At 24.4% G+C, this 144,179-nt stretch overlaps 1 protein-coding gene, 1 long non-coding RNA gene and 1 pseudogene across 6 annotated transcripts; 1 reads left to right on the forward strand and 2 right to left on the reverse strand.

The window, feature by feature from the left end:
* Nucleotides 1-292: 292 nt before the first annotated feature.
* On the reverse strand, nucleotides 293-95,012 carry LOC136969897 (lachesin-like). Of its 3 annotated transcripts, none has more exons than XM_067264204.1 (11): nucleotides 94,864-95,012; nucleotides 45,278-45,298; nucleotides 29,640-29,746; nucleotides 16,287-16,494; nucleotides 12,632-12,802; nucleotides 11,647-11,775; nucleotides 9,061-9,348; nucleotides 8,852-8,920; nucleotides 8,186-8,284; nucleotides 3,684-3,776; nucleotides 293-1,580 (listed from the first exon to the last, which is right to left on the reverse strand). In XM_067264204.1, exons 1-11 carry the CDS (start codon nucleotides 94,907-94,909, stop codon nucleotides 1,492-1,494), a joined length of 1,320 nt encoding a protein of 439 aa, XP_067120305.1. In that variant the 5' UTR covers nucleotides 94,910-95,012; the 3' UTR covers nucleotides 293-1,491. The 3 variants fall into 3 exon arrangements, 2 of the variants coding, with proteins under 2 accessions (XP_067120305.1, XP_067120306.1); XR_010879889.1 differs by having other exon boundaries at nucleotides 1,540-1,580; nucleotides 8,793-8,920; XM_067264205.1 differs by lacking the exon at nucleotides 45,278-45,298.
* LOC136969898 (uncharacterized) lies at nucleotides 33,497-41,043 on the forward strand. Of its 3 annotated transcripts, none has more exons than XR_010879892.1 (4): nucleotides 33,497-33,596; nucleotides 33,714-33,809; nucleotides 33,894-34,008; nucleotides 34,817-35,195. It is a non-coding gene; the product is annotated as an uncharacterized lncRNA (long non-coding RNA). The 3 variants fall into 3 exon arrangements; XR_010879891.1 differs by lacking the exon at nucleotides 34,817-35,195 and adding an exon at nucleotides 41,004-41,043 and having other exon boundaries at nucleotides 33,498-33,610; XR_010879890.1 differs by having other exon boundaries at nucleotides 33,498-33,610.
* Nucleotides 95,013-119,554: 24,542 nt separating the features above from the next.
* On the reverse strand, nucleotides 119,555-119,678 carry LOC136969919 (U4 spliceosomal RNA; annotated as a pseudogene).
* Between the last annotated feature and the right edge of the window lie 24,501 nt (nucleotides 119,679-144,179).

Here is a 144,179-nt window from a genome sequence, read left to right on the forward strand (position 1 = left end):
TTAAAAAACACTTATTTCCTTTTAATGCCAAAATGATACGAAATATATAATTAATTTAAAATACTTTAGATAATAATTAACAATAATAGTTTCAATATACCAAATTATTGCGTCTTGAATACTATTAAACTAAATTAAACATAATTATTATAATATAATCACATAATATCTGTATTTAGGATAAATAGAATATAATAATGATAATGATGATGATAATAATAATAATAATAATAAAGTTTATCTCTTTAAAATCCTAAGATGTGATTTATTCATTCATTTACACTCTCAATATTCTTTGAAATAGTTTTAATAAGTATACAAAAATTTTAACAGGTTTTATTTTTTAAATTTTTATTATTAACGAGGGAAAAATAATCTAAATTTATCAATTTTCTTTTTCTTGAAGTTAAGAAATAAATTTAATAACTTTTAAAACAGTCAAAATGTTTTTAAATCTTTATACATTGCATATTATTATACCAGTGCACAAGAGCAATTGCTACAAGAGGTATATATATATATATTCATATTTATATATAACTTATATAATTTTTTGTATTTTTTTTTTGTTCTTAATTAATACGAATGACATTAAAATTAATTTTCTTTTATGTAACGGATACACTAACTATATATAGGATGTTTCCTTTCCAAGAAGTCATTGAGCATATATCGAATTATCCATAAAATAACATTCCGTAAAGAAATTAACATTTGTTTAAGTAGGAATAATTTTTTTTATTTTTTTACTTCGTGAGCTTCGTCTATTCTTGGATACGACAGTTCACAAGACATATCCAAGATGAAGAGTGCTTACGATGGAGGAAAGCTTTAAAACAGCTGAGAACATTCTTCCAAAGGCATTCTTAAGAAAATGGAGAGAAAATGTGCTGTCGCCATACAGTGTGCTTTAATCGTTTTCTTTCTTTTTTCAAAAAATTCTTAAATGCTGTATGAAATAGTACGACAGTATACAACATTGTAGTAGTCATAATGTAGTCTTGTTTTGTTAATTAATTTATTATTTTTTTGTTTTATTTAAACGGGAGGGAATAATGGATATGATGATTTGCGGACAAAAAAGCATCCCTGCAATGTTGGTGATTTGATGAATGTCTTGGCAGTCAGCATATGATAGACAAATCTTTGGAATTGTCTAAGCTCTAAAGCTGGTCAATAGTTTAATAAAAAGCAGACTATATTGATTTGGGGATCACACGTTGCTACAAGACGGCATCAGATTGTTTGAATGTTTAGATCTTCCAATATTCTTCGTTGGCACATGGACAGTGATCACCGTTATGAAGAAATACGGTGCTTCCTTCACCATAGGACGATTGAAAAACATTATTGTTTAATTTTTTGGGCTATCCCACATCATCCTATTAACATTAGATGAACAGTATGTGCGCCACAAAGTCGTACACGAGACTTTAAAAAGTTCGTATGTATATATATATAATTTTTTGTTTGTTTGTTTGTTTTTTCTTATTAAAGAATTATTCTGATAAACCAATACTTCGAAGCAGTAAGAAGGAGTAGAATAAAGGTCCACTTTGTATCTCTCCAACTGTTACGACCTGAAAAACAAAAACAAAAAAATAATAATAAATAAATAATAAAACATCCAAAATATCAAAGAAAACAATAGAAAAATAGGAATGACATTTAATTCATATTTTAAAAAAATTACATCGAAAATAAATTTAAAACTATATTTAAAAAATAAATTCTATTATTATTGAAATGATTCATTTTCAATTACTTTTTAAAGGAAAAAAATTAATATATATATTTTTTTCCGTTATTTCAAAGTTTAAATGAATCTTCGATTCTGTAAGACAAAAAAAAGTTCAATTTTCTTTCAGTTATCACAAGTCTATTGTGCTTTTTTTATAGATAGAATCAACTATTATCAATCATAGTTGTCATTGGTAAAACGAAAAGGGGAAAAAACATCAATATTGATATACTCTATTTGATAAATATGAAAACCGTTTCTCTTAGACAAAACGAAGAAGGAAAAAAATAAAATTATTTTCTTCAAAAAATTATTCAGTTAAATTAATAATAACAATAATAATAATAATAATAGCATTTTTTTCTTTATTATTAAATTCGAACATTAATGAAACATTATTATATATATATATATATTTCTAACCTTGAGAAATGAGCAAGATGTTACATGTTAATACAAAAATAAATGATCATTACCAGATTCGAGTTATTTAATAAGAATAAAATCATTTTAAAATTGAAAATAATAGATAAAATTCGTTTTAAAATTTTATAATAATGATGGATTACGAGAATGGAAAGTTATAATAATTATTATTATTATTTTTTAATTTCGTGGTTAGACTTTATAATTTAAAACAATTTAATGTCGGAACATTTTGCGTGTTTAGTTCTGTAATTTAAAACTATACGGAAATGTACGTAATTTTTAGTTTTTTTTTTCGTGAAAGTTTACTTTAGTTTTCTATTGTAGAACGTAACAATACAATTAAATGATTATGATTACATGAGTAAATGGATAAAACATCATTTTAAATATATATAATATAAGTTTATGATAAAATTTTTCTACGTTTCGTGTTTAAAAATTATTTTAAGAACCTATTAAATATATTTTATTACAGAAATTTAGGACTATTTAAATTATAACGTCTTCGATAAATTTATTTATTAAATTTAATTTTTAAATGTAAATATATTTCTATATCGAAAATATAATAATGTTTCGTAATTCAATAAGTAAAACTTACGATTTAATCTGAAAATATTAAATTATAAATGATAAATTTTTAAATTTATTTTTTAATAAATTTTTTACATTCAAAATTTGGTTAGAAAATACAACAAAAATATTTTTCTATATTTTTTTTTCCTTAAAATATCATCGATATTTATACTTTTATTCTATAAGATATTTATATACTTTCATATATTTATAAACTGAATAAACATATATATATATAAGAGGGAATATTTTAATATTTCTTATTTTCACTACTTTCCAATATATAAGTAAACTGGTATAGAAGAATATTTATCTTGTCAACATTGAATTGATATTTTCTATTGTCATATTTCATCTAAAGTATTTTCCATGAAAACCTTAATCTACACTTCTCTAACAAAATATCCAGCAAGGTAGATCAGTAACAAAATACAGAAGAGTAGATTTTTCACAATTGTACAGTTGGTTACCCCTGATGAAATTTTTACATAATTTAACTTTTCATATTTTATTTTATATAAATACATTTTCTTTCACATAATCTAGACTTATGTTTATTTTTATATTTATATATATATATATATATATAGGCTACGATTTTTCTCATTTTTTTACTATTAAAATACTCTCTAAATTATCTAGGATAATGTTAAAATTGTATAATATTGTATTCAAGTGGAAAAATCATCCATATATATATATATATATATTATATGATATTCATTGAATCTATATGTATCATATATATTATATGTATTATATGTATATATATATATATATATTATATTATATTTATATTTATACATATATATATTATTTATTTATAACAATTGTATAAATATATTGTAGATTTTATTTTATTTAAGCATGGATATACTTTTGTTTCTTCATAAATATTGAATAGATAAAAAAAAAAAGATCTAGTGACGATTCTTACATGATTTATTTGTATGTGTAGGACTTTGCAGTGATCTTGTTGGAGATTCTATATCTTCAGTCCTGTCTGATTTTGATATTCTTGTATCTTTTTCTATCATAAAAATATATTAATAGTTAAATAAATCAGCAAACCGGAATTAAATTATTTAAAAGTTTTTTTACTTGCGTAAATATAAACAACATTTTAAGATTATAAATATATAATTTTAAAATATTTTACATTATTTAGAATCTAAAATAAATACTATTTTATTTAATTATTTATATTTTCAATTATACTATCGAATATATATTATATAATGAAAATTAAAGCAATATAATTGATGTTTCTTACTAAATAATCTATAGATAAAATTACGTAGGAATTTCATAATACGCTAATAAAGATTAATAATAATAATAATAATTTTTAAGATTTATAAGTAAAAGATTTTATAATTCTGATTTTTTGAGATCGAGAAGAGTTTTGACAGATTCTATGTTTTATCTTAAATGAAAATAAATTCAATTAGAACACGTTCAAATATAGAAATGTATTACTCGTTTCTGTTTAAATATTATAAATGTATCCTGCTACTTAGCTTTTTATGATGTTATTAAATTATCATTAATTTATTCATAAATAATCAATATTTCTAAAATAAACTCCAGAATATAACTCTCATTTTTAATTAAAATAAAAGAATAAATGGTGAAAGAAACTGAATCTTTCCTTCAAAGTAAAAGCCAACACATTATTCAGTTAAATCAAATTACCCTGTATAAATTTAAAATTATTTAATTTTAAGCTGATAAAATTAGTTTTTTTTTCCTTCAACGGATATATATATATATATATATACGTTCCAAAATTTCTAAGTAGCTGATTTATCACTCAGAAATTTCGTAAGCATGCGAAACACTAAAATTAATATTTTCTAAAATAATTTAAGAATCTCATTAGAAGACAGACGACGTATCCTGGTGATTAGAGAATTCAATACGCTTCTAAAAGACAACGATTTGTTCCCAGATGGGGCCATTGTTTTCTTTTTTCATCCTAGATTTTGATTTGTTTCCATGAGTGGCTGTGAGATTTGTGTATCCAGATTTACACTTTGTATATCATTTGTTCGCTTATTTATATAAGAAAAGCCATTAACTTAAAAGAAACTCCTATAAATACAGAATAAAATTGTTTTTTTACCTTAATAAAAGAAATTTTATGCTTTAAAATATACCAAATTATAATTTCCCAAGCTATATATATATATGTATACTCTAGAAATGTATCAAATGTCTTATTCATGTTTCCAATCCATTAACTTGTTTGATAATCGAACTAATCATTAATTCAAACAGAAATATTTGCTTGATAGATATTTCTTTAAAAAAAATTCATTAATCTCAGCGCATTCATGTCATAAAACATAAAAGAAAAATTGGAAATAAAATTATTAAATGATGTGAGCCACCAAATTGTTAATGATGGATAATTATAGAAGTAAATAAGAATCAATTATCCGACACGCAAAGTTGAATATCATATTATCAATCATTTTATTTTAAAACTTTAGAATTCTTTATTTGTAATAGAATATCTTCAAGAAGAATGACTCATTATTCAGTTTACAAATTTGTATTTGTCACATCAATTGTATTTGAATGCAGTGATAAATCATACGAATTTTTTTTTATTTTTTATATAAAGTAATTCATAAATTGTTCATGTGTGTGAATTTTAAAAATATTTTAATGTCATTCTCTTCTGTTATTAAATATTTCTTACGTGTGATGGACCGAGTTAAGTTTATTTATTCACATAATATTTACTTTTTACGTAAAATGTCATAAATTGAAACTGAAATAACAAATAAGTGAAATCCTATAATTACATTTGAAGCAGTTAAAAAGAGAGAAAAATAAATAAATAAATTATGATAAAGAATTTACATTTTATGGACTTTTTTACTATTTTTTTTTAATACAAATTGTACTCAAGTTGAAATATCATTTAAATTACTCTTTATATATATTACTATATTAAAATATTTACATCATAAGCAACCTTTAGTAATTTTAATGGCTGTAAAAAAAATAAAATAAAAAAGAGAGCAACAAATTCCAAGCTGGTTATAAATCTTTTGTATGATAAATGATGATCTTCTTTAACTTTCAGATAACCTGCATAATGATTCATAATTCAATACACTTTTAAAATTACGAGCCATCTTTGCTTTAATGTTTCTTTCCCTTTTCTTGCAAATTTCTTTTGAAGATTTTTAAAACAACCGTGAATTTGTTTCTTCTTTTTAAAAAAATCCGATAATAAAACAAACATTTAATTCTCTGCATTTGATTTTCATTTATATTTCTTAAATAATGCTGTGAATTTCACTTTCATACGCGCTTCTATACATTTTATATCTACATAAATATGTATTGCTTTTATTTTCATGAATGCATGTTAGAGTGCACTCTTATTATTTATATATAAGCGCTTATTTTCATTACTTTCAACGTGTTTACGTGCATTTAATAATTTATTTCAATGAATTACGTGCATATATTTTAACACGTTGCTGTGCATTTTATTATGCGCAGCAACGTGCATAACACTGCTATGCGTTTGAGTTTTCAAATTACAGCTCAAAAATTCATATTATTTGATAGAGGAGAGGGCCACTTATATATTAATACTCAGGAACTTAACTATTCTAAATCTGGCCTTGTCTACTATACATATGCATAAATTACGCTCTTTCTCTTACATATAAAATATGTAAGTAGTATATATCATGTATACAGTTGCTGTAAATTTTAAATTATGTTACTAACCGTATAATATTCTCGCATTTAAATTTATATGTTTATATTCATTCCATTAATTATTCATATATAATTCTTTATTTATTTACATACGAATTCGTTTAATTCATTTAATTGTTAACTTAAAACAATACTTAAATTAATTTATTTAATATTTTATTTAACATTTAAAATGTAAATTTTAATTACTGGCATCCACCTTTATACTTAAAATTCGGGATAATTGTTTAGAAATAAATTTTCTAGGATGTATCGACTTTTACATTTAATTCAGACAAATTCTCAAATTAAAATTAATTAAACTTAAGGGAGTAATTAGAGAAAGAATTCTATTAATTAAAATAAATTTATTGACTTTAATGATTACTGTTTACAGCATTAAATATTTATAAATAAATAATATTTCTCTAAAAGGAATTTTTTTCCTACTTTTTTTTTTAATTGTTAATAATTAATTTATCTATGATTGATTTTCTATTCCGTATGTAATCATATAGATAAAGTTCTTTTTGTTTATTATTATCATCGTCTGTCTATCTGTTCATGCAAAAGTACGATTTCTACAATCATTAAAATCCAACTGTAAGATTAATTTCCAGATAATTTTTCAAGTTTTTCCTGTATTGCCTTATAAGTTTGTACTGCCTTTATGTATTAAACATCAACTTTCTCCAATGCATAATGCACTATCGTAATGGAATTTTAATGTAAAATCGAAACACTATGGATTGTATGCTGACTACTGCTATAGTTTGATCAATGATAAATCAATCGTGAGATATACAAAAAGGAAATGGAAATTACTACATATTATCTGAAATATTAACAATATACCGTTTCTGTTTCTTCCTATAAACTCTATACAAAAGTCGATATTGCTTAAAGGATAGGATTAAATATAGATTTGGATATCAACCTTTCCTCCAAAAAAGTGATGTTGCTCTGAATCAAAGGTTTATTTCTATATCAGGATATAAAAAAGATGAAAATAGTCTAATTATATAGATTCAATATAGGTTACGTCTCTTTAAAATATATATATATATATATATTGTATATACATGAGGAAACTTTATCCCATTTTATAAGCAATAAACTGACAAGCAGTATAAAAATCCAAATCTCAATGTTCATCACTTATAGTCTCACAATTCGAATTTTCAACTGAATGACACCTGGAGAGTCAAAGATCGCTAAGATGTGAATTATACATGTTTTTCTTTCCGTCCCCTAAAGAAACTGTCTTTCCACAGATATATGTACACTAAAAAAGAGTTTCGTTCAATAATTCATATAGATCCTTTCTTCCTTTTTTTTACGTTTTTTTACTTTAAACGTTGAATTTTGGAAGGGAAAAAATAACATAAAAACTCATCCAAACCAGATTAGGAAGTAGAATATGTCTTTGACCAGTGAGGGGGTTGTCGTTATGAGACTTAGATACCTCACGCAGTATATGATGGTGTCACATAATTTACTTTTATTGCCTGACTAGCAGTGAAAAGCCACGAACATTTCGATCATTTACTAAAGTATCGTATTATAATAAATAAAAATTTGATCCAAACTATTTCAAGTTTTTTCTTAAAAAAAAACATTTATTAAACGGTTAGTTATTTATCAATTATTGAAAATTAAAATACACGAATTCGTGTTTAATTTCTATTATTTTTTTAATTTTTTAATATTTACCTGCACGAAAATCGTGAGATTCGTCCATTAATGAATTAGTAGCTGGTACTCCATACGTCTTCCTCTGTGCATAACTATCGTTATGTGAGTTTTGAGAATCTATAAATAATAAATAAAATTATGAATGACTGCAATTTGGTTTTATGCATTTAAATTCCGAACATTCATGTTGCATAATCGAACTACATTTTTACTTGAATTTTAAATCACTTCAATGTACAGAATTTATTTCTGGAATTTAACAGTTAAACTTCTAATAAATATAAAATATAACTCCACTTTTTAAAAGCGAAAATACACCATTCTATTCATTTTTTAATACTTTAATAAATATGAAAATAATGATCATTTTTTCCTGGAAATACATTTTTCTAGAATTAGAATTTTAAAAATTATATAAATTTTTAGATTTATATTATTAAAATACTTAATAATTATCTTCCTATGAGCAAATATTTATATATAAACGTTGATTAAAAACTGAATTGTATGATAATTTTACGTTTATAACAAGAGAATGTTCACAGAATAATAATGATGATGTAAGGCTGAGATTCGGTTGACAACGAATAGTTTGAATATGCAACATGTTTGGTAATGAACTAACCATTAGATACAATGCTTTACTGAACAATTCGAATAGATTAAGGGAATTAGTTTGAGCACCTCTCATTCTGGGTAGATACACTTCATAAGATGGAGTTGGCCTCGGTAATGTCGTTGGCGGTGGTATTTCTGAAATGTTATTTAATAGGTGTTTATTCTATCGTGTAATAATATGCAAGCCTGTTAATACAATTGTTAACTGGGGAAATTTCGAGTTTGTATATTTAATCAAAACCATAGAAAATTATATTTAAGATTTGTTTCCTTACCGTAAAGTCTTATGAAACCTTCCTTCTCTCCTAGTGTATTTTTCGCTAAACATTTATAAGAACCAAAATCTCTATCGTTTAATTCGAATATTTTGATTTTCATGGTGATTTTATACGATTCTTCCTCTTCTGTTAATTCGTACTTTCTATTCTGTAGGAGTAACATACCATCACTTCGTATCCATGATGTTAATGGCCGCGGAGATGCTTCCAGTTTGCATTCCAGCGTAACGTCAGTATTAGCTGCTGCACCAACTAATTGATTTGGTACGCGAATTTTTGGCCGAACTAAGCATAAAAATAGCAATAAGCAAGAGTCATTTAAACGAATATAAAATAAATTTAAGTATTTTATTTTATTTTTTTTAATTTAAAAGCGTAATTAATTCAATTTTTTTCTAGTCATTTCTAGTTTACTCACACATAACGTTCTACTATTAATTTATATCAATACCGTAATTAATTTTGCCAATTTTAAGCTTAAAATAAACATATCTTAAATTAATTTACGTGCTAAATTAAGCACGTTATGCCTAAATTTAAATGGTTAATTACCATTGAGTTAATATAAATTTATATCATACATTTCTCCTTAAAGTATATACAGTATATATTTTTTTAAATAAATTAGTATAAATTAATTAATTGTATTTTTAAAAAAACATAGAAGCTAACTGCAAATAAAAACAAAAAATAATCGCGAATTACTTAATCAAATATTTATTATTTTTTCTAACTAAAATGAGATAATTTAAATGAATTTATTTCTTATTTTTTCGATTAAGAAAATAATAATAAGATTAAAAAATTATGCGTTTATACATCAAAAAATATGCATACGTTTAATATATTTTTTTCATCATTCTTTTTTCTTGTTCAAATAATACATTTTGTAACAAATCTAATACTTTAATTCAAGCAAACAGAGATAACAAAAGTAAAATTGCTGAAAGAAAAAAAATAAAAATAAATAAAAATAAAAAAGGAAATCTCAAGAAACATACAGCTTCAATCTTTTCTGTTAAAAGCAGTCAGGATAACGGTGTAATTTAAAAGTAAGATATCTTTGTTTCTGCAAACAAACTGCTTCATTTCTTACAACTTCTGCCAAAAATAAGCATAGGAAAACTTCTATTTTGTTTTCTTCTTATACAGTAGACATTGCCACTTTAATGGTTTTTTGAATATCGGTTGTACAGAATTTGGTTTTATAAATACTTTCTAGATATTCTGGTGGACCTTCCTTTTTTTTTCTTTCTTTCTTACTATCGTTATATTACATACATACAATATATAAACCCTATTAATTTTTCTTTTATAAATTTCAATCTGTAAAATTTTCTTTAGGGAATAATCCCATCTGGATGAATTACATCTCAAAATCAAACTTTTTTTTTTTTGCTTGAATTATTCATTCTTCAGACATGATTAATAACCACCAACCGAATAGATGAACGTCTAATATCTTATGAATAAAATAAATTGTTTATATATTTTTTCCTTTCTTGGATTTAAAAAAAATGACAAAGATGTATAGTTCACGTAGATAAAAAAAAAGAGAAATGGGAAAAATAGTAATTTTGGAGAAGAAAAATAGGTGCATACACATAAATGCATGCGAGTTTGTGCTGTAGAATTAACACTCGATAGAGAAATGATCAAAGTTTGAATGCATTTTAATTTATTAAAATTAATGATTTCGAACTAAAAGTAAAGATAAACATAAAGATTTCTAAAGCAAACCATAAAAGATACTCTAGAGATTCATGAGTTCTACGTCTTAATGTTAATGTATCCTGAAAGGCCACTTCATTATTTACGCTAGTTCGAGGAACCGATGTATTAATAAACACGTGGATAACATCAACAAATACACTCGGATTAATTAATAGGATTACAATCCGATTAAGCATACCAAACGTTTCCAATATTACGCAGATTGTGCCAAACAACAGACTGCTCAATGTAATCCCAAATGGTAGAGAAGTCACAAGAGGATATAATAGTTGAACTATTCACAATTACCACAAAGTGTGATTTCAGTAATACCTTAGATATTGCCTAACACCACGTAATAATGCAAGGAACAACTATCGCTTCAGAGAAAATTGTAATTTTGTCAAACCACTGATAATCGCAAGAATTAAAGTAAAGTAATGTTAGAATTATTCGTCCATTATTTAAATTATCTTCTTTCCTTCCTTTATTTTAATGATAAGACTAATCCTATTTGTAACAATGAGTGCTATTTCATACAGTTTATACAATTATTTAATTTTTTTTTTTTTTTTTTTTTTTTGCAAATTTAATTATTTATATCGTGTAAATAAGTGCAAGTTTTATAATTTTAACCATTAAATAATAACAAAGAATTATTTTTAATGTATTTATATTATGTTTTATATAAATTTTAAAGGTTTGTGTAGAAATATAAAGAAAAAGTATATAATAGGGAAAAAAAAATTCATAAAAATTCATTCGAAACTGTAAAAAGAAAATAATCGTCTAGACTTAAATCTTCTTAAAATTACTGAAAATAACGATGTAGTAGATATAGTATATACAGTAATTCTATCCTACACTTACAATTTACTTGTACTAAGATGCGTTTGCTGACTGTTGGTGGCACACCATTCCATGCTATACATAAATATGCTCCCATGTCTTCTCTAGTAACTTGGCTGATATTTAAATATTCGCCTTCTACTTTAGGAGCTAAAAAGAACATATGTCGAGTTAACAATGTAAATGAATGGAATACAGACTGTACAGTATGTTATTATGCAAATTAGTTTGTAAATGATGGCATTTTAAAATTTAAATGAACCTTTTCAACAAAGAATTTCTTCTTCTTTTTTTCTTAATAAAGAAAAAAGTAAAAAGAAAATATCTAAATATTTTTAATTATAAAAATTCTTGTATTTTTCAAGCAATAAATATATTTTTAATATATATTATAAACAAAAATTAATAAATCGGTAATTGACAAGTTAATTTCTGTTACGTAACAGAATTAATTTAAATTATCTTTTACGTAGTAGCTTACGTAATAATTAAGTAATGCGCTGTGTTAAGTAAGCATAATACATAATAATATATAAATATTTTACTTAGAAATGACTTTAAATTTCTAATCTTATGATAATTAACTTTTATATAATGTAAGCAAAAATACACGTATATTAATTTTAATTATTGTCGAGTTGAATAAAGTTATTTAAACTATTAACTCGTCATTAAACCCTGTTGTAAGAAAGAGAATTATAAATCGATCCAATGGGATAGCAGACAAGTTAATGAAATTATTAAATGATATTTCAACACTTTAAAAGCCTCTTGTTTACACAAACAGGTACCAATGAAAGTTTGCGAGTAATCAGTTTAAATTGTCTAACCAATTAATATCTTGCCAGATTATTAAATTAGATAATTTCGGTTTCGGATGGGTCAACATACGTTTATGATTTATAATTAAATGAATTTTATAATGGAAATTAACGTAGGAAGAAAAATAATAATAAGTGTATAATAACACCAATTATAATAATTGAAATGTAAATATATTATTTACCTGAGTACCTCCTCCCCCCATAAGAACCTAAATTGATATCTTTTCCGTCTTCTCTTCTCCACGAAATATTTGGAACGGGATACCCTGATGCTCTGCATCTTAAACTGACTTTCGATCTCTCTTCTACTACGATATCTGAACTTGTACCGTCTTCCACAACAGAAGGTGGCACTACAGGTGTAAATAATATAAGAAGTTAGTGTGAAAAATCATAAAAATATTAATTTTTAAATAAATTCCAACTGTTTTTTCTTTTACAAACTTTCAACTTTTGCATTTATATATTTATTATTATTTAATTTTGTATACGTTCTTTACGCCTTCACTTAATGCAGTCTTTAATAATAAACTGTATTTCGTTAATTGGTAGTCTTTATTTATAGTTATTGGGCTCCAATTTAAAAAAAGTTGTAGACTTATACATCCTACTGCTGTCTGTCCTTCCTTAATCTCGAGAACGGTGTTAGATAGTTGACCGGCATGACTCTGTTGTTATCAGGAGAAGTATGATGTACAGGGGTAAGACACTGCTAATTTGAGATCGAGAGCATATATTTTAAATTAAATAAATTAAAATAGCAGCCCGTCACTAAATAATTTCTCGTAAACCTATTTATTTTTCTTTTATATTATATTTATGTATATTTAATAATATGCATATTCAAATTTCTTTTTTTTCTACTTGTAAATGTACTTTAATTATATTTAATATTTATCTTTTCTTGCTGCGATATTCTCAGTATATTTGATGTCTGTTTAAGTCGTTATTCCCTTAATAAATTAAGAACCGCTAAAGTTTAAGTGTGTTATTTAATTATAAAATTTGTAAACAGAATTATTAAAAAAACTAAAGATTTATAATTTATAACTTTGAATTTTAAGAAAATTTAAACGATTTAAAAAATTACGAATGTAAAGAGTTAAATATTCTCCCTCATGAAATGTGTTTTTATTTATTTTCTAAATAATTTCAAATATAACTTTTTATTATAAATTTATAAATACTTTAACTGAAATAAAATTTTATAATAAATAAATTTCTTTTATTAAAATTATTCAAGTTGGCAGACAAATTCGCAAGGCGTTTTGAAATTTGTAAACAGTTGAATATAACATTTGAACGTAAGTAAATCATTTAAAGTATTATAAAATTAAATAATTTTACAACATTTTACCACATATTTTATAAATTTCTTCATTTATATAACAAAGAAATTCGCTTAAGGCCTTTACAAAAATTTTAAAAAATGTTTACTAATGCTATGTAAAGACGATAAACTAAATTAAATAATTTATAAATAAAACTTTTAAATTTAAGTAAAATTTAATATATAAAAGAGCTAATAAATTGTGATCTTTATTTCCATTCTCTTTTCTTCATAGAAAAGTTAATGAACACTTTAGATTATTTGTATCTTTAACATACGTATCACGTTTAGTAAACAAAGGAAAATCTTCAATAGATGTTCTTAAACTTTCTATAATTATAAAAAACAAAAAATTTCACCTCTTGGTTTTCTATTGAATTTTTTATACGAAACTACACGCAAGGGTAACACGTTGAAATTCCACGCAGTATCAAATAGCATCCCCAGTTTAGATTGTTCTCTAGCAAAAGAATGCAGTAACGAAAAAGAACTTGATAAATTGCTTACAGTAGACTGACCATACATACTCACAACAACAGGTCATGGTCTTACTCTTGTAAAGGTCTACAAGGGGGATATACAATTTGTAAAGTTTAAACTCGTATTCTGTTGCTTATAATATCCTCTAGAGAAACGGAAGTTAGTAAATCGTTTTATTGTGCGAAAACTGTGGTTAATTAAGTGTCAAAACTATGCAAATTTTGTAGATTAATGTACTGACATGCGAGTTGATTCGGTAGAAAATGTTCACTTGGTCACAATCAAGGTATTTGGGATGTGACAAAGATTCATATATTCAAAACTCTGCTTTTAGAATTTAAAGTTCTATTAACATTTCTAGATAATATGAGGATCATTAGTGTACATTTATTTTCATTATGTACTCAATCTCGATTTTCATTCCTGCATTTATTCAAGAGGATAAGTATCGAATTATGTATTGATGATGAATAAAATGTACTAGAAGACGGCCGTAATTATAATCTGTATGTAATTATTTACAAAATTATCGGAAGATTTTTAATATATTCGAAATGATGGAATGCATGAATGAGAAATGAGATGAATTCAATATTTAAATAAATAGTAAGAAAAAAATTGATTACTCTATTTATCTTTTCTTTTTTGTGTGTGTAACAAATGCCTTTTCTTCTTGAAGTGTTAATTGATGAATTTCTTTAAGAGAAATCGCTCTGGAAACGGAATATTGTACAGTTGTATGTTGATTTAATATTGTTAATTCCATTCTTTTATCTCATGCCTCATAAAGCATGAATGATGAAAGACGTTTTGTAAATCAACAGAATGGAAAAATTATTAAACGACGTTTAATAACAATGATAAATATATTAAATATATTTAGATTTATTATTGTTTTAAACGTTATTACTTTTAATCAATGTAGAAAACTTTTACTTTTTTTCACGTTTTATCGTCGAATTTATGAAATTTATTTTCTAACGTCGAATCCTCTAGAACGAAGCAATATTCCTTATACAACTATGCATATGTTTTATGTAAATTCTGTTTATGATTTTCTCATATAATGGAAGAAATGATGAAAAAATTCATTGCCGTCGCCTATAGCACGTATATTAAACTTATAAACAAACTATAAAGGCCATTAAAACTATTCGTTTCCTGCATAAATATATATTTAACCCTCTTAATAATAAATCATATATTTAAAAGAATATACATAAATGATTAAAATTTAAATAGATTTATGTTAATGTAAATAAATAAAAAGTTTTAGCAAGCCTCGTAGTCTGAAAAACAATAATGCGTTTATATTTTATTAACGTTTCCAATTAGGAATTTTATATTGTTATTTAAATGATAAAGATATATAAATTATGCGTATTAACAGTCATTAAATTAATTGAATAAAGCATAAAGTACGTAGTAAAAAATAGAATAAAGATAAATTATATTTTCCTAAATTTTGACATGAATTTAACTTTTTATTGTTTGTAAACATAAGCAATACATTTGTAGTACAACTGAGGTTCATGTTACTATTCAAATTCATTTGAAAAAACAAAATAAAAAAACTTTTTCCTTCTCTAACTTGACATATAAAACGCATTTTTATGATCCTGTTTTTTAATTTTCATTCCCTACTGTTTTTTAAAAAAAATACATATATACATATATATATATATATATATATATATATATATATATACTTTTTGTATACTTGTTACGTCCCGTCTCGAAGCAAATCTTGTTACTTTATGTACAACATATACAACACATTGTACGAAGTGATTGAATTTCTAATTTGACAAGTCGACTGTGTCTACATACTCAAGTTGACTTCTTTTGTCGAACGTATAAAAGTGGCATATTTCTGAGAAAGTTAAACTGACAGCACAGCCTCCCTTTTCATGTTTGTTCTCTTTGTTATTGTCGTGTGCAAACCGATTGAATGAAAAAAAAGATACGACAGAATGTAAGATGTCTTATGTGAGAGACGTTTCATCAACAGAATACAATTTACTTACCCATAACTTCTAAGTATCCCAATTGGCTAACCATGGGTTCTGTATTAATTTGACACATGTACGAGCCTTGATCTTCGATTCGGACCTCTTTTATATGTAAGTACCATTGTCTGTGGTTGTTATTGCTTACACGAATACGTGAGTCTCTAGTGATTACGTGTGTGTGAATTGATAAGAGAGTTTGTGTATCCATCTTTATCCATGCTACCTACAGAAAAAAGAAATGAAGTAAATATATTAAATTAGTAAGTAAAATTATAATTACAGTCATTAATTAATTAATTTTTTTATAAAAAACATCTTCTTCTTTAAGATTAATTAAGTCATAAATGAATAAATTGATGGCTTTTTATTAATATTTATAATTAAAATCATTCTCTAAATACTTAAAAAACGTGAAATATATTACTAAAAAGTCTTTGAATTATTTATTAATTCAAAAAACCAAATAAAATGTATTAAGTTCACTTCACGTAATATATATATATTTTTAAAAGTTAGAGTTTAAAAAAATTATCAAACTTTATATATATGTTTTTTTATATTAATACTTTTTGTTTTAATGTTAGAGACAAACCGGGTCATTCAAGAACTGCTTAGTCAGGGATAGAAGAAGAAATAGTGGAAAGTATTGTCGCCTCCCTAACGTTCTAAGTAGCCATATAAGGCACTTTAGACGTTTGTTCAACCAACATTTGAGTAGGAAGATCGTTCTTTGCTGCCAAATCGTTGTTTGAATAGTTTTGTCCCGATTGAAAATGTTTCAACACTGCAACATAAAAAAACAATTTTGCATATAAAAGGTTTAAAAAATTCCATTCTTTGTTTGATAAATACGAATCTTTAAATGTTCCGAACGTTAAACTATCGGAAATTCTTTATGCCAATCTAAGAGATGATTTTTTTGAAGCATAACAAACGATCGTTCGATAGAAATGCGATGGAGTGAATTTTTCTCAGTTTTCCCATCCATTTAAGCAAGTAATCCATACTTTTTTTTGAGAAAAAAGAAGTTGAAGAAGACCCATTTTTTTTCTTTCTGTAAACAAAAATGAAAGAAAAGAGTTTGATTAAAACGAATTGCGACAGTTAAGGTCTTAGTTTTTGGTTATAAATTCAGTAAATTAAACAAAGAGTTGTAGAAAATCGATTAGATAATTGGTAATTCTTGTCGGTGGACATCTTATGTAACAATCTATATCGGTCTTAATAGCGTACGTATAAAGATTATGTCCAAATCCTACGGTGACATTAAGTGTTCCAGCAGAGGACATATTCGTACATCTTCCATAAAGATTGACAACGAAAAAACCTTAAGGATTTCGAATCCCAACGATTACTTAGAAAATCAAGTAAGAAAAATTAGTAAGGAAAGTAATGTAGACAAGATGATTCAAAGAGAAAATACTTTAGGACATTGAGTACTGAACATTTTGAACAGAATAGACAACGTAGTAAGCTTGCGGTTATAGAAAAGCCCATTCTAAAAATGTTCCATGAATGACAACATCACTCTGTATCATCATTTTACATTTGACGTTTAAAATTAACTTTAAACGTTCAAAACTTATTTTTCATCAATTTAAAATCATATTATTCTTTTTAATATATGGGTGGGTGTATGTATAAATATATATATTAATAACGACGTCCATCTTTCAAAACTTCTACACTGTTTTTTCCATTTTAAAACCACTTTTTTTTCAATGCATGCGACTGCTAAAATGAATTTCAAATTCGATTTCATTTTATAAAGTAATGTTAAATATTTGAATATTTACATTTTTATTATTGATAAATATTATTTATGCAATTTTTAATCATATTTTTAATTTATTTAGTTTAAATATATGCTCTCCACCTCAAATTAGTAATGTTTTGCCCCTGTACATCATACTTTTCCTGATGGCAATAGAGTCGTATCCGTCATCTATCTATAGGGTCTACAATGTTTTCAAATTGCAGCCCAATTATTTATTGTTTTTAAGTGCTGAATTTAAAAAATCAATATACTTTTTTCGATTTATAAACCGTATCTTCATATATTTAAAGGAATTATACCGATAAAATGATTTTAAATTTATACTTTTATGGTAAAAACAATTAAATTCTTACATATACTTAACCACAATTACAACTAATTACTTTTATATAACCGTTTAATCCATTCATATATCAAACCATACGTCCGTAATTACAACATTTAAATCCCAAAATTGTAACATTTTAATTAGAAAAAAAAATAAAATAAAATAAACGATAACTCTTTAGATAATTGCCAGGTTTATACAACATTCTTTTTAATTCTCAGACGTTTAAAATTGTAATTTTATACATTTAAAAAGTTTTTAAAACAAATTTTAAATTTAAGAACGCTACATTAACGTTTAAATACTTTTAAAATAAATAAATAAATAAAAAATATATATACATTTAACTTTTAAAAAATTAAGAATTTATTCAATTCAAACCAACCTTAAAATGAAGAATATAGAATTTCATTCTATAAAATTCAGTAGTAGAAATTATTATATATATATATATATATATTTTTATTTATTTATTTATTTTTTGAATTATGAATAGATTCCATTATAAGTGAAAATCCTCCTATAGTTGTGTTATAAATCTCTATACTTTACAATAAAAGGAGAATTTACATATATATTATCTATTACCATTCTTCATGTTATATGTATTGCGGACGGAACACACTCAAAGATAGTAAATAATAAAATTTTATATTGAAAAGTCTTACATTCGATACAATTCTATTTAGTGTTGCAGACATGTCTTTCAAACGAAGAGCAACACACGAAGAACGTTGAAAATTTCTGACATAAAAATTCTTAAAATATGCTTTGACTAAATATTTCAATGCTTATTGAATTTTCTGATATATAACGATCAAAAAACGGCCATCTTTTAATATTTTTTACAGCCGTTTCCATTAAATAATTGTATCGGATGATACGCGAAACCTTATCAAATTTATACAAATCCACTGTAGATAAAGTTAGGCAGGGGTGTTTTTCTGCATTTATACGCTTGTATAGAAGTGTTACGTACGTTGTAACACATCAATGTAATGTAATCGTTTATAGGAAAAGACTCATTGTAAGAATAGTCCTTCCGGGCAAAATTTGTTATGGATAACTTGCCTAGGCTTTAGTATATACCAGATTTTTCAAGTCTGTAGCGATATCACGTTCTTATATATGGACAGTATAGTTCTGAAACTATTCTACTTCCTTAGTATGCAGCTGAAGGGAATGTTATTTGTGGCTTGATCCACATATGGCTGCATTGGCTGACGGGGCAGCAAACAAGGCGTTGAAGGTAGGCAAGACGTGACTAGAGTTAAGAATACATTGCTGTATTGTGAGGTTAACTGGGAAAGACTATATAGAAATTCGAGATCATTTAGGATGTAGGTTGGCAGAAATTTTCTGTGAAGAATCAACAGTTTTTAGATAGATAAAATAAAAATATATATATAATAGCTACAAAAAACAACTCACAATTCCCCAACTGAAAATGCAATTACGAAAATTCCATATGGAACAGATAACCTTGCTTCAAAACATATATAGCAAAACTTGTGATTTAATAATATATTATTATGTCATATTATATGAATTATTTGTGATTTATTCATTTATTTCAATTAGTATGATAAATATTCACACATATATAATATATATATGTGTGTTTATATATATATATAAGCTTATATCTTGTATAAGCTTATAGCTTATATATGTATGTATCTATGTACAAATTTGATTACTACTCATTAAAGATTTATTTTCTATAATTAATGTCATAATAACTAAATATAAATTTAATAATATATATTAATATAGCGTAGAGAATGTAATAAATTTTTAATTATTTAAATTTAACGACTTGTGATTTATTGGATAACATTAATTTAAAACTTATCCATTTATTTGTCTATCCATTAAGTAAAGGATGGCGTAGTTGAGCGACTGTTTACCTTAAATATTTTAAAAGTAATTTATAAAATTGTTTATTCGTATATTTCTTCAGTTAATCACGAAGATCTTTTAATGTTTATATAAAGTATTTTACGAGTTTTTACTCGATTAAAGATCTGGAAGAGTAAAGTTGCGTAAATGGTTTACAAGTTCAGTCTATCTAATTTCTTTTCTCTTGAAGGTAAAATGATAATTAATTAATTTATTCGCCTGAAAACATCGAATCCGTGTAATACATTAACTCACTTGACCATATATAAGTTCTCTAGGCATTTAACAACGTTCAACTAGTTGATTAACAACAAACTATAAGAATTACTCCATACGCCTTCAGCGTTAAACAATGGTTACAAACTTTCAAAAATATATGACAGAAACTAATCTTTAAAAATTTTATAATTACAAATTATTAAACAGTTAATTTACATTTTTTCACGTCTATTCAATGAACAAATTCATTATCATTTAAAGGCTTTTGTTATAATTAAGTTTTCATATAAAAGTGACCGCCTGAATCAACGATTTTTTAAGATATTTTTTTAACGTGGAAAGATAAATTTAGCGAGATATTTATGTAATAAAATTTTTTTCTAACGTTTCTTGCATGCTTTAACAAATAAATTACTTATTATCGACATCATCTAATTAAGATAAAGCTTATAAAAATTTTCTAACATTATATAAGCTGTTGGTGTGGGTTTAGAGAAAACACATTGAAAATTTCTGATAACTTTCCATACAATCGTGTATAGAATTTTCATTTTAACTTATCGAACTTTCAACGTTGACATTGTCGACATTGAAATGCAATGTGAATTCTTAGAATCCAGGTTGAAGAAATGTCTTTATTTAAACTCTTCCACGTTCAGGGATTTATAAATAAGAAGAACGAGTTTGTAGTGTAATCGCAAGAAAAGCAAATATAAAGTTATTTATACAAATAAATTGAGATATAAATTTTAAATTTTATTTTAAAAAATCGTCTATAACCTTATATAACCATATTAGAATCATCGCCATTAAAATTTATTACATAAAAAATAATAGTAATACGAAACGATGAAATTTAAAGCATATATATATATTTATAAGTTATATATTTATTAATTCAACAAAAAATTAACTTATAAAAGTCAAAGGTTTCTGTCTGTCTCCATTCTGACTAAATGATTTAAGTTATTTATAAAGCTAACATAAAGTTCATTGTGTAATATTTGGTGTTATCAAATAATACAATTAAAAAGTAACCAAAAATAAACGATAAATAATAATCTAACTGTTAATATTTTTATTAGAATGGCTGCAGAAAAGAAATAAAACGAGTTTAAGGTAATATAATTTATCTCATACCACGAAGAAGATAAATATGTTTTTAAAAAAATAATAAATTCTTGTATTATTTATTTATAACGTTTTGATAAATTTTATTTTATTAGGATATAAATATTCCATTATTTAATATACATATTCATCAACTGATTATTCTGTGATACTTCATAAATTAATTATAAATTAACGAAAACTGATAAATTTAGTTTTTACTTTTTATAATAATAATAATAATAATTTATTTATTTATAGATATATATAATTATAATTTATATTTTTACTTCATCAATAATTTATACGCAATTTATAACCAATGTACTATTTCCGTGCTTCTAATAGAATTTAATGTAAAGCTTACACGAAAAATGAAAATAAAATATATTTCTACAATGCTAATTAATTAAAAATAAAGAATATATATTTCTACGCTAAATAAATATTTCACTTTTCTATTTATATCAATGCTCATGTTTTACTTTTTTAAAAATAATTTTATAACATAAAAACGAGTCTAGATAAAAATTTAATAAGAAAAAGTTGTATAAAACTTGAATAAAACTATATTTATTACGATTTTTAACTTAACTTATATAAAATTGTGAAAGTTTAATTAATTTAAAAAAAACAAAAACACGTATAAAACTATAAATGTCTTCTGTGGCTTTTTTCTAACTTAACAAAAAAGTTTCAAGCATTTATTTACTAGAACATTAATTTTTTTACTGTATATACTTTACTTTCTGTAGATAAATAACGTAACAAATTCTAAAACACATTTTTTTACAATTTAAAAAAAAATTATTTTCATTATTTGTCTTTTTTAAAAATTAAAATGATCAATAATTAATAATATAGGTTAAAATGTTTATTTATAAAAATAAAAATTTAATTTTTGGTCTTATTATTAAAATAAATAATCAATAATATTGTTTTTTTAATATTAGATTTTTATTATAGAAGTTTATTTAATTAATTTTTTGGGCTGCAATTTTTTTCAAATTGCATACCTATAAATTCCCGCTGTCCTCCGTCCGTTCCTTTGTTTGTCTGTCTGTCTGTCCTTCCTTAATCTCGAGAACGGTGTTAGCTAGATGAAATTCGAGGAAGAGTATTCCCGTATGATTAACTATATACGAACTTCCGTTCTAGACCGAAAGTAACATAAATTCAATTCAAAACGTTTCCCCCGAATGGAGTTACATAGATGATCGGCATCTATGTAACTCCAGGCAACTGTTGTTATCAGGAAAAGTATGATGTACTGTACAGGGGCAAGACACTAGTAATTTGAGGTGGAGAACATATGTTTTAAATTAAATAAACTAAGAATATGATTAAAAATTACAGCCTGGCATTGTGATGATGTCACAATAATTTTTGCTCGTTCAGATTGTAATACAGTACTTAATACCGAATAAATATATTTTACATAATATTTTAATTAATTAATTTAAGAAATAAAGTTTATCAACTGTAACATCTATTTAAAAATTTCTCTGGAGATCGCTCAATGAAATAAAATAAAATACAAATAAATTAATAAATATGTTTTATACTAAACTAATTATACTTTTATATATTTTTACTTAAAATATTTAATCACCTTTCAAATTTCTAACGTAAAATGTTCTTGTAATCTAAGTCGTTAGAGTAGATGTATAACTTATTATAATGGCTAGAAATGGTAGTTGTATATCGCACACAATTGCTATTTTCTTGTACTAAAATCTCATAAGGTAATAATCATTATAACTCTTAACAAATTGGAAAGGATGACTGCTTCCCTGCTAACTTTCCATTGTTTATATTTGTCTTCTAATTTTCCGACTGTCATAACTAATAAATGATAATACAGGCGAAAGAATTCTTCTATCCTTTAAATATCTAAAGAATCTTATTGATAGCAACAACAAAACTAACCTCTCGAACACCGTTAAAGAAAGGTGTATAACTTATGCAAATGTATTAAAATAACCAAAAAATATATGCAACCATTAGCATTTTACTAACAACAAAAATGTCAATGTATATTAGCGAGATAACTAAATTGTTAAAACGTATAAAATTTAAATTATATTTAACGGTTAACAGGAAAAAAATTAAGAAAAAAAAGAAGAAGAAGAACTATTAAATTGCGTGGAAAATAAAACGCTCCTATTAAAACTACTATCATTTTTTAAGCTTTAATTAATATGTAGATGCAATTTAATTCCAAGTTAGATTTTTCTATCCCCCATTTCCTTTCCTCTTTTCGTCAAAGAAAATCTACGAATAAACACGTCTGAAGCTTTGAATGAAGCCTAGAAGGATAGATAGAAGAGATAATCGAAAAAGGAAATGGAAGAGGCAATGAGAAAGAATGCACAATGAATAAAACAATGTATAAGAATAATTGCAAATTCTTATATATTTATTTATTTTTTCTTATTTATAATTTTTCAATAATGATAAATTGCTTTAAAAATAGAAAACAGATAACAAATTACTGTTTATAAAAATTTCAACATTTCTTCAACGAATAAATTTTTAAATATATATATATCTATAAATTTACATGCAATATTCGAAGAAGTGATGAGGATAATGATAATCATTGCTGCGGATAAATAGGAATAAATATTTGTTTATTAAATATGAACAAATATATAATGGAAAAATTATATTAAAAATAATATAATTTTGTTTATAAATAAAAATTTGATTATTTCTTAACAAAATCAATTCTAATACATCCCTGATCATTTTCTCAAAGATAAAATTTGAAACAAAATTATTTATTAAAAAAAATATATTCTTCAGAATTATCCGTAATTTCATACTCAGATAAATTTGATATCTTTAAACTGATTTTTCTATTATAATTTTTTTTAATAATCTCTTAGAGAAATTTTTTTTATAGAATTGTTAGTAAGAAATACGATTCAAGAATTAAATACGAAGTTTTGAAATGTTTAACTTTAATTAAATATTCAATTATCTTTCAAGTATTTATCCAGATCGTGTAGAAATTCAATTTTAATCATCGTCAATTTTGAATGAAAAAATTAAATAAATAATAATAATAATAATAATAATAATAATTAATATGATTAAAGTTTAAAAATTTATATATTAAATTAATTAATGTTTAACGATGAAAGAAAATTGAAAGAAAATAATAATAATTAAAAAAATTCAATATTTATAACTTGTAAATCAATTATTGTCATCAGGAGATAAAGAAGATTGGTATTAGAATGATGGGAATGAAATCAAGATTAAAGTGTTTTCCCCCTTTAGTTTTGTTGCTATCTTCTTTATTGATTTTGTTCTGGTTTAGTTACACTCATTTTAGCATATCCTATCTCATTGATTTGCAATTTTTATGGCTTTTTATGGTCAATATCATAATATAAATCTCTCAATTTTTAAATAAATCGAAGTTAAAAATTTTTTATCATGTGAAAAAAAAAACATCAAAAGATCAATTATGTACGATAATAAATGATAAAATTAATTAAATGTTTCCTTTTAAATATCGAATAATTCGTCATAAGAGAAAAATTAAGGCTTGTAATTGTTCATTTTTATGAGATAAACAGAAGTAGATGACCTAAAAATAGTTTTATCTACTAACAGTATCATTTTTTAAAAGTCACAAGTGCAATAAATCCCGATGGTACCATATTGGTGTAGAAGGAAGATATCGAACTTGAGAATACGAAAATATTTCCACTCTTAATATAAAATTTATTGAATTATCTACTGAATATTATGAAACTATGATATGTTTTATGTAATCTTTTATATAATATGGTAAAATATTTACTAATTATTATTAAAATTAATTTAATTTTTAATGTTACACCAAGATGTAATTTGTGTTTAAGATATTGCTGAATTACAATACGACGACATATTTGTAAATAATACAAATAGTAGAGTAACTAACGAGTCTCCAGGGAGTCCGGGCCTCTCTTATTTTTGTAAATAAATAAATTAAGAAAAAAATAAAATACGGAAACGAGCAATTATTTATGTGGCATCGTCACAATAAACAATTGCTCGTCCTTGTATTTTATAATTGCTCGTCTCAAGCTGCAATTTTTAATTATATTCTTAATTTATTTAATTTAAAACATATATTCTCGATCACAAATTAGTAGTGTCTTGCCCCTGTACATTATACTTTTCCTGATAACAACAGAATTATGCTGGTCATCTATGTAACCCCATTCGGGGGAAATGTTTTGAATTGAATTCACGTGACTTTCGCTCTAGAACGGAAGTTCGTATATAGTTAATCAGAGCCTCGTACTCTTTCTCTACTTTCATCTAGCTAACATCGTTCTCGAGATTAAGGAAGGACAGACAGACAGACGACAGCTAGAATTCATAAATCCATAATTTTTTTCAAATTGCAGCCCAAAAAGATTTGAATGTGACAAAGAAACGTGTATCTAAGAGTTTATTCTTCAACCACAACGACAGTGGCTACATCCACATTGGTACAGGGGTGAATGCATGTTTGCACGTTTTAATTTTGGTCCTCTCCCAGTATCGGTTGTAGTTCGCTGTTGAATACAAAGTACCACAAAAGTTTGTTAACCGTAGAATCGGCTGAATTTGTAATTGAAAAAATAAGTATTAAAGAATTTTAAAAATATAAAAGTCTTGTAATTAGTGTGTTACATTCCACATTATATCTTAAATGTAACGTTTATTGTACCGTATGTAGATTACAGTTTAAAAGAAAAACACTTACTAAGAAGGCCTTTTATCCATTCCCAGCAGGAATTCAGCCAGGCTCACAATGATGTGTTACTGAGCCATATGTGTTTATGATTGAACAGAATAATCTCACTTTAAACAGTTTTTTAAGTTTGAATAAGATAGCGATTTCGTCTTTGGTCTTTGCAACGGTTAACTGTTTTTTTTATATATATATACACATAAACGTTATACACGTATTGAGAATCCCGTTTATAGTGAACAATCCATTTCGTCAACAAAAACAAAATGATTTAAATTTTCTAAAAATTAAAGAAATTAAACAGAAATAATACTTGTCCTTGTTTTCCTATAACAATTATAAAGATAATCGATCATAAAAATCTTAAGATAACTTTAATCATTTTTTCTAAATCATTTCTTAAATTTTCCTCTGTCGGTATTTCTTCTTACGCTAATGTAATTGAATGAGTGTTATTAAAATTCATATAATAAATATACGTAAGTTTGGTTTTCATTTTAATAAATTTTTAATGAAAAAGAATCAATTTTATTAAATTTTTTAAAGAGTCTAATTACGTAATATTCAATTCATAACTATAAAAAATTCTACAGGTTTTATAGACATTATTTATTAGAAAATTTATTGAGAAATTTTAAAATAATATACATATATCTTCACTTAAAAAAATTTGTTATAAATTTATTTATAAAGTTATTAAAAAGTTGTTTGTATAGAATAGCTGATTATATTCTCATCTCCAGTTTTGATGTTATAGATACACTTTAATAGTGTATACAATCAATTGTTAATTGCTTAGAATGATAAATGATATAGTTTCTGTATATAAATTTCAAATCTAAGTTAGAACTTGTGTTTAAATTGAAGTTTAATCAAATATAATTTATAAAACATTATGTCATAATAATAAATCAAGAAAAATGCATTAAAAAATGTAAAAAAATAGTTTATAAAACTTATAAAACGAAAGTTTTTGCTTGATACATAAAGAACATTTAGAGAGAAAAATCTCTTCTCTGAAAACTAATTTAAAAAAGAAAAAATAATAATAAAATTGCGTGATTTTAACTACAAATCTCTAAATTCTAAATATTTAAAAAAAGTTTATCCAAATGCAGCATTCTTTTATATATTTTTTGTAATATTTTTTCTATAAAAATATAATAAGTTCCTTTAAATTTATTTTATATTTATAAGAGGAATTTTAAATTCATGCGAAAAAGTAATAATAATAAATAAAATTTTCTTAAGGCAAAAACAAAAGAAAGCTACTTTTAAATATTATTTATATAAATTGTATATTGAACTAAATTAAATTTTATAAATATTCTGCATTCTTATAATAAAATATTAAGATTTTATATTTATTATTTAATTTGTATTCTGTTATAGTTAAATTAAATCTAAGGAAAAAATTCTCTTTAAAAAGAAAAAAAAGAGAAAAAATTATATAGTCTAGAATTTTTTGTAAAAAAAATTAATTATCCAATTAAGGATAAAGAAACGAAACGACATACATAATTAAATTCATAAATAATTCCTTAATTGGCTATTCATTTATTAATATTAAGCTCAACATTAAAATAGGATAAAGATTATTTAATCATTAAAAGAACTGTATCAAAATATAGATTTTTTTAACGTTTTAATTGTATTTAACTTCGTTTTATTATTGGCAATAACTTTCATTCTAGTTATAAATTATGTACGCATAGCTATATCTTTATTAATTGATGAAGATATTCTACTAAAAACGTCTTTAATAGACGAGTTATTAAAAAAGAAATACATAATTTTAACTCCCCCCCCCAGTTCTTCTTTCAAACAACTGAGTAGAGGTAAAGGTTTTTACCTAAACAGCAAAAGATAATCTTCAGTAACTAGCCTTAAATTAAGTACACCCTTATAGAAAATAACTTTTCAACAAACGTCAGCCATTTTAAGAGTTAAAATGATTTACGATTTTTACTCGTTCGTTCATGCATTATATGCTAATAGAATAAATGCGCTTAGTCAAGAAAAATACTGTTCATTTTCGTATTACTGTCTTCGTCTATACCTTCAAGGCATAAACTATATTTGCACAACGTTATTGAAAGGGCTATCTAATTTCGTTCGAGGTGACCCACAACAAAGTCATAAAATTTATTTGAATTACTTTGCTAAATGGATCCTGCATTAGGTAACACACTCCTTGTTGCTGCTAATGAGTACTTTGGGAGAAAGGAGTGTTAAATACTCTCAGGAATATTTTCTCATTGTAGCAAATTATAATTTCGTCTGCCAGTTAAATATCGAAGTCACTTCTTAAGAGAAAGATGGGGGTAGGAAAAAAGAAGAAGAAGAGAGAAAAAAATTTGCTAGTGTCATAAATTTTTATTTTTACGAGACAGACACCGATTAAGGACTTTTTTTAGATTTATATACATCTTTCTTTTATTTGAATAAACAGTAAATCACGATAATATTAGCATGACTTTAATATACCGCAATGGGAAGAAATCATAAATTTTAACTTTTGTTCCTGTTTTTATAACTAAATTTTACATTTTTAGATTACCGTAAATTGTAAAACTGTACTCTTTAAAGTATTTATCATGCTATAAATTTTCAATTTAAAGGTACACGGAGGTATATTTATACTATTTGCATTTATTTTAGACCTATTTATGTACGTAAATATATGCTGTATATTGTTAAAATATGTTTTGCTAGGTAAAACGATTATTGTTATACTTTTAAAAATTTTAATAATAAATTTAATAAATATACATTTTCTAGAATATTAAATTATTTTATTAATATTGAATAAAATTTTGTAAATTTATTATATATATATAGCTTATATATTTTTTTAAATTTTAAGTAAATTGTTCAATTTAATTATAAATCTTTAATATAACTTTTACGTATTTAAGTACATAAAATTTGTGAATGAAGCCGTATATAAAATTAATTAAAGTTTAATATAATATAATATAGGATTAAAGATTCTATATTACATACAATTATAGGATTAAGATATTACGTGTAATCGTATATAAGTTATTTCTATGTAGGATCACACACAAAAGATCTTATGTATACATAAAAATTTGCAACATAAATTTACAATTAAAATTTGTACACAAATTCCTTTAATTAGAACAAAAATACACTATAGAATTCGAGCTATAATTTAAAAATATATATTATATAAGAAAAAAAATTGATAATAATTTTTGAATTTAAAAATCTTCTAATGATATCTTTAATAATTAAAATAAATCAGTTAAATATATAATTTCTTACTTTATAATTTTCTAAGTCATCCACTGTACACTGTAACATGGCATCTCTTCCGACAGCAACAGTTATGTTAGGAATTGGTTCAGCAAATTGGGGAAACATTGAAATGACTGGAAGAAAATATCGATCAAAATTTAATATATTTTATCCAGCTGAATATTTAATATATGGATTTATTCAAAACATTTTAACGTTGTATAAAAAAACAGATGTAGATATTGATTTTTTATGTTTTAATTATATTTATTCCATATTTTCCTCCCCCAATTCAGTTTCTTTTTTGAAAATATAATATCAAGAAATACTTTTATTAATCCATTAAATTTTATATTACGATTGAATTTTTTCTTGTATATATATATAAATATTTCCAAGAAATTTTGAAATAGAAATATTTTGAGTTCTTGGAATAAAATTTCACTAAAAATTGAATCACGAAATGGAATTTTAACAATATTTTCAGGCTGATTTCAATGGTAGATCTCCAAAAAAAGCAGTATACATAGAATTTAACTTAAAAATTATTTAATATTTTTAGATTTTATATATATCTGCAACAGTTTTTAATATTTATAATAAAATAATATTAAGTTAAATTTATTTTTAAGTCTATTTTTGATAGAAATTAATTCTAAATTATAGAATATTATTAATAGTTTCGTACTCATTGCACAGACATGAGGGTTGATGTATATGAATAGCAACTTTATAATAAATTGTCTTTTAATGTAGATAAAATAGAATTTAACTTAAGTAAAAAAAGAATTTACATTTTTTTATAAAATAATTTTATATAAATTTAATTTTAAAATGTATTATTTGATTATATTTGATGAATGATGATAGTTGTGTTATATTACACATTGTAACTACATTTGAAAGTTTATCTTCGCTGATAATGATAATGTAAAATATTAAAATGTTAAATAATTTTAAAAATAAAATTTATTATTTAACGTAAATTTAACGATATAATGAGTAAACACTGTAATACTTAAATTTGTTTTAAAAATCACATCGATACTCTAGACACATTACGCTACTTGTTAGGCGATTTTTTCGTATATAATATTCTATTATTTATTTATTATTATATATTTTTTACGTTTTATATTATATATTTAATGAATTTTTATCTGGAAACTGTTTAGATGAGTTAAATATTATAAAAATAAGCATTTAAGTAGCACTCCTTACTAGCATGAATATCTGTTACGTTACATTTGAAGCATTAAAAAGAGTACTTAAAATTAAGAAAAAAATTTTACAGTAAATTTGCCTTAAGAGAAATAAACTGAAATTATATAATAAACAATAGAAAATCTATTATTAAACATAATTATTCAATAACTTAACGATAAGATTATAAATTTATATATATTATCAGATTTGCATATTAAATTCAGTGATATAGGATAAGTATTTGTCGAAATTAACGATGGAAAATTAAACATTGAGAGCTAAATTATAAACAAGAAGGTTAATCTGAAACAAATTTAATTCGCTTAATATTTTGAAAACATAAAATCTTAACAGTATTATCTCCGACTTTCGTGTATTAATTTCAATTCGAGTATATTTAGTTTAAAGATAGTCTAAGAGACGTAATTTGGGGTCAAAATTACCTATACGGCGGATTAATGAGATGTTACTAAATATTTACTTTACTTAGAAGGAGAATTATGTGGATTTAGAGAACACACGAAAGATTACTGTTCATTAAGTATCTAAGAATGTTTAGAATTAATATAGCAATAAATTATATATAATGGGGTGTTTATAATAAAGTATGCAGAAGTGTTAGCGTTATATTAAAATTTTTACATTAAAAATTTTCTTGCGAGATTATTAAAAGTGTCTGACACGAGAAGAATTTATTGAACGGGATCCCTCCTCTAGATCTCTGGAAAAATGCTCATTAAATATGATTAAATTGAATATAGAATTAAGATTTTTGAAGGATGTTATTCTATCTTTCGTAATTTGAAGATAGAAAAAGAAGAATCAGCATCCGACCGATTTATATCTGTTTTATGCGCCGCACTTCATCACATACTCTATCTGTAATAGTATAACATCTGGATTTGGCATTGTAGTTCACAAAACTTCATTGCTAACCATGTAGAAAACAAGACTGGAAACCATTATTTTCTACAAAAAGGGGGATAAGAGAATATAAAAGTATTTCTTTATATATTATATATTTTTTTCCTTTATATAGAATGAGATTTTTTTATTATTATTTCTTGAAATGGCATGCTGATTTAGTGTCATGTTTTTCTTTAGCTTATTTTTTTCCCTGTTATATGATGTGTGTCGAATTCAGGGAAGAATGATATATTGGTTGTAGACAGTCAAATGACGTAATGGGGAGTTGAAGGGACGTAATAGTGAATGTTATACATATCATCGACCATGTTTCGTTTTAGGGAGAAAACTGCAAAACCATATGGCAAAGACAGATTTAATAAACGATTTTACACTATCCTATCTCTACCGAAACTCGAAAAGTTTTAAAAACTAAATTTTTATTCGATAAAACAATATTAATTTTCGATTAAAACTTTTACGAGAGATTTAAATAGACGAAATTTAAATGTAAATCGAATTAAAATTAACATAGGTAAACTTTACCTAAATCAAAATTTCCTTTACTTTATATTAGCATTTTCGATTGTTTTATTTTGTAATTTATAAATTTATTATCAGTATAGTTCTATATAAACGATAACAACACTGTACGATACAATTTACAAATAAAGACCTGTAAATGATCTAAGTTTATGTGAATGAGGAGTGAATAGACTTATTAAATGAAGTTTTACCTTTACAAATTTTACTCGATTTACATCATCGAATTGTCATTGTTCACACGACAATATATAAACCCGAAATTAAACATTCAAAAACGTAAATGAAACCGTTCTAATTGTCTAGAAAGTAAACATTCATTTCATTGAATCTCACTTTGACTATTACTAATAGAGAACCGGTGGAAATTCTAAGTTAATTATCACAAAATAGAAGCATTTAAATTCTAAGTATCTCATTAATTTGCATACATGCTAGATAATTGTGCCTAGTCTTGCTAAATACCTCTCGAATGTTTTAAAACTCGCAGAGAAAATGAGACAACTCTTCTAATCCGGGATCATCGAATCAAGTAGGCAAAGAGAAAACAAAAATCTTTTTAAAACTTCTAATAAAAGAATGTTGTTATTAAAATTATGTCAAAATTTGAATCTCTTTTTCCTTATTCCCATTATTCTATTTAACTTTTGATATTTAAATAAGATTTATAATAATAATAATAATGCCATTAAATTTCTAAAATTAACGATGATTGAATTGAAATATTCTTATTTAAAACTATAGAATAGAATTTAAACAGGAATTTTGAATATATTAAAACATGTAATTCGAGAATTAATTCAAAACTTTAAAGTAAGAATATAACGATTAAATTATAATTTAATTCTCGAATTTCAAAATTATATTATCAGGTGTAGAGCATATTCAAGGGTCTAGGATGAAGAAAGGAAGAGAGTGAGAAGATGAGAAGGAGGACAGAAGGTTCCTGTAATATATTAAGCAGGGAAATGTTAAAAAATTATAGAATTACGTATAACATTAAAAATTAGTTAAATTTTAAAATTTTTGAACGAAGCAGTCGATTTTATTAAATAATTTAATTCTAGATACATTACTAAAATTTTAAAACTGGAAAATAAGATTTTTAAATTAAAATTTCGTTAGTTAATATAAAGAATTAATATTATTAAACAATTATTTTAAAAATCTCAGTTTAAAATAATTGTAGAATTTGACAATTAAATATGAAAAATTAAAGAATTCACTAATATTTGCTCAATGCGGTATTTAATACATATGTAATATTTAATATACCCAAATTTGAATATTTAACTACACAATTTAATATCATTAAACTGGACGAATCAAGTAAATAAAATTAAGTTGATATTCAATTTTTTTAATATACTTTTTTTACTTTTATATATTCTCTTCTCTAACTCTTGACTAATCTACTGTTTCCTCTATCTCTCGATTGGTCCTAAGTTTTATTTATTTATTGTACGTGACCGTTAGAATTAGAGAAACGTGTTTGCTAGTTTATCGAATTTGCAGAGAAGTCACGACTGTCCGATCTTTAAGGTAGTGTTCTGCATTTATCGTCAAAGAGGAAAAAAAAATACAGGAAAAAAAATAGGAGTTTGATATTTATCTGCGTCTTTTTAGCAATTGGTTGTATTTTCTATTGGCAAGTTCACAACAAAAATCCCAAGAGTTTAAAATAAACAAGTACCACGAAGCACAGCTTTGAATAAATCACAGGAAAAAACAGATGCAAAAGGTTGGTGTGTATTCTCCAGATGATCAAGCTGGTCTATGTTTGTATGTTTTGCACTTGTATTTCACTGTAGAAAATGTTACTATTTTTATTTATTTATTTATTTTATTTTTATTTTTTTATTTTTTTAACTTCGCACACATTCTATTTTACTTGTCGGAAATTGAAGGTGAATTTTCTAAAACTTTCATTTGTACGTGGAGGGGGAAACACGAAAAATTTACTCTATTTTTGTTTTAAAGTAGAAAAATGTCTAACTCTTTAAAGTACTTTATTAAGAATTGATTCAAATTTATCACGTGTGCATTTTTATAAATATAATTTGAGAAAATAAAAACATTGTATGCAATAAATTTTTACTTTAAAAGAAATTATTTTTCTACAATTTTTCTATAAAAAAATATATATATATATTAAAAAGTTATATTAACGAAAATTCATTTTGTGGTAGACTGAAAATTATGATTTCCTAATTTCATTTCTCATTTAATTAATATAAAAATTATATTTTAATTTTTCTTTTCGTAAAAAATTAGATTTGAAACGTATCCTTATACTGTATATAACTTCACTAATTTACATTATTCATTTTCTGTTCTTAAATAATACAATAAAATTTAATCGCTAACTTAAAGAAATTAATTTAAAAGAAGATTAAAAAAAATAAAGTTAATTTGAACAAAACTTTTAATAAATAAATAAATATTTTTAATATAAATTTATAATCAATTTAAATTTCGTTTTAGTTTTTAAGACTTTTTGCCCCCTTTTAAAAGTTTTTATTGGCTTCTAAAACATCCTACTTGTTTAGGTACTATATTAAGACATTGATTGAAGAGTGAAGCACGTATCAATTTATTTCCAAACTTTTCTTGCTTCCATTCAAGTTGACAATCGTCGAAGATGATCGATGCCTTTCCTAGCTCTAACTATAAGTAGATGTTGACTTGGGATTAATTCCAGAATTGCAACATTGCGTCTTTCTTACTAGTATTAAACTCATAAAATAATTCAAATCCCTATTAAAATTATTCTAAACTCACGATGCCATATGATCCTTTAATCACATTTTACAGCTTGGTGTGTACATGCTACAAATTCCATCATTCGTGAAATTTTGAAAGGCTCTAAAACCTTTCAAAATTTCAGCTGTTTGGAATAACTTTTGACAATACGTATAAAATACAAAATCTTGTATATAACATAGAAAATAAAGTTTTTTTTCATCGTCTTCTTTTTCAATGCCTATTTTTCTGTACAATTCAATATTGAAAATGTAGTTTACTCATATGATGTCTTTCAATCAACTATGACTTGCCATCTGTCACTATAGTTATACTAGACTTTACTGCCAAACTGAATTCAAGGAAATAATTCTCCTTACAGATTTGGATCTGTAAGTGTTAGATAAACATCAAACTTACCGAATCACGTTTATATTCAATATGCACGTAATATGTTTGGGGTATCTTCGGGCAATGATTACAGATTTATGGTTTTCAGAAACAAACGACATTCCAACTTCTCTCTTATTACGTTATATAACTTTTCTATTGTAGTAAACTTTAAATTATATTAAAAAATAATGAAAGATTATCCCAAGAAAGTCGAATTTATTTTATTTATTTTTTCAGAATTTTTTTGGCATTTAAAAATGCTAAAATTTATTTAAAAAATAAATGTATATCTTATGTATATTCTTATACGATATTTACCAATATTTAATAAATTTTTTAAACATTTTTAATTATTGATTGTAATTACAATTAAAATTATTTGTCTATTTATTGGTAATTGTAATTAACAGTTTTAAGTCTTTAAAATGCAAAACTTCTCAAAAATTTGTTTGCATTCTCACAGGAAATTTTTATCAATGTTATTAAAATTTCATTAAAAATTTCCTGATTATTAATTGTAATTATAATTAATTTCACTTAAATTCAATTATTACTAATTGTAATTAGCAACTATAAATTTAGTTATTGATTGTAATCGTTTAACCTTTGATTAAAATTAATTTATATTATTGATTGTAATCAACAGTTTTAAAGGATATAATTGACATATTTATAATAATCATTTTAATATCATCAGTTTCAGATAAAAAAAGGAAAATAAAAATCCTTAAATATAATTAAATCTTAAATGTAATCAATATGATATTAATAAAAGTAAAGTTTTAAAAAAATATTTAACGATTTCACTTATAAGTATATTTAAATCTTAATTAATTATTTAGTCTTAAGTACAGATAAAATGCTAAACACGCCATTTTCCAAAGTTAAATTTTATATTCCAATCTTTTTATGATTTTCTTAAAAGAACATAATTGTAATTGGTTCAATTTGAATAATACTTTATCCCCACAGAAAATTTATGCAAATCTTCTTTACCATAATTAATTCCATAGTTAACGAAGATTATTTTCCAAGATTGATTACTTTGAAAATGTCAAGAAAGAATAGTTCAATCTTCTTTTCTCTTAAATAAAATTTAACTAAAATAAATCCAAAAAGTACATAATAAATTTATCATATCTAATATAAAAGTCATTATATTTTACTTCCTATCGATACATAAAAAAATTATAAAGTCTTTACAAGAAAAAGAAGAAAATGGTGACGAAGAAAAACATTTCAATAATCTCTTCTTATAACTTAGATATTTATTTAATTATAATTTGTATATAAGGTGAACCATTTACTTCATTAATATCAAGAAATTTATAGAGTGAACTTCCAGACTAATTGAATATTTGCAGATTAGTTAAGTGTTTGTAGTTAATATCTGGAAATTGTGTAGGTCATCTGTACATTTGTGTTATGTGCCCGTTAACCCGTCTGTAGATTTAATGTTTACACAATAGTTGTATATATTCTACAAATTAAATAACGCGAAGATTAGTTAAGTGCTTCTAACTTAATCAATTGATTAGTTAAGCTATTTACAAATCATATGTCTTTTTAACTACATCAAACTTTAAATGTTTATTAATTTAAGTTTAATTTTAATGAGATATATTTTAATAAATTTATTTGTTTAGAATTCTAAAAAAAAACACATCTCAAAGTTTTTGTTTTTATCTATTGTCTTTTATTGTTAACTTTATTGTCTTTGATATTAGCTATATTTAAAAAATTAGCTTCTTCTAGATATAAGTCTATTGTATGATAATATCGATCGTTCAGAGAAAAACATGATGTTGTTGATGTTTTTTTTTTCTTCCTTTCTTTCTGTTCTGAAAGACGGTTTTGATAACATCTGCTCCTTTAATGACGATACAAAAATATGAAATACGAATAACCAATTTTTAAAATGTTACCCACACGAAATTTAAAAAAAAATTATAAGCACATCTACAATTTCAACGATTTAAAACATATCATTAAAAGAATATTTTATACGTGATTAATAGATGCAAACAAAAATATAAAACTTTTAAATCTATTTTATTTATTCATTTTTGTATCTATTTATAAGTAGTCATCAATTTTTTATGCTCTTTCCATTTTTATGCAATTGCTTTCTTAAATCAATTTCTCGATATTTTTATATAATAATTATTTTTATTATATATATAATAAAATTTATATACTGTAATTTTATCAAATTCTTGACTGTTTTTTTAGAAGTTTTAGCTTTAATATATATAATTAATTATTTTAACACAACTACTAATTTATTCATTAATTTTAATTTTATTTACTAAGCTACATTAATAATCTCCACAAATTCTCATAATTCTCTGCTTTTTTCACCTCTTCTACTAGCTTAACAATTTTCTACATACGTGTGTCGTCATTTATTTTAAGTATTTTCCTTTTGCATGTGTTTCATTTTACAAATTTCTCAATTTTCTAATAAATAATTTATATTTTATATTTATTTTTTCATATTCTTGTATTCAATATATTTCTCTACCTTCATACATCTTTACACTTAAAATTTCTAGTGACTTATAACTACGAATGGAATTTTATACCAAGTAAATTGGAATTGGCATCATTAAAATTTGTACACCTTTCTATTCTAACTAAACTCGAATCGAATAAATTTATAGTTTCGGATTTGAAAGATAATTATAAGTAATATATGGTAATGCACGTTCCCAATTAGAACGAACCTCATATATTATAAATCCCTGAAGGATAAATCAATAAGTAATGTTCAAAAGAACGTTATTCCGTGAGAAGACCGAAAATTATGATCGAAAATCGGAAATGTTAAAAGTTCTATTACTACTTAACTTATGATTACATGTAATTTTTATTCGCTCCTTTCATTAAATCTATGTTATTTAACTAACCAAAGACATTAGTGGTGCAAAATCACTTTACCAATAAGATCGAAGAGAAAGGGAGGAGGGGAGAAAAAAAATAAAGAGCAAGATAAGAGTTCTTGATCGCAAATTATCAATTTGAAAAAATAAAAAAATATATATAATAAAATTGAATTTATGTCTGAATGATTCTTGAGATTATTCAAGATAAATTCTCTATAAAAATAATAATAATAAAATAGAGATATAGAAGAAAATATAAAAGGTATGTTACTTACGCTATCCACGTAACATGTCTCTTAGATAATTCAGACAATAAAACTATACTAAAGTGTATGAATTAATTATGAAGACATCAAAGAACTATTTTTCTATCTTCTTAATTTTAAATTTCAGAAAAATTCTGCAACTGTTTCTTTATATATAAAATATTATATTACCCTTAGATGTTAGAGTAATATCTGTCTAATAAAACGAATTGTTTCTGTATCTAAAAGTTCTTTTCTAGAAAGATCTTGAATAATGTTCAATATTTTACGCATTCTTGATTCTTTTACATTTGAAATATTTTTTTTTTTTTTAAGTTCAAGTTCTAAATATTTAAAACCATTGCATTATACATTTTTCTATATAAATATATATAATACATATAGGACTACGTATATATTCACAGCTTTAGAAGATTCCAATACAAAATAATATATATATATATATATTTTATATATTATATATACTTTGATTTTTTATTATTTTTATTGAACTTTTTTATACCATTAACGTTTTAAGGCTTCTATTCATGTTTTATTCTTTCGCTAATATTCGGGTCAATTTTTTTCCTTGTAATTCCAGAAATTACATTAAAAATTTATGCACAATTTAAGATAAGTTCGTATTTCGTTAATACGACTTTTTTTCAAAAAAAAGAACGAAAAAAGTTTGAATAAAAGATAATTTTATTCAGAAACTTTAATAAAAATCTATCATTAAATTTTATAATTCGCTAAAGTAAATTATCCTTAAGAAAAACGTCAATATAAATATTAGTTACGTTGTAAGTCTCATTTGAGTTTATCTCAAAGAAAATAAATGGCTGTTTTTTAATATTATTTTTCTTATTATTATTGTATAACTAAGGAAGAATGAAACTACATTAATAACCTCCACGCAATTAACACTAATTGATACAGGAATTTTTTTTCTGTTCTTTTCTTTCATTTTTTGATCAGATAATTTGTTTTTGAGGTCAATTTTAGCAGAAGCAGAAAAATACCATAATGCTAGTATTGGTTGATCAGCTATTTCATCGAATAATAGAGACATGATGAACCTAAGGAGGTCGTTATGTTTGGAAGAGAATTCGATTTGCTTGAGACTTCTAACTTTATCTCATTCCTTTCCTTTCGTTTCTTTTCTTTTCTTATCATTATAGAATTTCTTAAGGGACTTTATAGCAGTCCGTGAAAAATTCAGATAAATAATCAATATTAAATATGCATGTTAGAAAGGGAAGGGGGAGAAGAAGAAGAAGAAAAAAATTTCAAAGTAGAGGTCTGGTGATCTTATTCGACTGGGGAACCACAACAAGATTTACCACTATACATGATAAATAAATATTACTCGGATTCAATCTGAACATTATTTTGGGTTGAAGAAATGATTAAAAATAAGATATTGAATTCCTTAAAGGGTGGGAAAAAATACGTACATAAAGCAGAAGAATTGCTCAGTAACGTCTCTAAAATAAATATAATATATGTATTTTAAAAAAAAGGAAAAATTTGTACTGAAAAATATCAATAAATATTTTTGAACTGAAATGAAATCTGAGATAATGTGATACTTAAAGTAGTAGTTTAGATATTTAACTTTTTTTTTTTCCTTTCTGCTCTCTTTCCTCTCTTTCTCTTTGGAGAGTGCCATTATATATTCAGAGTTCGATGCGAATTTAAATGCGTTCACTTTTATGACTTCTACTTTAGTGGAAATGATTACGTGCGTCATCAAACCATTCGCTTTATAATTATAATATAGCAGAATATCTCACCTTATGGTAAATTCCGTTCTGGTTTATGTTGAAAATAATTTAGAAAATTGCATTCTGATTGAGAAAGATCATTATAGAAAACTGCTAATTTTTAATAAAAAAATAATAATTTTTTCCGGTTTTTTCTTTCTGGAATAAGATCATAAGGTGAACTGCGGGTTGTACACGAGTTTTGCTTTATTGATGATATCAGCTGAAAAACATTTATTGCTTTTTAGTTTTTTTTAAATAAATAAAAGTCAGCTATTGATCAGCTATTTACTGATCAGCTATATTTGCTGTAATATAATTTGATTATAACTCAATGCAAAAATGCTAAAATATTACCTTCTAAACTTAATTTCAGTCACAAAAATAAAACTTAATCTTAAAATCAGAGTCAATTAATTTACAAATAAGAATAAAACTAATAAGCATAAGAATAACTAATAAACTATTTTATCACATCAATTATTATTATATAAATTTCCGTACATAAACTTAGTTTTAATGAAATTGTAAACACGAACTTATCTATCCTAATACAACTATACAACTGTAAATTTTATGCCAAATACATTTCGGTTTGTATAAAATTAAATGAATAATTTAAAAAATTGCATTATAACGAGAGAGAGATCATTATAGAAACTGCTGATTCTTAACAAGAAATACTAAAGTAATAATCATTTGTAGGAGTAAAGATCATCCTGGAAAGTTGCGAGTTATATGGGAGTTTTTCTTTATTGATGATACGGCGATTACAAACATGTACAGTCACTCAGTTCTTTAAATAAATAAACATAACATATTTAATATAATATAATTTTGTACATTATGAAAGGTTATAATTTGCTGTCACATTCTAAATCTCCTCTATATATATAGTTAGTTTTATATATAATAGTTAAGTATAATTTTATATAATAGTTAAGTTTATATATATATAGAAGCTTTACAGTTATATATATAGCTGTAAAGCTCATGTAATGTAAATTGATAAAAAGTGAAAAAATAATTTAGAAAATTTCTTTCTGGAATAAAGATTTAAGTAGAGAAAATTTTTGCCATTTTAATATGAAATAAAATATTTTTAAAGAAATTTTAAAATATTCCACACTATTTTTTTACCATTTTTAATATCGAACTATTTAGAATTTCTAATATATTTAAATAAATTAAAGATGAAATTATTTGAATTGTGAATTTTTATTGGTTAAATTATATCTAATTATATTTTGTCCAACTGCATCTTTGTTGACACGTTTATCAACAGCAACTTGAAACCTTGTAAAAGAAATCTTCTACAAAAATCTTTCGCTTCAGTTAACTTCTTCCCTGTTATTGAGATCAAGCGAAATGACTGAACGAATTATCTTCAAATAAAAATACCAAATCTTGCCTGTCTTTATTGATTTTAAAGTTACAGCTGTCTATCCGATAGAATATAGTCTACTAGATGATTTTTTTCCTTAAACTTTAAAGGATATGATAGAGGGGGAAAAACACAAGTTTTATATTCATCAGAATTACGCTACCTTATGGCAATATCTTTAAATTTATAGACCCATTCGATAGCAGGAAAAATGAGAAAATTCTAAGGCATATATTTTAGATTTACTATTACTCAACAGTGTATTTTTATAACTAAAACTTGCGTGAATTATTATTAAAAGGTCAAAAATTCTAAAATTTAATGAAAATATTTTTTAATCTAATATATTTGGTAAAGGGAAACTTGTATAGAATAAAAATAACCTTACTTAAAAAAATTTATGCTTAATCTTATCAATCGTTTCTACATGAACATCATTCCAGTAGCTTTTTATAATTCAAGTACAATGCCATAAGTAATAAATATGGAGATTTTTCAATATTATATATATAAAAAAAAAGAAAACTAGAATATTTTCCTACATGATGAAACCTATCAATAATAGTCACTGTAAAAGTTTAGAACGAGAAAATTGATAAAATGTGAACTGAATTCCTAAGTTATTTGTTTTCAACGAATGATGCTTAATCTGTACAATCCCTAAGAAAATTGATTTAGTTCTACATGTACGTGAGATTCATCAAAATTGTATTGAACCTGTCAATACTTTTTTCACAGGGTATAGGAAAATTTATATGGCTTGTTATCTATTACAATTTTTACCTGTTAAAAATGCTTTTTATAGCAGAATAAAGAAGAATAAAAAGGGATCCTTTACTCTTAAATAATTCGTGCATTAAATATTAATTAAGTATATAGTTTACATACATTAATGACAATATTTTAACTAATATTTAGTCTATTTTTAATATAGTCTACATATGTAGACTTTCATATAAATTTATAGATGATACTTACCAAAAATAAGTATTATTCTAGTCATAAATTTTCAAACGAGTCGCATTTTATGCATTTCATTTATAGTATAAAAGATTTATTTATTAATTTATATGCCTAATAATACATAAACAATAAACTTATACGAGTTCTTAAGCTATAAATTTACATGAATATTATAAAATATTGCATTAAAATATTTGCTAAATTTTGTAAAAAATCCCATAAAAATTTGAAAAAAATTAAAAATAAAAAATATCAATAAAAAGTTATAAAACGAAAACTTTATCTTTCAAATTATTTTAAAAGTAATGAGTTGTTTATCAAAGGGAAAGATAAAACGTTTCACTTTTACTTTATTTTTTCTTTTTTTTACTGTGAATGCTTTTTTTAAAGATAAAAAAAGTAAGAAATTTTGGATTAGCTTAATAAATATTGGCAGCAAGTCTTTTGTGATACGACAACCCATCAATGTGATTACAAAAGTTGATGCCTTTTAAAACGAAAAGTGGATATTTCTTTGTCCAACAAAACATCAAGATTCTAAGACGTACTTTTCTCCTCTTGAACAACACAAAACACTTCCTGAAGAAGTATATGCATTACGTCATGTTAAGGTAGTCAAAAGAAGTAAAAATGAAAGGATCTGATGCAAACATCTTTGAGTGTATTGTGGAGTTTTCAAGAAAGAGAGAGAAGTTGAAAACTAAAAATGTTCCTTAGATCATCTTTCGATGTCAAAAAGAAATACTTTTAACGTTATAAAGAATCATTTGTGCTTTTGCAGTAACAAACAACAAAAGTTGCTTTAGTCATTCACTGATTAGAAAAGCACAGAAGTAAATTAAGGTCATACTTCTGCATGACTGCTCTGTTAAATTCTATTAAGTTACACGGTCTTTATGCCGGCTTTTTGTACATATACTTTTTTTCATCGTGTTTTAAGTTATATATATATAATTTTTTATTATTTTTTTAATTTAATTTCTTCGATCTAGAAACATATAAACGTAAAAAAAAAATCATCTAAATAAATTTCTCTGGAGTTTAAATTTTAATAAATTGCTTCTATTTATATGACAGAACTAATAAATGTCTAGATTTTTCCAATTAATTATATTACGGTTGTATAAAAATCGAAAACATTTTCTTTCAGTTAAGCTAATAATGTTTTTATAAGAAAAAATTAATCTAAATAAAATCATCTAATTTATAGATCGGTGCCGAAAGAAACGTGATATTAATATCTTGAATGATCTAAAATTTATTATTTTTAAATATTTATAATTTTCAAAAACAAATCTTTTAATTGCGACATTTTTTATAATTTTGTAATTATTTTTCAATAATTTTTTAATATTATTCGTTTATAAACCTAAAATACAACTAAACGCATTAAATTTTATAAATTAAAAAGTAGTTTTTAAATAAAAATTCAAATAAAAAATATCTTAATATTTAAGATATAAAATAAGTTAGACTTAAAATAATTGGCTAAAAATATGTTTATCTTAACGACAATTGGTTGAGCGAAATTGAAAGTATTAGACGTAGGCGTAACTCCGTTTAATTTTTAATTATCCAACCAATCATTGTTAATACAATTATTAAATCATTTTCGTTCGAAATATTAAACGATATCAAGAGGACGATATATACTTCTGTACCGAATTAATTTACGATTTATTCCGTATATTAATATTTTATTAAAAAATTATATTTAGCTACATATTTTCAAGTAGATATCTAGTTAAATAAAATAATTTATTGCTAGTAATTTAGAAATATTATGACAATATACGCGCTTTCAGGATAAATATTATGACAATATACCTGTAAAATATATTTTAATGGATAAAATCATATATAATAATATGCTATTATTCAACTAGTAATGTAAATTATATAGAGGAAAATAGTCAACACTGTGTACGGATGATAATAAATTAATAAAATATAGAAAAATAATGGATAAAATTTGTCTATTGTAGCCAGGAAATAATGAAATAAGTTAGTACAGTAGCTCTATTTTTCAGTTATGAGTTATTTTTAAGGTGGTAAAAGTGATTTTAACCAGGGACCGAAAACCGTATTACGACATGAAAATTGACCTTTAGACATTACTTCACATTTCTAGTGAAAAATTACACTTTACACCTTATCTACCGTGAGATAAACTACACGAAAAAATTGAAATGCATTAAATTTCAAAATTATGGCAAGTTCGCATGCTAAACTTTAAAATAAGTTCGTTATGAAATGTTAATTTTTTATGTTACTTGTTTACTTTTCAAAAACTCCACGAAAATTATATTTTTATTTATTTATTTATTTTTCAATTAATGAACATTTATTAAACACGACTTCTTACTTTACTCAATTCAATTAGAAATATTTGATTAGAATTAATATAAAGACATATATTTAATGTTTAAACATGTTTTAGTGATCTTTAAATTTGATTTTTTTTTTAAATTTCTCGGTATAAAATATTTTAAAAATAGTATTTTTTCTTCCCTCTTCTTTTTAACTTTTAAACTTTGTGCGTAATTTCTGCTTGGTCACAATTGATTGACAGTTGTTATAAAATTGCATTACACATATCTTTCTTCATTGAACAATTTAAAATGTTACTTACCTGACTGTTCAGCAATGTGCACTAGAAAAATTAAAGGAAAAATCTATGAAAACATACAAAAATAACGAAAAAAGTGATAGAATATTTTATTATAAATTAAGCAGTGAAAAAGTTTAAATATTAATAAAGTTGGTTTAAAGTTAAGGGGTCTCCTATATGTATATATATATATGTATATATATATATAACTCCAAAATGGAGAAGAAATATTTATATACTCCCTGCCTATTTATCACCATGTATCAGGGGAAAAACAAAAAAAAAAAAAAAAGAAATATCAATATTGACAAGAATGTCAATATCTAACGACAAGAGAAATGTTTTTTGGTTGTAGGAACACAACTTAGAAATTAACTGTTTTTCAAGCCACATCAGAACATGTCAGACGTCATAATATAACAAATATCTTATTCTGTTTGTATTACAGAATAAAAATATATATATATATACAGTTTCAAAAGATATACAATGTCTAAAGAATTATAAGTTTTCGAATAAAAAGTAGATACAGTAAATAAAAAGGAAAAAAAATATATCCAATCTCCTCAATATTTCAAACCAATATTACATTACAAATCTTTTGAATGTAACATTATCATAAAGATCGTATCGTATAAAGTTTTATGGGAAATTCAGAATCTCGATATGTTTTAACAGAGTGATTTACAAACAAATGTTTCACGTATAAGTAGCTAAAGTTCTGAATAATCAGTAAAAATAAAAGTACTAGAGAATTCGATCCTTAATGGGATTTTTCTTTCGGTTCCTTAACTACTCTGCAATATCTCCAGATTATTTTGGTATCAATACGAGAAATTTGTTCTTTAAGTAATTATTGTCATAGTTTAATTGAGAAAGTTGTGACATCCAGTGAAAATTAGTATCATTAATTTCTTAAATGTAATACCTTTTAAGAAAAATAAGATGAAATGTTATTATTATTTTTAATTTAAATCGTTGTAAGTGTTAAAAGTAATATAAAATATTTATGTTTAGCAATTAAAGAAATAGCTTTATTCGTCTGTTTGGCTGTCTATACGCATAATAATCTTGGAAATTAGAATATTTAGAAAATTTCAATTTTTATGAACTGCAGACAAGTTTTTTCCCCTGTATAATTTCCTATTAAGTTTTCGTCTCATCACAAACGAGGAAAGTATTTCGATAGAAACCTCCCTCATTCACTCCCATAAACGATGAAGTATAACTTTTACGAATTCTCAAAGAATTAGAAAAATTAAATTTTGTTTAAAATTAGATATCCATGCGTATGTCTGCCCGCAAAATTTTATGATAAGTCTTCAATAGTTAGATTGAGATTGATGAATGATGCTAAGATGAATGTATACCATACTCGACACAACCGGTTTTTTAGATAACGTTTATATATTAGGACCCTAATAATTTTAACTATATATTAATATATCCATTTATATCGTACAGACTCTTATATACAATAAAAAGATGACAAAATACAGCTTCCAAGCTACGTAATCCAACCTTAAAATACATACAGAATATGATAATAGTCTTTTTAAACATTATAAATTGCTTTTTTGTGTGTGTGTAGATTGCCCTAATGCAAATTTTTGATTTGAGAAAAGAAATATATAGGTCTATATGTGAAAACGTCTATTTTTACTCTCAAAAACAACAGAAATTATACAGAAACAATAGTAATTTTCTCGATAAGATCTCTTTAAACAGGTGCATTTAATGTATCTAGAGATAGGCAAGTCTATTTAGGATACGTAGAGCGTATATTACTAATAAATATTGTAAAAAAATGACAAAAAAATAAATATTTAAAAGGTTAGTTATTATCAGAGAATATTATCAAAGAATAAAAATTATTTCGTAAAAGCATAATCATTAATGTTTAGCACGATAATTTTTCAATAGAGATGATAAACATTTTACTAATTAATATCAAGTTAACATAATGAAGAGTATCGTTATCCTTAAACGAAAATATAAAGGAGGAGGGAAAAAACTGCAATTTAGAAATTTTTAATCGACGTTCTGCTGGAAATTTGCGAGATTATATCTAATTTTTGTAGTACACTTTGCGTGACAGATATATGCTGTAAATAAATCATTATTTTTACTGTAAGCACCTTTTTGCTTTTACACATTTACAAAAATGTAGTCGTGTTGAAACTACTACAGCCGTTATATCGATTTTAAATTATAAATTTTATCAAGATCAACTACTAAATATAGCCTTACAAATTGTGTGTATAAATATATACATGTATTATGTATATATATGTACTATACCTCTATAGACTTTTAAAATTAATTAAAATAAAAGTGTAATTTACTAATTATTATTATTAGCGGTAGAGCATATTCAAAGATCTAGGCTAAAGAAAGGAAGAGGAGGAAAGGAAAGGCTAAAGAAAGGAAGAGGAGGAAAACAAAGGCTAAAGAAAGGAAGTAAAAGAGTTATCATTCCCTTCCTTTCTTTCGTTTTCCTTCTTCCTTCCTTACTTTTGAGGATGAGAGAGAGGATAAGAAAGTCTCAGTAGGTTACTGAGCAGATATAATTTACTAATTGTAAATTTTTATTTAAATATTTAAAATTAAAGTTTTGGTTTAAGTGTAGAAAATAATAATAATAATAATTTTTACACTTAATGAATAATAAATAAATTATATTAATTTTTCATATATTTAATTACTGTGTTATCATATACATAATTTATTTATAATTTATCGCAATGTTAATTTCGAGTAGAAAATGGAAATTATCATCACAGTTTTACATTTATGAAAAATATCATTAATCCGTTTTAAGTAATTAAAAAAAACGATATTAATTACAAAACATTTAACTAAAATAACGTAGGCAATAAAAATTCTTTTTATAGTAAAGTAAATATGTACAATGAATCACTATTGTGACGGTACATTAATATAATTACCTTTTGTGGAAATTATTCACAGACCACAAAGCTGATGAGACTAACATAGAAATTTGGTTTAATGTTTGTAACCGAGGTTTAATAATAGCAGAAACTTAACACAGTTATGCGATAAGACACAATTAACTGTTCTCTACGGGAGTTCAACTTTTAAAACCGTATATCAGAATTATTTCACACTTTAATTCATGAATCAAACAATAATATTTTGTTATAATTTATTTCCAAAACATTAAATTTACTATTGTTCCCCTTATAATTCCCCTTAGTACTTCTGTAAATTGCTGATTTGTGGTATTATGGTAAAGTATGATGATTATTGTAAACCGAGCTTAACAATGGTGAATAGAATTTAATGAGTGGGATGTACTTTTGAGATACTTCAGGATATTTTCAAATTTTCTAAAGTACTTTACCCTTTAAAGCAAAATTAATTAAAACCAACTTTAATTCTGTTTATTATTTTAAAAAGGCGAGTTTTTGGGGTTTAATTGTTAAAACTTTTAAAATTTATTTTAATAAATTATTTATTTAATTTGTTACGGCAAAAAAAGTAAATGATGTAACGTAATTTTTAATGTTTGTATACGTTTATGTAACGGATGTAGACGTGAAGTATCATTTACAGTTAAGTGTGACGTAAATTAATAACAAATTTAGTCATGAATTATTCAGTTTTCTCCTTTATAGTAAACGTTATATTCAATAAATTTCCATCTTAATTTATTGTGTTATAGGCTTATATTATAGTTTCCTGCATTATTACTTTTTAAATGATCAATTTTAACATTTACATGAGTTTTAAATTCGAATTTTTATTGTAACATAAGGTATTTTTTTATGATTATCATCAACATAAATTGACGATTATTTTTTCTGTGTTTTTTCTTGATTTTCTACTTTATTAACCCGATAATAAAACAGTAGGAAATATAACATTATATGCTATCTTTCCTACTGTTTATTACATCATTATCGTTAAATATAATTTCCGATGTGATGTCCGTCTATAGCACTCTATATCTATAAAATTATTCATTGTAGAGTAATGTAGTTAATGGCATTTTGTTTCTGTATATCGGTAAATCTCGTGGAGAGTATTTTAGCATTTTTTCCTCATTTAAAACAAAGTATTAAGTGTTTAATGTAGCTAATCCTCGTAAAATAGTATAAATTACTAAAATATAATAATTAGAACGAATTATTTTTGGTTAATTAGGAAAATTTTAGTTTAGAAGTGCACTCACATGTGCAAGAGATAGTTATATTTTTGCTTATTCAACAATCGTACCTCATCTAGAATATATATACTCAAGTATTATGCAGTCAAATGTTAAGTAACCACCACCTCTTAACAACGACCCCTTTAAACAGTGGCCGTTTCCTCAGCAATACGTTTTTTCTTAACAAAATAACCTCCAAATAACGGACATTTTTTATGTTTTCGTTGTTAGGGAATTCTGAATCCTGTATTAAAGTAAATTACTAAAATATATAGTTAAAAATAAGTTTAACATTACTTAGAAAACATCCATATTTGCAGGAGAAAGTCGTGTCTAATGCATATTTCTGTAATCGTATCTCACTTTGAACAGGTAAGAGAAATGCAAAAAAGTCGTATAATGAAATAAAGTATTAAAATATAATAACTAAAAAGAATATTTTAGTTAAAATAAGCAAAATATTTGTTAAAACTAATTCATATTTTCAAGAGAAATTTGTATGCATGCTTATTTCTATAATCGTGCCCTAGTTTAAACGTATAAAAAGAAATATGAAAAAGTAATATAATGAAAAGTGCAAAAATATATAAAAGCACTTTGTCGAAATTTTATTTTTACATATTACTACATGTAAACTATTTTTTTAAATCCTTGTTTTCAATTTTAAAGCAAACAGCAGCAATTTAGATGGTTGTTACATCCACAAACGAATGCAACTTAGTAAAAATAGAAAAAAAAATGCTTAAAACTTTATATAAATATAATAATTGTAATAATATATTTTTATTATCATGAGTATTTTTCATATTTATAACAATATACAATGCGTATTTTATAAAATTTAAAGCTAAATAACACGGAATTTGTCTAGCCATTTTCTCTGGCCACTTTTTATATTTGAAAATAGATAATAATTGCTTATTCTTTACAAAAATTAAAAATTAAAATATCAAAATGTGCATTATATTATTTTTTATTTAACTATTATATAATAAAATAAATGAATAAATAAATTTATTATTTGTTATTTACTAAAAACAAGTATATAATTATATTTAAACGAATTATAATTTAATAGGAGGCAGTTAAATACAGTACATTAACTCTGTGAGATGTATTCATTAATCTTCCTTTTTTCCAAATAAATTCCAATTATATATAGAATAAACTATTATTAAATATAATTATTTTAGAGAAAGATAACGAAGAAAACAATATAAGAATTTCTTATGTATCTACTGTACTTTCTTTGAAAAATTAAAAATAAAATAAAATATATTATAAAATGTTAACAAAAATATATTTTAAATTTAATTTTTTCCCCTCAAAAATTTCCTAGTATACTGTTTACATTCATCAAAAATTCCTTTATAATTTTGTGCCTTTGCATCTTTCAAAATTATATTTTATGAAACACCATTTTACATTTTTACAAAAATAAATAAATAAATTGAAATATTTTAGAATTATATTTTTAAAAATTTAAATTTTATTACAAAGAAAAAAAGTTTTAAATGAGTTATTTCTTCAAATTTAAAAATTCACGAAATATTATATATATTATTATTAATTTTATCGAGTAAATGTTGATTTTCAAATTATTATATTATATATATATATATATTATATAGGCCTATTGTTATTTTTTCATGTAATTATACGTAGTATATTATATATACCTTGTATATAGTCTTGTTTAGCTTATGGAATTAACGATAGAAAATATATTTTTGTTTCTACTATTAAATATTGTATTTTCCAATCAGAATTTATGCAACTTTAATGTTTTAAGCACCATAAAATATTGTTTATTATTGAGATTTCTTATTTTTAAGCGAGACTCTTGATAAATTTTTCATTACATTCCACACAAAATATTCTTTCTAATATTGACACGCTTTTATTCATTCATTTCCAAGAAAACTTGTTAATTATAATTATTTAAATAATTTTTATTATTTTTTTAAGAAAAATATTGTTTATTATAAATTTAATTATCATAATATTATAATTTTTAGCGCAATTATAAATATAAGTTATTCAAAACTAAGAATCATTTATGGCATACTTTAATGCATTTATTATGAAAAAGCCTACAAGCAATTTTGTTAAAACGTTCAAAGATTATAATTTATTTTAAAAATAATTATTTTTAAGTTAATTTTTTAAAAATTTAAACAATTTAAAGATTTATTTTCAATTATTTCCTTTCGTATTGTAAATGTATACTTTACTTGATGACATTATGAAAATGAAGAGTTGAGACTAAGTTTAAAAGTTTTTGTCTTATTTATATATAATAAATAATTTATTAAAAATTAATAAATTTTAAATTAATTTAGCAATTTTTTCCTACTGTTTATGCATAACTTCAGCGTATCTAGTTAAGTATTAATGTAAAATTTATTCTTGTTAGAGTCTAATTCACCTTTTTACACCTCAATTTAGTTAATTAAAAGGTATCTGTTAACATAGAAAACCAAATAAACATTAATTTAATCTACTTAAAAGTTAAAAAGTCTCACAAATTACAGAACTCTTTTACAGTAAACATTGTTATAAAAGTATATATATTAATGTATATAGATAACCTGCCTACAATATTTTATATAATATTTTTATATTAACATATATATATATATACTATATGTATTTAATTATTATGCCTTTGTGTCCTCTATCATAATTTAAAATTTATCTTGTATACTAGTACTTTTTTATCAGTTAACAGGACTTATTATACTGGAATTATGGATGCAGATATTTAATCTTACAGAAATATCTAAAGACTAAATATCTGCATCCGTAATTCCAGTATAATAAGTCCTGTTAACTGATAAAAAAGTACTAGTATACAAGATAAATTTTAAATACTATATGTATATTTGCCTACAAGTATATAACCTAATTAACATTTTAAATACATTTATAAACTTAATGTCTTATTCCAAAATGTTTATTTTAAATATTTTAAAAATAAATTTCAAACTTTATTAAGTTTATGCATTAATCAAATTCAATTTTGAACGAAATTTAAAATCCTAAATTTAAGCATATTAATGTCATCTCATTTATTAAAACTTAATTAAATGCAATTAATCACATTTAACTGATGAAGTTTCGATATCGATTTACATATTTAAAATCAAACTTATGTTTTGTTAGTGTTAATTTCGGTTTATTAACATGTATATTTGACATGTATATTAAGCTTTATAATCGAAATTAATCCAAGTTGGAATTTAATAAGTTGTTTATTCTTAATTATTATTGTAATTTTCTATATGTGTTCGTGTGGGTGTCTGTCTATAGGGGTCAGGGCCAGATTAACCCACTTTGGGGCCCTAGACATTTTCTTCTTACCGGGCCTCCTCTTCTCCCACAAGAAATAGAGCACACAAAAAATATAAAACAATAAATAAAACAAAACTAAATAAGGTGAAAAACTAAAACAAATCTTAAATGTTTATTAATAAAAAACATTTAATATACAATAATAAATTTTAGTTTCTCTAGAAAAGTTTGAACAGTTTGTTTATAAATTTTAAAAAATAGAAATTTATTAAATGTCTAACAAAAGTTGTTATACAATAATAATATTATCTTAAAATATTAATTGTTTAATTTAATCTTTTTAGTTAATATTTAAATAATATAATATTTTACCCATGAAAGGTAAATTAAATAATGAAAAAGATAATTTAAATAAAAGCCAAGATAGTTTTAAAAAAGTAAGTACAGTGGGTGATCGGTTAACGAACATATTGGTTAACAAACAATTCGAATAGCGAACAAAGTTTTGAAACGGATTATGTTCGTTAACCGATCACCCACTGTATATAAATATGAATAAACTTTATTTAAGAATTCAGAAAAGTAAAATACCTTATTTACAAATCTTTTCAGAATAGGCAGTTTGACCGGGCCCTTCAAAAAACCGGGCCCTAGACATTTGTCTCATTTGTCTATGCGATGATCCGGCCCTAATAGGGGTGTGTGCATTTTGTAAATAGTTTAAGAAGTGTTACTTATTAAAAATAGGTAGAATTTCATCCATATAATTATACTTTAAACCAGGTTAATTATTATTAAACCGATATTTTTTAAAAATTTTCTTCCCTTTATAGAGTATATTTTCAATAGAAAAAGTAATGGAAAAGTAAAAATGATACGAATAATCTTAAAGATTTGGAATTTATCATTATCTTTATAATTTTTTTTTTTTTTTTTTACATTGACATATAACAGATATCAAGCTAAATATACTTAACAATTTATCTCTTGCAAGAAGAAACACGAGATAAGCATGGATCTGTGACAGGGTCCTCAAGGGACAAGGTAGACTAAAGAAATGGCAATTTTGTTCTATGATCGAAATTAGATATGTATAACAGAAAATGAGAAAGAAATATCAGAATAATGAACACCCTTTTATTATCTACACTATTTAAAATAAGATATCAAACGTCTAATGAGAAATAAATGACTTTGGACTACTACATCATTGTTCAGTTGTAAAGCTGAAGTGATAACGAAGAATTCTTCCGCAAATTAATTTATTCCAACGTTGTTTAGTGGATTATATTATGCTGTGACTAATTGTTATTATTATTATTATTGTTTTTCTCACTGTTTTACTTGTTTTTTTCCACTATATTTTTTAACTCATAAAGAAAATTACTTTACTTTGAATGCATTTTAGAATGATTTACTGTGTTCAGCACTCGTACGTAAAATTTTATTGTTTCATATGTTCATTTCTCTCTCTCTCTCTCTCTCTCTCTCTCTCCCCCCTTTTCTTCTGGAAAGAATGAAATGATCCGGATAATAAATAATTTACTATGATAAAGAGATTTACCTTTTAGATTTTTGTATGGTTTTTTTTTAAAATTTAATAACTCTATTAGCTTAAGAATGTTTAATATTAAATTCTTCTTCTCTGTGTAAGAATCAACAATAATATTTTAATAAATTTATTAATTAAAATAATAATTAATTAATTATTAAGAATTTTATGCTTTAAGTAGCCCATTAATGATATTTATCTTCAGTATAATTTGTATACTTTTCGTAATTAAATACTTTAAAATTATAGAAATTTTTCCTGGTATAAAAATCATCAAGAGAAGATATAAACAAAATTTATAATGAATTTTTAATATCTACCAGCATCTAAAATATTAAATAAAGTAGAGACTTCTTCACTTTGAGTGTTTTAATATAAACTATAAATTCTTCTAGTTTCATCTAATGATTTTAAATAAGTTTTATATGTAAAAGATCCATCTCATTTCCCAAATCAGTACATTGCAGATGCAGTTCAGATGCAATGTAATGATTTAGCAATTGAAATTTCTTAAATTTTTCATACAATAAATATTGCTTTTCACCTTTTCAAAATTTAATTTCATTAACTTAAAAATCTAATGAAGATAATGCATTGTTATTAAATAGTAATAAGTAAATAATAATTACATAATTATCTAATTTATCAGCATCGTTTTTAAAAGAGTAGATTAATTTAATTACGTAAAATTCGTACATATTCTCATGCATTTACAGATCGTTTATGCCAATAACATTAGTTCATTGTTAATGAATCATCGTTCAAATTAATTTAAAAGCAATTTATTCTCACTATCGAAATGTAGGGAAAATTCAGTAAGTTGGTCTATTTTATATACTAAAAACAATCCTAGACGTTTATATACTTAATGGATTCTTCCCTCACTTGTTACTGTAGCTATAGAAAATATCCCATTACCACATTCAACACATATTCTCCTGATAATTTTCGCTATAATCCTCATAACGTTTCTCCCAATGCAATGTTTCATATGGCCATTTCTAGTACAGATACCGCCATAATATTGTTATCCTATTTTCCTACTTCTAATTTCATCAAAGGAAAGAAATTCTTCTTTTCTGTGTAATAAAATCAATTTTTATTTTATATTTATTGATTTTTCCATTTGATTTATCTACACGCTTTACGGCATCTTTGATAATTGTTTAATAAATTTAATATCACAAAAAGTAGAAGTTTATTGAAATTGTCTTAGCAATTTTTTTCCCCTCTTATTAAACGGTAAAGTAAATGGAGATAACTCTAGAATTTACTCTTCGTACAGAAAAAAAGAAAATCGATTATCGATACTTATATTATTGTCAGAGAATTTAGTTGATCTGATTGGGAAACTGGGGTTTGGAAATGAGATTAGTACCGATCACTTTCCTTTAAAAATTTATTTTTCTAAAAATTATAACAACAGTTATTCAAAAAAAACGAACATATAAACAACCTTCTCCAATTAAAATTTTATAACTTTAATAAAGTAAATTACAATCTAATTTAAGTGTACAAATCACTCCAAATAGATAAATAAATAAATAAAAATTCAATTTTTCTTCCTTTAAAAATTCTAAAAAAATTGAAAGATAAAAAAAATTAAAGTAATCTATTTGAAGTACTCAAATTTTTCCTTTCTTCACTATTTAAAAGTTTGCAATTTTCTTATTCTCCTCACTCAAAAACTGCAATTTTCAATCTCTAGAAATTACAATCTCTCCATCCTCACCATTGAAAATTTTCAATTTCCTTATCCTGAATACTAAAAAATAAAAATACTCAAATCTAAAAAAAGCAAATTGATGAAACATAAAAGTAGATTTGTTTCAATTTAAATACAGATTTATGTATTTTTTTAAAGCAAACGAATAGCTATAAATTTATAAAAGAAAGGGGGAAAAAACATAATTTAAAATTATTATCAAATAAAAATCTATACAAAAAAATTATGATTTTAATTAATTAAAAGCTTTAAAAAATTAAAATCATAATTTTGTTTTTTGTATAGATTTTTATTTGATGTTAATTTGAATTTACAATAATGAAATAAAAAAAAACTAAAAATTTAAATAATAAAATAAATAAATAAAATACTATACTAATTTTATTTATTCACTTCATTAACTTAAAAATAAAATAAAATAATAAAATTGTGTAATAAACATTTTTTATTTATTAAACTAATATTTAACTAAGATTAACCACTTCATTGATTTTATAAGTATTTTTAATATATTTATCAAATAAGTTATAAAAATAAGTTTAAAACCCTATATTCTTTATGAAATATAAAGATAAAGAATAGAAAAATATGAATAAAATTTTTAAAATCCTACAAAATAGCTGAAAAATTCCATTCTTATGCATTGAAAAACATTAATGAGAAGAGATCCTAATCAATTTATTCCTCTACAAATTTAAATAATGAAGCTAGTTGATGTACAAATAAAATATTTACAATTTAAATTATTTATTTTTGTATCTTTTTTCATCACTTGCTAATAATATAAATTATATTATTTACAATTATAATTATTTTTTTGTCATATGTAATATATAATAAAATTCCTTTAATTATTCACTAGTTTTATATATAAAGCTAAAAATATACAATAAATAAATGTAATTTATGTTTAAAAAAATATATTTGCTGAAATTTTAATAAATTAATATTTGGATAGTTTAATTTTCTTTAAATGTTTTCGAAACCATTTAAATAAATCATTACTTGTTATTAAAAATAAGAAGAAAAGCAAATAAACTAAACTCTTCTTCCTCTTCAAATAAATAGATAAAAATAAAAATAAATTATTTTTATTTCGATTTAAAATATTCATTAAAATGATAATTTTCTTTTGAATATTAATAACAATATTTTTTTTAAAATAAAATATTAAATTATAGAATTTTTTTAAACGAAATTTATAGTAAACTGAACAGATTAATTTAATTTTCATCACAATTCGTAATGAGGAAATGAAGAGAAAATTTTGAAGTTTCAACTTTAATGGTTACAGTTTCATAACAATTAAGTTGCTCCAGTCGAATATTTGCTGTCAGAAAATTTAACCAGAAGGAATATTAATAACAATAGGAATTGAGTATAAGTGAACATTTTGTCTTATTATTTCCCTTTTCATTGCAATGTTCGTTCAATGCTTCCATTAGTAAGGCACGACTGCCCAAGGGAAATATGCTTCATTGACTCTAGCTATTTGCTTGGTTAGTTCATTAGCAGTCGAATCATTTGGCATTTTTCTTAAGAAACCGCGTACAAAGAGACGATACTCTATTATCTTTGTAAAGATTTTTGAAAGTAATTAGCATTAAATAGATTTAGTTTAAAAATTTTTATATAAAAATGATTTTGAAAAACACTTATATTGCTTATAAAATTAGTATGCATCAATAAAACTGTTCCTCTTTTTTTTATCCTGTAGATGCTGGGTGATAAACATTCTTCTTTTCTGCATAAATTTTAAGTAAATGATAAAAATAAAAATAAAAAAACTACCTGACTAACTGTGTTCCAGTGTCTAATTTTCCTGAACTGTTCGATGAAATGACAAAGGCTTTTATGCTGGATACTACATCACAGCTTGAGAACATTTGGAAGGATTCCAAACTTTGTTACATGTTTGAGAAACTGCACGGATCGTTATGTTCAAATACACTTTTCTAAAGTTTTACACTAATGTAACACTTTAATTGTTCTTGTAACGTATAAGTCTATACGTACACCACAGTCATATTTTTTGAATGTTTGACATGGTTGCAAATCCAGTACTTAAAAGTAAATTATCTAGTTAATTTATATGCCTAAATGATTAATTGTTTAATATATTTTTAAGTTCCCCCATTCCCCCATTTTTGTTTACTTTTATAGGAAGTAAACTAGAAAGATACTTCCCTATCAAAACTTTATTCTTTCTGAAATATGTGTATTGAATCTGTTAAGAAACCGCTTTTCAGTCTATAAAAAAAAACAAGTATTTTTATAAAAATATTCTATGTAATATATGGAAACATAAATTTTTACCAAAAAATATATTCATAGTACTAACAATATTTTCAGTCTTTTTTTCATATTTTTATCTTAAACTATCGAATTCAAATTCTGAAATATATACCTCATAAAGATACTCTACGATAAAATTTAAAACGTTAAGAATTTCTCTCAATTTTAATATTTCTAAGATATAAAAGGTATAAAATTTCCCTATAATTAACAAAAATTCTGATAATAATTAGTTTAACTTTACAGAAACTTAACTTTATTTAATAATACTTTAATCGTAATAAACACATCAATTTTCATCAGATAAAATGTAGTAAATCTAAACGAATCGAATAATCTATTAAAATATAATTCACTTTAGATAACTGAACATTAAATATTGATCGCAACTTTTGACAGAAAATTGGTTGTGTGCATATTAATCGTTTTATAATTACGTACTGCACGTTTTCTACCCCCTCTTATTCTATCTATAAGAGTGTCTTATAGCAACATCCTGTAATTACAGATGGAGAAGTGCGTTGCTATTAATTGCTTCTTGACATGCAGGAAATTTAATTGTCGGAAGGACTATTAACATTACAGTTAAGGATCAGAGTCAGAGATTGAGGATTAAACGCTTCACTTACAATAAATAATCTTAAAACCATTATGAGTAAGGGGGAAAAAAGATATCAATAGAAGAATACTCGAGTGGATTAACTTGCTCCTTCGTTTGCAAATTTTCATTTTTATATCGTTTTAGTACTAAAGTCATGATAATCTTTTAAATTTCCGAATATTAAATAAATATCTGAACGTTATCATTAATTTTTTTTTTCTTATTTTGCCCTTGCTTAATGCTCCTATCGAATTTTTCTAGCGAACTTCTTCTTACTTTTTTCCCACCCCTGTATATTTTTATGCTAAATTTTAAACAGTGCATTAGCTAAACTTTAAAGGAGGTAATAAGCTTAATGGATATTCAGTAGTTAATTTTTAAGGATATATATATAATTTTTTTTTCTTGTATACTGTATACGTTACTTTTTAAAATATTTTCAAAATATTTGCATAATTAGATTCACAGTTTATAGCTTTGCATTCAAAACATGTTTTGCATTCTTATGTTTTAACCTGGCCAACTTTCCATAATAAACTAATACTAAATTACTTTTAAATGGATAAAAATGTTTTAAAGACGAAGGCAGGAGTTTAAAAGCGGCTTTAAAACAATAATTAAAAATAAATTATTTATTATAAACAGCTTAGATTTAATTATCGAAAAATATTCTTTATTATTTAATTTAATTTAAAGAAAAAAATTGCAATAAATTATTTCATTTTTAAATTTTTATTATTATTTTTTACCTTTAAAAAAAGTATATTAATATTTTTATCCTGCTTAATACATACTCTATTTGTTCGAAGGATTTACATTAGAATTTATTGAAAATTTTTTAATAATTTTCTAGAAGAAAAATGTTTTTCAATGCAAGTTGGACTTCATTTTAAAAGGTATATCTAGAGACGTACAAAAAGCAATTGAAGCAAAACTAAAAAGTAAAAAAAAAAAAAAAGAAAAAATTGTTGGAAAATCCAATTAAGTAGGATTAAAGAGAAAGCTGCAACCAATGCATTCAATTCAAACTTTTTGGTATAATTTGCATGCATTTCATATATGCTGTTAATAATCAAATATTGTGTATTAAAAATTCCAATTTTAACGTTATTCTAGAGAGAATGAATGAATTAAAACAATATTCCAATAATAAAATTTTGAAATTTTTTTCCCTTTTATAAAAGTTTTCTTCAGTAATAATCTCTAAATACTCGTTATAGCGAAAATATTCTTCTCTAAAAGTAAAAAAAAAAAAAATTTAATAACAATTAATTTCAATAACTGTTCGTAATGATATACTTTTCCAAGAATTTATTCATAATTAAACATTTGAGTTTTTGAATAAATTAACAATTTATTCAAATTTTTTAATGCATTATTAACTAATTGCCATTAATTCTTAGAAGATTCTACAAATTTCCACTCAGTTGTTAAAAACCCCGTTTTAACGAGGAAGTATTAAAAAATGGAATTTGTTATATAACAGGAAATTTCTTCACCAATGAAATACTTTTTCTAATTAGGAATATAAATATAACTTTAGCATTATTTGTTTAATTGCGATATACACGTGTAATTATCAAACGCCCCGTTATAACGAGAAAAAAATGAATATTTCGTTATAACGAGAATTTTCTTTAACATTGAAATTATTTATCAGGAATTAAATATTTATTTAATTCAGGTAATTATTTATCGCTAACAAATTTATACAATAATAATTTATTTATTCATAAACTCTTAAAAAAAAGGTTAATTTAATTTAATTTTTTTTAATTTTCGATATATTAATTATTTTTATTTAATATTTAATAAATTTTTATCAATTAGAAATTTATTAAATACGTAAAAACTTCGAACCCCATTATAACAAATTAAGTATATGTAAATTATTAAATTTAGAATTTAAGCTTGATTCTTAATTATTTGTATTTTTAAAATAAATAATTGTGTTAAATTACATTAAAAAATAAAAGGAAAAAAAAATATGTGAGAAATCAATTAAATGAAATGTAATTAATGAGAATTAATCATGAAAATAGAGGAAAAAATTTATTCTTTTATTATTAATGAGTTATTTATAGATTTAAAAAATATATTATAAATTTTAAAATTTAAAGATTATTTGATCAAATTTTTCAAATTGATAAAAATATAAGTGTCAAAAATAGTTATAATCTTATTTTATTTAAGGTTTCCATCATTCGTTTGTACTAGACTATATTATGCGGAAAACAAAAGCCAAAAAAAGATATATGGCTAGGAAACTGAGAGCATTTTATCAATGTCGTAGTTTAACACTAGGCCTATAGCAAACTCGACTCTTGCAATCTTACATGCAAAGTTGCTGATAACTGGCATGCTGCATCATACATTAATATTGTGCCTGTCCCGTGTTCTTTCACGGAAAAATGACCTGAGTGAGATAGTGAGTTGATACAAAGTACTCTACAGCTTATAAAGAACAAAATACCGTAGAAGCCAGATCGATATACAAAAACTTTCATTATAAGGTTAGATATTTGTAAACGATAGTGTAGGCATTTATTAATATCACTATAAATCTTCATTATCATCTTAGTGAAGTGTAACAGAATATTCTACTTTTTTTTTTATCTTTTCAAACTTTTTTTATGTGGAATTTTAGGAAATATTTTTAAAAGAATGTTGTTTGTATTAATTTTGATAAAGTAATTAATCTTTTGTCATTTTTTTTCGAATTTTTCCAATGAAAATTTTTGTGAATCTTTAAAGTTATTTAACGACATTTGCAGCCATGTTGATGATTGGTTGGATTTAATTAGTTATTTGATGTAAGCGGGGAAAGGAATGAGTTTAACTTGGAATATTTAGATAGAGACAATATTTTATTGTACAATCTAGACATTAACATTCAGAATTTAGAGAAACGAGTGTCGAAAGTCGTAAACCGCATCACGTAATACTCAATCAACTAAGGAGACAAGCATCTACCTCATTGCATCAAACCTATACACTCTTAGTTCGCATCTAGCATGTGTAATGTTTATAATCCTAGTGAATCATTCTATGGCAGATGTCCAACGATCAAATGAAGAGTGATACTTCGTTCTCAGTCCCACTATCACCGCAATCATTAATGTCAACATTAAACAAGACTTCCCTCATAGCGGTATTGTCATCTGTCTTCATTTTCTCAACGTCTATCGCTATGGGACAGTCCAAGGGAGAAGCATGTTCAATACACGCCTTTGTGGTGTAAAAGAATAAAAATATAAGTGTTATATATACATATATATATAAATAAATTTATATTCTTTCGTATTCTTAACACGTATGATCCATTTCTGTCTAGTAAATATGCAAGTTCATTATTTTTATTTATTTTGTTCTTATAAGACGTATACTTATTGATAACGTCTTACTTAATATTAATAATGCCCTCTTCTGGATAGTTTCTCAAACATTTTGACACTATTTCTATAGGGAATGCATTAAGAATTTCTGAAAGTTGCTAATATAATATAAAATTGAAACTTTAAGTTATTCAGTAAATTGTTTGTCAATAAACTCGAATTAATGTTAGAAATTCTCTCATAATAAATTCTTATTACGAAGTATAAGAGTTATTATAACATTTTGTTGTAAATATTATTCGTTACAACGGGGTTAAAACATTCTGTGTGCAGTTTTTCAGACTTTAAAGATCAGATAATAGTTAAAAAACAATGTAAAAAATTCTTATTATTCTAATTGTAAAATGGTATTTACGTATTAAAATTTATTGATTCTAAAACATTTAAAAAAATTAAATATATGTTAAATAATTCTTAACCAAATTAATATTCGAAATAACAACCTTTTAACCGATTATTTCTCGATAAATTAACGTAAAAACGTTTAGAAATCTACTTATAACGAATAATTAAAGAAATAAGTGGATGATATAATTAATAATTTAGTGACAATTAACTAATACGTGTACTCGTTATAATGAGGTTTTTTATTTTGATTCCTCTGTCCTAAGGCCTGGCAGAAGGCATTTTTTCCAGGCCTATTGGGCCTGAAAGAAAACGGCAATGAGAGAGACCGGACATATATGGGAAAGTTGCAACCGGATTCGATCCTGGATCTCTCAGATCGGTACGTTGACACCTTAACTGACGGCATTATAACAAGGTTGTGAACACTTCCTGTAATTATTATGTAATTTTCTTACTATTCAAAAGCTTAAGTAATATAATTTAAATGTGATAAAAGTCAAAAAGTGGGTTTAATTTATTTATTTTCAAAACATTAGATTTTGGTCAATTTTAGAATTCAAGAGCTGAATATATTGCACGTTAATATAATAAATTTTTCATAGAAAAAAAAACATATTTTTATTGGAAATAATGCAGTAACATTTGAATAAACAAAGAATATTATTAAAATTTATTTAAAAAGTGAAAACAAGAAAGAATAGCAAACACTTTATATACAATTGTAAAACTTGCAGTGCATTAAAGAAAAGGTTGCTTTAAGAAAATTTATTATCAAAATTTTCGGTTCTTTCGTTTTTAAAGTCACATGACCATCTGTTTTTTATTATGTGAAATATTAATCTTTTGTTGAAGGAAAGTCCTATGCATGCGTGTCATCACTAACATCTGCCGCATTTCTACTGTATCTTCCTCATATGAACAGGAAACTATTTTTGTGGCACTTAAATCTAAAGTCATAACGAAAGTTTCTAGACTATTTTCATTTAACATTTCAAGAAATTTCAATTTATTTAACTCTAAACTAACATTAGAAACGTTATTAACGACGATCGAAAATTACTATTATATTTAAATATAACTAAAGTTGTAATTTTTTTCAGTCTGTGTGTGTGTGTGTGTGTGTGTGTGTGTTAAATTATAGAAATGTTTTGAAGGAATACCGGGCCAATTTCTTATAGAATATAATAAAAATAAGCATGTATAATCCGCATAAACTATGCATGCATTTGTAGTAAAAGTATAATTTTGATAAAATTGCAGAAATGTGCATCTATCGTGAGAAATTTTCTATTGCAAATAACATTAGCAACTACCATTACTTTACATAAAATCTTTGAAGAAAATTCAGATTTTTCTGAAACTCTCTAAAAGTAAACATTACACGCAAAGATAAAATTTACTTAAATATTAATTTTTATAGCTTATATACTTGTAAATTTTTAATGAGATTTCTAAGAATTGTTTTAAAAGATTAAAATAGTATATATATAAATATTAAAACTATATAAATGTATGTGTATATAATTATATTTATATATATTCTTTTTACAGTTGAAAATTCTATTTATTTAAAAATAAAAATAATAAAAAAAGCTTATTTTCTTAAAGGTTATAGAAAGGAAGAGGAGAAGAAAAAAGCTGATGATGCTAAAAATGGAATGAAAATGTCGACAATAATCCAGGAAGAATTGTTTCATCTGAATCCTTCCTAAATGTATGAATGATACTTAAGTGATTGTTGGTCTGCCAAGAAGTATTGACCTGTTATGGGGATCTGGAGTTTCCGTTCGTAAGCCATGTCTAACATCTTTCTAGAGATTGTTCAGCAAATTAGTCGAAGAAGAGAGGAATTTTCGTCTTAAGTTCAATAATCCATCATAAATGTTACAGAAATGTAATTTTTTTTAACTTTATTTTTTCTTTATTTCTTGACACTCTGCATTTATAATACTTTTAAGAAATAAAGCTTATGTTTTATTTAATATTTAAATTACATTACGTTAATTTATTTTAAAATTAAACAAGCTTTAACTATTATATAACTCGTATAATTTTTTCTTTTATAAAATATAAAAATATGGTTTTTTTTTCTTTTTACTAAGGATGTATGGATAGTAAATATCGTAGGTTTTTCAAAAAAGTCTGTCTCCATAACTCTTACTGCGAATAAATCCTATAATTTCTTCTGTTTTGATCTTTCAAAAATATTTTACTAACTTTTGATCCGTTCCAGATACAAAATTCTGGGTAAAAGCCAAAATTATAAGAGGAATTTTTTATAAAAAAAAAATATATATATATATAATTTTTTAAAAGTTTAGTTTGTCGACAAGAGTTTTATTTTTATTATTTTTTAAAAAGGATAGCGAAAAAAAGAATGAAAGGTTTTACAACTCATTTTAAAATTCATTCAAATGAGTTGTAAACCCTCCCCTTTAATATTTTTCATGTGGTTTCAAAGGAAGAAAAAGAAAAATGCTTTCTTTCCTTAACTACAATCGAAATGCCTCAGAAACTAATTTTTGTAATTTCATTGTTATTTTTTAAAAAAAGATATCGTAATTAAATCTAAACGTTTTCGTTTTAATTGCCTGTTGGTTTAATACGTCATTTAATTAAATAGAACTATTAAAATAAGAAAAATTTTAAAAAATATACAAAGGAAATCAATCGAAATTATTTGGTTTGATATATAATACACGTTAAAACACTTTACAATTCGACTATAGCTACAAGTAATATACATAATTTATTTGTTTCCAGTATACTGAACATAACAAGTGAAGTATTATATTATTCCAATATCGAAAAAAAAAATTTACAGAGCTAGACGAGTTTGAATGTTATCGAAAAACATTTCAAAAAAATACAAATCGAACTTTCTCTTCCTATACTTGTCATAAATGTTACTATTTGCCATTTCATTTTCTAGCAAACCATTACAATATTCATCCTTGTTAAAAATATATAAAATATATATATATATATATATTTTATATATAAATTTTTTCTATTTTTAAAGGGGGAAAAGTTTCCACAAGCTGTCTACAATATCATCAAACGTAAAAATTGAAAGTATATTACATTTGCTACAGTCACAGTTCAGATAGTATTGAACTGTAGTGTGGTTACAATAGCACCTAGAAAATTACCACTTTGAGACTCTTTCTTGTTTTTGGTGTCGAAGTGTAAGAACTGACGGCAGATGTATCATTATATCAGCGCAGTGGTCTAGTCTTGGACGTTATTTTCCCATTTCTCTTGGCCTCGGGACCCGTCGATGTGACAGCTACAGGAAGCAAAGTGTTTCCTGGTGTCACGTGACTAAGACAGATTTATCTAGTTCCCCCTTCTCTCTTCTGCAACTCTTTGTTAGTGGCCCGAGGCTACATATATGGTACTTGTAACTGCTTCCTTTGCAACTTCCTATTATGGATAGTTGCAAAGAGCATTCCCTTAAGACGATTGCCATCTTTAACAACAACAATATTAGATAATAGCTAAGTGACATTTCTTATATGAGCATTGATCCAACTAATATTTCCTTAAATGTAATATACTTTTTCTGATTTTCTTGTAGCTGTTGATAAGGAAATTTGTCAAGCGGCTATCAAAAGAATTATTTACATGTTACCACACTTTCTTTATTTAATAAACGTAAAAAAAAATATATTTCCGTTTTATTTATTTTATGTTTTGTAAAATTTATAAAGCTATAAATTTAAATAAGATTTTTCTAAATTGAGAAATTATAGAAACATTTTAAAAGTGATTAAATAAAACAAAAATTAAATTATTAAATTATAATAGATTTAAGAAAATAAATCACAGAATTTCGTGGCTTTCTGTTTTAAATTAATAATCAGGGATTACTTTTAAAAATATTCTCATAGTTCCGTAGGGAATTTTCTGAATAAAACTTTTAATATTTAGGGAATTTTTCCACATAAAATCTTCAATTGTTTTTCCAGATACTACTTTAGATTTTCTTTTCTGTAATGAAGCTAAAGAACAATAGAAGTTTTTCCAAAGAAAATAATGTAATTGTAGAACTTTTTCTTTATAAACGAACAAAACCTTGATAAGAAATTTTTCATATCAAACCATATAACTAAAGAAATTTTTTCCTAGATAAAATACTATTTTGTATGGAATTTTTATAAACGAAACTACCAAAATATAACCTCTTAAGTTGTTTAAAATTTCATTTTTCTTATTTAGATCTCAATAACTGTCAGCTACACATAAATCTATATACGTGTGTAAGTTATATATATATTTTAATAGGTTTAAAATTTTACAAATATATAAATAAATGTACAAAAAAAACTTTTAAATTTATCTTAATTCATAAATAAATATTTACTATTTATAAAAATTTTAAGCTCTAGTCTTTATCTTTAATTACAAATTAAATAATTTTACTTTCATTTATTTATTTTCAGGTGAAAATCTTTAAGAGGATTTTTATTTACTTTAATGTAGAATTGACTATTTATTCATGTATTTACACAATTTAAAAAGTATAATTTAAACTGTTTTGCCTTAATTTATAATCTAGTTATTGTCTTATGATGTCAGAAACATTACTTAATCCCAATAATTTCATACGTGACTGCTTGCAACCATCCTTTATTTTAACATCATTGACGGTTCAATTTAGAAGAATTAGGATATAATTTCTGTGAAAACAAATAAGTAAAGGTTATAATAATAAGTTTAAGATTGGAGATTTAACAATAACTCAATAAAGAATGGCGTAAAGTATGTTTAAAAGTAAAGAGTATGAGACTAACTTTCAAACAATTTTAGCATTGAAAACTGCGACAGTGTAGCTTTTAATGGAAGGAAAAAAGTAGAAAAAAAACTTAAAAATTTAAGTAAAATTTTTATTTTTGTAGAAATAAACGATTCAGAAAAAATTTTAAATATTAAAAAAATGTCTTTTGTTAAGTCGTTGTGTATGAGATATTCTTATATATCTTTCTATTGAAAAGACAGATAAAATTAAAGGAATTACGATTTAATTTCTATAAAAATAAGTAAACCAACATAAAAATAAGTTTAAGGTTGGAAATTTTATTATATTTCATTCAAGGGTACTAAAAAGTATATTTAAAGATAAAGAGAATGAGACAATCTTTACATAATTTTAGCATTGAAACTGCTGCAGTGCAAACTTGAATGGAAGGGAAAGATTATAAAAAATTAACATTTAACTAAAATTTGCATTAGTGCAGATATAAATGACACAGAAGAAAATTCTAAAGATTTTAAAAATGAGAGAAAATGTTAAAAAATGTCTTTTGTTGAGACATAGTTTATAATAGAAATATATCTTCTTATACAAAAGACATTGTAAGATGTACAAAAATATTTTTTAAGAAATAAATTTTCTGGAAAGAAATGCTTATTTAAAACTCGTTCAGCTTATTCTTACTCTCTCCCTTTTTCCTTTTTTAACTCGCAAAGTTTTGAAAGAAATCCTTACATTAAAATAGGAAACTTAACTTTAGTTACATCTTGATGAATTGCTAAATGATTTTTTTTTAAAAAAGGAAATTAATTTATATAATTAACTATAATTACTATGAACAGAGTATGTATCTTTTATCTCAATCTGTACAAATGGGATGTTTTTCTTCTTGCTTATCATAAGATTTTCATTTTGGTATATGTGCTCTGAATGCATACCATATTGCAGACTCAATGCAGGATTAATAGGAAAAGAGAAAACAGAAAGCAATCTATCTACATTCATACAGAATGAATGGAGATTCATAGAAATCGGTAACATTATACATTAGAACTAATATAATTTATTAAACGAATTTTTTAAAACATTCGTTATTAAATGAACAATTCATCAAGATTTTAAAAAAAATTCGTTATTAAATAAGCCTCAATTTATGGTTTTAAAAATATTCAAAAATTACTTTTATTTAATTAGAAAGCGTTTAATTTTTTCCCTGTTTTAATTGACAAGTCAGCAAGATTTTGTTTCAGCTTTTTATTTTTTACCATTTTATTTTATTTTTTTTAATCTTTAAGCTGAAAGGACAAAGCAAATATTTATCTAACAATTAATATAACTAACTAAATAAATATTTGCACGTAATTATCAAATAAATATTTGTCTATGATTTTTCTAACGTGAAAATAATACCACAAAGTAATTGTTTTTCCTTGTTTTATTTTATTTTTTTATTTTTTTCTTATCGCACAGGTCCTATAAAATAATAATTGTTAACACAGAAGTGATTTAAAATATCCTCTAGAAAGTTTTTATTTATTTATATTAATATAAATTTTACAGATAAGTGGAAATTGTGGCATTTTTTATGATTAGAACAAAGGAAAAAATTTGAGTTATATATATATATATATATATATATATATATAACCTTTTCTATTTTAGTTTTTAAATTCATAATAGAAAAGTTATATATATTAAAAAGAAGTTTTTGTCTAGCTAATCGTTATTTTATCGCTCTGCTTCTTGCTACTACAATTTTTTATTAAATAATTTAATATGTATCCTTGTATATTTTTTATGTCATAATAATATATATGTATATATCACAAGATAATTTCTGACTTACCAGCATCACGGATATTTTTTTTATTTGGCTAGAAATCAATGAATAAACCAATTTATATAATGATTTTTATCCGCCTTTTAATTACGTTTTTATATTAATATATTAAATTTAGAAGAAAAAAAAGACTTAAAAAAATAAAATTTTAAAATTAGAAATTTCTTTTAATTCTTTATTGATCAACGGTGTTAACTTCAAAAATGAGTTGATAGGAAAATTAGAATATGGCATCATCACTCGCAGTCTCTCTTTCTGATTATTCTAATTAAAGCAGAATTGTTACGCAAATTTTAATAGAAAATTAAACGATAATGGCATTCTGTAATGATTTAATGTTAAAAGATACGACATTTTATAAGAAGAAAATAAATTAAAGCATCGTATCTTGTATACAGCTTCATCTCTGTAGTGCTCTGTACAAAGAAATAAAAATATTAAAACAGGAAAAGTGTAATGTTTTTAGAAAACGTGATGATAATAATTTTAAAAAAAATAAATTTGGAGGAAGAAAAATGTTATATAACTATTAAAATTGCTATTAAAACTTAAACTTTTAAGATAATAATCGTACGTGAAGTACTTATTTAACCTTAATGATATCCATAGAAATCATGCTTATCTATAGAAATTTTGCCATTTTTTTTATAGTGGGCTATATTTAATGTAAAGAGGAGTGCCTAATATTTTATGAATGTTCATAACATATGCTATACAAATTACTTCTAATACAAGATTGCGTGTAAAACACGGTTACACAAGCTGTCACGTCAATCTGTACTATATTCTAAAGAAAGTTCATTTTTATGGAACGAAGGTATACAACTTAAATATATCTTGTAATAAGATGTCTATTTTCATATTCAAAACTCGTATTCAACTTAAGTACATCAATCTCTAGTCAAGAATCGTGCTAACTTTTTATCTATGAAAAGCCGCATTATAACGAATTATATCCTTAATTAAGAAGGATTATAATTTATACAGAATTTAAAAAGAAATAAATTTTGGACCTTTTCGTGTTACTAAATATAAATTATTGACATCTAATTTAGATTTAAGGTAAATTGAGAAAGAAGAAGAAAAAAAATTCATATTTATCTTATCAGTTTGGCTATCTTTCGTGTTACTATAGTAATACTCCAGTTCTTGAATATGTAAGATGTTCATTATCATATTGCATAATTAAAACAGACTTGTTTATCAGAATATATATATAAAATTTAAATTTAAATTTAAAAAAAAATTTATAGCAATATTGCTGACAGCTAATTCAATCAGAATAATTACTTTATATCTAGTTAAAAACCAATAAAAACAAAGTTGTAAAATGAAAAATAATGATTTTTCTACCAGCTGCTTCCGGCGTTTACAAATACATTTTATCAAAAAATATTATTATTATTTTTTCTTCCTTCATACTCCTTATAAAATTTGCGAGTCCATTAAACTTAAGACTAAATAAACTACTTAGGCCCGAGGTGATGAAAAACAATGAATTACTGAAGATGTTAAGATGTAAATATTTGCAACATAATCTATATAAAACTAAGAAATATTTTTAAATAATAATAATAATACCGTAGTAATAATAATGGCAATAATAAAATCAAAATAATATTTTTTTCTTTTGATTAAAAAAATAACTTTTTTTCGGTAAGTCTATTCTTAGTATCTGTCGACCACTTACATTCCTTTATTGGTAATTCTGCAACCGTAGTCATCAGAATCAAATAGGTTTTTCTCTAGGGGAATGTGTTATCTACTGCTCAATATATTGAGTCAAAATAAAGTAACAAAATCGTAAAATAGAAATCCTTACAAGCTTCCTATCAAACTTAGTTTCCTCAGAAAAATTATATCGAAAAAAAAACAAGAAAAATTAAAGTAATAAATAATGTAAAATTCGACAAAATAAAACACATATAAAAATGATCGATTAAGAAAACATTTTATGAATAACAATCAACAGTTTAACAATCAATTAACCTGATTGTAAACATGATTAATATGCCATGAGTTTAATGATTAAAAGACAAATTAGCACAATGAAGTTTAGTAATTATGTTATACGGTTTTCCACTGCTTTGAATAACGTAACTTGAGTAACTTGGTACGAAAACTGTATACAAAATGTATTTTTATCTTTTGTAAAATGTCTCTTAGTTTATAAATTACGCTATTTGTGAATTTTTTAAAAAATATTCTACACCTTCAGAAATTATTTATATATTTTATTTTTAGTTTACAACGTGATGTGTAACTTTGATAAATAGTTTATGAACTTGAGGTAACGATCAATGCGTTGTGTAAAATTTTATTCAAACTCATAAAGATAAAATTGGAAAACAGCGAACGAAAAATAATTAATTAATTCTTCTGTTTATTTATATTTACTCTTTAATTATTGAATAATTATAGAAGCAGAATTAGTACCATTCAGAATGCTGTTTGCGTTAACTGTGATCACAGATATGCACTATATAAATTATGAAAAAATAAATAAAATAAAATAAAATTTAGCATTTTTAGTCTAATAAATACTAAAGATAATGTCTAAGGATATAACTTTGAGTACGATATAAATAAAGCAGCTGATATATCCATCATAACTATCAAAACTTATCATCTCATTAACGAGTGCATCCAAAAATTAACACGTTATAAGCTATAATAGTTTAGTAAATGTTAAACATAAACGTTAACGATATATAACTTTGTAGAAGCAATAAATGAGACATATTTATAACTATAGTTAAATATATCCTGTATAAAGTATCAACTCTTATCACACCACGACGATGATACTGACGTCGTTTCCAAGAACCGATTCCTGAAAGATGTTAAGGAATTAAGAAGACTCATTACATCTTTACAGATATAATAAGCAGAAGAAAAATATTACAGTTTCGTCTTCGTAAATTCACCTACTCTCAGCAGAAAAGAATATATCTTTTTTTTATTATTTTTTTTCTTCTGTCTCTTTTATCATCGACTTTCAAAAGTCACGAAGTGACTTCTCTGACTAGGGTTATTGCTGGTCATAAATCTTGAGTAAGTCCGCTCGGATCGGGAGGTTATTTGACAGTTTAACCGAAAAAGTCTTCCGTTACTGTATCGGTCACTAGAACAAATTTAGTTTGTGGTCGAAATGATATAAAAATAGCAGAAACCTGTACATGAATCGCTACTCTCCATCTTCCACTTCGTCATTGAATAATAAAACTATTTATATTCCAACTTTCACCTTTTATTCTCGGATAATTTGGAATCATTTAAGAAAATTCCTGTTAAATTTTGAACAGAAATACCTCTCACCTATATATACTTAGCCTTAAGAATCTCAAGAAGTAGCATCTCAAGTGATCATTCTCTTTAGCCATTTATATTGTGATATTGAACCGCTGCATAGTGATATTGTATATCGTAACTTAAGGTGAGTTTGATAGAATATCTTAGGCTACTTTTATATATGAAATGATTTAAGATAAAGAAGATTCTTGTACTCGCTTCAAAAGTTACCAATACAGAGGGATCCTTGTGAATTTTCGATTTCTATGTATTGGTCGAAATCTCATCAAAGGGAAAAATCTTTCTGGAAGAATTCTTTCATCAAGTATGACGAACAAAAGGATTTCTTTGAGACATATGGTTTTCATCATAGTTTATTTTTCAATGGATGGATTTACTACCTTTCGGTCGATATTATCTTTCAATAGCTTTATTTTCAATAGTTTTGCGATCATATAGTTTGAGGACTGAGGACTTGCTTCATCATTTAATGAAGATAAAAAAAAAAATATGAAATTCTTTCGTAAATCAATTACTTTGAAGTTGAATTTAGCGTATAGATTAATGCACAAATATTCAATTTTTATGTATTAAACTACTGTATATACAGTACAAGATATAATGGAAAAGTCATGTTAATTATTCTAAAAAAATTCTCCTAAATTTGAATAATATTATTTCAGAAAAGTTTGCTTACTTTCAACATTACTACAAAATAAAATAAAGCTGCTTAAAGATAACATTATGAATTTACTTACTAATAATTAATATTAAACTTACTTATATTGTCATTGAGCTATAGGAAAGATGTATGAATTGAATATTTGTATTGAGATAGATGTAAATAATGAATAAGCATTTAAGTCAAATATTATTGTATACACACGCAAATTTCCTGTTTTATTTATCATTTCTGACAGTTTTTTCATGTTTTCGATAACAAAAAACTTAATCAGTAACAACAAAAAAGTGTCGAGAATGATAAAGAATGTACAACTCCGAAATGTTTGCAGAAAGTGAGGGTCTGTGGTTTCCTTCACACACAAATTGACTTTGAATCAGTCTTCTATTCTTTACTGTTTACCAACTGAAGGTTTCTTCTTAACACCTATGTCGTATCGCATCTCAAGCTTTGACAGCATGATTAGTGTACTAATACAATGAATTATCTTTTGTTTTTTTATAGTAAAGAACACTCCTGTAACATTGAGATTAATACCACGAAAACAAACAGAGAACATACTGTTGTACATCATTGTCGACATTTTTTTGATAGCTTTTGAAGTACTGAATTGTGTCAAAGATGTTGACCTTAGTAAAGAATTTCTTTTTAGGAAAAACACACTCGATATTGGATCTATATCTGTTATAAAAATCGAATTAAATAATATGTAAACGAGGGATAAAATGTTGGTTTGAGGAGCGAATGTTTTGTTCTTTTTTCTTTTATAAAATAAATTCCAAAAAATTTATTTTTATGGCATATTAATTTAGTTTATAACTCCTGAAATTAGCTTGTGATGATTTAAATATATTTAAAATACTTAAAATTCGATTTTATAATGTTAAAAAATAAAATTAAACATTTAAAGTTGAACCAGACTGAACTAAAATTCAATATTATCGAATTGATCGTAGATACGACTGTTAAAGCACCGTTATAATCAATGACCGAATAATTCTAAATTTTACAGTTTACAAACATAAAAATTTTATATATTTTAAAGTTTAAATCTAAGAATATAAATTTCTAATAAAAGTTTTTAATAAAACATTAAATGCTTAAGAATATTGTAATGAATAAAAATATAGACGATTGTTTTAAATTTAAATATAAAGCAATTAAGTAATAAACAAATAATTTATTAATATTCACATGAATTGATATAAAGGAAGAAAAATCGAAATATTAATCTAGCCATAAAGAGGAGACATAATGGATTTACATTATGCTGCCTTATCATCATCATCATCATTATCATCCATCTACCGCTACAGCATGTTGTCTATTTAGCTGATTCAGCAGTTTTCTCTGATTTGCCAAAGTTGTTGTTGTACAAAAGTTCCTTCCCTCTTCATTTTTTAATACGTTCTTTCGATTTCCAACGTACTTTCCCTTTTACCATTTTTTTTCCTCTGGTTTCAATTAAAAATTTTTTTTCCTCGGGATTCTTTCTTTCATTCTCATCATATGCCCCAAACCATCTAATCCAAAATCGACCAATTTTATTTTCAATATTTTCAATCTCCGAACTTCTTTATATTTTTTATTTCTTATCTGATCTTTGTTTTTACTAAAAATATTCACGAAAATTTTACATTCATCACCGAACTTGGATCGGTTTTTCACGAGTATTATAATTTTGAATGCGACAAAATTAAATCGTATAAAATAATTAATTTAATTTACATAAAAATTATTATTCCACGTAAAAAGTCCATTTAATTAAAATTAATATAAGTAGAATAATTATAAGAATGCAGAATTGATATAAATATTTTTTTTATATAAGAAGGAATTTTCGAGCATTAAATTTTTATTATACTTAAACTAAATTTACGATAAATTTACTTTTACTGATCTGAAATAAATTTTAATTTTGTATGACTTTTTTAATCACCCGTTAAAGCAATAAATGATTACACTGAACAGATTAAACCAAATCACTTGTATAAGCTAGATGATTTTTGTGGATAAGGTTTGATATTAACGATGCCAAGAACTTTTTTCAAATTTCACTTTGTTCTTTATGTAAGCATATGATTTATGCAACAAGTATAAACTTTAGTATGTAGACAGTATTTTCATCTGAAGAAACAGAGAGATTTAAAACTTGTTTAGTCCCGAGTGGAAACGAACCTACTTCCTACGATTACATTCTTTGCTACTGGATTTTCGTTATTTTTTTTAGGTTAGACATTTGTTTATATACTTTGTTTCTTAACAAAACAGTACTTTATAAACATACAACATAAAACAATCGAAAATTCTGAATATTACAATTCTTTCTAATCTATATTTTTTACATTCCAGAAGTTAAATTCCATGAAAATAACCTCTACTATTGATATCAAATTATTCATTCTATCAAATTTATTTTTAAAATATTTAAAATAAATTTAATATTGAATCTAATAAAATATTTATGGCAAAAATTTAAATATTTATCCTGTCAAAACAAACCGAAAATATTTGTCAAATCAAAAACAAATTTCGACTTTAAAAATAACTAGTATAACTTCAATTTAGATATTAAAAATATTTGAATATTTTTACATAGTAATATCAATATAAAATATCTCTTCTAACAGGAAAAAAAATTTATGATAAAAATAGCAGCATACTATATTTTTAATAGTGGATAGCATCGGTTAAAACGCATTAAGCAATCATTAAAACCATTCAGATATAATTTTCTGCTCCATTTCTTAATCGCCATTTGCACCAAAAACCTTATCTGAAAAGTATCCAGTGCTATAAAATATCGCCTATCAACTTGGTTCGACTTTTAAAACGTTTCCATTTTAAAATAATAATAATAATAATAAAATACTACTCTATCTTCTAAAGTGCTTCAGTTCAAAAAATTGCTTAAGCAACTTCATCATAAATATTCTAAATTACTTTTCTCCATCCAGGTTTTTTTAAGGGGAAAAAATAGTGTCGTAGATATTGTGTAGTAAAACATCCATGACATATTTAAACTGGATACAAACAATTTTTTACGAGTTCGTTAAACCGTGTTTGACTCTATTAAAAATTGATAACACAATCCGTATCACGTAAGTAAAAATCCAATTTGCAATTTTACAACTGATCAAAACGATTCGATAGAAAGATATACACGAATATCATATACCAGAGCTATACAATGTTTCTCAGAGGGAGAGATGAAGGGGAAAAAAGGGAGAGAAAGATACATCTTGAAATTTTATAAGCCCCTGAGTAATAATAAACTTTATCTCGACACTTATAAATATAAACTATGGAACATTTAAAGTCATTATTGGTAAAATATCATTTTTGAATATTCTCCTTTATCATATTTTTTTGTTACTTTATCAGTTATGTTTTTATTTATATTTCTTGGAAGAAAATTAATTCTAGCGAATTTCTGTATAAATTTGTATAAAATATATCGTTAAAATTAAGTTTTCAAATAAATTTTTATCAAATATTTTACTTAAAATTTTAAATAAAAGCTTAAAACTATGAAAGAATTCGTTGAAAAATGAGAAACTTTTATATAAAAAGTCGATTTCGTTATACAAAATTCTACTAAAAATGAGTTCAAATAATGATTTTTAGATAAAAATTAATCATTTTAAAAATTCTGAATATGTTTTTTAATTTGTTAAGATTAATTTTTATATAAAATAGTATTTAAAATATTCTGTTAAAAATTCCCGTATAAAAGAATTGATTATAAAGAACTCTTTCAACATAAAATAATATTTAATAAATAAATATATTAAAACTTAATGATTTTTTTGATTCTATAGAAAAGTTTAATTTAATTTTATGTATATTTATATTTACAATATTATCAATTGTTGAAAAGAATGAAATATCCAGAACGGAAAAAAAAGTCTACAGCTGCTTGATTCAGACTAAAGAAAGCTATCATAAAAAGGGCATCATTATCCTTTCCTGTGCACAGTCGATTGCTGTCCCAGCTGGAAATAACTGGCCACATCGAGCGATCACCCTCCTTAGCAGAAGACCCTTAATGTAAGTATCTAGGTGCACATATTCTTCGGATGGTTTAGACACAAATTATATGAGAGTAACTGCACGAAGAGTAAGAGAGAAAAAAACCGTTCACGTAAACAATAATAACGCAAACACCAAATTAAAAATAATTCATCTTCTTATACAATTTATCATGTAAAATTACACAATTAGTTTATCTATTAAAAAAACAAAAGCGAAATTTACTTAATAATATTTTATCCATGAAGAATGGTTAATTGCTGGACGTTAACATAGCTAGAAAAGATTTATTGAACAGGTGTATTATTTGCATTAATATTATCACTGCCTTCTGTACACAACATAGGAATTGATTGAGTAAACATATTACCATGTAAATCCTTATTATAATATTAATTATCTCGAAACTAAACGTTTATCGCCAGTTAAAAGAGTTAAGTAAATATGGGGAAAAAACGTATATATATATATATGAACATTTTTGATTATTAAAGTAATTTTACATCAATTATCGAAGTGTTAAATAATTAGGTCGTAACATTAATATGTTTACTTTCAATTACGGGAATTTAACGTATGAATTCGCCTCTAAAACGTATAAATTTACTTCTAAATTAAAATTTACGAGATTTAAAATATATATATTTTTTAAAAACTATTTACATATTTAATATGTTTCTTATGGTTATTAATTAATAACTTTATTTATGTTTAACATGTTTACTTATCAGCTTCATGGTTTAACATATTAGATGAACTCAGAACATTAATAACTTTAAAACTAGTGCTTACATTTCTGTCGAAAATTATTCACTAATCTTCGTTGGTAGAAGAGGAAAAAATTAAGTTAGAGTATTTTCTTCTGGTTTAAAGTTCTGGAAATTTTTTTTTCCTTCTTAGTTTTGTTCTCGAAAGTCTATTAAAATCATGCAAATAGCTAGTTTGACATATGGCTCACTGGACGTTACACGACACCTAATATTAATGGTGCACTGATAAATGAAGCTATGTGCACTCTATTGCACACCGACTGCTACAAATGACAATGCTGACAATGTATAGTTGGCTACCGTTGACAATCAAGAGAGTAGTTAAATGTTATCCTACATTTTGCACGTTTAGAAATCATTTAACACATCAACAAATGTATCAAAGCTTCATTTCCATTTTTTTTCTTTAACCTTCGCTTTAATGACATTTGTATTAAATATTTGACTAGACAATTCCGAGTGGTTAATATATATTACAAAATTTTTTTCCTTCTAATTTGAATATAAAATAAAAATATTGAGCTAAAGAATTATTAAACAAATTAAATTTGCATAAAGTTGAATGAAAGGAGGAAAAGAAAAACTACTGCCTAATTACTTTAAATTTAAAGAAATTAATTAATTTTCTATCACTATTAAGTCATTATTAAATTTGAAAAATCATTAAAATGAGAAAACTTAATTAAAAAATTTCAATTTCATTGTTTATTGTGTAAAAACGCAATTAAATATGAAATTGATTAAAATTCAAAAAATGAAATGAATAAATTTCAATTTCATTGTTTATACATAAATATAATTAAAGATGAAACTGATTATAATTAAGAAAGAAAGAGAATAAGAAATTTAAAGTTTTCAATTTAATTTAATTTCAATTCCTTAACAAAAAACGAAACAATTTTCAAAACTTTTCCATTTTATCGACATGAAAAATAAATAATATTAATAAGAAGCAATGAATAAATTTGTTATTGTCATATTTTTTTAAAGAAATATATATATATATATATTAACGAAATAAAACATCTTAAACTTATTTTATAAAAAAGTTAGAATGGATATATTTTTAAATAATAAAACGTTCTTTCTAAAAATATTAATGAATAAACAAAAAAAACAAAGTTAAATTATCAACGAACAACTTTAAAGACGTTTATATCTAAATTTAACCGAAGAGAAAAATAAAAAATAAAAAAAATAAAGGAATGAAAATGTTTTCAGCACCTGTTCCATTCCTAATCTTAGCTGTAGACATTGGCAAGATGTGAAATTTCACAATCTTTTCAAGATCAACACAAAATCCACATAATCCAACACACAGAAATTTCCGTCATTCCGAAGTTAGAAAAAATAAACAATTTTTCTCTGCCAATATCCACATATTTTCTTGCCGTTAAAACATTTAAAATACGTTGTAATCTACAAATATCAGATGAAGAAGAACAAACTAAGCCGTAGGCATCTTACACGAAGGTACAGTCAACCATAGCAAAACTTTTAGATATTGTTTCCCAATAAAAGATACTCGAAATGTTACTGAGCTTATAGAAATAAGACTTGAGGCTAAAACAACGTTTACAGAAACTATTGTTCCTTGCACGTATTATCTTGTATAGTATAGTTCCAAGAAAACTTTATTGTTGGCGCAATACGAGAAAATGGTTTCTCTGATAATTCTTGTTTGTTCTACGTCTTCTTCCGTCACGAAATCTTACCATGAAATACATTTTGTAACCGTCTAAAGGAACGTTTCCTCTTGCTTATTATCTTTTTCCGATATCTTTGCCCACGCTATTTACTATGGAACTGGGTTCAGAAAATTTAGCGTGCACATATACTCCCCACATGCTACTTTCTCAAGAATACCACTCGTCTACTCACTCCTTTAACTCACAGCACGCTTCCAAAGGAAACAGCGTTGATCAAGGAAAGGTAGACAAAAAAAAAGTTCACAACGAAGGAAGAACTAACAAGGAAATTAAAAGAAAAGAAAATAAAAGAGTCGATGAAGTTCAGACCATGATTTTTCCAAAAGAGAGAGAGAGAGAGGAGAGAAAAAAAGAGAGAAAATAACCGAACTATCGAGTAAAGGAAGTGGAAGAAACTAAAACAACTAAAAAATAAAGAAAGGTCCAACCGAGTAAAATTTTCGTTCAGGTATGAAAAGGGGAAGAAGGGAGAAGAATATATATATATATATAAAAACGTTTTTTGAATTCAATGTTCGAATTTTTCAAACGGGGTATACACATTTATCTTGTTGCTGTTTCGCATCTTTTAAGTAGATTTTGAAAATGTGATTTTCGTTCCAATTCTTTTATTGCTAGAGTGCATTTCGAAAAGAGTGGGGAGGGTTGAAACTGTTTTAAATTCTTTTTCAATCCAACTGTTCGTGGTAATTGTTTTTTCATCTCTTCCTGGAATGAAACTTGTTAGAATTCTCTCTTTTCTCTTTCTACTCGATCTTTTACCCAATTCTATTCTTTTGAAGGTGTATTAAAAAGCTTAAAAATAATTCTTTACCGAAATGAAAATCCTTCTATAGTTGATACAATTTTAGTAAATTCAATAATAGCATTCTTTCTAAACTAAAAGAGGGGAAAAACATTTTTTTAAATAGCAAAATAAAAATTTTTCGTTTAGAAACTTAATTCATTTTGAATGGAATGCAATTTTTTTTAAAATAAATTAATAAGTAAAAAAAACCGTTTTATTTATTATTATAATGAATTTAAATCACATTAAATATACTATTTACGCTGCTATCCACATATAAATCATGATTTTTCTTGTACCGAATCTTAATTTAGTAAATTTAATAAAAATAAAACATTTTTTTACTATTAAAAAAATATTCTTTCGGGAATAAAATATTATTTATTAAATTACGAATTATATAATTATTTGCAATTTAACTTTTAAAAAATAAATAAATAATACTAGTTTTTTAAAACACATTTTTTAATTTAAAAGTTAGAATTAGCAGAAAATAAACACTAGAGATAATAATAAGAAAATAAACATTTAATCGTCATTTATAATTAAAAAATAATAATTTTTGTGTTTTAAAATATATTTATGAATGCTTAGAAATATTTATAAAGTCCATAAAGATATTTAACTCGGGATTTATGGAGTGACTTTTTGTTTTAAAGCGAAAATATGATATATTTATTTTGTTTATATAACAGCTTATAACCAACATTTCTCGACAGATGTTACAGATATGGGTCAACAAAACGTGTTAAGATATAACAAAGCAGTTTGTAGTAAATAAAATCTCTTGCTTATTGTGTTAAACAATAGATATATATGTCAACTAACTCTTGTAAATAATCCTCGTGAGAAAAAACAGTTACTTACAAATGATTTTTTTACTTTTTTTCTGATTGTGTACAATAAAAAAGAATGCGTTTTTATGTTTCAATATACTCTATTCACAGCGAAAAATGCTGTACAATTATCCCTACATATGGGATTTTGTGGCTAAAACTTTCACAATAAAGAAAATGATACGTTACTTTGTAAGCATTTAGTAATACATTCTTTTAAGTAAACAAGAAAGTTTTAGAACATTTTACTATTCTACTGCCATAATTAAGATTTAACGCAATTAACGTAACAATTTTTCCGAGTCTTTTACAGAGGAAACTATCAACAAATTCTATAAATTGCATCGACTAATTCCACTGCTAAGATACTTCTGTCAACGCTTTCTATTCAATTAGATAACAGAAATTGGTTAAATCTGTAGTCTTGTTAAAATAAATGACATTTTATTTTTCCCAAAAGCATTCTTAATTCCCAAGCAAATGCTGTTTTATTGTTGAACTCACAAGAAAACATTCGAATGAAGTACAGTAAGTAAAATGCTGAGGGTATCTGCATCGTTTCTACTTCACTAACAACAATATGTTTACGTAGAAGGAGGGAAATTTTGATTGCAGGCTCTTAACATTTTATTATTATTGTACTAAATTATAAAATGAAAAAAAGCCAAGAAACATTTTTAAATGTTTGTAACGTGATATCTTTTTTTCATGTTTATTAAAAAAAATAATAAAAATAAAAATACAAAGTATAGTCAAGTATTGTTATAATGGATTAATATAAAATTTTAAAGTTTCACGTTGCACCTTAATTGATTCTAAGTATTCTTGTAGTAGATTATTGTAAAATTGTAAAAGATTTACGTGCTCTTTAATATCTTTTATTTAAACTCGTAACGGTAGCTTCAAAATATCGTTAAAAAATCATATGGAATCGTGCTCTTGAAGACGATAATCTTTATCACAGAAGAATGTTTTCGGCCTTATAATTAAACAGATACATACAAAAATCTATATAATAAATTTAATTAATGTATTTTTCAATTAATAAAACTGCTAATTTTCAAAAGATTATTATATTTTGGGAAATATTAAATTGATAAAGTTTTCAGGAATAAATTTAAAATTTCCTTCGTTAATAGTCCTGTAATAGATTGACATTCGGTTCGGCAGCTTATAATTATTTTCTACTTAAAAATAAAAGAATATTCGAGATTTAAATCGATACTAAACATTTGTATACGCATCATAGTTAACAAAGCAATTTCTAAAAGCTTTTGATGCTAGTAATTGGCAAGGTACTGTAGACTTAGATGAAACAGTATCCAACATAGCGGAAATTGCTAAAGCTAGCAGAAGATATATATAGATCAACTTTGGACATTAAGAAGAGTCTTGTCATCTTTTCATCTTCATCATCTTGTTTTCTATCTGCAAAGCTTATAGTCATTTCAATCAGCACTTACGAAATAAGCACTTCTGTTGCCAAATCTCATAATGATCTTCACTTGGCTGATTTTTGATATGATAGTTTTTCGTGTAACATTAGCGGAACAAAAATATCTCGAGAAGGATAAAAATCGCGTAAGATAGCTGTAAAGAATGAAAGAATATCCATTTGGAAACTTAAAAGAGATTGTTTCTCGGTTTTCCCCTTCTTTAATCATTAACCTCATGCTTGGATTGACTCTAAACATTATTTTATTATTTAAGATTGCATAAAAGTTTAACGTTAAAGGTACGAAAGTATAGATATTTTTGAAGATATATTTCTAGGGAAAAATATACTTCAGTTTACTATATAAAAAATGCATGAAAGCAATATTTGGAAGTAAAAAAAACCACAAGCTTTTATTATTATTTGTTTATTTAGATAATCAATCCTAATGATTTAATAACATTTTAGGCAATATTTTTAATATAAGTTTGGAAGAAAACATTATCTAATAGTCAGAAAGCGTGAGTCATTTGTTATATCTCATAGCTCTGTTAAACATCATTCTTTACAAAGATGCACCTCTTAACGATTTTCCTTCCATCTAACAAAAATAACAAAACAGAGACCATCTTGTACAATGTACGTCAGGGACCTGTACCTGTCCCTGAGCAGTGGTGTGGTTTGTTGGTACAACACATTACAGCCAACAGATAACAGCTCAACGAGAAGGTAAGTTCCCATACGGTAGGTAAAAAAACACATGTGATCGTTTGTCAAGCGACACAATTCTGTCGATGGTTACAAGGTACGAGCTAAGAAGAAAGATCCAGAGACAGTCACATAGACCTCAGGTTTTGTTTTATTGAGTGCACTTTTGGTCGCATGGGAATCGTGGCTGGACTCACCATCTTCAATCTACTGGAACCAGTCAACTATACGAGGAAATATCACTTGACTTTTCCAACGTGCAGTAAGATGTTGGTGACTCGATCATTCTACCGGAACCAACATAGACTGCAAACGGATCACTGACGTTTTAAAGCAATATAATACAAAAACATATAAGAAAAAAATAATAATAATCTTACAGTCACAAACAAAAGTATCTAAATTTGATAATTTTTTAATCATTTATCTAGAGTCTGTATTCCACTTGCCCTCTCTCCTCTTCTTTCTCCTTTTTTGTTTCTTTTTTCTTCATTAAAATACCGAACTTATCATTGATTACAACTTTGCTAGAATGTAAAGTAATACATTTTAAACGATCAATATTTCATCTCTTGGGAAATTTTCCAGCAAGCCATTTCAATAGAAGAAACAGGTCAGTTCCTCGATCGTTCCGATGCTAGCTGCACTGATGGAATATATTGAGACTTCCATTATCATAGCATGGTTTTATATTGGTAGTTCTGTAATGACATCAAAATTTTTTCTTTATTTTTTCCCCTTGCATCTCTTATGGAACTTTCTACAATCGGTTTAATACTAAAAAAACTTAAATTACTTCAACCGCAGATTGTTTACGAGTGTAAATAAATATATCGATACACTATCGACAATTAGTTAAAAGTTAAATAAAATAATTAAATTATCGAGTTAGACTTCGCTCATATAATTAATTTTTTTTCACGGCTTCAATTAATCAATAAAACACTTTAAAAATAAAGAAAAAATATTTAAAAAATACTTTTTATTATATAAATTTTAAAATTTAAATTTCTCTACTTTCTTTTTTTTATACTTTCTAGATAAATCTAAATTCCCATATCGTAAATCCCAGATTGAATATTGAATACAAATGATGCTGTCAACATTTATGAATTAAAATTATTCTCTTACCATTTATTTAATCAAATTCTTTATACATTTTATTTAAATTATTCATTATCTTATAAACTATATTAATTAGATAATTGAAAACAATTATTTTCTTCGATTTTTCCATAAAAATACACCCAAAACTAAACAAACATATATCTTAAAGAATAGAAACTTTTAATCAAAATATAAATTATATTTTCGATTTAAATTTAATCTCGGAATAAGTACTTTTTACTGTAAAACAATTGTAAATAATATTCAAAAATTACTATTTTTTACGTATTTTAAGGATAAATTGTATAAAACTACTAGATTTATCCATTTTATAATATTACCGGTTAGGATACGATAATAATATTTTATCCAGATATTTTCTAGACGTATCCTGAAACTTTTTCATATCATAAAGTATAAAAAAACGTGTACTAAATAAATTATTCCATGTAAAATTTATATTAGTCGAACACTTATATAAAGGACTAGTACTCTTGCTTACAACAAAGAACTGATGATAAAGACAGAAAAAAAAAAAAAATATATATATATATATATATATATATATATAAATTTAATTTATTTATCAAAGTGCGTTTTAAAGAACATCATTTTCGATTTATTAAATATTTACTAAACTTTAATTCGTTTTTATTTATAGATAACTGATATTTTTGTTGTCTATTAAACACGCGATAGATTTTCGTGCTTTCGTTAAGTACCATTACTTTGGGTAATAATTCATGTATCGTAAACGAATGAGCTATCGATCAGGTAATACGAAAAATTGTATATAATTTATCTTACAAACAAAAATAATAAAATGCCCTCAAACAGAAAAAAAATAAGAAAAAGAAAAAGAATAAGAAACGTTTCGATTTTCTAATCATTTGCAGCATTTTTCTTTTACATTTTTGAAAGATTTACCATTAAACTTCGGTTTGTACACATGATAAAATATTTATAAATCAATTCATTTTCTTCATAAATATATGAAGTAAATTAAAAGAATAAAAAAGTAGCAAGCAATACACTTAAAAGAATTACACGACAAAATTAAATTCGAGTGAAACTGGACAAAATTGAATCTAACGTAAACAACTATCACCAAAATGAAATAAAACCAAAGGAAAAGTTATCGAACAAAATAAGAAAAAATACGAAAAAAAAATTCTATCTAAAATAGAAAAAGTAATAGTTATATAAGAAAAAAGAATTTGATAAAAAATATAATAAAATATTTATAAAAATAAAACTTTTTTAAAAAGAATATTTTGTTTTTAAATTGGTTTTTCTTAAATCTATTTTAAGTATGAACTTATTAAGCAATAATTAAGAAATATATAACTTAATTTAAATGTTAGAAATGTTTATATATTTCTTTTATAAAAATAGAGAATTATTTTTTTAATAACATATACGAATTTATTTTATAGAGATGGATTAAGAATGTAACATATATATATGACTCTTGTTGTTACTTTAAACTTTTAAAATGATTTCAGAAATGAAATATGGATTTTATTTTTTATAATATATAAAGTATATTAAAGTTTTAGTGTACGTAAAAAGTTATTTTTCTTATTCTTCCATTAGGTATACAGTACTAGGTTCTTGTATACGGTCTTCTCAAATGAAGAAAAGATAGAAGTAAGTGGTGCCAATTATATAGATGTAAAGTTTAAGAACTTTTATAAATTAATTTTATGTAAAATAATTTTAAAATTTTGTTTAAATCTGTATAAAATATAATTAAATTTATAAAAATTTGCAAGAGAATTCGGTTGATTCGCAATGAAACGATGTGTGAAAGAAAAGTTGTATTAGAGTACGAAATAATGTTATTTTTATGAATTTTTACGATTATAAAACATCATAAATATAAAAGTTTTATAAATAAAAGATAGAAAATATTATTTAAGCATATAATTTATTTTTAAAATGTACTCTTTCAGTGAGTGCTCTATGTATAATGCATCGAGTGAAGGTGCTACGTAGAGTTCGCTATATTATCGTATATAAAATTAATTTTATGTAATTTTATAGATATTTTACAAGATAAAATATATATCTATATAAATTTTACCAAAATTATAGTCAAAGAAAGTGTTTCGATCATAAATAAAATTCTTGTTCTTATTAAAGTGTATAATCTTAGAAGGTAAATTCTTAGCATCTGAGACGTATTTGACTCTCTCCTTAAAGGATTACGTAGCAAGCATTTACGTCAAAAGTTAAATCACAAATGACTTATGACACTATGTATCAGTCTGAATGTTGCTGTGAGAATCTGCTTTTATCAAATGTTACCAGATTGTACTAATCGACAGCTGCATGGATATAAATCATATCTATATATTTTCACTCGACATTGAAAACACGGAAATCCTAATGTCAGATGATTTAACATTCAATATGATAAATTCCACTTTTTAATAGGAAAAAAACCTTTCAGATTGATGAATGTTATAATTCAATGATTCAATTCGTGTTGTTTCGATTATCTGTACGAATCTGTAGATTATATGGAGAATATTTATTGTTTTATCCAAATGTAAATATTATCCAATGATGATATTATCCAACAGCTTCAACAATGTATTATTTAATCTGTTTATCATCAATCTTATGAGCATTTTTGTTGTGAAGTTATTTTAAACGAAATTTCAAATGATTTTATTATCTACAGTAACAAATATATTGAATTTTTAACTTTAATTTATATTAAATTATTTAAATTTATAATGGTTTAATTAATCTTTATAATAATATATACATAAGGTATCCGTTTTGAGAGTTAATTATTTGTGTAGCTACAAATTAATTAATTTTTAAAGACAATTGTAAGTAAATAAATTTAATTGTTCTTCGGAAATGGTAGAAACTTAAATAATTAAATTCCTAATTAGTTAAAATATTCGGAAGATATCAAGCGTAAAATGTTTGAACAAAAATTTATTAGATGTACTGTATGTTTATCTTAACAACGATTGGTTAAAGAAAATGAAATTTACATATCTCCGCCTATTTTTATATTTTTAACCAATCACCGTTAAGAGTCGAATTTCAAAATGATTCGTTTCTTATGTGTGATATCGTACAGAGAACCAGTTTTTATCGAAAATATCGTTCTAATCGCTTTAGTATATGTTAATTGATAAAATTATCAATTAATTTTAATTTATTTACATACAGAAATTCAAATAAACGTTTACAATTTAATAATTTATAACTTTTTAAAATGTTTATTTATTAGTTTATATTTACCTTGATCACATAATCCAAATATAACTAATGAATCTGTAAGAGAAAAATCACAAATTTCGAAAATGAGCGAATATATGTACATTATTAAAAATTTAAGAATAATTGATATAATAAGAAAATAATAACCGAATTATTTATCAAAATAAAAGGTTAAATCTCGTTATATGTATCTTAAAACAGTATGTTATGAGAATTCGTGTAAAAGAATTATAGACAATATTTACAAATATTAACAAACAAATTACATAGACTCTCGAATCTGACGTTTGAATATGTATACAGTAAAAGCTCTGCAAATTAGAAACTGTGTTTCCACACAAAAATATATCCAAGGGTATCCTATATAGAGAAAAAGAAGACTCATACATAGATGATGACCGATTCTAATTAAGAGGTCTAGGGTATGGAGATGTTTAACTTGGTGGATTTTAGTGTATAAAAATTGCGAGATGAATAATTTAACACATGTATAAGTTTAGCATCTATGTTAACATTTAACGAAGCAAACGAAGCAAAAAAAGGCGATGTTATTGATCTATCTCCATTGAACATTTCAAAATCAAAATGAAACTAAGTTTCATACGAATATATTATTATCTGCATCATGTAGGCCATATTCGTAGTCACTCGCTTGGACATTTTCAGATGTTATTTTCTTGTGTTTGGTCCCTCAACGAGAAAACTTTCCTTAAATATTTATGTTTATAGATATACCCGGTATTTTTATCTCTCTTATTTTTTTGTACGAAACTTATGATTTTCCAAAGAAAAAAAAATAATAATAATACCTGTCTCCACAATTCTACAAGAGTTTAGACGTTTAATAAGGTAATAATGTGTTAAATTTTAGTAAATTTTTTAAATAGGATTTTATAATAATTAAAAAAAATTGTTTATCACAGAAATTTATTTAAAATTATTAAATTGTTCAAAAAATAAATTTTTCATTTTTTTAAATATAAAGGAAAAATAATAATAATAAATTATAACAAAATCAAAACTTTCCTTTTTATATTTGTGATGAAATTTAAAAGACGATCGAGGGAAAAAAATGGTGCATTATTTTTGAAAGAAATAAAAAAATAAAAAAAGTACAGCATATGTAGATTAAGAGTATATATTATTCACGAAAAATACCTAAGGCAAAATAAAATTAATTGCTTTTTACATCCTTAGGAATTCTTAACTATCTGTTCGATTCTGCAACATCTCTTGTGTAACATGTAATATTACCACATTCTTTTCTGTCACAAAAGCTGAAATATTTGCAGTAGAAGTCAGATAAGAATGTATATGAATATTCTTAAAAGAAAGATGTTTAGAAAAGACACTGACCACACTCCTGATTTACTGAATTCTTCGGTATTCATGATAAAAAAAAGAAAGATATGTTCGAACTAGTAAGAGAGAGTACGAGTAACTAACTTAATAATCTGATATGTTAAGTACTGTACTTTGCAGAAATTTCTTAAATTGTTGCAGCCCAAATGTTCTCCTTATCTCCATTCATCGTTATGCGTGAGTAACGTCCATATTTCTTCAGATATGTTGAATTTTATAGAAAAGTATCGCTTCGTAAACTGTAATATATTAAAAGGGTGCGAAGTAAGAATATTTTAAAATAATTGTTTGATACTCGATTTAATGGTATAAAAATTATTATAACCTAGAAAGAATTTTACGTATTAAAGGAAGAAAATCAAGCTGCGAAAGGTGATAAAATTAATCTGAAATATTTGTGAAAAATTCGAGTATTTTCTATTAAGTAATGAAAAATTAATTATAAGATATTTTAAAGGCGCAAAATTAATTATATACCTCTCAAATCGTGTGTTAAAGGAGCAAAATTAATTATACAATTTTCGTATCAAATCAAAGTTTATTGAGGAAAAACATAAAGGTATCACCGGTGTTAAGAGCGCAAAATTAATTATAATTAATCAAGTGTAAATTATGTTACGATAAAAATAAAGTAGCGTAAACTCCTCTTAATAAATTAATTGTTTAATTTTACATCTATTTTTAGATTAATTAAATCATATAGTTAGTTATTTTTGAAGTTAATTAACGCCTAAGATTACTTTCTTTAATAAACTGTATGTAGAAAATCTTACATAGATATAGACTTATACATAATATAAGAGAATGTTTGAATTTCTAAATTATTTTATGACACGGGAGCTATATTTCATAGACAAAAATAAATCCTTTCACGCTTGTGGAGTTTATATCCAGAACTTTTATCGATTTTCATATAAAAATCGCTACAAGAATGAACATTTACATACTGAAAATCGACAAAAAAAAATTTACAAGAACTAGAATGATAAATTGAAGTGAGTGAGATTAAAGAAAACATTATAATTGTTATAATATATTTTTCTCTATAATGTTATACAGGAACCTCAATCAAATTTCGCATTCGAAACGATAGCGATCGTAAAGGTGAGTTGTAAATGTATATAATTCATCTAGCGAAGATTGGAAAGATCCATTAGCTGAATTATAGAAGTGTTATCAATGTTCTATATTAATAATATATATATATATATAAAAGAACAAGTGTTCTCTTTTGCAGAAAAACCATTTTTCTACAAAACGCGATTGCAATCAGTCTAGTTTAATCTTCTGCTTCAGCTAATTTTAATATTCCAATCCTATCTTAATATTTTCTGATAAAATAACTGGATAAAAAAATCGATAATACGTTAAAATGGCTTATAACATATGTCATCTTCGTGAATATATATACATATATATATAATTTATTATTATCCTAATCCTTCTTTCAGGTTTTACTTTATAATCTAAAATAAGACATATCCTTAAAGGTGGCCTTATCATTTATACGACGACAAATAATTTGACAATATCGTGCACGAGGGAAGAAGGAAATGTCACTCACGAGAGAAAGATATGCATATACATGCATATCCCCTTCTCTCATGAGTGACATTTCCTATAACTCTTTACTAAATAGGAGCACACAATAAAAAGGAACAGATAGCAATAAAATAACATTAATTGATCGACTTAATTATTGAAATAGTCACGCACTATGATTAGAAACAAGCCATCTTCTATTACTTGACTGACCAATTTCTCTTCTCTCGTTTCCAATTTTTTTATTTTTTTATTTTTTTTATTATTAATTATATATTCTATGAACGCACGTTTGCTATTTCAAGCGGTAAGTAACCTTTGTACATTATTACACAGCTTTACACAGGTTAGCTGTAATTCTCATATGTATAATTCTCTTAAAGTAATTGATGAATATAATATAGAACTGTATATATGTATATAAATCTATGTATTTTAACTATTAAATATTAAAAAATAAATTTTATTTGATAAATTATTTCTTTATCCGTTTTATTTTAATTCCTTTATTGAAATATATTTAAATTTATATGTATATATTTTATTCTATTATACTTTAATCCAGTTCGTACAGTTTATAAGTTACTTTTTCTTCCTGTTTATAATAAATCTACGTCTAGACTAAATTTTCTATTTAATTTTTAAATATATTCTATATTTAAATGTTTTTAAAACTTATTTTCAAACGGAATTACAGCGAATTTATCTAAAATAGCGATGCATTTCTATAATTTATAACGTATTAATGGAACGTTATTAATATATAATATTATAAATATATAATAAATTTAAGTTTTATAGAACATCACTTAACTATATTTATCTACAGAATAGCAGTAACTACAAATCTAAATTAGCTATACGAAGCTAGCTTTATGGTTATAGAATATCAAAACAAAACAGGAAACATCAATAGTTTAGTTAAATTTTCGGAATTATACAACAAATTCGACTCGTTGTAAATAGATTAATCTATAACATTTAAGGAAAAAAAATAAAATTTTTATTGTTTACAATCTCATTAACGTAAAAATAAACTATGCATTTATAAAAAAAACTTCTAAATTGGTCACGATACACTTGTATAGGATATGTGTATAAAGACAAAATGCATTATAAATTATGTGATTATTCGTTCTATAAAAAGTTATATATATATATTATTTTTTAAAATATTTTTATATCCTTTTTGCGTTTAATGTTTACATACTCGAACATGTCATGAAATCACTGCATAATTCCTTTCCATGAATAAATTATTATAGTGTATACACGATATATTCTCTTCTATATTCTTAGCGAAATTTTCTTAACTATAAAACTTTACCTACTTATAATACGTATATTTAAATTACGTAGATGAATAAAAATTCCATTTCTTTATATACTTATTTGTATTACAAGGTACATCGATTTAAAGAAACAGTGCTGTTCCAAGCAAAATCTAGCCATTCGTCCTTAATCTTCTTTCATTTTCTATGAGAGAGTGTGGGAAAGTGGGTGAAGAAATAAAAAAAACATACAGGGGAAAAAAATACATACCAACAGTTGTAAAATTGTAAATGTCAGCAAAATATAAATCTCTGATATAAAAATGTTTTGCCTAAGAGGCAACTAAAGTATTATATAACTCGAATGTTCTTTTAAAAAATTATTTTTATTCTCCATCTTTAGAAAAAAAAATAATAATAATTTATAATAAATATTATATTCAAAAGTAATGAATGTAAAAATGTATACGTGTATATGTATAAGTTTAATATTGAAATTTATGTATTTTTATATAAGAAAATAACACTTTATTCATTGATACATATGATCAACAGCGACACTTTCATAGCACAAACGATGTCTGGCATCCGATAAATGAGTCACTTAGATAGAAATCGAACGTGAGTAGAAAGAAGATATCACCCACACTATTAATAAATGTGATTTTTCTTTCATAAAATTACCATTTCATAAAAATATACTTCCCTTAAAAATCATTATATTAAATTCAAGAAATTCACTTCATAAATTTAACATTTAGTTAAGAGAGGTATAATAAATTTAGCACTTAATCTTATTAAGAAATATCATTAAATTTTTATAATATTGTTTTTGATTTTTATCTTACTAAAATTAAATTATTATTATTATTACTTATTAATACTTTTATTATCTAAATTGTGATAAGATTTAAATATATTTAATTATAAAACTTTCATATTTAGAGCAATGAAATTAAGTTTTATAAATATATATATTATAGCATCGATGTATTTAATTATGAATGTAAAATTCATTGTCAATTCTATAAATTTTTCATAAGCAGAACGTATAACGCATATACAATTTATGAGTATTATAATATATATAAATTTATTCCATTTTCTAGACAAAAATACATGTTTTTACACTTAATTTCGTATCCATATCTAGATATTCTGTATGCTTCAAGAATTACAAATGATTAAACAATAATTACATAAACCTTCGTACAATGTACACATTAAGATCTTAATAATATAACTATAAAGCCTTATTCCCTACTCTATACACAAATTTAATGTTATAGAATCTATGTACTGTACTTATAAGCATTATATGAGCCAACCTCATATTTACTTTTAACTCCATACTTTCATTTTCTGTTTACATCAAAATTTTATACGTCTTAAAGTTAAGTAGACGTGTATATAATGTAAAAGAAACAAATTAAAAACTTATTATTTATTTTTATGAAATAAATTTTCGATAATGAAATTCAAATTTCTCATTTACAAATCTTTACACGTCCTCTGAAGAATCTCATTGATCAACGAAGTGAAATATTTGTATTGCACTAATTAATAATTACCGCAGACATTTCTGACAATTTGCTGTATATCCCAATGGGATCAACGAAATGATAGAAATGGTGAACATATTTTAACCGATCTGTTTTCACGACGCATTGCAGTTAAGGTAGTAAAATTGTTGACATTAATTACTACCAACAGCATAATTTTACTAGCTTATCCTATACATAAACACGGATATAACTCCGATAAAGTAAATACCCTAATTATTAAATTTACCGTTTCTTTTTTAAAAGTAAGAGAAGAATAAAATAATTTCCAAACACGTGAATGATAAATTCAGTAGACAAGTGATTACCTTAAACAAAGTAGCACAATATATATTCTACAGCATTATCTTCTGTTTAAAATCCCAAGCGAAGTCATTAGAAATCTGAAAACTTCCATTTGTGTCTATTTAATTTAAAATTTTACTTTCGCTTCACTTAAAGAAAGCGAAAGTATTTTATAGTTTTGTACATTTATGAATAAAAATAAAATAAAGTCAAATATTAAAAATAAAGTAAAAACTCCTTAAATAATCTTTTATAATTTTATACATATGTAAATATTTTTTATTAAATAATTATAAATAAAATTCATTTTATATAACACATATATATTAATATATTATACATAATTATATGAGGAAATGCTTTATGTGTATGAATTCTGTTACCTTTCTCAGCTTAGACGGTGAAAAATTAGAAATGTAAAGGTTACAACTCTTTACAAGTTGAAGTATTAAATATTTTTAAAGTATTTAAATTGTGTTTTATTTATTTTATAAATTAATAAAGTAAAATATAAGCGTTAACAAACTTATAAATCTCTGCACGTACTTCTCCTTTTCTATATTATCTTAAGTTAAGTATACCAAATAATGTTATTTATATATAAACAGTGGATAGATACAAATACATTCTCTATATAAAAAAACCTAATAAAAATCTACCCCCTATATATATATATATATATAGAAAAAAAAATTCCTATCATAACGTGACAAGTTCCATCGTGTTACTTATCTCAACACCAGTAATGGTAGCCACAGATAAACTCCTATGAAGCTAAATGACAGTCATCTTTAAGTGTTAAGTGCAGTAGAGGCCCACAACACAAATTTATCCAATTTTACAGCAAGGAAAAAAAACATTATTTATTTTTTTCGATAAGACCTCTCCTTTATCCATTCTCTTTAAAAATTTCAGATGTTAGTCATTAAGAAGACTGAGATACATACAGGTGTATGGACGTAGTGTGCAAATTTATTAATTAGGAGTAAAGATGATCCACTTACCTGGTATAAGTTGAAGTAACGCTAACATACAATACACGCACAGCATTTTCCTATAAGTATTATATAAACGTTGTGGACAACCTAGAGGAAGACGGGTCAAGCGAACACCAGCGTGGCCATGGATAAATCTCAGCTGACACCGACGACGAGGTTCTTGCTACTGTGTTCGACGCGCCAACTTTGGAATGTACTGTCGACAGCGCATGCGTCATTTAAGCTATTGTGGCGTACGAACTAGGGTGATGTCAGATTAAACAGTAACTACCACCAAATCGGCGGAGTTTCGAGATGAACATCATAGACGGAAGCGAAAGATGATACACACCTCGGGGTGAAATAGTCGTGAACTAGGGGAAAGGGTTATAAACGTCAGTTGCGTCAGAATGTCTTGACAGCTTTATCACACCTTTGTTACGTCATAAAAAAGGCAACCGCTATTAAACAAGCAATAGGTAATTTGTATTGACTTTCGGCATTCGTGGTTTGCTAGGTGTTTTTTACCTCCGCTATCTCTTCCCTCCTCCCTTCTTCTTCTTCTTTTTTTTATCTTTTTAATCGGGATTATTCAGACAAACGACATTGTTCTTCATTGGATGGTTATTGGGTGGTTGTTCATCAGCTTACTTCAGAGATATAAACAGTAAAGAAAGTAAGTAATAAAATTTGCGTCTTGTGCTAACCGTGTTGTCCCTTGAGAGAAGATGAGGAGTTAAGCGAATGACTTCTAGCTTCTTGTACGTTTGATGAGCTTGATTCCGTGTAGTAAAGCTGTCTTTTTTGTAATTAGAAAGAGAAAAAGTTGGTCCACAATTAGTTCAGCCCCACTTGTAATCGCTAATAGAGAAAGAAGGGTATTTCAACAGCACCATCCACAGTGGGTACAGTTGTGTAATTACTGTAAGGATCAAGCAGCTTTCAACACTTCAGTCGTTCCAACTGTAAATCGTGTGATGTGATTTACAATCGGTTCTGATTGTATTATACTGATTTATTTTATTATAAACCACAATTTTTACTGAAATAAAAAAATAATATATATAAAGAAGAATTTTAGCCTATAGGCTATATATATAATTCATGTTTTCTCGACGAAATAATAAATAATATCTTTTTTCATTTTTTGCTACGTTGATTTCGAATAAACTTTCGTGTCGTTTTGTTTACTCTACAAAATATTGGACGTAAAAATAAAAAAATTAAATAAAATTTTAATTTAAAAACTGTAGGAAACACAAATATCAATTAGATAAAATATTTTAATCGTTTTTTTTCTTTTTGTAAACATAAATTTTTTTTTCTGTGTAAAGAAAGTTGAATAGTTGATAGTATCAACGGATGACTTAAAAATAAAATATTTTCCTAAATAAATATTAAATCAAAGAAAATTATATTTGATAATCTAAATATACTTACATAAATACACACACATAGTATAAATATATCATATTTTATTATATTTTTCAATAAAATCGTTTAATCTAGAGAGGTACTACTTAATAAGAGTAACAGAAAGATTAATTTTAAATAAGTATCTGGGGATTTAAATCTTTGTTATAATACATGAATATACCAATTAAATCTTGCTAATAAAATGGAAGATAGTTTAATACCATTTACTTCTAAAATACATACCCGAAAGAACATTTTATAGTAAGTTTCTCTAGTGTAAAATAATTTATCGATCTAATTCTGTATGTAAACACCAATTCTTCTGTTAATTTATTCTTTTATAAATGCGATTATTCTTCCTCTAAGGATCCGTTTTTACACTTTCAACTCGCCCTCATTTCACTTTGCAGAGAAGATAGTTTTACAGGAGCAAGTATAACTTTAAACTTAATCGAATAAATTTTATAGTAGAAATTATACATAATTTCACTCGCGCTTTACATTTTATGTTGTAAAATTTATACGTGTTTTACAAGTTTTAATTACAATAACATGTTTAAGCATTTAATTACAATTACATCTTCAATATTGTTAATGTTTTCACATTTACCATTATTGTAAACGTTATATCTTGATTATGATCATTTATTATTAATGTTATCTTATCATTTATCTTATCCTCTGAATCGATGGCGTATCGTCAATTTTTATTGTCGACTTTTCATCATATTTTCGGTATAAATATATAGAAAAAGATGAGAAAAGTCGACTTTTTCCCTATTCAATTTTTTTTGTTTTAATTTTTAATTATAACTTTCTGTTTAAGACAAAGATATTTTTATTATAATAAACGATTTTAATCTTTCATAAATAAATCATAAATCGATATAAACGTCAAGTATGATCATTACTAATAATGAAAAACGTGTGATTAGGGAAGATGTTTTTGGATAGAGAACGACACGTTATACCACACATACTTTATAATTTAATCACGAATCTGTTTAAGTTAAGCTAAATATATCCAAAATTTATTGAGTACCTTTAATTCAGCTAGAAAATTCAGTATAAGTCATTGTACGTATGCATATATATATATATATAATTAATTAGGAAATGTGAAAGAATTGCCTCACGTAAAATGGATAATGTGTTGTATAATCACGTATTTTCTTTCCTTAAACACGTTATAAAATCGTTTTAATAAAGTCGATTTGAGACAGAACTATATATATATATTCTTTGTTTAACTGTAATATAACACATTTATTGTATATAAGTTGTAAACTATGTTCCCAGGATGACAATGATAATAGATAACAAAAGAGAATTGAGGAAGTTAACACATAAAAAACCGGAGGTACATCTGTTGAATCTAGAGATCGCATTTTCCGGATGTAGTCTTGTTCAGACACTGGAATTTCCGCACCGAGCGCAATTTGCATGATTTTATTTGTGACATCAGTGCGATAATAAATAGGAAACACGCTTACTGAATCTCAACCCCCTTGCATGCTCTTCCCGTCGTCCTCTTCGCCCTAACTTCATTGCTACAGCCTCTCTATTTAGGACCATTGGTGTGCCCTGTAATCAATTTCCTCTATTCACATTTGTTTTGTGCCATTTGTTTGTCTCTTCAATAGAACTTCCATTAATAAAACTTATTTTCTACCCACATTACTCAAAAACTAATAACACTGATTAAAACGTTTTCTCTTCTAATCTTCTTGTTTACTCCACACAAAAAATAATAATAAGTAGTTAAAAAGAGAATAGAAAAATTTTCCAAACTTTAGTTACTCTTTTTTCATTTTACTATATTTTATTCTTTTAAAATATATAAAAATATAATAAATTTCCGTTTCCTCTCAGGCACACTATAGAAAACTGGTCAAGTGTAGAACGTATTCTAGTTTTGAGCGTACAGATATAACTTAAATATAAAAAATATACATAAAAATTATCTTTATATAAAAAATTTTTATTAGTAAAAAATAAAATACCTTATACATTCCTAATAAATTATATTTTAAATTAAATTAAATTAAATTTCTATTTATCCCAGGATATTTTATAACAAATTTATCATTTTCAACCTTTATTATTGTTAATTTTTTTTAGAAAAAAGTTTTTTGTTTTAATAAAATATAAGAAAATTCTAACAAATTCGTTTACTGAGTGTGAGTAAGGTTTAGGAGTTAAAGAGAAAATTTGATGGTTGAATAACCTTTCTCTTTACTCATCACTGCTACTGGTATTAGTGTTGGTTTTACTATAAGAGACGAGATTTATAACATAAGTTAGGCGTTAGCACCTAATATATAACTGATAGATCATTTATATATCTTATTAATAAAACATTTATAGTAAAAAAAGTGTTTTAAGAAGCTGATTCTTTAATAAAAAATCGAGTCAATTAGCCAGAAGCTGTCGAGAATTAAGTTAATTATCTCTTTATATTTTAAAAAAAGTATAGAGTTTTATACACTTATAAGGTAATATTTTATGCAGTTTTATATAAATAAAACATTTATTTTAATAATCCGTAAATTGCTTTGCAAAGATGAGGTTGGAAAAAAATGATAACAGAAAGTTATAACTGAAACCCATCATTGATTATTCTGTTCTCTGTGGCTTTCGCCCGAAAGAAAAACAACTGGGTAAAGAAAACTCGTTTTTCTTTCCTATATAATTAATTGAATAGCTTGAATATCATATCATTTAATTATATCTGATATAAACAATTAGCTTCAAAGACCAGTGGAACATATAAATGATTTTGAAGATTTTAATTAAAATTTTAATTTCCTTTTATTTCTTTTTTATTTTTGTTTTCGATAAAATGTTAAAGCCACCTGTTTCGTTTTAAAAAATATATATTTATTTAGTCAAATAAATGAATAATTATTTGCGTGTGAGAGATTTAATGTGTTTAAAATAGTTTCGTGTAATCGTCCGAATCTGTCGACGTTCCGTTCTAAAATTTTCTCTTACATCTTGGCTTTTGGCGTGTTTCATTATAGTGTATTTAAATAAATATGATTAAGTTACATTAATTAATAACTTTATATATATATATAATTAAAATTAGTAAAAAATATATATTAGAAAGTGAGTAATTGAAAATGATTTCTGCTAGAGTTAAACACAAAAACATCGATTGATTTTACCATTTGAATGATATGCATTCGCTTCGCTACCTTTAGGAGATTTTGATGATTGTTTTTTTTTTTACAAATTCATTCAATGATTATCGAATAAAATTATGTTTTGTGCTATTCTTACACGAGAAGCTTTTTAAATTTAAAGTTAAGTTTGACTTTTCTATATAAAAACTGTGTTAAAATAGCTTGGATTTTTTCCCCATTGCTTATACAATGCGATTGGCTCGCTCGCCTTGCTAAATATATTTTAAATTTTCTGACAATTTAACTAAAAATTGGACATATTCTACCTTCCCATTACAAAAAAACGCGTGTATAAAAATTTAAGCGTAAAAATTATCAACTAACAAATCTAATTAACGACAAAAATATAATTACTAAAATGAAAAGATGTCAAAGCCTATTTTTGCAATCAATAAAGGCGACTAATGAATCATTAAACTTATTTGCATCTAATGAATCTGTAATGTCTTCCATTAGTATGAATTTGCCCTAAACTCCATTAATGGGTCCTAAATAACCATTCTCAAGTAACTTACCTCGAATAGTTCTCATTATAGATAGAACGAAGACGTAATAAAATCTCATTTTGTTCATGAATATTTTTACCTGTTTAAAATAATGCTTTAATATTAATTAAACAAGTTAATTTAATTAACCGAAAATCAAGGGTTGGGTGACTAGTTGCTGATGATGTAACAACAATCTGATAACTCGATTCGTTTATTTTAGTATAGTCAGCTTAACTAGTCCCACATGGCAGAATTCATCAGAGACCATTTTGTCTAGTTGACTAACAATCGAAATATTTATTAGTTTTATAAATATACCATTTAAAACCGTGTAAATTATTTAATACGAGTAAATACGATTTTAATCAATTATTTTAAGCTAGAATTTATATATTTATAGTTTTTAGATCTTAACCTCAAAGGGCAAAAGGAGTGTTTGTGTGCGTGTATGTGTGTGTTTCATCGATCCTGTTAGCGCTTTTAAAAGAGACAGGATGCAGAAAAACTTTCTCCCTTACAGTACTTTCTGAATAGATAACACTATACTTTGCTTTTATAGCCAAAAGCTACTATGTTAAAATCGCACAATACTTAAAAATCGATCAATTTTTATTAACAAAAATTATTTAGTTTGTACTCCTTTTAATCTATTGAATGTGCATTAATCATTAAAACAAGTAAAAAAATTATTTTAATGTTGTTTTTTTAAGTATAATTACATAAAAGATTAACAGTAAAAAAGAATTAAGATTATTTTAAGAGAGCATTAAAAAATTGTTTTCAAATTTTATTATATTAATATATTTTTACTTAGATTTTTAATGCATTTTTATTGTTTTATTTCTTTTAAAGAAGAATTTTAAAATAATTTAAAATTTTATTTATTAGAATATTTTAATAAATCGGTTAAAGAAAACAATCTAAAGGCATATTAAAATATCTCTTTAAAAATTTTTTGACTTTTAAAAATGTCATAGAAACTTCATTTTAAAAACAATAAAAATATCCAAAAACGGTTACTACTTGCGAAAATTTTTATAAACTTTAATCCTTTAAAACATACACACAAAAAATAAATTTAAACTTAATATATTTTTTAAAAAATATCTTAAAAATTCTGTTATATTTTTTTTAAAAAAATAAACAATACAAACATTTAAATCCTTTAAAAATATTTCACAAAAGCTTTAAATCCTTAAAAACATGAAAAATTTTAAACAGCCATTTTAACATTCTACAAGAATTTTTACTTTTTTTTTTTAAATTCCACAAGAATTTTAACTACACTTTTTGACATTTCACAAATCACCACGTCTTTTTTTTTTCTTCTCTCTTCACACAAAAGTGCAGAGATAAAGGATACTTTTATTAATTTAAACTATTTAACCCTATGAGAAAAAAGTATATATGCTCCTCTTTGTTTAAATCCAAACAATTGAGGTTTGTGATAAACATCCCTTCAATTAGCCAGAGAAACCGCAAAAGATATCCTTCAGTCAATAGTAAAGTAGAGTAAATACCTCAGATGCAGCCAACTCGTTAATTATCTATAACCACAATATAAGGGTGATATGTGAGAGAAATAAAGTGGCTATTCTTTCTTCCAATTCACAGCACATACAGTTGACAAGAAGCAAAGTATATTAATACAATATCGATTGTATTCTCATTAAGTGAATATACATACTTTAATGATCTAACTTGTTCTAACTAATTAACTTGCTTACTGAAAATTTTCCCAAAAGTGCGATCGAATATAATCAACTTAATACGTACTGTTATCCATCTTACCCTCACCTAATCTTTTTTTTTAGTATATAAACAGTAATTTTTATTAAAAATTCTCATCTGCTCTTGGCAGCTGACTTAAGATTCGACTTTTGAAGGTATCATTTACAAGCAAGATTGTTAAGCAACTTAATTTTATATATTGAAATTGAAGGAAAGTATGAATAAAATTTATATTATAAATGTAGTTAAGGTTGATTTTTTTCTCCTTTTTTGAGTTTAATAATGTTAAGTAAGGTATTATGTTTTCCCATATGAGAATACTTTTACAGAGCTCGACACTCGAATTCAATAACCTATATTTATCGAAAATCGTTATATAAACTTCAAAAATGCCAGTTTTTGTATATTCGTGAGAATGATTAATTAGTTAAGTGAAACACTCTCCAGTTAATATGGGATTTACCCCAAAAAACAAGGAAATATACATGAACGAATAGGCATGTTAGTCTAGTAAAGACAATATTGTTCTATCTTGTATCTCCAGGAGGGCACATTATATTATTACTAAGTTCTATGTTATATTTAAAACACTCAATTTTAACTAAAACGTTTAATAGTATACGTTAAAAAAAATTCATATAAAATAAAATTTGATCGATACATTAATTTAATTCGTTTATTTGATTGATTGGTTACTTTAATTTTAAATTAATTAATATTTTAAAAGAAAATCGATTTTAATTGAATTTTTATTTTAAAAATTTCTCCTTAAAAAACGACGATTTTTAATTAAAAAATGCAATTGATTCTATATTTTTTTAAAAGTAAAAATTATTTTGTTTTTAAAAGTCAGATTATAATAAAATGATCAATTTTGTGAAGATGGAAATGAGAGAAACAAGAGCAATTCATATCTTTAAATAACTTTAAAGGGATTTCAAAGAATGTATTAAGTTCTTTGACTTGCAAATTGTATACAAATAGAGCGGCTTTCGTGTTTCTTGATGCATTTGAAAGGAATGATCCAACCGTTTAAATCAATTGAACCTTCATCTAAACATCGCACAACAACATTAACTTGATGTCATTGTTTTAAAATATCTAACGGTCGCTACGTAAACTATTATATTTATAAAAATAAATAACACGAAAAAAAAATAATAAATAATAATCTTCGAAAACTTCTCACTCAATTTGACATAATTAATATTATCAAGTGACCAATTATTAATATATTCCATCAAAATAAATATCTCGTTTATAATTATAATTATTTATTTTTCTTACTAAACGTAATTAGTAACGAAAAAAAAATTAATAGACTACTTTAAATTATCTCATTTTCTCTTCATCAAATTGCTATTTCTTTTTCAACGAAAAGCGACAATATATTGCTCATTACCGTCTGAAGTCAATTTGAAACGTTTATATATCGTGTTATTGAAAGTTAATAAGTGTTTTTTTAATATTTAAAAAAGTAATATTAGTATTATAACAAAGTTTTTACGTGTTATTAGCGATTTAAATACCAATGCCACGCGTTGCTTCGTGCGCTAATTATTACACTTCATGTTTTATGAGGTATAAATATTATTTACGTTAAAAAATTAAATGTACTTTATATAAATCTATGTACTTTTAATATAAATTTAGAAAAAAGAAGATTATTTATGTAATATACGATCTAATAGGGCTTCCGTAAATTACGTAACGCAGATATGGGTGAGTAAATATGTAAGTAATAGTTACAATGCGTTACAAAGGGGTGGGTATACAGATAATAGTTACGAAGCTGGGATGGAGGTGTTTACAAAAATGTTACGTAATGCTGGGCCCTCAACTCCTAGGTAACAGAGTGATTTATTTTTATTTCTGAAGTGCTACATGGAGAACCGTACTGTTTAAGTAATGTTCAAAATCACCACTCAGCCGGTTTGACGAAACACAAAGTTTATATTTACAATATAAATGTACAAAATAATACAAATTAGAGTCACCATTAAATATGCACAAACACTAATCCAACGACAACCGACTATTCCCGTACACGTTCGTCGAAAGAAACTCCTTACGACCTCCACAAACAGACTTGTAATTAACACCACCTCCGAGTCAGGAACAAGTTCGTACTAAACCACTGGAGATTACTTTATCCAGATTTCCGTGGCGTCCAACGAGAGAGTCAGTTAGCACTTCGATAACGACGATCTCCCTTGATCCGATCCGATCTTAAATAGTCGACGGCGTTCGAACCCTGCTCCAATCACATTCGAATGTTTCCACAACGGTCGACCAACGGTCACCTTCCGCCGGCCAATCGTCCGTCGTCGACGATTTGAAACTTAACGGTTCTTTCCAACGGAAGTTTCTAACGGCCGTTTCTAACGGCTTTTCCGTCATGAAAGTTCGTTATACCAAAACAGGGCGGAAATCGCTTCCCTAGGCGATTCCAAACCCTACAGTTTATATCACTGCTTTATGCAATAGCAATACATTATACATACAATTAATAAATATAAAATAGCATTACTCCATTATTCAATTAAGAAGGTTGATATGCGTTACGTAAATTTGGAGGTGAGTATGAGCGACAGAAGTGTTACAGGGATGGGATGTTAATTAAAAAGTATAAAACAGCGTTAAGGAAGATAACATATCTGATGAGCGAAGCGAGGTAACGCGACGCGACGATGTGCGATGCGAAATTCATCGAATTCAAATACTCTTGTGTTTACTGATATTGATTATTCAAATGCTAAACGAATCTATTTTAAAAGTAAGAAATTTTCTTATAAGTAGGTAACTTTCTCTTGTAAATATTCATGCTTTCCTTTCGTATTTATAGAAGGTAAGAAACGATTCTTACCACCTACAAACTGGTTCTAATTGAATTTTCGCATCCGAATTTCGAGTTTTCATTAATCTTAAGCTTAATTGAGTTCCGTTTGTTTCCAATTTTAGGATTACTTTAACTATTTTTCTTACAAATAATATCTTAAAATTTCATTCATTAACTAAAGATGGGAGGAAGAAAAAAAACAGGAAAAAGAAGAGTGAAACAAAAGAAAGGAAAATGTTTTTCAGATTTTTAATGAATTTGTGTTTTAAAATAAACTTTTCACTCGGTAATTCATTAAATCATGTACTGTACATCTAATATTCAGTACATAGATTAAATTTATCGAACAAATTTAATTAAAATTCGTATTTAAACTAAATAAACCTTAGTTAAGTTGAAATTCCTTTTCAAGTGGTAGACAAAGAGAAAGAAGGGGGAAAAAAATATAAATTTTAATTTTTAGAATTTAAATAAATATTTAAATTAATTTAATATTGTTAAATCTTAATTAAAACAACTTAACGAAGGTCTAAATTTTAAACATTTATCTTCAAGAGGGAGAATTCTTCTTGGAATCTATACGTATACTGGTATATAAACATTATTGTTTGCTTAATATAATTTTAAAATTTATATTTTATTTATTATGTTAACAACAATATACATTGAATAATTTTACAGAAATTTCTTCGAAAAATATTTATTTTTATAAAAATTAAATATTTAAATATATTGTTTAATTACTAATTTAAATGTATAATGAAACATTTATATTATTTCTAATTTTCTATTGTTATTTTCGTATTTTGTAATCAAGTTTATTTAAATTTATTAAAAGTAATAATTATAATTTGCATATTTTTAAATAAATTAAACATTTATCTAATTATTATTATGTTTATGACTAAAGAATACGTATAATAATAATATTAATTACTAATTAATAATGATGAATTTTCTAAAATAATATGTTTATGTACTGTACCTGTACATAACATTTGTAATGAAATAAATCATAAGTAATTATTAATTATAGTTTTATCGGCATTTTCCTTTCACATGGAAATCGTTAATTATTAAAATGTATAAAAAATTAATTTATTAAAGATACAATTTGTAATTATGAATATTTTTAATCAGTGAGCAGCGAGCTACTGGTTGAAAATTATGTGTTCTATCAATTATAATTTATAAGATTTTATTTAATTTCAAGTAGAACAATCATTAAATTAATATACTAAAAATTAAATATAAATATAACCTGTAATATTTAAATAATTTTAATTTATTTTAACCATTTTCTTATTATATACAGTACAGTACTTTTCCCTTCCCAGATGAGGGCGACTTCCTGTATATCTTTAAATAAATAAATAAAATCGATTAAAATTTTATAATTTTATAAATTATTTTTAGTTAAATATTCAAATTTAAAACGTATAAAAAATATTCTTTATTAGCAGCATTATTTTTCTCCTTCAAATGGGAATATTTTAAATCAAACAGCCTTAAAAAAATTGTTTTAAAATACAAAAATTAAAATAAGAAAGTAAATTATTTATAAATATTTTGTAAATATGACATTAAATCTTACTTTATTTTATTTTTTTCCCTCAATATTCTTCCATCTCAAATCATCATTTTAATAAATAAAAAATAAGTGAACATTGTTCTTACATTAATGATTATTAAAGTAATAATAATCTTTATCAATCAAAGAAGATTTTCTTATATTTAAGTAGAAATTTATTTTTTATAAAAGAATAATTTAATAAAAAATTCATCAACTGTCAGAAATAAATAAATTTTAAAAAAAATCATTGTAAATGTAAAGATTTAAAGTATTTAAACTGATTATTAACAATTTTAATTAATAGAATCTTTAATACATCAACAAGAATAATAACAATGATTAATTAAAAAACTAATAAATAATATTTTAAATTTTCGTCGAATAAACATTGTTAAGTTGTAAATAATATTATTAAATTAAATAAAAAATATATTAAAAATATTTAATTTTATATAAATTGATGAATTAATTAATGAAAGTTTCAAATTATAAATATATAAAAATTAAGTACGTTAAAAAAAATAATTTCAAATGTTTATTAATAAGATTATATATATATATTCATGCATTTATTAATTAATAAAAGTAAAATATGTAAATTAAAATTTAATTAAATATTTCCTCGTAAATTAAATTTAAAAAATATATTCTTATAATAAGATTAAAAAGTGAAAAGTTTTATATAATAAAATTTTATAATTAAGTATAAATTAAACTATTTAAAATTTTATATGAAAATCGTAAATACCTCCCTGTTAAATGGTTATAATCCCTGTAATTATAGGCTCTAAATATGATGTATGATAAATTAATAGATGTTTAATATACAGTCAAACCTCGATATAGCAATCATCTAATTAATGCCATTCTCATAAAGCGCCAATGAACGGATCTCTTCCCCATGTATCAGTATGAAATGAACACCTCAGTATCTGTGAATCATTAAATGTAAGATTTAGAACTAGTGTCATCGTTAAATCTCGTGACTTTCAAATTTTTAAACTCGAAAGTTGTGTAGCTCACATTACTGTATGTAATAAACAGCACCTCATTATTACGAATAGCACACGAATAGATTTATCTACTACCCACAGTTTTTATTGTCTGAGGTTCTTTGATTTAGTATCAACTTCAGAAGTGAATAAATGGCACTAAATCGAGGTTTGACAGTTATCAACATTCGTATATACTAAAAAATACTGTGCTGAAAAAATAAACGATAAGCAGCACCTCATTATTACGATTAGCACATGAATAGATTTCTTTATTATACACAATTTTTATTGTTCGAGATTCTTCGATTTAGTATCAGACGCCAATAAATGGTGCTAAATCGAGGTTTGACCGTAATCGACAGTCATATATGCTCAAAAATACTGTGATGTATAAATTAAGATTTCTGTTAATTTGTATTGTATAATTATATTGATTTAATAAAATAAATAAATCAAATTGTCAATAATTATATATACATATTTTTAAATTCATTTTTAAAACAATTCAGACATTTTAACGCCATTTATAAGCGTTAAAGAGCATACAACAGCTCATTATTAAAATATACTTTTAATATATTTACATAGATAATTTCCTAATGTTGATACTTTAACAAGAAATGAAGATATTATTGTTATTAATATTATTATTTTTTAATAAAAAATTCATTTTTTTATTAAAATTCATTGCCATATTTTAATCTGATAGATTTAATTTGAAATTTAGATTACTTTAAAGTATAGACAAGTGAATAGCATTCTGTTTAATCACTTGAATTTTAAAATTCTATTCAGATGAGTTGTTGATCTTTCAGCTTTCTACTGGTTAAGTCAACAGAGCTTTCATGATGATTTTTCTATAAAAAAATGTATATATAATAATAATATATAATAAATTTTATTTTATTATTTATTTAAACTTACATACTAATTTATATTTTGTCGATAAGTTTAGTAAAATAATTTTTATAATATATTTAAAATTAAATAAATAATAAAAAAAGTTAATTTTACTAGTTATATACTTTGATCTATTTAATAATAAACAAATCCCTGCCTCTCTAGTTTTTAATTTTATTTTATTAATAGAGTTTATCTAAGTTGATTATAAATATTAGATTTTTAATCATAGATCAAAATTTAATTTATTTTTTTTTAAAGTAAGTTATTTGTTAAAATATAATTTTTCAAAAATTTATTTTCCATTCTTGATATGCTTAAATTTTTCTAAAGTTAATATTTTTCTTTAACTATAATCCAATTAAATAAATTGAGTAATAAAATTTTATAATAAAAATATCGAAATTAATTTATAAAATTTGATTGTTTAATATTTTCATCGGTTATAAAATAATTAGAAAAAAATTTAATTAAATTTTTTAAAGCATTCGTCATAATTTATGAAATTTAATTTGTAAACAGTTTATTTTTTATCGCTATTTTATATAAAAAGTATGTTAAGAGTATTTTAAATATCAAATTTAAATTGTTAAAAAATAAATACAATTTCTTAGAACAATAATTCTTAATTTGAGTGCTGAATAAATTCTAAATAGAATCTAATATGCTAATATTGAATTTTAAAAGAAAAAGATGAATTGATAGAAATTCTTTTTATTATTTTTGTTATTGTTACTATAGCAGCATTGATAAATTATATAAAATTGGTTCATTCGACGTCAATTTTATTTTATTCTCACTAACGTATATACTTTATTTTATTTAAATTTATTCTTATATACAATGAAAGAAACATATTAAGTTTATAGGAGGTTAAGAAAAACCTCATTTTTTGTGACTTTATCAGTTCATAATGCCAGTATACCGTAAAGGAAAGATAGACGTGACAGTAAGAAGTTTTCACCCCCTTTTCTATACCAATCTTTCTTTGGTTTTCGCTTCTTGAATGTGTCTTTCTACTACAGAACTCTAAATGGATAGAGAAGGTGGATGTTGCGGCGAAATTATTTGATTTCTCTACACGTTTCGACATCCCACTGTTTGTTCGTTTAGCAATGTCCTCTCTTCAATAGTTTAGTCTGACAAAAATTGAAGTTTCTTTCTTGTCATGAGTAACATTCCAAAAATTCAGCTTTGATTTTTCTAAACCAATTTTCTCTCTTCCTTTTTTGTTCTCTTTTTAATTTCGAAATGATTTTTTTCGCTTTATAGATCCGAATAAAATCTATATTAAGCTCTGTAATTTATTAAGATGTAACAAAATCAATTCAAGAATATAAATGTATAGTGGTTTATATAAGTTATTAATAACTTTTGTAGTTGGATAGTCAAAAATAATAATCTTATTTTGTTCGATAACACTTTTACAAGCTGATGATTATCAAAAAAGGAAACATTTTTTTCATAAAAATCTAATAAATTCGCATTAATAATGCATGCGAGTTTGTAGGAAAGATGCCAAAAATGATATATATAGAGAAGATAATTTTTTGTATAATTGGGTAAAGTTCTGTGAAGTGATTTTTTTAAGTTATTAATTAAGAAAAAATAAATAAAATATACAAGAAACATTATATATAAATATAACGGATGCGTATTTGTTTAATATTTTATTCTTTAATTTCAAGCTTCATTTAATAAATTGTGCTTTTCTAAATCTCAAATTTTATTTCTTTTATACTTTTTTAAAAATAATTTGTATGTAACAAAACGTACATAATAAATTTCCTGTTATTAAAACATAATAGGAACTGTTTAATATGTAAATCCCTCTATATGAAAATGTATGTAGTTGATAAGAATTTTGTTGTAGAATTTTAACGTTTAACTAAATATAGGTATATATGTGTTTATAATAATTACAAGATATAATTCCTAATTTTGTCATGCAAAATTTGTATATGTAATGGAGTATTTCTCATGTTTGTCTCCTTTATAGTGAGTTGTTAGTATGCAGAAGCGTAATATATGTTGTGCAATGCTGTTCAAGTTAGTAAAGTTGGGTTTTGACCTCTTCAATAAATCGATAGTTTAAACTATTGACAGTAAGTATAACGGATAATATAATGATAGCATCAAACTAAATTTAACTATGGATATCAGAAATTAAGTTTAATACATGCTTCCTAATGCCTTTATCTACAATTTTAGCTAATAAATCTCTGGAAATATGATAAAATTCCAGGAAATAAAATTTTTGGAAAATTTTAAAATATTTTTAATTATTATTTCAATTAAACTCCCGAATTCTTTAGAATCCATTCTACATATTGACGAAATGAAATTATACATTTCTAGATTTCTAGGAGAATTCGAGATTTTTCACATTATGATTTATATCCTAGAAAATCGTATCAGCAGTTTACACAGACTGCTATGTAAATGAGATAATCTCTTCTGTGATACATGCCTATGCAAATAAGGAACCGAGTTACCGGAATAAAATGAGCAGAAAGTTATCGTAACCTAAGGCTACGCTGGCTAATAGGTCTGTCTACACTAGGCAGCATCATTTTCTTTGCCTTACAGCTAGAGAAAAGATTGTGCCTGCTGACAGTGCTGAGATGTTAAGACGCAATGGAGGTGTCATTTCGACTTTGCTATGCCTCTTACTGTGCGTGTCAATATGAGTTATAGCTACTTTGTGACGAGAAGACACAAGTAGGGCTATTATTTTGATTTAGGGAGGACACCAGACTAAGTGTATCCGCATCTTCATTCCTCTGCTTATTCATCAAGGGATGTTCAAAGATAATGTTATTGAAATAGCAACTCCTGTCATCAAAGGAATGCTGCTACAAATTTCAATTATATAATATGCATAAATTTATATATATAGATGCTATTAAATTTCGAACTTTTTTAAAAAAAATAATCATTTATAAAATAAATTAATAAAAATAACTATATTTCTGCACTAAGTAGTCTCCAAAAATTAATTTATAATTGTTTTGTAATATTCGTGAATTATTTTTAATAATTATAGAAAAATATTTGAGTTTAATGTATAAAAAAAATTTAATTTTAAATTTGTGTAATATTAAAAAATATTAATATGAATAAATTTATAGATAATTTTCAAAAATAATTTAAAATTAAATATATTTTAGATGATGGTTTCAATTAATAATCAACAATATAATGTATTGTACTTTACATACAGAACTGACTGTAAAATGCAGCATAAAATAAACAGAATCCCTTCCAAAATTATAAATAAATCGGAATTAACAATATATACAGTATTTTATAAACAATATTTTATTTATAAATGCATAAGTAAAAGCTTGAAACTACAGCAAAATAATAGGAACAGAAATTCTTTCTGGTTAATTGAAACATGATGTTTTATTTTAGACAACAATAAAAACTATAATAAAGTATTACTAGTGATGAATTATTGGAAGAGATTGTGTTCACGGGTCTAAAGTTTGTGTTCTCTATCTTACAATTTCATCTGACCAAATTTATTTTGTCAAAGAATTCCTGGAGACCGATTGGAAGAGTTTATCAATATCGGTCACAGAAGTCTAAGATATCTTGGATTTTATCTATTTGTGAAACTTTGCGGGTATATCTCAGATTTCAACTTTTTTCGGTATATATCATTAAAGCCATTTATAAAATTCTTTCTTTGCCACGTCTTTTTACATTAATTCAACTAAAAAAATAATAATTTAGAAATCTCATATTCGTTCTTTTAAATAATAAAAAATGTTTACATTATGATTTTTTACGTTAAATAACTTTCCACTAGAAATATTTTATTAAACACGTATAACATGAAAAATTTAAATATTTATATAAAGCTTAATTCTATAAAGGTTTCTATTATAAATTACATTTATATATATAAAATTTTAATAATTGTATTTTATAAGAGAAAATTAATATCGAAATATTTGAAGTAATAATATATTAATCTTGAAAAATGATGATAAAGTAAAATTAATTTAAAAATTTAACATAGGCGGTCCTTTGTCGATTGTAGAAGATGAACTTAAAGATTAATGTACTGTACTTCGATTGAACAATCTCCGCCTACTTTCAACATATCTTGATTTCATCAACCAATTAGCACTCAGAAAGTTGTATCTAAAATCTGATTCGCTAAAAGTTTTCAAGCTTAGAATCTTACATATTGGTCAGAAATATATCAATATTCATTATAAATTATTGTTTAATTTATTTTCTCTATTATAAAAGTCAATTAATAGTTTAAAATAATTTAATTTGCATGTATGATACTGTACGTCTCTATTTAAAATTAACATGGATTATACAAATTTAAAATATATATATATATATATATATAATTTTAATTTTATATATCTTAATATTATATTATCTATTATCATAATGTAAAAAAATTCAGCAACCAGTTGCATAACTTTCCCGGCAAAAAAGTTAAAATTATACACCTATATGACGCCATCTGTTATGAATTATTATAAAATGGCAAAAAGCTCAATTTTGAGGGTAGAGATGAGTTTTATAAAAAGTTATAAATGCTAATAACGTGTAAAAATCATTAAGTCGATCTCTTTCGAAATATGACACACGACCCCTCTAGCTCTCATCACCTAAATCTTTGATAACCAAAATTTAATAATATCAATGCTCCTAATACAAACCTCTTTGCGAAATTTCAGAAAGTTTGACACAAGCAATGGAATTATTAAGCTTTAAAGTGGGTGAACTAAATCAACCTTTTTCACACATACAAACATCCACACATACCAAAGAAAAAAAAAAGAAGAAGAAGAAAAGAAAAAAACCTCAATATTTTGGCATTTCGCGACTTTTCAAGGTCTCCTGAGTCAAAAATGTAAAAATCTTGGGGGGGAGTAATGTTTTAACCGATCGCCATACTTTCCCTGTTATATATAACAGCAAGGAAAGTAAAATTATTATCGCAATGATTTTATGAAATTTCGCATAAATATAAAAACAAATTTAAATATTCAGATATGTTTACGTAGTTTCCTTCACATTCAGTTAATTTTTTTTCGTAGAATTGCTTTGTATTGGCACGAACTTAGAGATTGAAGAATATTTTAATAAACAAAAATATAGGAATTTCCTTTTCATATTTGAATTGTTCTAAAAATATTTATCGAACTCATAGAAATTTTTGATACCAAAATCGTTTTGATACTTAAATCCATTTTCCAGTTTTGGTGGATAAGTTCAACACTCAGACAAACAGACGTCTGCAAACTACGTCAAGTGTTCTCAAAACATTTATTGGGCTGCAATTTGAAAAAGTTGTAGGTCTATAAATTCCCACTGTCTGTCCGTTCATCTTTAAAAAGACGAAAGACGAGACCAGATATGGAATGTTTGGGGTAGGAGACACCAATTAACTATATACGAACTTCCGGTTTGTACAGAAGTCACGTTATTTCAATTCAAAAATGTTCCCCTGAAAAGCATTAGCTAGATGACCGGCATGATTGTATTGTTGAAGGAAAACGTATGCTGTACAGGGGCAAGCCACTACTAATTTGAGGTGGAGAGCATATCTTTTTAAATTAAATAAATTAAAAATATGATTAAAAATTTCAGCCCGGAATTGTGAAAATATCACAATAAATAATTGCTCGTTTCAATTGAAATATTAACATAAATTATTTTTCGTAAAAACTGAATTTTCGAAGAAAATCTGAAATTTAATAAATAAAGTAAATTAAAATAATTTCTAAAAAAATAACTAATTTTAAGATTTTATTACAGAAAATCTAATGATCTCAAAAGATATTTAATGTTCTGATGATATCGTACATATATAATTCACGAATTTAACTTTTTCTTTTACACTAATCAAAGATTCGTAATCAAGAAACTTATATCAACGTAATCCTTTTGAGATTTCAAATGAATAAGATTGATTACTTCAACTTTTATCATTTAAAATAATCAGTTTGTGAGGTTTCCTTTACAAATTACAATTTACAATTTCTTTCTTTTTCTAAAAAAATAATAATAATTTTTATAAATTTTATTATAATCATTTTGTTTTTCTCTAAAAAAACTAAGATTTACAACATTCTCTATTTCGAAAACACCTTTAAAGAGACACTTAAAGCCACTTCTAGGATATAAAATAAAATATAAAGTGTCGTTAAGTTTACTGAAAAAAAAGTTATTTTCTTTGTTAAAATTTCTTCTAAATCGTAAATAATTATCATTATTTTTAATGAAAGATAAAGAGGTAGAAGTACGTTAAAATTAAATCTATAGACCTCATATATGTGTATATATATTTGTTATTTAAATATTAATTTAAGTTAATGTTAAAATATATTTATTTATGGAATGTCATACATCACAGTTCACTACTAAAAATTGATCGAGTTGCACAAGTTATAGTATAAAAATTTAATCTTAAATATATAAATTATATTATTTTTTTATGTTATATATATATATATTATGTAATATAAAAAATAAATCGTTTAACTTCAAGAAAACTCATTAATTTATGAAGTAATATTCTCTTTCTACAAATATAAGAGAAAATAAATATTTTTTAAAACTTATATTACAAGAAATATCAGGAAGATTAATTAATAATAAAGATTTTAATGGATATTCCGATGAATTTCATTTAGTTAAAAAGAAATATAATTAAACTTTAATCGTTTAGAATTACAGTTAAGTTAATGGTAAAAATATTTATTTATATTCTATATTAACTTTAATAACAATCGTTTATTTATTTAATAATAAAGCTATTTAAAAATTAAATAATCGATAATTAATTATATTTCTTTGGTATTTTAAATTTAATTATATTTAACAAAAATCATTACTTATTGTAATTAACCTTTAACATATTATATAATATTATTTTAATTATATTTAAATAATAATTAATTAAATATTAAAATTATTATATATTATTTTATATAACATTTAATTGTTGAATTCTATTAATAATAAATGTAGTAATATATCTTTCATTTGATTTATATTTAATTTTTAAAGATATATTTGATAGAAAACTTGCGAGAATTCTGCTCATAAAATATTAAAAGATGTTAATAAAAAAATAAAGAATAATTTAAAAAAAATCTAACTAAGACTTCAAATTAAATATGCAATTATCTTCAATTTTATTTAATATTATATAATAAATATTAATTAATAAAAACCTATATAATTTTTTTTTGTTATTAAACTAAGCTTAAGCAAGTTATTGTATTAAAAGTTTTTTTTAAAATTCTTTAATAATAATTATAATAAATACTCTTAAAAAGTAAATTAACGAAACATTGAATAATCAATTAAGTTTTATTTTATATTTTCTATTTAATTGCTATTTGATAAAAATCACTGGTATCCATTGTATACTACTTCTAACAGCATATGTTTTTCCATTAATCGATAGTTTCAAAACGTGGGTTGTAGTCTCAACATTCTTATCAACAATCTCTTCAATATCTTTGCTTCATTACCGCATTGTTTCTATCTCTATCATTGATTTTGAATTTGCTTCTGGTTATGCAATCACCGTACATTCTTACTTTATTCAATGGAGTTTTCCTACCCTTTTTTTATGTAGGATATAAATCTACATTTGTAGATTTTTTCTGCTTCCTCCTTCTCATCTTTTACAGTTGTTTCCTATAGTTAAATATATATATAGAAGTAAAAAAAATACATTTTTATTTTATAAATTTATTGAGTTTATTAAAAAAATTCTCTTTTCTTATTATTTAGTAAAGAAAAAAGGAGTAAAAAATAAATCATTTTGTATATCTTGAGGTATTGTATGTCAAGCGTTGTCAGATGTTTTATATAAAGAAACATCACTAAAATGAAATCGGTAGTGCAGAAACTTTAGTAATGTCACGGAATTTGACAAGTGTGTACTTTTCTGGTGAATCTTTTCGTGATGTATCTTTTTCGTGACGAAAGAACATCATATACTGGTAGAACATGTACTGTAGGGTTGAATTTATGATTTCTGAACGGTCTTTATAACGTAATTTGCTTTAAAGGCAGGCAGTTTATTTCTATATATTGACACAGCTTATACTTCATCAAAATATACTGCGAAAGTAAATCATAAATATACAAAATACATTAATATATTAAAATAATCGCAACATAAAAGATAAATTTGTATTAATAAGTAATACATATTTTTATCAGCAATTTTACTGATATAAAAATAATAAAAATATTTATATATTTAAAATTCCAAATTTTAAAATATTGCATAGATTAATTAATTAATTAATGAGATCTGTTATTTAAAATATTTTTCCTTTATTATTATATTTTTTACGTTCCTCCCTCATCTCACGATTTACGTATTTTTAATTACAAACATGATCTTAGAAAATTAATTAAGAAAAATTTTTCTAATTTATAGAACACGAATTAAAATAAAAGAATTTAAAATAATAAATAAATAGAATTATAATATGTAAACGATAATTAAGTATTCCATTTGCTTTAATTCTCACACGTCTCACGCAAATTTCGAATTATCACGAACCATTTTCATTTGCGCCAAAGTCTTATCTTTTACAAAAGTGAACAAATTCGAAAATTGATTTTGGGGAAAAAAAATAAATTCTTTTTATTTATTTATTACCAATTTTACTATATTTCATATTAATTCCATCAGTTTTTTAATATAAAAAATATACATATATATTTATTTATCTCTTCAGTTTTTGTATTTATTGAATTTTTCTTTGTGAAATGAATTTCAAGAATAAAATTTATAAATAAAAATCTATTACAGGAAAAAAGTACATATATATTAATGCAAAATCAAGGTTTTTCTTAAGCATTTTTTCTTATTATTATTTTTATTTTCCTGGTCTTATTTTATCTGGACTTCAATCAAAACACAAAACTGTGAATGACAGTCAGATATGCAAAATAGTTTTTTCTCCTTTCTTTTGCCCCTTTCTCTTTCAGAATTTCCATTGTTCAAGTTAAAGAAAGACATGATCTTACATATATAGGCTGCCTTCTATACTCAAACTGGCGGTAGAAATCTTTTTTTTCTTGTATTTTAAGGTTCCTATTTCCGTGATACTAGGGAACTCTTTCCAACTTTCTTGGCATATCATTACCATTTATGTATACCAATTACTTGAAAAATATCTCAAGAGTTCTTTTCTTTTGGAAAAATATTAGTTATTTTTTGCATTATTGTTATTAATATTATAAATTATTAATTTTTTTGACTATTTTCAATAATTGAAAGATAAGAAAAAAATCATCGAAACATCTGCGCCGTTTTCTTCCCTCTTGTCCATCATTTAGTTTATAAATATCTTAAAGAAATTACCATAAAAAATAAATAAATTCCCTAATTTTGATTTATTATAGATTATTTTTTAAATTTAATTACAGCAATTTAATCTGTAGTAAAATTATTTTCATTTCTTGAAGCAGCGGCATCCTTTTTTAAGGATATTTATCTTCTGCATCTCTAAGATAAACTTGAATGATTAATAAATAAATAGGTTTAATTTTTAATTTTATTTTTTCTAATAAAAAAAATGTTTTAAATATTTATTAAGAAGGTAATTTATTTTCGATTTTTTTTGTTTTTTTTGTTGTGTTTATTTATTTAATTTTTACTTTTAAATTAGAAAAATTTATATTTATATTATTTTATATAAAACCAAACAGAAAATTTCTTGAAATGAAAAATATTAATTAAAATAATCGTTTATCTAAAATAATCGTGTAATTAAAACATGTTTAATCACGATATTTTTATAAAAATAATTTAAATAAACAGAAAATAAATAAATAAACACAATAAACTTCAAAAATGTAAATATTAATATTTACATATTCTTAAAAAAATAATTTATAACTTTCAACAAATCACGAAATTCGTTAGATCGAAATTTTTCGTAAGTAAAGGACCAATATAATGGCGTTAATCGATAGACAAACCTATAAATTTAGTTTTATTGGTCATAAAAATTACATTACTCGTGTGAATAACTTTATTAATAGTATAAAACGGCTGTCATCGATAATAATGTAAATAGATTTTTCACCATTTAATGTAAAAGTTAGATATGTAATTTTATTTGTATTATTTTCATTATAACACTCGTACAAAGATTTATTTTAAACATATTTTCCAGATGGGAAATTTTATATTAAAATTAATTAACGTAGCTTTATATATAGGGATATATTAAGTTTTATTTGTATTATTTTTATTGTAACTTTCTTAATTAAATTTATTTTAGATATATTCTTTCTGATGATAAAAGCATGCATTTATTTCATTATATTAAACGTTTACACTCTTAAATAATTTAGTTTAAAATTAATGCAATTTTATATAGTTATAATTCAGTACGGATTATATTTGTTTGAGCCCTAGGCGCAATTTTGTTATAAGGCTCTGTTATATAAAAGAGGTTTTTTTATATTAAGAAGACAGTAAAATCCTTAAATAATAAGTTTTTACTTTATTATATACTCTTTTTAAACGTTCACTAAATTTTAAGAGGCTTATCTTTTTGCTATGTAGTCTTGGAGGCCGTAGGCGCGCTCCTAGAGCCTATTTAGTTGTAAAAAAACATCATTTTTCTAATTATAATAAATTTTAAAAATAATTTTCTTAATTTATACTTGATACTTGACTATGAAATCAATAATAAAGATAAAATTAATTTTCGTTTAGTGTACACGAGTTAGAGAAATGATACTTTTTGTTAACTTATTTACAGTACACTTTAGTCGATAAAATGTAATAAACATCATTTCTCATTTTAGAAATTACCACAGAAATTAGAAAGTCAAAATATATTAAAGTTCCAATATTACAGAATTAAATTAAACAACGATGATTGATCAAATAACCGATAACAAGTTGGAAAAATATTAAAATTGATATACAATATTCATTAACGAATGGATAATAATAATCATATATTTGATATTTACTTGTACGTAACATAATTTTTAAAGTAACTAATTAAATATTTATGTCCTTTTTCTAAAAATTTAGTCATATTAGAAAGTATATAAAATGGAAAATAATTTTCTAAAAGAAAATCTCTGCAAAACTTTTAAGGATTAAAGTTAAAGTAATAGTAGTGTTTCGTCGTTTATTTTATTTGTTTTTTTTGTTTTTTTTTTTTTGCTTTTTTTTTGTTTTAGTTTTATAAAAGTGCCCACCAGTGGCGGAGCGGTTCTGTCACTAAACACTGGGAGTTCGGTCGCGGGTTCGCGCCGCGCTCGGACGGACTGGCCACGTTGAGTTTTCCGGGTTTTCTCCACGTTTGTAACACCTGAATAGGGACCAGTTTCCCTTACAAGAGCTCCCAGAAGGCATTTTCCCTGGCGTAACATCGTGCACCAGAGAAGGCAACGGGGAACCACTCTGGTTGTAACTTCCCCCAGGATACACCTTGACGCCTTAACTAACCACTTATTAACCTGCGCCAGGTGCTCGCCGACGTCAGTTTTCTGATATGGCACGCAGAGAGAGAGAGAGTTTTATAAAAGATTTTAAGATTTATATATAATAATTTATATTAGTTTTAGAGAATTGTTGAAACTTTAATGATTAATATTGGAAATGATTTTCAATTAACAATAATTACGTTTCGGATGAACCTCCCAACTATCATATCGCCTCTGCATTAAAGTGGTATTATTTACTTTGACATGTTTATATTTAAATATTTAAAACTTTCAAGAAAGCTAATAGTTTATTGTAAAAATTGCTTAATTTATTATAAAGTTTTACTTAGCTTTTATATTAGTTTTACAGATATATATATATATATATATTAAGTCATAATAAAACCTTATGAAAGTTCTGTAAGAGATCAAGGTTTGTTATTAAAATGCTAATATGCTAAAAAGGTTTATTGATTTATTGTAAAAAGATGACAAATATAGTTAAGAACCTAAAAATAAATTATAAAAATGTCTATAACATTACAAACTGAGCTTATCTGAGAGAGGTTTTTCCGTTTTTCTCTAGTTCATACTTGAGAGGGAGTCTGAAAAACATTTATTACAAATTATTAGGTTTCATATATATTAAGAAACAAACGTTTACTTATTATTTAAATCGAATATTATTATATAAACAATATACTACAATTTTAAATATACCAAAGCTCAAAAGATTTTAATTACAAAATATTTACAAGTTTAAATTTTAAATTAAATTTTACTTGCAAATTTTTACTGAAAGGATTTATACAAATTTTGTTTAAATTATCAATATATTTATACTTTAAAATATCTATTTTTAAGGAAATAACTTTATAAACTCGTTTGCATTCTATTTTTAAATAATGAATTAGTTACGCTGTGCTTTTTTACGTGTAGCAAATCACTTTATATTCATAAACAGTTTTGTTGAGTAACGAAATGAATATAAGTTTATTAATGAATTATAGAAATTAGTAACAATTCATCGAATAGAAAAATATGCAAAGTAGTTTTCAAAATTATTCCATGAAGAGGACACTTCTTATCTTGCTTTATATCGATCCATAGCCTTATTTATCCTCCGTCTTCTGAAAATTTGTGGAAAGAATAAAATTACATTTTTTATATCATAAAACAGGAAAAATCATTATCTGAAACTCTCCCATAAATAAATAAAATAATTAATGAAGAAAACCAATATTCTCCTTCGAATTAGCATATAGACTAAACGTAAACTGTTATACATAAATAAAATATAAAACAACTGAAAAAAATATTTTTAAATAGATTTTTTCGGTGATATATTGCTTCTATTCTTATATTACAAAGTGTAATATCGTATGCATATGATTTCTTTGAATTTCTTTGTATCGAATCATGTCGCATTTAGACAGATGGCATAGCATAATTCAATAACCAACTGCAATAGAAAACATGAGGGAGCGCCTTGCTAGAAGCATGTATTATCTAATACAACGCCTTAAATTGATATTTTACATACTATTTTACTATTTTTTTAAGTAATAAAAATCACAATTTAATATATTTTTCAGCTCAGTATGATATTGTTATCAATAATAAAGCTATATATGATTGTTTTTTAAGATATAAGATATTATTATAGCTTAAAAACGAATATATTATATTTTATCTGGAAAATTTGAGCAATATTTCTTATTGAAATAGTTATATTACTTTACAAATATTTTATAATATTTATTTGATATATGTTTAAGAGATTTTACTACAATAAATTTCTTTTTTTTAATCTATAATATCAAAATACAATACAGACAAGCAAAATATGCTTTGAGGAAAAATTCAGGTATTTCACATATATCAAATTTAAAAAAAAAATAAAAAAATTAGAAAAATACATTGAATTTTTTTTTAAAATAACCGAAGAAAATTACAATATATTTGCAGTCGACTTTATTCAATATAAAATAGCAATTCTCATACTTTCTGACTTGAAGATCATATCAAATTGTTATATATGTTTAGATCTATGAAGAAACTATTATATAAATATCTATTGTATATAATATACAACTCTATAAAATTGCTACTGTTATATAAAACTATATATAAATAAATTGAAGATATAACTTTAATTTATTTATTTCATACATAGACAGAAGTTAACAATCACTGACATTCATCTTGAATTAAATATTAACGTGTCATAAAATTAAGTAACATGTTACCTTTTCTTCTAATTTATTCTCTTTTAGCGCTTTTAAATTACTGAACGAACGTTATTTACTCTTCTATCAATCTACAGGGACTTGAGAGACTTGAATTAATCATGAATAATTATAATTTATGATAACGTTATTGATATATTGTTTACGGTTGTAACTGATATCAGATTACCTTCCATTTTATCTCTTTTCTTATTTGATAGTGAATAGATCTGCATAAATTATTTATATTTTATACAAGACCTATCTCTTTCTAATTTGATTACAATGTCAGAATAATTGCCAATTCTATTTTATATTTATAATCTATATTCACTTATAGGCTGAACTGTAAATGTAATATAATTAGGAAAAGATGTATTTCATAAAATTATTCATGTAAAAGATTTTAAACTCTGATTGATTAGGACATTCTTTTCATTGTAATCTTAAATTTGAGAAATAAAAGTGATGGAAATATATAAATTTCTAGCTCTTTCTGGGAGTGCAATTCTTTAATGACTGCTGATTGATTGTTGTGAGTGTTGTTTAATTGATGACTGTTAACAACAAAGAATAATCAATTAAGCAACAGTGTAATAGGAATTTTCTATTAAAATCTTTTATAAATATGCATAGAGCTATTTACATTTCTAGAGATTTTTACTTTTAATTATATATAATCTCCTAAGATTTATCAGGTTTATTTATATTGTTTCGTCACATATTCATAATGATCCTTCGCGTATATACCGATATTAATTTTAATTTTCTTTATTTTTTAACAGCTAAAAATTTCTTTAATATTGAAAATAGTTCTTTAAAACATTCAGTGTACTAAGATTTTATCGAATTTAATCTACACAATTTGTTTTATCATTGATATAAAAGTTCTTTTTTTATCTGTTATATCAAATCGCTAGTCTAAAATGTTATGGAGAAAGAATTCACCTCTCTTTTCTCTCAATTCAATCCGAATCGTGTTCTAAATTTAGCGAAGAATAGATAAAATAGATAATTTCCAAAAGAGTTAAGAATAACAGAATTCGTTAGAAGAGAATGTAAATAATAGAATTTGCAACGAAAATGAAGTGAATGAGGAAGTTGAAAAGAGAATAGAAAATATAAAAGGGATAGGATAACATGAGAAATAAATTTTGTTTTGATCTTTAACTAAAAGTTTATTTTAAATAATAATAACAATAATCATCAGCTTTGATTTCAAACGAAAGTTATAGTTATTTAATTGTAATAAGAAAATAAAATTTGTAAAATAAGGAATCAAGATTTCTCTTATCTAGTTTTTAATATTAAAGATATAATAAGATATATTTTAACTGCAAATTTTCGTTTATTAATTAGAGATGTAATAGTATCTTCAGTGGCGTAACTAAGATTTTGCTCTGAAGGATGATGTAAAAAATACAATCAGAATAAAGAAGAATTAAGCATGACATAAAGTACCATTTACTTATAAACTATTTTATTTACTTTATAAAGTTTTTTAGTTTAAATTTTATTCCTAAAGCCTCTGGGAGGGATCCAACATCCACATCACCCCATATGCATGTCACAGATTATTTTTCATATTTATAAATTATTACAAATATTTCAACTATAATTATAGTGAAATTATGTTTAATTAAAGAATAGATTTCTTATTAAAATTATAGATAAATAAATTTTACTATTTTTAATTCGTTAAGATAGAAAAAATAGAAAGATTTCATTTCTTACAATGTAAATAAGTAAGTTAAACAGAGAATATCTTGCTTATCAATTTGCTAACTTATTAAATAAAACAGCTAACGACAAAGTCTCATTTAAAAATACTCATAAAATCTACTCTCAGAGAACTCTTGGCTCGAAATTCGACAATTCCTTGCATTCGATAACACTTTAAAGCTAATTAACGAACACTTAACCTTTTATTCTAATGTATAATCTTTAAAAATGAATCAATTTTTAAAATAGAAATTAATTATTTTGCATCCGGGATGTGCATTCGTTTCTGCATTTTCCTATTAAAGAGAACATCCTGACTGGCCAATAAATTGATTAACTGATATATAATATATATTAATTAATTAATTTTAGTGTATAATATATTAATAATATATACTTTATATTAATATATATTTTACCGTATATATATTAAACTATATTTATTGTTTTGGTTATACGTACTTTACGAACAAATTCGAAAATATTTTTAAAATATAAAAAGTTTTTATTTTTATTTTTTACGATGATAAATGTCATAAAAAATAATGTAAAATAAAATATTTAATAATAAATTTTTGAAATAGAAATTGAATATTTTCTTCTTCTTCAATTCTATTTACATAATTTTAATTCTGCTTCCTATTTATAAAAACAAACTTATATATAAATTTTAATAATAATTAATAAATAATTTTATTCTATTAATTTTATTATTTAAAATTTATTTTTAAATTCATTTTCTTCATGAGAAAAGCCATTGTGTATAAATTAAATTAAATTTTGACTTGATTGAATGTAAATTCTTGCATATGTTTATACACACACACACACAGACACACACACACAGACACACATATATATATATATATATATATAACATAATTATAACATCGATTTGTTGATAAAGATAATCGATACAAATATTATAAATGGGAATTATACGTGCAACAAACTTGGAAACTAGTTTTACTGATTCATAACTTGTAGATAAATATTATATCATTAATAGATTCAAAAGAGTAATTCTCTAAAAATAGTAAAAGAGAATTTACAAAATTATATCAACAAATCTAATTATAAAACGTAATTATATTAAATTAAATAATAAACGTATTCTCTTTGTCATTGTGCATTTATTGCATTTGTTGCAATTTGTCTTCTTGTACGAGAAAGACATTAAGAGTTCATAAATACTAATAAATAATCGCTTTAAAATATGTATAAACATCAAAATACATAAATAATTTTATTCTCACTTAGTATGGAATTATTATCTTAATTTTTCATAATTCGAAAAATATTTTCCGGCAGATTAAACTTAGTTATGGAAGTTGTCTCTTTTAAATGACATATTAGGTACTTGGATGTATAAATAGAGAAGACATGAAGTATTATAATGTTGCGTGGGCTTTATGTTCTTCATCATCTTCAATCTTATCTCAATTGTTACCTTTTCTTTCATTTTACTTTAATAAGTTTTATTCTCTTACAAAATTCTATTATTTCATATTTTAAATAAGTAAATTTCCTATTAAATCTAAGGACTTATTTGTTTTAAAATGTTTCGACTAAATTAAAATAATATTATTTTTTTAAAAAAATTATGACAAAATTTGTCTATTTGTTGAGAATATTACGATTTAAAAAGTTCTGTAACTTACAATATTTTTTTTAAAGGTAAGAGATTGATTTTCTAGATTCTATTTTACAAAAATTCTTTTTAAAAAATATAAAAAACTGATGTTCAATTTATATTATCTGATCCAGAAGATAAGAAATTATATATTTTTTCTCTCCCCCTTTCAAATAATTCATTGATGAAAATTCTTTCTTTATACACAAGAAATTCGAATTTAAAAATAATTTTTATCTTCAAGAAATTCCTTACTAGCGATCTTTTTATTATTTATTATTATTATTATTATATATATATATATATATATATATTTTTTTTTTTTACTTTCTTCTTCTTATTATTATTTTTTATCAATTGAGTTTTCTTTCGGATGTACAGGAATCATTTCTATCTAAACTGGCCTTCTATGACAAAACTGCAGGATCAAACAGCTTTGGATTAACAGGGTTCTCCATTACATATAATAGAACAGAAGGCATCGTTTCACAAGCTTATAAAAGCATCAGAGCCTAAGGGTAGACTGGCGAGTTCCTGTCTGTGATGAAACAGAAGTTTAATTTCCGTCCATTTTACGTCTCACTGCTCAGATATCTGGTGCCATCCACTCTTATCGATCTATTATCTACCAATCGGGAATTATTATCCTTTCTCCCCAACCATCTCAGCTTCCTTCTCCCAATCTTCGTAAATAAATCTTTAAGATTAACGGGATTGAAAAAACTTTTGACATTGAAGCATTATTATAAAAATGCAATATTCTAAAATCTAGGTAAGATGGTTAAATACTATAGACTTTTCTTCTTGAATAAAGTTTTTTTATTATTATTTTTCTTCTTTTTTTTGTAAATTTTTACCCTCCAGACATAAGGAGAAGCTGCTGATGGAAGCAATCTTTGTTGGTTGGAGCTGATTAGTTGGATCTTTTGTGGTCGTAAATTGTATTAATCTCTATGAAGTTTTTTCTTTCATATTTGTAAATAATAATCTACTGGTTTTTTTAATATATCAAAGCTCGGATTTAATGCTAAACTTAATTTATATAACGATATTACTAGTGGTTCTGATTAACTGAATTACTAAAGAAAATTTTTAAAGTGACGAAACAGAAAAAATAATAAAGAATTATTTTAACTTATATATATAATTTCTTCACTTATAACTAAAGAACTGAATTAGGTAACATTAACGATTGTAATGAAGGTAAATTTAATTTGCATATTTTTCACTAATACAAATTTTTACCAAACCTGAGATCAATTTTTTTTTATTCTTTTTAAATTCTAGAAGAAAATATTTAATTTTTTTATGTTACTTTAAAAATTTATATTATTAAAAATTCAGCATATTAATAGTCGATTTTTAATTAAAGTTTTAAGTTTCTTCATAAAATAAATTCTAATTAGAGTGAATTTAAAATAAGAGGATTTAAATTGTGTAAAGAGAAAAAATATATATATGTAACTTAGAATGCAAATCAATCATCATCATAATTTAAAATATAAAACTCTAATATATAAATTATTAAAGTCACATATTTCTAATATATTTTCATTAAAATGTTTGTCTGCAATAACTGATCTCTAGACATTGTTAACACCGCATACTGAATAAATTTCTCTCATAAATATTTAAAGCAACATATGAGATGAATATAACACCTTTTGAAAATTTTATTTTATTAATCACTCTTGGTGTTCTGCTTTTGATTATAATAAAGAAAATTTCTTATTTATTATGGATACTTCTTCTTAAAAGAAAAAAAAGAGAAGGTACTGTACATTTTTGATAGGTACATTCGTCAATCAAATATGGCCAAGAAAATTAATTTTAGGTTTATGTAATAAGATTTTGTATGCAATTTTTTTTATATATTATTATTTTTCTTTTAAAGCCACGTTCTTACTTAATTAAAATATAGAATGTTATTTGTAAAAATTAAATTATAAAATTTGAAAGGTTTATTTTCTATTATAATGCATATTTTATTATTTAAAATTTAATAATATATTTATTTTTTTATTTTTTTTAAGATAAATTATTTCTTCGACGTTTAATTTTCTTTTTCTTTTCGATTTTAATACTTTTTAAGTACATTTCTTTAAGTAAAATATAGTTAGAAAAAGTTTTATAAATTGGAGTGAATGAAATTGAAGTACAATATAATGAATTAAAATAAATAAATAAAAATTGATAAATTAAAATAAAATGAATAAATTAAAACTAAATCGAATTTTTATTTTTGGAGGAAAAAGTATAAAAATTTAATTAAATATCAATTATTTATTCTACTTTGAAATTAATTTCGTATACTACATGTATGAAATTATAAAACATTGTTTAATAATTATAAATAGATTTATAAATAAATAAACAATTACACTAATTATAGATACATTATATTATAATTTTATATTAATTTTCTTATTTATTTATTAGAAAAATTATATTTTTAGGGAGAGAAATGCTTCATATTTTAATTTTTTTTCCTATTTTCTGTCTAAATTTCTGTATCTAAATATAAAAAATTTCTATTAAAGCATATTTTAAATTGCAGGGATAACTTTTAAAAATTCGAAAATACAATATCTGAAAATATTATTGGCAAACACCGGTCGAAATTTTCTATAAAGAAATATATTGCTTTCAAAGTATATACAATCCATCATCATATAAAAAATATTTCCGACAATCTAATCGAATTTTGTTAGAAAATATAAGTAAACATTCGGTCACTTAATTATTTTTATAAATATTAATAAAAAAATATCTTAAATTTAAAATTTTTTATCATATTTTTATAATTTACATAGGCAAAACACTTAAAATAATTCATTAATTTATTATACAAGAAAGTAATTTAGTTAATTTAAACACCTTTTTTTAAAATCGATTTTAAAGTGTATTTTTGTGTATTTAAACGGCTAGAATCATAAATTTAAAAAGGAAAAACTTTTCAAGTGAAGAAAAGTACTTTTATAAGTATAAAGAAATTTTTGGTATGAAAACGTGATAAACCTATCTTCAAACAATAAAATATATAGTAGTGACAGTTGTTATTGTACGTAGTTTCAAACTGACACAATATATGCAACCAAAAACCGTTGAAGTTGTGCAAATAAGAATTGGATACGTCGCCCGAAGAGATTCAGAAAATAACTAACCACACCGTCTGTAAGAATGAAACATTGCCTGCAAACTGGTAACACCAAAACTGAACTCCCTCATACCCCTCAACTACTATCAAAACAAAAGGTAGATTGGGAACAGGTGAGAGAGAAAAGTGTAAAAAATAACACTAGAAAAAGAATAGTCAGATGCCATTAAACAAAAAATAAAGAAAAAAATTCTTTGACTGTGTATAATCTTTCCTTCTCTATTCCTTCAAGTAGGTGCCGATAAATCATGCCTTGATGACAAATCGATTTACTTCGAGTGCTGTAATCAGTGGCTCTGGAAACAACGGCGTTACTATAGCAACGGGATGTGTGTTATCATTTTCGATTTCGTCCCATCCTTACTCTTGAAAGCTCCTCTTGTACGTTCTCAGAAGACTGGAGGCCTGGAACTCCATTACATCATTTTCTGTACGTTTAAAAGAAGTGAGAACAGAGGAAGGTGTGGAAGGTTGAAGGGTGTATTAATCTCCGTCATATTTCATATTTCAGTAAAGCGTTTCGATGGTAAACGTGTAGGGCAGAGCTTAAATTCGCTAGTCCCTTATTCCCCGAGAACTTAGTTTAGCAAGAGAATAGATTGTATTTCTGTATTATCTAATGATAGAAAAATTGAACAGGAGACCAAAACTTTGTTAAATTTATCTATCTACTTTTTAAAAAAAATTCTTATTTATTTATTTATTTTTTTATCCTTTTCATGACTAAGATTAATAATCGTTTAAAATATAGAAACTTTTAATGATTTACTTTTTATTTTATTTTTTAAAGTAAAAAAAAAGCATTAGTGAAATCTTATAAACGTTCTTTAAAAAGTTCTTTCTTCTTTTCATTAATTTTTCAACTGAAATAAAAGTAATTGTTTGGGATAATTTTGGCATTTAAAATATATTTTATCGAGTGTATGGATGTCATTTACTCTACCATTATGTTCTTTATCTGGCAATGATCCAGGGTATAAAAGAAATTCCCAGTTTACTGAATGCGTTCTAAATTCATTTTCTTCAATAACCTGTACTTACTCTTGTCTCTAATATGAAAAGGAAAGATTTGTATTCTGATTTGATAAAGATCTTTTGAACATTATCCGTTTTGTCAAAGTCTAGATCTCTTTATACTTCAACAATGTAATTTGACTTAAGAGTGATATGAAGCCTAATATCTTGTCAAACCAAAGATAAATTCAAATGTATCAAATGGTTTCTTTGAAGCATATGAGTTATTTATTATTCAAGTGATACTTTATAAATCCTATTTAAATAAATAATAAGTATTTTTCGGTTATAAATACTAAATAATTTATCTTATAAAAATACGTATCTTTAAATGCCCCTCTAAGATTATTTTAACGCAAAATCAAGCTAAATATTATATTTTGTAATCTTTTATAGATTTAAATAGATCTATATTTTGCTTGTAAAATTTTATTAAAACATTTGGAAAATCATTTAAGTACATCAATTTCAAAGATATATTTTTTATTATACTGATAAAACTAGTATCTTTCAGTAGTTAAGCATGAAGGATGAAGACAATTCCATGAGGCTATGAAAGAAGAGAGATCAGCCAATGAATCCATGTCAAGAATTCGGCTGTCAAAATGGCTCCCATCAGAGAACATCTGTCACATTGTTCATGTTGTAAGTTTTATCTGTTTCTTGTTTCGTTTTAAGAAATTTGAGCTTCATATGAAGTAAAAAAGAAATAAATAAATCGAATTGATTTTAAGATGATATACTTTTAAAATAATAAATTTTATGTTTAGAATAGAAAGAAAAACAATTTTTGTATATCATCTTCAGATAGAATAACTTTAATATTCTACTGTTCTTACCTGAAAATAAATCTAAAAATTTTATTTGATTGACATTATTTATTTAAAAAAATGAAGAATAGTACAACTTGTAATGATTAATAATACGAAAAAACACAGAAATATAATAAATTATTAGTAAATAGGAATTTAATTTGTTGTTATGATCTTTACACTTGCAATGATCATCAGTGTATCAAGAATCAATTAACTCTAACAGATTCCAATGATGTATGAGAAAGAAAAGTTTTCTGTTTACTCGATGTTGCTCTATTGGAAAGAAAACAAAATTTATTTCAGAACAAGTGAAAATCACAGATGCATTCTATAGAAGCAACAAACATCTGGGAAAAAACCAAGAAACTTTTGAAAAATATTTTCATATATGGAGTTAAAATTACATTCTTGTAAAAACAGAAGTTTATCCATCAAAATATTTAGTAAAAGTTTATATTTTCAGCAAATAAAAATCTTTTTTTACTTGAGTAAAGTAGCGATATTACCGAAAATTTTAAATCAATATTACAAAGTAGTCAAGTAAGCATATTTTTAGTCCATAAACACTTAAGAATTTTTAGATATGCAAAAATATATTATTACGCTAGTTGAAAGCATAAATGATGATTCAACAGGACTATCGCTGGTCAATTTTCAAAGAGATCAATATCTCGATGCTAGCAGATTACTACGGTTCCAACGGTAGATAAAATTTTCCTAATATTCTTTGCATGTTTTGGGTTTCGTGATACATATAATAAAGATATTTTTATGAGATTTTCTCCATTGTTTATGGAAGAAATGTGATTTATATATAAAGATAATATAAGTAATTAGATATTTATTTTCGAAACAAATTCCATCGCTTTGATTGGAAAATTCTCTTGTAGTTGTTGAATATTTTCCTTCAAAAATTTCACATATCAGTACGTTCGAAGGGCTGACTAACGTCGAAAGTACTGTTTAGCATTAAGCTTCATTCTTTTGTTGTTTTTATGTTTATGATAAATCTATGTAAAGAATATAAGTTGTAATACATAAAATAATGATTTATAGACTAGAATAACACTTCTAACCAATAAAAGATTTTTACATAACCATTCATTTTATAAAGTTGTTTATTTAAGATGCTGGTTAAAGGATTGAATCTGTATGGAATGCTTCAATACAAAAATCTAGTAGAGGAATTATTTAAAAATCGTAATAAAGAAAAGCATTTCGAAGATTTTACTTATAAACAAATATTTATATATCAACAGAGGAGGGAAAAATTAATCTTTAGAAAAATCCTGGAAGGCGTGGATAAGAAAGAATTATTTCAACGACTCTCCTAGAAAGCAACAAACAAGAACATTTATATTGACGATTTTGTTGAAATCTATATAAATAAGTTTCAGCTTTAGCTTCAACTGCAATTCGATTAACATATAATAACATTCTCATTCTATAACTTGAACTTATTCCGAAAGGGAAGAGCTATGAAATACCGTTGAATTATATGATTTCAAAGAAGTAAGGTTAGACTGTACCTTGAGCTAGACAAGAATGGAATGGAAAGGAATGAAAAGAAACTTTCCAAGATGGAACAGGTTGGTGTGATAAGAAAAAAAAAAAAAAAAAAAAACTAACTTCTCTTTACACTATAGTTCTTTCCAAGTCGTAATTGCCTCTAAGAAGATTTCAGGATATAAGTAACGAAATCGAGCCATTTTCTTTTGTTGAGTTTTAAAATCGACAATATCATCAATAAAATTGAATTAGGTAATATTTATAAAAAGAGCATTAACAATTTCTGTTAACGTTATTGAAGAAAACAAAATACTTTCTCTTTTTAAAAAGAAACTTTTACAAAATAGTAAATATTTTAAAAATATTTTCGATTAAAAGAAGTATATATATAATATATATATATATATGAAAATTAATTCCCCCTTCGTACTTTTGTTGGTGGAAATTACATTTCTGAGAAAATAAATAAAGCATAATGTTATCTTAAAAAAAGTTTTTTGGATTGTTTGAGTAATCTGAACTAAAAATAAATTGAAAAAAATGTGAATTCGTCACGTCATAACTCACTTTGTTTGTTATAGTCTTTGAAGATAAGAAAGAAAACGAAGAAGAAATCTGTTAAAAAATCGAGACTTTTATCAAGAGTTATGTGGTCGTTGTTAGATCTTTAAATAATTCTAACTTAGGATATTTGATTTGAAAGAATAACTCTTCAAATTTTTACCATTAAAGTTTTATAGTAAAGAACTGAAGTTATATATATATATATCAGTTCTTTAAGCTTCCTTAGCGTTAAGGAACCAGTGTAGGAAGAGTAAGTATTCTTTTCCTAGACACTTGTAGACCTGGAAAAGACACTTAGAGTGCCTTTTCCTGGCCTGCAATGGAGCAGTGGATGATGAAGGATGGGACACGAGACTGACCACTCCTCGGAAAATTCTTGAAATTGCTTGCCCGAATTCAATCTCGGATGTAGGCTGATGCCTTAAATGCCTCAGCATCTGGCCTGCGAAGTTTATATATTTAAATGTATTTATTGAAATTTTAAAGCGATAATTATAATTATACATAGCAAGTATTCAAATGATACACACACTAAATATGAATTTATTGCCGTCTTTATCATAAAATCGAATAACATCTAAATAAAAATCGTATACATAAAGCAAAACTGTGAAAGTTCTAAAAATCTAATACTCTAGCAATATTATTAGATGATAATCTCTCTAAATACTTATCTGCCAATAATCTAATTATTCTAATCCTTTAGAGAATGTTGCTAGATTAATAGTTTTAACTCTTAATCGGATTAAAATAAATTTAATTCTTTAAATTTCGCTTCGAAATTTAGTTTTCCGTTAAGAGTCGCAGCAACTATCGAGGTGAGTTTTTTTTTTACATTGAATTTCCTATAGATTTTTTCACGTCTTCTGAAAAAATTCCACAGTAAATTTTTTTAAACGCTTAAATTTTATTTCCAAAAAACTTACTATTCCGTTTGGAACGTGCTCTAACTTGGAAATTTGTGTGCAATTAATTTTTATATAATCCGAAAATAATATTTGTTAGAAAATCAATTTTTTAACATTAGTTTTTATAAAAAAAATTATAAGAAAATTCATTATAAAATATCAATTTCTATAGCTAAATTCTGGTTAAAAGTAATCAATAATTCTTTCATATAATTAAGATAATGAACAATGAAGTCATTAAAATTTGACATATTTTCAAACACTAAAATAACGACTCGAAAATATGTCATAGTTGAAAGAATAAAATTTTATTATCTACCTGCCGATAAGCTAGTGAAGAGAGTCATTATAGATGGAAAGCAATTTAACTTATTCTAACTTTCCAGGCAGTTGAAAATGTCTGAAAGCTGCCTTTCTTCACTACAATGGCTAACATATAATGGATGTTCCTGTTTTCCTCCTGTTTCGAAGACTATGAGAATGCATTTTATATATCAACCATGCAGCTCTCTTAATGCCTTCAATTTGAGAAAAACTATAAAAATAATAAAACAAAAAAATTCAATTTAAATAAAGTAGACTTATATTAATTTACATCCGTTCTAGATATCACCGTTAATCATACTTATAAAAATGAAAATTTGCGAATGTTTATGCACGTAAATATATATACTTATTTATGTAATAGATAGCTGATATTGTTGATAAACGAGAAATTCTAAAAGTTTAAAACTTGATGTATAAAAAATATATTCTCCAAACAAAGAAATTAAGGCTAAAATAAGAAAACTGCACTTTATTTCCAGATGGGATGCGATCAGATTACATATTCTACGCTACATGCACTACACGTTAATTAATTATTTATAAAGAATGTGAGTTCAGATCTCACGTCAAGTTTAAAATTCAATTTTTCCTTTTGTCAGAACCGTAATTTTTTACATAATTGTTATTTATTTAAGTATACACTTTGCTATTGAAAAGTGTTAAGCCATTTCAGATTTACATTCGTTGAAGGATGTTATATCGATACAAACGATAAACTTTAAAATGTTTTATATATTTTGTTGGTTATTATCCTACCTTTATAAGAAAGATATCGAAGATAAGTGGAAAGAAGTTCATGAGAGAAGTCATTCATGCCAAACCATAAAACAGCTGCAACTCACAAGTGTGGGCCACTCTAATGCAATACCAGATCACAGGTGCCACATACAAGTGAAAGAAAAACCCGGAACCGATTTCTAACAGGAACTATGTTAAGTTTCACTTGTAACAAGTTATGTGAAGTGGACTATGGAGGACAGGAAAACAATGCAAACTGCTTTTTTTTTGTTTTTTTTCTATCGGCCAACAATTGCCTTTTCGGTATCGATATCACAGGATCCGTGAAGTACTTCATCACGATAACTGCCACGATGTAAATTGTTTCTAAAACTGAAAGCTACATTAAAATTCATGAAATTAGACTATGAATCACTTTCAAGCTCTTTAGAATCGAATACAAATGATTTCTACTCGGTCAATTGAGGCATCAATTGAAAGGAAAGTATCATTGGACTGAAGAAGAACTCATCGGATTTTTGAAAGCTACAATAAGTGGCATGGCTAAAGTTTTATGAAAAGTTCATTCGACCGAAAGATCGAATATCAAAATTGAAGAGAGATAAATATAAATTTATCTTCAAGCAATTATTTAATCGTATAACATCAATAAAAGGTAGAGAGAGAGAGAGAGAGAGAGAGAGAGAGAGAAAAAAGTAAATTTATGCAAATTTTCCAGTTAATTATTTTGATTAAAGAACGTGTTCTTTAGTTTCAATTCATACAATTTTCATTACACAATACGATTTTAAAGATACGATAAAATAGCGTTATACGAATTTAAAAGGAAGAAAAATAGATTTTTTATATATATATGTAAAATATAATTAACGAATTAATATGAAAATGCTATAAAGAAGCGAGTAAAGAAAATGAAAAAAAAACCGACTGATATCCAAATCTGATTAAAGATTTCTTGCAGACGAATCCAATTTTGAAATCAGTATTCAGCTGACATTCCTGAGATTATATTGATTTTTCTATTCAAAAGTTCAATATAATATAGTTTTTTTTATTTTATTTTACTTTGTATTCAAATAATCTTGTTGCATAAAAATTCCAGTTTTTCGATGTTTTAAAATCAATGTTCAATAAAACATCTTTTAATAATGCGTAACAAATTGTTTTATAATTAAAATTTATAAATTTAATAATTATAAAATTGTAAATAAGTCATTTAAATATTATATTTTATTATTTATTCTAATATATATATATTATTAGAAAGATTTTATTCTTCGATAGTAAATTATATAACATGGATCAGAAAAATAATTAAAAATTAATTTATTCATTATATTATACGTAATTAGTCTTTAAAATATTTATAATAATTACTAAACCAAAATATTTAAAAATTTTTAAACTATAATTAAAATTAATTTCAGTAATGTAACGTAATTAATTTTTAAAAGTTGTGTAAATGCTAACGAAAAATTAAAAAAAAAATTAAATTTATGGCGGAAAAAATAAGTAAAATTATTGATAAATTGAATTTTACTTTATTTTTTTTAATTTTAAATTTATTTATTTAGTTAGTTCCATTTCTTGTTGGATATATTTCGACTTATAAAAGCGTCTAGACGACTAACCGCTAAGAAATTAAATTAAGTTAAACAATCCAGGATACCAGACAATGAAAGGAGAAAGAAATACTTGATTAATACTTAGGCTACGCCAACAAGTGAGAGGTCAAAGGTCAAATGGTTTTTTTCCCCCTTTATCCAATTTAAAATGTGATTTTGACCTCTTGTTATTGAACTGAATCTAAGCTTTATAGAAAGTACAGAAAGCAAACAGTGAAAAAAGTTATTTTTCGTTTGTTTTTATTTATAAAAAATAAATAAAAAAATAACTTATTATTTCTATTTCTTTATTTATTTTTATTATTTTATTATTTAAAATTATTTTTACTTTCAATATTTAATCATTATTCAGTCAAAATTTAAGTCTATTTCTTATTAATGCTGTTTAAATACGTTTAAATAACTCAATTTCAACAGTCGAAAAGTAAATTATCGAAAAGAGTTAGTCGTTGATTACGATTAAATTAAATGATTAATTATAATTAAGTTGCTTGTTTATTGAAATTGATGAGAATAATTTACAAAATAGCCATTTTATTAATAATATTTTAAAAATATTTTATTAATTATATAACATTAAAACTTTTTATATTTTCTCACAATATAGAACCTTGTTTGTGTGAATTTTAATGAATTTCGAAACTGTATTAAGCACAAAAATCAACAATTATTATTAAAAAAACTATATAATATATATAAATATATTCTACACAACAAAGTGAATTATTTTCTTATTTTTTTCCACACAAATTGAACAAACAAACAAACAAAAAAAAATTAAAATTAACAAATGTAATTTTTTCTTATCGATCCGGTAAGGATAGAGAAAGAAATATAAGAAAAAACTCTTCAACAAAATAGACAGGAAATGCTACTATATTGGATAACCCTGGAGCAACAACAATCCCTTAGTTCACCCTTTTCCTTCTCTCCTCACTTTGAACAATACCAACATAGCACTACTCCATCATAGTACTGGAAGTGTCTCTTTGTCTGCGAAGGTTGATGTTAAAAGGGTTTAGGCTCACCACCTCAGTCTCCTATTCACCACGTATAGGCGTTTCCCGCCAGAAATAGTGCAATGGCATCAATCAAACTTGTTCCGAAGACGATGTACCGCTGTCGACTAAAGTCTCTTAGGACTAAGCTACACAACGGTGCAAACTGACAGGCTGAGGAATTATAATCTCTGCACTATGTCTTACGTAGTAAATATGAAAAATCCCTTATGATAAATAAAAGATTGTACGTGATAAATCCACTTTAAGAGTCAATAATTCACTATTGAAAATTTTCATAAACATTATAAAATTCTTATGTAATTCATTAATTTAATATCTGTATAATAATAACTTTACAGTGTAAAAAGCTGGCAAGCCGGCATTATTCATTTGTTTACATCCATAATAAATGTTATCATTACCTTTAAGTCTTCAGATTAGTTCGGGAAATATTAAAGGGGTGGGGCTGTATCTCCCGAACTAATGATCCTATTTTCCTGAAAATTTCTAGAAAAATTTTCTCTTAATACACAAACCTCTCTGCAAAATTCCAGAAATTTTCGACAAAAGGAACAGGAGTTATTAAGCTTCAAAATGGATATCAAAATCATGCCCCCACACACAAATATCCATACGTAAAGAAAAAAAATCCCGAATATTTTTCTCATTTTTCGACGTTGCAAGGTCCCCCTAGTCCAAACTGTAAAAAATTTGGGGGATCATTTTTTTGACTGATCACCATACTACTTTCCCTCTGTTACACAACAGCCGGGATAGTAAAATAAAGGTATTAATGTATAATTTTAGTGTAAATCAAAGATTTCTAACCTTTAACACTAGTCAATTCCTTTCTAAACTGATACAATTTTTCTTAATTAAATAAACGCACAATTTATAATTTTGATTTATAGACCCCTGACATATTTTAAATCTAATTAATTATTACATATTTAAATATAATAAAAAAAAAATACATCTGTTCACCAACTCCCAAATTACCCTTGTGATCTATCGACCCCTCAGATGAATCGATCGATCCCTTGGGAGTAGCTAGTCACCAAATTAGGAACTACTGGCATAAACATTGCTTTATATAAAATTCTTTAACACATGTACGCAAGAACAAAAAATAAAAAAAAATCATTATCTGAAGTAAGAAAGTAAATATTCTATTATTATTTTTTAAATATTAATATTAGGTGTTTACTGTATTATTTAAGTGATTAACGTTATGCAAATACAAGAGTCTATTTTGTAACAAATATGTCAGATTTATTAATTTGTCAAAGAATCACATTTCTCATTAATTTTGCATGAAACATTTTCTTTACGTGATATCTTTACAAACATACTGTAAAAGTTGATTAAAAATTTAAATATGTTGTTGTGTTTAATAAGTTATTATATGTACAGTACATTCAAGTTTTTTTAAAAGAATAAAAAATATACAGAATATTTTATTCAGTAAATTGATATTAAAAATAACTTTAAAACAATATATATTAAAGATTTTAAAAATATTTTTTTTAACATTTAAATTATAACAATGATGTGATTTTAATATCTTAAATTTATGTTTTTCTCCTTGTAATCTTAATATTTAACAAACCGTAGACCTTTTTATTGATTTTTTTTCTTTAATATTTAAACAATAACCATTAAACTTGATTGATTTTATCTCTTTAAGATTTAACTAATTGTAATGCTTCTTGATCGTTGTTAACATGTAACTTGCTATATAATCATTACTTTTTGATCATCTTTTAACATTTAATCTCTATATCAATTGTTTCTCAATCTCTTTTCAACATTTAATTAATAGATCCATTAATTCTTTAACTATTCTCATTTCTTTCTTAATCATTTATTTGGTACTGATACATTCGTTTGTCTATGTTTACTTATTCATTGAGCTATTGAATAAAACCGTTTTTAAAATATTTACCTATATAATTTCTATTTTATACACTTTGGAACCGTTTAAGTTCTTAAATTTTAAAAAGAGTTGGTTTAAATCTTATTATATATATACATATAAACATATACAGGGTGGCTCAGAAGTCAGTTAAATATTTTAAAGACTAAATTTTTGTGCTATTCAAATACTGGGTGGCAATTTTCAAATTTCAGACCTATACATTCCACTGTCGTCCATCTGGCTGTCTGTCCTTCGTTAATCTTAAGAACGAAATTACATAGTTGAAAATTGGGACAATATATGGAGCGTTGAGAAGCCGGAGACTCCGTCCTATATCAGAAATCATGTGATTTCAATTCAAAATTACCTGAAAAACGAAGTTAGATGACCGGCACGACTCGATTGTTATCAGAAGTACGCTGTGCGGTACAGGGTCAAGATATTACTAAAATCGAGACCAGATATGGAAAGCTCAAGGATAGGGGACTGCGATTAATTATATAAGAAATTCCAGTCTGCACCGGAAGTCAAGTGATTTTTGAAATTAAAAGACGATAAAAATTGCAGCCGTCATTGCGACGATGACACAATAAAACAATTGCTCGTTTTGTCTTACAAGTGTTTGCAAATTGCTGAATTGCTTGCAAAATATCGCAGCTAACTGACTTTTCGACTATCCTGTGTATAATGCATCTCATTTTACTACAATGAAACAAAAAGTAGTCGGTTGAAGTTTGTTAAAAAAAATGTTTAACTTTTGATAAAATTAACAATAAAATTACTTGTTAAAACTAAATCATAATTATTCACTTGTTTCTTAATCTATTGTAAGATTTATCTTACTTGTTTATCGTTTAAATCAGCTAAACATAGACTTTTAATTATTCTTCAACACTTAATAAAGGCATTTCTTCCCAAAAATTTTGAATTTATAATGCTAATTTTTGATTATAATAATGTTAATTACTATAAATATTTATTAAATTAAAGTTTTTCAGTTGAATGACTGTGATGTATTAATATAATCAATTGTAATTGCTACATCCAAGTGTGTTTGAATCTGTTGTATCTACATTAGTTAATTAAAACACTAATTATAATGAATTAATTAGGATACTTTTTTTACAAGTAATTACTCTAAATGTTAATTTTTTAAATCATTATTTATGCGCTATAACGAAATTTTGTACTAATTTTTTAAGCTGTTATTAATATTTACTATTTTTCATTTTCAATTGTAGAAAATACATTTCTGATTATTTCTTAACATTAAATTAACAGTTACATTTTTATTTTTATTCATTCTTTAATATTTTTAACAAAGTAACAACCATAAATATTGATTCTTGATCATATAAATATTGGTTTTTTCGCACACAATTTTGCATAATTAGGCGAGTCTTTACCGAGTTACTAGTCATTTGCTGTATCTTACAGAAGGAAAAAAAAAGAGGAAAACGTCATATACTCTCGAAGTAAAAAGACAATTTTTGTCAAATATTGGAAGAAAACGAGTAAAGTGAACATTTTCATGACTTGAAGGTTGATAACGGGGTTCTGAGTATGAAGTTCTATAATCGAGTATTGATTTTTAGCCACAGAATTGACATCAAAATGTCGATTCTGTGGCCAAACTCACAAGTAACATAGCTTAATTATACATCCTGTTTCCACAAGACTCGATAACAAAGATGAAACTGATAAATCTACAACCTTTCCTTTATGGCTTATTCAGTTTGTAATATAAGTTGTTACATTAAACTCGATAAATCTAACTCTACTGTTTTTGATTTTTACTTAAAAACTATATAAATTTTTGATAAACCAACAACTATTTTCATATACATTTTTCTATCAAATTTGCGTTTAATTGATATATTTATTAATTTTTTTTACTGATTTATAGCGTTTAAATGCCCATAAACGTATATAATAATGTATATTAATTAGTATTTTATCTTAAGATCTACTTGTTTACGTGAATAAATTGTATTTTCAGTTGATTTTAATGATATTTTCGAGCTTGATTTATATATAGATAAAAATACATATTAGGGAAGAAGCTAAAGATTATCTGTCGCTCTAAATTTATTATTTAGGACAAAAGAGGTTGTATAGGAAATAAATTGCACGCTATTTTTTATGGCTATAGATGTATAGCCACATCTAGTATATTTGAAGTGCTGGCGTATCTTCTTTGATAAATTCCAATGTGAAATCAAATAGAAATATTCTAGAAATATTTTTAAAGCTCTTTTTAAAGATATAAAAACGTTTAAAGTTTTTCAATTATGTATAAATCAGCATTTGCTAACGTTTTATTTGTAAATTATATTCAAAAAGTTCTACAAATATCAAAGAAAGTTCTATATTTATAGATAGAACTTTCCTTGAAAAAAAGAATTATATTAAAAATTAAGTATGAGTAGAAAACAATTTTTCTAGAAAAATAATTCCTATACATTCGAAAATTTTATGTCTTAAACTATTTTATTTTTAAATATAAAAAAATAGTAGAAAATTTTTATATTATATATTACGTATGTATGCGCCGTATTATATTGTTATTTTATTTTTATATATATCGAATTTTAAAAGGTAATAAAATCAATTTTTGACTATTTTGAATTTTAATGCAATAAAATGTTGAATTTCTGTTACTGCTTAAAGATCAATATATAGGTTATTGGACCGTTAAAATCATTCTCACTGTATTTTTCCTTATTCTTTTGTTTTTTTTATATATCACGTTCGACACGTAGTGTGCAAGGGTGACAACTTTATGGCAAGGTGTTTGTTAGGCGTAAAGGAGGTAGTTGCAAGAAAGTGCTCATACATCACCCACCTTGCGATAAATGACTGAGAACAAATAGTCGGCCAGTCAATGGCTTCTAAGGTTTTATCTATTTTCGTGGCACTACTGCAATGCCATTAAGTCAGCGAGCTATTGTTTTATAACACAGAAATCGGCATCCTCCTCCTCCTCCTATTTTTTTATTTCCCCCTTGCATTATATTTCGAACTACGCTCTTTAGTAAAGTTAATGGATGGAAAAATAATAAATTAGTTTATTTATTCAAAAGTTCCGAACATAAATATATATATATATATATAAATGCTTTTTTAAAGATCATACAATATACGTTATTAGTTAAATTAAAATTAAAGTTTTATTATCCTTTTTTATTTTTATATCGTTGCTATAAGATTATTTGAAGCCATTTAATGATTCGAAGTAGTGTTTTAATCTAAATAAAACGAGAGTAAAATTTAAATTTTTACTGTTTTAATTAGTATCGAACGTCTAAAGAATAATAGTTTATCTTCTCTAAAATTTGCATATTATTCTTTTGTATGTCAGAAATTAATTTAGAAGAAATTATTATTATTATTAGATTTTTTTATTGCTTCATACGCATTGAAGAATTATTGTTGTATTTTTTACAATAAAAATAGAAACTTATTTCCTATAGAATTGCAAATATAATAGAAGAAAGATAAAAAAACGAAAGTAAAAGAAGATAATGTACAAAAAAGTTGAGATTTAGAGAAAAAATGAACAGGTCTTATTTTCCTTTATCTGCTATTTCAGCACTGGTATCCGGATTTTGAGACACTTTTACTATTTGTGTCATCTGTCTAGACTTGCATCTTCATGCAAACAACTATTTTCCGATAGATATCGGCTTGAATCAGATTGAATACTAGCATTTTCTGTGGTATAAAGCTTTTGTCACACTGCAACAGCTGCTTTAGCTTCCTTTATGAGACCCATACAAAGATCCACAATCCAAAAGCAGATATACAGTACAGATACCGTGAGATATTGAACGAATATCCGAAACTATACAATAGGTCGGCGATTTGTTAATTACGTTATTTGATAATTCATAATTATCTTTCATCCAGTAAGCCTTAACTACGTTGAACAATTGTGACGAAGTAATTTACTTTAATAAATGTAGGTGTTATCATATTGATCTCTCCTCTCATTTACTATATATAGACCCTTGGTATTATATAATATAAAACTGTATAAAATATATAGAATTTATTCTGTATTATATTTAAATATAATTTATATTCAAATAATATAAATTTGAATTTAAAAGAGGAAAATAATTAATGAAAACACTGTTTATTGAATAAAATATTAATTGTATTTATTCTTGAAATTGATTATAATTAAATTTAATTTCTCATTATTGTAATTGATCACAATTAAGTATAATCTTTTTTTATGTGTTTTTCAATTTGTTGATTGTATTTAAGTGTAATTGATTATATTTAAATTTAATTTATTTTCATGTAGTTTTCAATTCAGAAATCGAAATATATTTATATTTAATGTATATTTCAATAAAATATGTATTTAAATACGAATAAAATTGATGTATACATCAATGTACTTTCATACCTTGACTGATATTTTTGTAATAAATATAATACGTTTTCATTCTAACATAGGGTAACGATTGATACTGAAAAAATAAAATATTATAAATTTATTGTTATGGAAATTTTTCTAAATTATTTACAAATATTATCACAATTCTTAATTTCTTTATTTTATTATAATTTCAATGGACGTAAAATATTTACTTAGTTAAATAAACGTTTATAGTAACTGTAACAGTAACAAAATAAATAAAATATTATATATTTAATTTTTTATTTTATTTATTTATTTTTATAGAAGTTTTTCCGTGTTTTTTTCAAATATCTGAATTTTCCATTTTACTTCGTTATACTTCCAACGAATGTAAAATGTTTACTTTTAACTCCAAAATACGTACAAAAATAAATAAAATATAATATTATCTATTTATTTTTTCATGGTTTTTCCGTATCACTTTCAAACATTACTTCATTTTACTTTTAATGGCTATAGAATATTTACGTTTAACTCCAACATTTATGTATATCTATACATAATATATTATATTATTGACTCTTTCGATCTCCAATTACGGACACCTCCCAACGACGGCCAACTCTAAACGACAGCCAATTCAATTTTTAGGAACTTTTTTGAAGTCTCACAAACAACGATCGCAGTTGTTCGAAGTTGGTCGTTGTTTGGAGGTTATTTTGTATATTTTCGTAAATGGCCGTCGTTTAGAGGTTTGGCTACTAATTTTCATAAAAATTTTCTCAAGTTACTTATAAATATTCCCACAATTTTCTATTTTATTTCACTAAATGCTTGTAAAATGTTCACTTCTATAACTTCAAAAATATGTATCAAAAATAAAATATTGCATGTTTAATCTCTTGATTTTTGTAGAAAAATCCATTCTATTATCCGAATTTCCTACATCACTTCATTATATTCAGAATATTTACTTATAACTCTAAAATATATATATAAGACTGCAAAATTTTACTGTAGTGATAGATGTAAAATAGCATCTCAAGAATTTTTCAAATTTTTAAAGATATGTTTTGAATCTTTTTTACTTCTCTACAAAAAAAGGAAGAAAAAAATCTTATTTTCGTGATCATCAATAACTTATCAAAATTTATTTTTTTAAAAAACTGCTGCGGATACTGAAATATGTAGTAAAGAAAAAATTTCGGTACAAGAC

This window comes from Centruroides vittatus, unplaced genomic scaffold (genome assembly GCF_030686945.1).
Source record: "Centruroides vittatus isolate TY-2023 unplaced genomic scaffold, ASM3068694v2 contig_1824, whole genome shotgun sequence".
Classification (NCBI taxonomy): Eukaryota; Metazoa; Arthropoda; class Arachnida; order Scorpiones; family Buthidae; genus Centruroides; species Centruroides vittatus.

What these genes read in the sequence shown, in the direction of transcription:
- LOC136969897 (XM_067264204.1), bottom strand. Translation starts at nt 94,909, where the DNA reads ATGCTGTGCGTGTATTGTATGTTAGCGTTACTTCAACTTATACCAG. An exon ending in TGGGGGGAGGAGGTACTCAG is followed by an intron (nt 11,776 to 12,631) that starts GTAAATAATATA and finishes TGTTCTTTTTAG; the next exon opens with CTCCTAAAGTAGAAGGCGAA. An exon ending in ATCTCACGATTTTCGTGCAG is followed by an intron (nt 3,777 to 8,185) that starts GTAAATATTAAA and finishes TTTTTATGATAG; the next exon opens with AAAAAGATACAAGAATATCA.